Below are 127,393 nucleotides of genomic sequence, written 5' to 3'. Positions count from 1 at the left end.
GTGTTTGAGAGACAAAGGTATATATCCTTTTCTTTCTATAAGCGTATATGAGCTCTGAAGGGATACATTAAAAGGTTACTGACACTGGAAAGGAGAATTAGGAACAAAGGTGGGAGGAAAACTCACTCTTCACTCTATGGCATATTTCACTGTTTGAGTTTGTAACGTTACAAATGTGGTTTGAATATACTTTTTACTTATTTAAAAAACTTCTAAATGTGAAAAGAAGTATATAATTTTCAGTCTTCCTTTCCCTCATTTCCTCCTTGATTTCTGGGACACACTCCTTCTGGGTTTTACCCCTACCCCTTCAGACCTTTCCTTTACCTTTTCAGACTTTCTTTCACCTGTCCCTTAATTCTTAGACTAAATATTTATTGCACACTTATTATGTGTCAGGCATTATTCTAGGCACTAAAGAGGCATGATAATGAACAAAACAAACAAGGATCTCCGCTCTAGTGGAACTTGCACTCTGGTAGTGTGGAAGATAGTCTCTAGAGATAGCAGCGATTAATTCCTCCCTCCATGTAGACAAATGCCACTGTTGATGTCAAGAGATGAAATCTATTTCCTCTTCACCTGAATATGGGCTAGTTTTGTGATATTTTTTTTTAACTAACAGAATATGGCAGAAATGAAGTTCTGAGACTCCTGAATCAAGGCCTTACACAACTGGCAGCTTCCACATCCCCCTCTGAGAAGCCAGCTGCCATGCTCTAAAAAAGCTTCAACTATATTACAGGTTGGTAAGAGACAATGTGGAGAGATAGGCCACGAGGAAGAGCATTATAGTGTCAAAATATGAGCGGAGCCTTCTGGGACCTTCCAGGCCAGCCCAGTTACTGGCTGAATGCAGATGAGTGACACCAGCCAGTGGCAAGTGGAGCAGAACAGCCTATTCAAGCCCTGCCCGAATTCCTGGCCCAAATTCACAAAAAAATAAGAAATTGTTTCTTTTAACCACTAAGTTTTGGGATGGTTGGTTATGCAGCAACACCTGAAATAAGTGGGAAGAGTGAGAACTAATAAACGAATATGGTGGTGACTGGGCTATAAAGAGGCAAAATAGTGCAATACTAAAAGCACATGCTTTTAGCCAGACAGCCTAGGTTCAAATCTCAGCTCCAGCACTTACTAGCTTTGGGACCTTAGCACAAGTTATTTGGTTCTGTGTACCTCTGTTTCTTCATCTACAAAACAGGGGTAGTTATCTACAGGGTGATGGGAGGTTTACATGTAAATTTTTTAGAATGGTATGTGGCACATAAGCACATATTAATGTGAACAATAAAGGTAAGAGAGTAGATAGAAAAGAGTGCAATTTTATATAAGGTTAGCAGGAAAAATCTCTCTTCTAAAAGGACTGTAACATATCTGAACAGATCTGTAAAGAAGCCAGGGCAAACCTTATGGATATCTGACAGTCTGTAACTAGCAAAGGCTAGGAGGGTGGTGTGGCTGGAGCTGAATGAGAAAAGTTTGAAAGAAGCTGAGTGAGACTAGAGCCGAATTTAAAAAGGTGGAAAGGTAAGAGATAAGAGAATATCAAGTAGATAATGATGTGGTCTGGGGACAGATCCTTTGGGCCAAGGAAAGGACTTTGGGCTTATCTGAATGATATGGGCAACGCTGCAGGGCCATCCTTGGGGTTGTTGTAATCTGGATGCTGTTTTAAAGAGATGACTCTTCTGCTCTGTGCAGAGTGATCAGAGTGTAAGAGTTTGAGTGGAAGCAGAGAGATCAGAAAGAGCCTATTGCAATAGTTGAGGCAGTCATATTGGCTTGGCCTGGAGTGGCAATGGAGGAAAAGGCAAAAAGGAGTTATATTCCTGATGTATTTTGAAAGTAGGGCCTAAATATTTGCTCATGGACTGGCATGAGCTTTGAGAGAAAGAGAAATTAAAGCCTAAGTTATTGGTGGAAATGTGTTGTCACTCACTGAGATGGGCAAGACTGGGTGGGGGGGGAACGTATGGGGAAATGGAGAGGAGGTACCATGTGTTCATATTTGAGCATGTTATAGTTTATATGGTTATTAGGCATCTGAATGGAGTTGTCAAGTAGGCAGTTGTATATAGGAGTCTTGTGTTAAAGGAGAAAGCAGGGCTTTGGAACTTGTTGATGGAAAAGTGAGATAGTCTGAGGCCTGAGCCCTGGGACACTCCTCTATTTAATTTTTTTTTTTAATGTTTATTTATTTTTGAGAGAGACAGAGACAGAGTGTGAGTGGGGGAAGGGCAGAGAGAAAGGGAGACAGAATCCAGAACAGGCTCCAGGCTCTGTGCTGTCAGCACAGAGCCCAACGCAGGGCTCGAACTCACAAACCATGAGATCATGACCTGAGCCGAAATCAGACGCTTAACCGACTGAGCCACCCAGGCGCCCAGACACTCCTCTATTTAGAAATTGAAAAGATTGGGAGACTCTAGTTCAGAATCCTGCTGGGTTCTGAGTGGGGGAAATACTTGTGTTTGAGAAACAGAAAGAAGGCAAAAATATCTAGCAGAGTGTATGAGAGAGAAGAGTGGTAGCAAATGAGGTTGTAGTGATTATGTAGGGGTTGGTAGGCCAGGATATGATTTTGTTTTTATTCCAAATGTAAGGGAAATCATCGGAAGAAAGTTTTAAGTGGGGAAATCATCTGATCTGATTTATACTTTTGAAAAAGTTCATTCTGTATAGTGCTTTATGTGTACTTCCTACTTCATTACACAGAATATTAAAAAGAAGCTTACGTAACGATTGAGATTTAGTAATATTAATATTTTTAAGTTCATTCTGAATGAATATATTATAGGAGAGTAAGAATAGAAACAGCGAGACTAAGTAGGAAGTATTGCATTAAGTCAGAGGAGAGATGATGATGCCTTGGACTAGGGCGATCACAGTATGAATTGAGAATTAGATAGATTTTTTAAAATTATGTATTTGCCTTTATTTGAACTAACACATTGCTACCAGATTACATCACTTTTCAGAGCTGAGAATTAGATAGATTTGAGATATCCTCTGGAAGCAGAATTGGCATAATTTAATGATGGATCAGACATGATATTCAATTCATATACTGCCTGAGTTTTCTTCTTGAACAACTGATTCATAGGAAATCCATTTTCTGAACTAGAGAAGACTAATAAGAAGCATCTCAGCTTGGTTCAAGGGGTCTGTTTTTGGCATATGACTTTGGGATACCTTTTCGGCATCCAAGGGGAAATGTCAAATTGGCAGTTGGTCTTCTAGAGAGAAATCGGGGCTGGAGATAGAGATTTGAGAGTCATTTGCACATAGGTGCCATTCAAAGCTGAAGGGATTAGATGAAATTATCTGGGAGGAAACTGGAGATAAGGACTGTGCATGGGGTTGCCCAAACTTGGAAGTTGATCAGAGGAGGAGGCAGGAAAGATAATTGCAGAGAAGTCCCCACAAAAGTAGGAAGAAAACTAGGAAAGTGCCCACTTCACAGAAATCAAAGAGGCTTTCAAGAAGAGTGACATAAATGGTGTTGAATGTTGCTAAACAGTAGAGATAAGGTCTAATAAGCATTTGGATTTGATAAGATGGACTGCCTGGTGACTTGGCAAGAGCAAGTTCAGTGGAGCAGTAGATGCAGAGGTTTTATTGAGGGCGACTTAAAGAGAGAATAGGAGGTAAGAAAGTAAAGACAGCACCTTCAAGAAGTTTTGCTGTGAACTGAGATATAAACTTGGGGCAGTAGCTGGAGGGGGTGTGGAGTCAAGATATAGAATAGGTACCCAAAGCCCAAGCATTAAAAACAACAATAAAGCACAAATAGTTGATATGAAGGCAAACCTAGATTTCCTATTGGAAAGAATGTGACCTTGCAAAGGAAAAAAAGTAGTTAATGTGAAGGTAAACCTAGATTTCCTATTGGAAAGAATGTGACCTTGCAAAGGAAAAAAAAAAAACAAAAAAACACAAATAGTTGATGTGAAGGCAAACCTAGATTTCCTATTGGAAAGAATATGACCTTGCAAAGAAGAAAAGATATTCAAACATGTCTTTCTATAGATTGTCATAGACTCAATACTGACAGCACACAATCTGAGTTGAATCTGTTTATAAATATAGGGTTTTTTTAGCATGACATATATTATACTAATTTGCAAACCTGTATGTCTCTCTTGTTAGATTCTAAGCTCCCAGATAGTGTTTTTCTCATTTTTAAATTCCCTAGAGAATAGCACAGCACCTTGCACTTTAGTAATTGTTCAATAAAATTGTTTATTGAGATCTAGCAATTTACCAATTTGTTGAAATGCAGTTCATTGTTATAGACATAAACCACCCTGACTGACATAGGTTCTAATTCATATCCTCTGATTGATTGGCTGCTGAGAGGAACTGAGGAGTGATTCTCCCACAATCCTATCCTTAGAAGTCACAGAAGACAAGGATCCTCCTGCACTCAAAGGGCAAAAGGAATTCGGGCTCTGAGCTGATGGCTCGGAGCCTGGAGCCTGTTTCCGATTCTGTGTCTCCCTCTCTCTCTGTCCCTCCCCCGTTCATGCTCTGTCTCTCTCTGTCCCAAAAATAAAAAAAAAAAATAAACGTTGAAAAAAAAAAAAAATTAAAAAAAAAGGGCAAAAGGATTGAAGGCAATGGTTTACCTGCCCTGGGGCAATCAGTGAGTTCTTGTATGAATGGGGGGGGGGGGGGGCGGGGAGGCAGGTGTGATGAAGCCTCTGGGAAGTAATGCTATTTGGGCTAATTTTAATAATATTGCAATACAGTATATTTTATGCTATTTGCAAAATGTTTCATGCGTATTTTATTCTCAACCTGATTGGTATAATCATTCCTAAAATACAGACGAAGTAATTGGGGCCCTCTGACTTTCCAAGTTAATCGAACTACTCTAAGTGGGAGAGAGTCTCCAACCGAGGTCTAGATCTTCAAACTCCAAATCCTATCTTCCCCCTACTTCAGCTCCTCCTGGATCAGTTGTAGAATAAAGAGTTCAGGACTAAGATAAAAAGTAGAGTTCAAAAAAAGAGATGATAGAGGTTGACAGAAAAGAAGTAATAGGATTAGTAAAGGCCAGGATCAGAAACTGAGAATGACATTCATGGGAGGGCTGTATACAAGGACATGCCTCAGAGTAGGGTCAAAATGAACAAGTAAACACTGGTTCTAGGCTCCCACCCTGTACATGTATGTGTATATGTGTGGGGGTGGGGCTGCATTCACACACATACATAAATGCTATTATTTAATTAACAGCCAATCTGAATGGAGTATAAGATATAGTTCATGCCCTCAAAGAAGATACTTAACTTGTTAGGAAAACAATCAAAACAATGATTAGAATGCACACCTGAGACGATCAGTGATCCAGGAGTTCAGCCTTGAGAGAGACTGGGGGTAGTGGTGGGAGAGGGATCACAGAAGCAAGGAAAGGTTCAGAGCAGAGCTGTAACCTCAGGTAGGACTTGAAGGAGGAACAGGTCCAGGGGAGGGAGGAACATATCAGATGAGAACACGGGAAAGTTCAGTCACAACAGCAGGGAAGGTTTGTTGGACATTGAGGTGTGAATGCAGTGAAGAGTAAGTGGATGACTGGGGAACAGAGGTAAACAGGGCAGGATAGTCAGGTTGTGAGAAGCCAGGCTGAAGAATGTAGCCTTCATTCCATAGGTATGTGGGGGAACTTTGAGAAGTGATCAAAGAGGAATTTTTAAAATATAACACAGAAAAACCTTTTGGGCCTTCAAAGTAGAGTTTTAGTCTGTGTATCTTGTTTTACTTAACCATTAAAATAGAAGCTGAGTGTTTTACACTTTTTATTCTTACTGAATTAGATTAGGTTTCTCTCCTGATAAGAAGGGTAGTTAAAAATAACTTAGACCTTTGTTTTAAAAACAGATGCTGAGATTCTAAATGGCTGAAGGACAAGATAGGGGTACCCAACTCTCACTGACATCAGGGAGCACATTACCCTGTGGCTGAACTTCATGAAAGAGGGTAATGTCTCAAATGAGGAGCAAAGATCTGCTGATGACATTGTAATTTAGGGGAATTATTTAAATAGAAATGCTTCTACTCATCTCATATTAGGAATAATTAGTGGATTGAATGACTAATCACCAGATGTAGGCAAGTAGATGGCTAACATGTTATTTTTAGAATGGAAGCATATGGCTATATGAGAGTTGCTGAGATATATATTCATAAAGTCTATATTATGAGATGTAAATAACCATTAAAGCATATTTAAATATCTGTATCTATATCTGAGTTGTGTAATATGTCCCTAATAATGTTACACTTCTCTTATTCTTTCCTTGTCTCTGTTTTGTTGACAAAACCTGTTCTACTGACTTATCTTATCATTCTGGATCTCAAGCTGGTCATGACACGTCACTTTTTTTTTTTTTTTTTTTTTTTTTTTTTTTTGCTAAAAATCAAAAGCAGTGGTTTGGGCTAAAGGCCCTCTTTTTGTGTGTGTGTGTTACAATGTATAACTTGTAAATTGTTATATAAACATTTAAAGAAAACATTTAGGTCCCAACCTACAAAAAAGCAAATATTTATTTGCAAGTGAGTCGTTTGAAACTTAGAACATGTTTTCCCATAGAAACAGCGAGGTAAATCATAGTTTTGTTCCTGGACTAATCCACAAATGTTTTTTGATTTATGATATTGTTCAAATAATGTGCATTTGCAATGAAAAAATACAGCTGAAAGCAATAATTTTGTAATACTTTATAATTTAAAAAACAAGAAGGAAAACCCCTTGGTATTGAGCGGGTAATTTTTCATGACTGCTGGTACTTAGAAGCGGGTTTTAGGGATGGAGAGTTGGATGGAAGCTGTGGAGCTCTGGATCGCACAGGGGAACTGGAGGGCGAGCAGGAAGCAGCGTCCGCCCAGCCATACTGGACCTGACGCGACAGCGGAAAACGTGCCTCCTTATATCTACACAGATCAATATATCCTGCCCTATTTTGAATCAATCGGGATAAAGTAATAAAATCCCTACAACTCGGCAAACATCTATATATAAAACCCGGCATTGCTAATCTGTTTGCACACTCCTGTCAACCTTCACCAACCGGCCCTGCTGGGGCAGTGGGACTGACAGCCACGCGACGGCGGGATTCTCGGGCTGATTGGGAAACTACTGTTCCCTTCGCACAGCGATGAGGGGTTGTAAAACACACAAGCAGCTTGTCTTTATTAAAAGGTCGATACTGTATTTTGTTGACCATGGGTTGGTTTTTTTTTTTTTTTTGCATTCATCTTTAATTTTTTTATTAAAAAAATATTGCAATAAGATTCTTTATTATTTTGATTTGTCTTGATTACCGGGTTTTGTGGGATTTTTTAATGCTCCTTGCTGCCTCATCCCAATCCAGGCACTGGTGGGAAGCAGTGAGGAAGGAAGACCTATAAACAGTGCCCCCATACATTATACTTTTCTGCCTTCCTTTCTCCTTCTCGTCCTTGTCCCTCCCTCCCTTCCGTTTCTTTTTTATTTTTTAAATCTGCTTTTCTTACTTTGGGCCTCCAGCTCCAGCAACTTTCCCTGGCTGTTACTGAAGGCTCTCCCATGGCCGGGAGCCAACTGGCTCTTGGGGACTGGGAGCTGGGGAGGGCATAGTATTTCTGAGGGGCAGAGGCCTAGTCTATTTTGACAGGTTTTAAAATGCTTGTTTTTTGTTTTTTAATGTGGTTAAACCCTCTAAATTTCAGAGCCTTGAGGCCAAGTCTGGTTTGCCCATGCCTACTAACTGCTAGTCTTATGTATATGGTAAATGCAGTTGAAGGGGAAAAAACTGATTAAGTAATTGGACAAGGAGAAGAAAAAAGATTTTTTAAATACGATTATGTAAATGTGAGGCAGAGATTGCCTGAGGTGGGATCACTTTGGCTGTGAGTGGCAGAGTCCAAAGAAAATTGGCAAGAGTCACGTGTGGTGGGAGAAGAGATTTGGGATTTGGGATGGTCATTCCTTTGAAAAAGAAGTTGAGAGGGAGGAAAAGTTGAGTTGGCCAGTTCTGCATCCTGGCCACTGAGTGGTGCTGTGGGTACAGGCTGGCTGCTTTCAGGAATGAGGGACAGAGGGGTTCAGGCATCCTGGGAAAGAGATAGGGGAGGGTCAGCCACAGAATTTGCCGGGATCAGAAAGGACCTATAAAGGTCAAGTTTTTGTAAGTTGTGCTTATTTGTATTTAAGTACCCACAATATATGCATTATTTTAAAGCAATAGTAACTTGCAGGAGACATTTCAAACAGGTCTAAAACTCTACTGCTTTTAGTACTGTGGAGTGTACTACATGTCAGCATGGACGGGTTCCCAGGCTAGACCACTTTACTCTGACAGAGCAAGAAACTTTAGGGCAATGTTAAGGAAGGTTATGGGAGCATCTTATAATGCATTCCACACAAATTAACAATGTCAAGTTGTACAAGGTACCATTATTCTTTAGTCACTACTTCTGTAGTGGACTAATTATTCTGACTCTGCATTGACTGTGAGGAGCTGCTAGAAAGAAATTGGGTGGAGTTGAAGACAGCAGATGGAGTGTGCTCATCTCACCTCTACTTTCAGACATGTATATTTCCTATCAGAGAAGAAGTTCTTTCATGTGGGTTGGGACATCATCCTGAATACCAAGAAGCAAAATTTCCTTTCACACACAAGGGAACAGTATGCTAAGTTGATGGATCCACTGTGTGGGAGGAAAAGAGTGTTCATAGCACTTTTGAGTGTTCATGGTGTGGAGACATGGTTAAGAGCATAGACCCTAGAGTTAATACTAGTGGGTTTAAATTTTTTTTTTTTTTACATTTATTTATTTTTGAGAGAGAGAGAGGGCACAAGTGGGGAGGGGCAGAGAGAAAAGGAGACAGAATCCGAAGCAGGCTCCAGGCTCTGAGCTGTCAACGCAGAGCCCGATGTGGGGTCCGAACTCACAAGCCATGAGATCATGACCCAAGCTGAAGTCAGACACTTAACCGACTGAACCACCCAGGCACCCCAATACTGGTGGGTTTAAATTCCAATTCTAACACCTATACTCTGCGAAACTTTGGACAATCCCCAGTTTTCTCAACTCAACTTTGGGAAATAATTATCTACATCACAGAATTCATGAGATAATGTATCCTAAATGTTTGGTGAGAAAGGATAAAAAAATGGTGCCTAAAGAAAGAAGGGAGGACCGGCACAGGCCTGGAGATTCTTTGGTATGATTGATTACCTCCCTATTTTCAAATTGTATCAAGGAGGAAAATGGTCAAATAGGTTAAAAGTATGGATTTTGGAGCTGCTCTGCCTTGGTTCAAATCCTGGTTCCACCACTTCTTGCTTGTGTGGCCATGGGCAAATTATTTAATAGTTCTGACCACAGAATTGTTATGAGTAAATACAAGTCAACTACCCATGTGTTTGCGTGATTATTATTGTCACTTTTTCCCTACCTATAGCTGGAGGACTTGGACTAAACATGTGATAAGATGCCTTGCTATAGACCTGATTATGCTATATTTACAAATCTATTTTTTATAAAAACATTAAATTGCTGTTTTTAAAAAATCATACTGCTATATTGAAGGTGGAAAGTTAAATATAGAATCAGTGTCCCCATTTCAGTGGGCACCATACATCAGTTTAAGTCATTTCTGGGATTTTTTTTAATGCATTCAAACTCAAGAAATTAAAACAAATAAACAATCATACAAATGCAAAGAACAGAGAGAAAACATCTGGTCTGTAGAAGCAGATTTCCCAAGGATTCCTACAATTTTAAATAATTGGTCCTTTTTAGGTATGGTGTTCAGTATAATTGCATTGTTTCACAAGCTAAGTCATTCTGTTACAACAACACCTCACAATTAGATTTCTTTACCTGTCAGTGAAATGTCTTTTTTAACTGTCATTGCTTTCCAGTAGTTTTAGAATGTGGTTCTACACATATGGAATCACTTAGCATTCTTGAGTGTTCCATCTGTAGTTAACAGTTTTGATTCACAACAGATAAACTGCTCTTTCAGAAGCCAATGCCACAATTTGGAGAGAGCCTCAATGAGAGGCAGGAATCTAATATCAGAGCCAGTAGCACAGAATTTAAGCTAGAAAACTGGTAATTGGGGCATTTGGCAATTCGAGCAGAAATTTCCAGGGCTCCAGAAATTGTCTTCTAAATCAGTAAGAACTTGTGCGATTTGGAAATGTGGTCATTGTGCTCCACATACTTTCTCAATTACTCATCAGTTTTGAACGTTATTCTTTCTTGAAGTCAGTGAAAAAAGATGACACTGGAATTTATGCCATCAACTTCATTGTAGAAATTAAGTACAAGTAAACAAATAGCACACCGAATATGCAATAGTAATATGCTGTAAATAAAGACCATAGCTACATTTAAAGGAACAAAGGAGACTCAGATCCCATATGCTTGCAGTTCTGCTTATTGTCAGAAGACAGCACTCTCAGCATGTAAAAGTTTCAAGTTGAACTACTCCAGGAAGAAGGAAGACATGTGATTTAAGAATCCTACATTATAGCTTTTATTTGGACCAAAGATGATGTCATGTTCCTCCTGATTCATGAACTAGAGTCACTTACCTATTACTGGTTCATCCTGAGTATAATAACTAATTTAAATTTAGGCCAAAAAATTAACGAGAAATGCAACCAAACTGAGATTTTTGTGCTCTTTGTACAAATACTGTTATCAGAGGGAAGTGGGTGGGAGATAGGATAGATGGGTGATAGGTATTAGGAGGCACTTGTGATGAGCACTGGGCGTTGTATGTAAAGTGATGAGTCACTGAATGCTACTTCTTTTGTTTGTTTTTTGTTTTTTGTTTTTTGGTTTTTTTAATGCTACTTCTGAGACCAATATTGCACTGTATGTTAATTAACTAAAATATAAATAAGAACAAAACAAAACAAAAATACTATTATCAGTGTGCCATCATGAAATAAAATTTGGGAAATTTGGTAGTTTGGGGAGCTTAAAATTTTTTTACTACTGCTAGTTGAGTAACCTTGAGAAAGCTCCTTAAACTCTTTAAGACTGTTCTTTCATGATCAAGTGGGGATAATAGTGGTATCTACTCATTGTCATGAAGTTGGAAGGATCAGCTTGGAGTCTGGCACAGAACAAGCACTGATGTGGTTGCTGTTGCTACTATTATTATTATTATTTCTGTATTTTTATCTAAAGCCTCTTCTGCTTTGTTGGCAGTAGGAAGGAATATAAGCAAATAAGTAACCAAAATGTATAGATTTCATGTGAATATGCTTTTTAAAATAGTCTTCTTTTTCTACTTTCTTTTTAGAAAATTCTTAAGCACACACACAAAAATGAAGTTCCATATAGCCATCACTTAGCTTAAACAACTATTAATATTTTACCAAATTTTTTTATCTCCATCATTATTTTTCTGGAATATTTCAGAGCAAGGAAATTATGTCATTCTACCCATAAAGTAGAATCCCTTAATGAGTAGGCATCCCTTAATGTAGGATTGTTTTAAAACAAATTCACCATGCAAATTAAAAATAAGTTCTTAAGTTATCTGATACCATATTTAAATTTCCATATTTATTTCAGAAATGCTGTTCTACAGTGGTTACCAGGGGCTGGGGGTGGAGGCAATGGGGAAATGTCTGTCAAAGGCTGCAAAGTTTTAGGGGTGCCTGGGTGGCTCAGGCAGTTAAGTGTCCGACTCTCTGTTTCAGCTCAGGTCATGATCTCATGGTTCATGGGATGGAGCCCCATGTAGGGCTCTGGGCTGGCAGCATGGAGCCTGATTGGGATTCTCTCTCTCCCTCTCTTTGTGCCCTCTCCCCCCACTTGTGCTCTCTCTCTCAAAAATAAATAAATACCTCTCTCTCTGCCCCTCCCCCGTTCATGCTCTGTCTCTCTCTCTCTGTCCCAAAAATAAATAAAAAACGTTGAAAAAAAAAAAATAAATAAATAAATAAATAAACATTAAAAAAACACAAAGGCTGCAAAGTTTCAGATATGCAGGATGAATAAGTTCGGGAGATCTAATGTATAGCAGGGTGATTACAGTTAACAATGCTGTACTGTGTACTTGAAATTTGCTAGGAGAATAGTTTTGTTTGTTTGTTTGTTTGTTTTTTCCAGAGAGATTTTAATTGTTCTTACCAAAAAAAGAAAAAAAAGTTATCTATGTGAGGTGAGAGAGATGTTAATTAATTAGCTCATTGTGGTAAATATTTCACAATGTATACATATATCAAAATGTCATCTTGTACACCTTAAATATATTCAATTTTTACCTGTCAAGTATACCTCAATAAAGCTGGGGAAAAAAGAAATGTCATTTTACAATTTATTTGTTCAAATCAGGATCCAAACAAGGTCTACATATTATGTTTGTTGTGTCTTTCAAAACTTTATAATTCACTTTTTTTTATGCCATTAATTGCTAGAGAATCAAGTTATTTGTCCTTTCTGATTTGGCTGTTTGCTTCATTGTGGTGTTAACTTCTCTGTCCTCTATATTTCTTGCAACTTGTTTTTAGATCTTAGACAATTGATTAGATTCCAAATCTTTTCCTTTTTTTTTTTTTCAAGTTTATTTATTTTGAGAGACAGAGCTCAAGAAGGGGAGGAGCAGAGAGACAGGGAGAGAGAGAATCACAAGCAAGCTTTACATTGTCAGCACACAGCCTGATTCAGGGCTCAAACTCATGAACTGTAAGATCATGACCTGAACCGAAGTCGGATGCTTAACTGACTGAGCTACCCAGGTGCCTCTAAATTTTTTTTCTTTAGCCAAAAATATATCACAGGTGATGCTGTATACTTCCTGGCTCATAGTGGCTGGGTATCCCAAATTTCCCTAAGATGGGTCAGTAGACTCAGATGTTGTAAGCCTGACCCTTCATTGCAAAGTTCCTTATCAATCTTTTACCTAATGATTTTAGCCTTCATTGATGATTGCTGCTTAGCTCTATGATTGTATAATAGGGAATTTTCTACTTCTAACATTTCTTCTTCATTAGCTGGAATTCATATATAAGGAAGAATTTCCCCCTCATTAATTACCTGATAACACTGGGAAAACAATTTCTGTATAAAAGACAAAATAAACTTGATCCCCCCCCCCTTATTTATCAATATTCAGTCATGAATTGGTGCACTAGAAACCTCTAAGTGACAATTTTGTTTAGATAAATGTATGGATTTTATGTATTTCATGTGTTTCAATCCATTGCAGTCATTGTTCTTTTTGATACTCACATTGTCCCATCTTAAGCCAAATGGGAGTCCCTTCAAGTTGGCTACTACATCCTTTTAAGATGACTTCCATTGACATAAGATGAGCCTGGGACATCTTTCTTTTTTAAAAAGTTTTTATTTAAATTCCAGTTAGTTAACATGCAGTGTAATGTTAGTTTCGGGTGTACAATATAGTGGTTCAACACTTCCATACATCACCCAGTGCTCATCACAAGTGCACTTCTTAATCCCCATCACCCATTTAACTCAAGCCCCCATCCACCTCCCTTCTGCTAACAATCAGTTCTGGGACATCTTTCTTGATAACTTCTTAGCTTTCATGTTCTTGGTAGTCAGCCACCATTTCTCCATGGATGTTTGATTCTTTTTAATGGGAAATGGTATTTAGAGACCACAAACGGAGTACTAGGGTTGTTCATTACCATTGAGTCAACATTGTTTCTAGGTCTTTTGGCTGACAGAATTTTGTTTTTAAAGAAAAAAAATTTATAAGTTCATATGGATATTTCCAAATAAAATGTAAGATAACATGATTTGGGGTCACCTGGCTGGCTCATTCAGTAGAGCATGTAACTCGTGATCTCAGGGTTATGAGTTTGAGCCCCATATTGCGTGTAGAGATTGCTTAAAAAGATAAAGATAACATGATTTTTATTTGGTTTGTTTGATTTGATATTTATGTCTATTTTTTCTTATGCTGAAAAGTTTAGTTCTGATGACATTGTCATAATTATGTATTTGTTTAATCCTAAAATACACCAATAACAGTTTCAAATCATAGCAATATTGCTAATGTTAGTAAAATTACTGACTACAGTGTATTTCTCCTCATGTCTTTGCCACACAAAAACACAAAAGCATTTTGTTTTTTCCACCTAACAATGTATTTTGATGATCATAGCCTATCATTACATAGAGGTCTCTCCTTTTTATAGCTGCATATTGCTCCATTGTATGAATGTTTATTTTTAATGTTTCTGACAAACTTCACATTATTCCTCCTCTTACTGTCTGTTGAATACTTGTGATAATCTACATATTCTAGAAAGGTTATAATTAAACCATAATTCCTAATAATTGGGCTAAATTTAGACAATGCAAATATTGGAAAAAGTGTAAATTTTCAGCTAAACATAGTAGAGTAGTTTGAATACCCAATGACTGAGAAAGGAAAAAGGACTCCAAAAACATATGGAGGGAGAATCTAGCCTGAAATTGTCTATAACCTGTGATTTTACTGCTTGTTAAAAAATGGCTACTATTTGTCTTAATACAGATTCCCCGAAAACACAGCCTGAAGCAAAAGCTTACATGCTAACACTTAATAATTTTGAGGAGGAGAAGTCATGTGCAATCCCCGGGAAATAGAAGGGAGGAGAAAGAAAATCAAAGCAGAGAAGGAGGGAAAGCAAGCAGGTTCAGGGAGTATGTTTCTGAGCTGGCCTCACCTCCTTAACAGACATTGTGGGTATCATAATGGCAGTGCACTCCGCGGGACTTCCTCATGTCTCGATTGTGTCACCTGACCCTGACAGGCTATGGCCAGGCATGGGAGTCTCTCTTGTCAGTCAGCTTCATGTGTGGGGGCTCTTTGGTCTGTGACAGGGGGAGGTAGAAGTAACAATGGCCATGCTTTGAGACAACATAGTGGGCTTCTCAAGCCATGAAACTGACCAGGTTGCTGAGGTAGGTCCGGCCAACCTGGAGTGGTGTGAGCACTGGGTCCAATTCACAGTTCAAAATGAAGTCATCTAAATCTTCTGTCCTTACTCAGAAATATTTGATAATAAAAATTGTTTTGGACATAGATCTAGCAAACATCTTTTTTTTTTTAATTTTTTAATGTTTATTTATTTTTGACAGAGAGAGAGAGAGAGAGAGAGAGACAGCATGAGTGGGGGAGGGGCAGAGAAGGAGGGAGACACAGAATGTGAAGCAGGCTCCAGGCTCTGAGCTGTCAGCACAGAGCCCGACGCAGGGCTCGAACCCACAGACCGTGAGATCATGACCTGAGCCGAATTCGGACGCTCAACCGAGTGAGCCACCCAGGTGCCCCAAACATCTTTTTTTTTTTTTTTAATGTTTATTTATTTTTGAGGCAGGGGGAGGGGCACGGAGAAAGAGAGGGTCTAAAGCAGGCTCTGCTGATCTAAAGACAGCAGCAAGCCTGATGTGGGGCTCGAACCCACAAACCTTGAGATAAAGACCTGGGCCAAAGTCAGATGCTTAACCAACTGAGCCACTCAGATGCCCCTAGAGCTAGAATTAAGAAGTCATTTAATATTTTTCCTTGACTTTATTTATTTATTTATTTTCAATATGGAACGTTTCGGGAATTTGTGTGTCATCCTTGCACAGGGGCCGTGCTGATCTTCTCAGTATTGTTCTGATTTTAGAATATGTGCTTCCGAACTGAGCACTTCCTTGACTTTAAAGAAGACCGTAAATAATTTTTGAAAATTCTGAAGGGTATTTCACAGTTTCCCTGAGTAGCCCATCTAGTATTTAAACATAGCATTTTAAACCTTAAAAATATCAGGCTATTCTATTTAAGCAATTTGTGACTTAGGTGAATAACCCCCTAGCTAATAAAAATGCTAGCCATTCAAAAAAATCTAAAACTTATGATAATTAGAGGGTGATAAGGAAAAACTGTCTCATGCATGGTCTGGGTTTTGTATGATAAAATTCACAATCTCCTTTTAGGCAGAAATCAGCATTTCTCATAAAAGGTATTATAATCAAATTATGATAAATTCTAACAGAATTAAGTATTCTGAGAAATTAACTTCTTTCACTTTCTGTTGATTGTTGGTCAAAGGTTTATTTGGTCTTTAACCAAATAAAAATTTTTGAGGTATTAGTTTAACTGGTCATTTTTTTTTTTTTTTTTTACTAAATGTCTCTAATTTGAGTGAATCTTTAAACTGGCCTATTTTACATCTCTTCTCTTATGGAAATTTTGAAATAAAACTTCAAATTTCATAATTCATAATGAAATGTTCATATTTAATTAAATATGTTCATAATGTTCATAATTAAGTTCTCTGAAACTTTCCTTTAACTATTGAGGCTCAGGTATCAAATATATATAAATATTGCTGTGGTAATAGACATGACTCATTTTTCACCCCTTAATGATACTGATTATATGTGTGTGTGTGTGCGTGTGTATCCTACATTCTGTCTCATTCTGATTAGTACATTATAGTGGCAATAACATTAGGAGTCTATGAGAGAAAAAGTTCTATTCAAACACCACAAAGTTAACTCAAGCTATTTCCTTGACATGTCATGCTATTAATATGGTAAACATTAACTGCATTTATGTGGCAGGAAGGGGTGGGGGAAGGAGTGGGAAGAAGAGAGAAAGAGAAGGAAATATTTTATGCAAACTCCTCTCTCCCCACCATTGGATAATATCACTATCTGTATAGTAAAAACAACACAGGTGCTTACTAGATCATTTTTGAATCAGTGAATGGATGACTACCGCTCTGGAGCTATTAAATATTATATACTATTGCTTGGAGGCAAAGAGACAGAGAACTATTTTCTTGTTCTATGATTCTGTGGTTTCTTTCACTACTAAAAGCTGGCTAGGTTGCAAATTTATTTTAAAGTCTGAGAAGCAAAACGCTTTCAGATGAAAGGCAGGGAGAAAATACTCCTCAACATGCCCACTTTAGCACCAGGGAAGCCTAATCAATATCATTATCATTTACATGGATAAGCAATGTAAATTCATAAAAGCTAGGTATACTAACAGCACTAACTTATGCCTGGAATAAGAACTTTGTGCCAAGATTGATTCTATGCAATATTAGCTGTCCTGTTTTCGGTCGTGCACGTAAGAATGCAGGCAGCCACCTTTTCGATGTAGTTTCTTGCGCTGATAAGGAAAACTGCTGAAGTCATGAGGCTGCTCCGCTCACAGCCCTCATGTGAGTCATATGAAAGCTCCAGCATTGCTGACCTCTGGCAAAAAGGGAGCGAACGAGGACAGGAGAAGCAGAGGGGAAGAGGTTCAAGTGCGGGTTTTCTCCTTGAACCTAGAAGATTATGGGTCAAGAGCTGTGTACAAAGACTCTCCAGCCTGGATGCAGCTGCCATCGCTGTTGGGAGGGAGGCGATGCACACAGCTGTCAGAGGACTGCGCCTGTGCCGGCGGAGGCTGCGATCGAGGTATTTGTAACCCGGGAGGAGCATCTACCTCTGTTGATAAACTAGGGAGCTCAGAGACTCCCTTTCTGGAGCAGGGTCTGATTTCTCTGCGATGGGTCAAAAACAATAAAAAGAAAATTCTATTAAAGTCACTGAGAATTTATGGCTGTTGCTATCAAGTTTGGGGATGTTCTTGTAAAGCAAAAGGGAAAAATAATCCTATGCTTTGGGCTACACGAAATTCAGTTGACTTGAAGTTGAGAAAGTAGTTATTTTCTTGGAATATCTGAAGTCCTAAGTTACACAGCTGAGCCCCAGAAAGCAAGCTGCAGTATTGGTATGCTATGGATTCAAAATCACAATGATTAGCTTATGACTATTAGCAATGACATACTAGAAAATTATTCCCCAAAAGAGATAAATTAAAAGAACATGAAAAGACTGAACCAAACAGAGAAAAATTGGAAACCATCCATCAGAGAGATTTAGGTTAATCTAAGTGTTAAAGAAATATTTTTAAGTGAAGAAACAATGTAGAGTTTTAGCAGGTGATATCATTATGGTCTTTTTTAAGGATCTGACTTTCAGGAAAGGATTTGCTTTTTGGGGTGTAGGAGGCTTAGAAAACATCTGAAGAGTAACAATCAGATAAGTGAAGAAAAAATGCTTTATGCCAGCCACTGAGTCTTGACTTTGCATACATTTTATTCCTGTACTGTCTTTTTTCTCTAGCTAACAGACCTAAAAGAAGCATCATGTTCCATGACTTCATTTCACCCCAGGGGACTTCAGGCGGTCCGTGCCCGGAAGTACAAGAGTAAAAGGCCACGGAGTAACAGTGATTCTTTTCAGGAAGAGGATCTGAGGCAGGGTTTTCAGTGGGTGAGTGAACAGCTGATGTTGAAGTAGAATGATTTAATACATGCTTGTCTAGGAGGCTGGCCTTTACTTCTAGGGCAGGTACTGAGAGGGCCCCAAGTATACTTGGGCAATGCTAATTTCTCTGGGAAAAATGTCAACCCTAAAAAACGTGTTCTTTCTTTCCTTCCCACCTCTCTCCCCTCCCCATTCCCCTTAAGCAGAGGAAGAACCTCCCTTTTGGGACAGCCTCATCTTACTTGAACTTGGAGAAACTGGGTGAAGGTTCTTATGCCACAGTTTACAAGGGGATTAGCAGGTGAGTAACTCATAGCTGGGAGAGACTCTAGAGATGAGGATCCCACCCCTCTGATTTGAAATTATAGAGCCAGGTAACACATGACAGAAGTTCAGGACCAGGGTAAGACACCATAGTCAACAGGGAGAGACATGATGATTTAAATAGTCTGGCAAGGAAAACAAACTTCTCTTGCCCTAATTAAAATCAGTTCACTAAGACGTTTATCAACTTCTCTCTCTTTTATTCAATTTAAAGTAGAATTTTTCTACTGCTGACCCAAAGAACAATTACTGCTCTTCACAAATGCAGCTGGTAAGGTGTCTCTAAAGGGTTTTTCACGTCTCTCCCTAAAATACAAAGACAGAGTTTGCAACGTTGAATTTGTTCCTTCATTCTTCCTCTTACCTTCATAGAAGAAGCTGCACTTGGTTTCTACAAAGCATGATACATGCAAAAAATTATTAGTATTTGGGTTTGTATACTTGTAAAATATATAAAATGGTTGGAGAAAAAAAAAAAAAGCCAAGTGCCCATTTTGGCTAATGAAGTTTATTGAACATATGTGAAAGATCCATGAACTTCATTGGTTTTTAGTCAAGATGAGAAAGTCAGAAGGTCTGCTTTCTTTAATTTATGTTCCAATGGAGAAAATAGTAGCTCAATAGTAGTTAAATGTTAATTTTAAAAATGTAATATAAATATTGTAAGACTAGTTATTATTTATCCTAGTAATCACATTATTAGTTTTTAATGTTAAAACAGGATTTTAGGCAAAAATCATTTTATATACATTATTTAATACAATTCCATAGACTATCTTAGGAACTAAGAATATAAAATGTTTCCTTCAAGGGAGTCAACTGAGTAATAGTTTCAAAAATACATCAGAGGGGCACCTAAGTGGCTCAGTTGGTTAAACGTCCAACTCTTGATTTCAGCTCAGGTCATGATCTTGCAGTTTGTGAGATCGAGCCCTGCATTGGGCTCTGAGCTGACAGCATGGAGCCTGCTTGGGATTCTCTGTCTCCCTCTCTCTCTACCTCTCCCTGGCTCACTCTCTCTCTGTCTCAAAATAAATAAACTTAAAAAAATACATTAGAAATACTTGTTTAAGTGCATAGAGATATACATACAAGTACATTCATTGCAGCAAGATTTATAATAGAAAAAGTAAAAAAATCAGAGTAAAAACCTGGTCACAAATGCCCATTCATGGAGTACTAGCTAAATAATCACCATGCAGTGAAGTGGTGTGCAGTCATCTAAAGTATGAAGGAGATGTACCAATACAAGGAGATGTCCGATACTTTAAGAAACAAAAGCAAGTTACAGAACAATATGTATCCTATATTCTCATTTAGAAAAAAAGTACTCAGGTTTACTATGCATGTATAAATTTATGTGTGCGTTGAGGAGTCTGGAAAAATGCATAAGAGATTGTGAAATGTAGTTACTTCTAGTGGCTAAAACTGTGGTGGGCAAAGAAAGATTACTCAGACTTTTCACTTTATTCCTTACCACAAAGACATTACATTTATAATTTTAAAATAAGTAAAAAAAATCACAGAGATGAATGCCAAATAAATTCAACACCAATTACTACTTTTTAAAACTCTGAACAAGATAGGAATAGCATGATAATTCCTCATTATGATGTAGAGTATTTCAAATCAACAATCCACATACCTTCTTTCTTAAATACTAGAGACACCTCCATTGATTTAGAGATAGGACAAGAATTCTCATTATCCTTCACTGTTAAAGATTATAGCAAATATTCTAGCCAATGCAATGACCAAAGAAAACCCCTGACTATCATTTTTGTGGATTACAGAATTGTCTGCCTAAAAAACCCAAGGCAATAATCCAAGGAGCCAGTAGCAGCAGTATGACAGAATAAGGTGATCAGCTACAAAATCAAAATACACTTATCAAAAGTTGTCTTGTGTATTAACAATAACCAGTTACTAGAAAGTTCAGTAAGGGAAGTTACTCTCACAACATCAACAACAAAAATCATTACTGTCAAAAAATGGGTGAGGGTAACTGAGGGACATAAAGACTTGAGAAAGAGTCAGACAGGCACTCATTCATTCTACTAATATTTATTAAGTACCTACTGTGTGCCAGACACCCTTTTAGACAATAAAGATTCATTGGAGAACAAAGGTGACAAAATTCTCTGCTCGTACGGAGTGTACATACTAGTCACGGTAAGATAGGCAATAAACAAATTAATGAAAGACTGAGTTTATCGAAGGGTGAAAAGTGTTTTGGGAAAGAATAAAACAGTGGAGAGGGATGGGGAGCGCCAGAGTAGGGTGGTGGATGACTATTCTAAATAGAGAGATGAGAAGGGAACACTTGAACACAGACTCTGACAAAGGTGAGGCAGGAGCCATGTGCATGTATAGTGGAAGACAGCCTCATGCAGAGGGAACAGCAAGCAACAAATCCCTGAGGCAGGAGGAGGCCAGGCATTGGAGGGGAGAGTGGAAAGACACGTGGACAGGGAAGAGCTGCAGTTGCAGTAGATGGGGTGTATAAGGTATTATGGATTATTCCAGAGATTATTGAAGTACAGAATATTTGAATTAGAAAATCTAATAGTGCAAAGATGTCAGTGATTCTTTAATTTCAAGTTTTAATATATGTTATTTTTTAAAGTTTATTTATTTATTTTGAGGAACAGAGAGAGAGAGTGCGCACAAGCACAAGAAGCAGGGGAGGGACAGAGGAAGGGAGGGAGAGAAAATTCCAAGCAGGCTCCATACTGTCAGCATAGAGCCCAAGGCAGGGGCTCCCCCACGAACCTGAGCCAGCTAGAACCTGGCTCTATCTCATGACCTGAGCTAAAATCAAGAGCCAGATGCTCAACCGACTGATCCACCCAGGCACCCATCAAGTTTTAATATATTCTAAATATGTTCAAAACCCACAATAATTAAAATAGTATAGTATAAGAAAAGGCAGATCAAAGAAATGTGATTTTTTTAAGTCCAGAATAGTCACAAACCTAAGTATTAGTAAGGTCTAATATATAATCATGGTATATACATCAAATCACTATCAAATCAGTGGGGAAAAGAAGACAGTCCAATAAACGAAGCTGGGATGATAGTTAGCAACTTGGAGTAAAGTAAATATATAATATGAATTCCTAGTAGATCAAAGAGCTAAATGAAAAAGAAGAGATAAGAGCTGGAAGAATAGGTAGAGGAATTCTGTGTAACCTTTGGGCTAGAAAGGTCTGTCTCTTCAAAACACTGAAGTCAGAACCCTTAAGTGTCCATGGTGCCCCATCTACCCATGTATGCTCTAGGGAGCCCTAGTTCTGAGAGACCTTAGGATATTTCATTGAAAGTTACTATTGCCAAATTGTTGCAGGGAACCCTAAAACAAAGTAAAAAATGTGATTCCTTATTATAGATGCTCTCAGCATCTTTAAAATGTTAATGTATACCATTACTATCTAAGAAAGATTAAGAAAACTGAAAAAAAAAACTTTTGTAATGTTTATTCATCTTTGAAAGAGAGAGTAGTGGAGGGGCAGAAAGAGACAGAAACACAGAATCTGAAACAGGCTCCAGGCTCTGAGCTGTCAGCACAGAGCCCAATGCAGGGCTCTAACTCACAAAACGTGAGATCATGACCTGATGCTTAACTGACAGAGCCACCCAAGTGCCCCAAGAAAAATTTTAAAGTGTAAAGCATTTTCTAAACATATTTGACCAAAATACTGTTTTGGGGGGTGGAGAGAATTTCACAGAGGTATGCTCTGAGTAAAAAAAACATTTTGGAAAATATTGAACTTCATAAAAATTTTAAAGTTCCAAATTTCAAAAACATGTTCAAATAGACAAAAGAAATTGGTGAAAAGTATATGCAAAATATTTCAATTAAAAAGATATGCAAAATATTTCAATATCCAATGCAAATTAGCAAATCACAAAAGAACAGAAAAGACCAATAAACTTAAGAAAATTCAGGTCCACAAGTAAAGAAATAGAAATCAAAATATGATAATCCTTTTTAGGCAAATTAAATAGGCAAAAAATAAATGAAGATAAAAGTATGACACCAAAAAACAAACCCCACATTTATGAGGGTATGTCAAAGGGACACAGGAACCAACTGAAAGAGCTCCCAAAGGACAAATCTGGAATATTTGAGCAACAAAATAAACTAATATTGGATTATAACCCGAAGTGTAAAATAAATATCTATGAGTCTACACTGATATAAATAAATGGCTCAATAAATTAATAAATGGGAGAGAAGAGACAATTTTCCTGTGCAGAAGAATTCCAAATAATTTATGTAAATAACCCACCCTCAAGGAGTTGAAGCACAAATCCCCACTCCTTAAGTGTGACCTACTCATAGTGACATTCTTCCAAAAGTACACTGTGGACAGGGAGTTGGGGGGGAAAGAACTACAGTGAAGAAACCTGACAGATACTATCTCAGCCTGGTGATTAAGGCCAATATAAAGTCATAAATTCTGACAATAGTATGTATCCTTAATATGATGGGATGAAAATGGCACTTTACCTTCTCAAAATCCATATCCCCCGTCTAATCATCAAAAAAAAAAAAAAAAAAAAATCAGAAATACTGCAATTAGAGAGGTATGCTACAAAATTTTTCACCAGTACTCCTCAAAACTGTCATGGTCATCAACAAGTCTAGGAATCTATCACAGCCAAGAGGAGCCTAAGGAGACATGACAACTATATATAATGTGGTATGCTAACAGAGAAAGGACATTAGGTAAAAACTAAGGAAATCCTGGGGGCGCCTGTGTAGCTCAGTTGACTGAGTGTCCAACTCTTTCAGCTCAGGTGATTGTCACACGGTTTGGGAGGTCGAGCCCCGTGTAGGCTGTGCACTGACAGCCCAGAGCCTGCTTGGGATTCTCTCTCCCCCTCTCTCTGCCCTTCCCCCCACCCAAAATAAATAAATAAACTAAAAAAAAAAAAAAACAACTAAAGAAATCCTGATAATCACACTGCAATATGTAAACGTATCAGACATTGTACAGATTTAACCTACAAATTCTGTACGTTGATTATGTCCCAAGGTCAAAAAGACTAAGATAGATAAATTTATTGATTTCATAAATTTTTACATATCTACCATATCTACCATATCTACTTTAAAAAAGATAAAAAGAATGCATTTTGAAATCAAGTTGGAAAACCATAATAAACTTGTAAATGTTATTTTTTAAAAAGGCAATATGTAACAGCAAGTAAATTTTTAAAACTTAAAAATCATCAGGGTGCCTGGGTGGCTCAATCGGTTAAGCGTCTCACTCTTGATTCCAGCTCAGGTCATGATCCAAGGGTCCTGGGATTAAGCCCTCATGGGGTTCTGCATTGAGCATGGAGCCTGCTTAAGGTTCTCTTTCTCTCCCTCTGTGCCTCTCCCCTGCTCATGCTGTATCTCCTCTCTCACTCTCTCTCTGAAAAATTAAAATAAAATAAACTTAAAAATCATCTATGAGGCACCTGAGTGGCTCAGTCAGTTAAGCAGCAGACTCTTGATTTCGGCTCAGGTCATGATCTCACAGTGTCAGGCTCCATGCTGTCAGCTTGGGATTCTACTTCTCTCTCTGCCCCTTTCCTGCTTGCTCTGTCTCTCTCAAAGTAAACAAATAACTTTGAAAAATGATCTATAATCCATCACTCTAGCATAACAATTGCACATGCATAATTTGTCTTGTACTTGCACATGGTTTATTTAAAGTTACAAACATGGTGTGCTTGCTATTTTGTATTCTATTTATTTTATCATGAATATTTTCCACTTTCTACATGACTCTGGACTTGAGTTTTTGTCACAAATTCAAAATATTCCGTTGTGTTGATGTACCACACATTTTTAAATTGTTCTTCTAATGTTGGACATTTCAACTATTTCTATTTTGTTCTATTATGAGGCACCTGGGTGGCTCAGTCAATAAAGCAGCTGACTCTTGATTTCGGCTCAGGTCATGATCTCAAAGTAACCATAAGCGTTAGTTAATAAACTATAAGCGTTAGTTAATAATAGTGTATCAATATTGGTTCATTAATTACAACAAATGTATCATACTAATATATTCACAGTGGAAGAAACTGGATGTGGGGTATGTGAGAACTCTCTGTACTATCTTCTCAATTTTTCTGTAAATCTAAATCTGTTCTAAAAAATGAAAAAACAAAACAAAATAAAAACTCTGCCCAGTGTTGGCAAGAAAGTGCTGGGATGGCCATTCTCATGACCAGTGAGTGGTGTATCACTCTGTGGCATAATTTGGGAACATGCATTCAAAACAATAAAAACTTGTGCACAGCATACTCTGACTTAGCAATTCCAACTCAACCCTAAGAAAAGAATAGGGGCTGTGTGAAAAGACTGATACAGACATGATCGTGACTGTATTTTTATAATAGTCAAAAGAAACATTTCAAAAGCATTTGGAACCAGCCAAGCATAAACACACTGTAGTGTATTTATATGATAAAATATTATATCATTATTAAATATTTAATTAAATATCATCCTATACTGTAAAGAATGAATAAAAGAAAAATGGCAGAAAAGCAAGTTACTGATAACATGACATGAATCCCGCTGTATTGAAAACCGCGTATTTATACATGTATTAAAATCTCAGTTCTCCGGCACCTCACTTACATCCGTGAACAAAACATTGAATAAGGGGAGAGCAAGAGGAGGTTAGAGAAAGAGGTAATGGTGGGCCTGGGCAGGTCAGGTGGCACCTAGAAGGTAGTTGTAAGAATTTGGCTTTTATTCAGATTGAAATGTGACCAGGGCACCTGGGTGGCTCAGTCAGTTAAGCATCCAACTTTTGATCTTGGCTCAGGTCATGATCTCACAGTTTGTGGGTTCCAGCACCCCCCCTCCCCCTCCCCCCATCAGGCTCTGTGCTGATGGTGCAGAGCCTGCTTGGGATTCTGTCTCTCCTTCCCTCTGCCCCTCCCCTGCTTGCGCGCGCGCGCGCACACACACACACACACACACACACACACACACTCCTCTCTCTCTCTCTCTCTCTCTCTCTCTCTCTATCAAAATAAATAAATACATAAGAAAAAAATTTTAACAGAGTGAAATGTGACAATAATGGTAGGTTTTGAGCAGAGAAGTGATTTATTCTGAAATTCCCTTAAAAAGGATCCCCCAGGCTGCTCTATTGAGACAGTAGGAGTACAAATGTACAAGTAGGGAAACTGTTAAGTGGCCACTACAATAATTCAGATGAAAAATAAGGATGGTCCAAATAAGTGCAGAAAAGGAAATGAAAGGAACAATATACATCAAAGTATTATGAGGATGGGTTTAGTGCCTTTCTGTGTTCTCCAAAGTTTCTATAATGAGTAAAGAGGAAAAAAATATTTTGGTATACATACATATGACTTTTAAAACTGCCTATTTTTAGAAAATTGTGGATTCATATGCTGGAATATATTTGGAAGGAAAAGCTACTTTCATTAAACTATCCTTAGTATAAACTGCTGCTATGAAGCATCTCAATAAATGTGTGTCCTCCCCATCCCTGTCCCCACCCCCGACTCTTCCAGGATAAATGGACAACTAGTGGCTCTAAAAGTCATTAGCATGAATGAAGAGGAAGGAGTCCCATTTACAGCTATTCGGGAAGGTAAGATCCAAGAGATCTATCTTACAGGTCCTTGATTTGGTAAGAAAAAAAAAATCCATTGAATCTATCCATTCAGCATCTAGCTTTTGATATTTCTAGAAGTAATATTATAATCACAACTGGAGAATAGTATGGAAGTTCCTCAAAAAATTAAAAATAGAACTATCCTATGACCCAGCAATTATACTACTAGGTACTTATCCAAAGGATACAAAAATGTTGATTTGAAGGGGCACATGCACCCCAAAGTTTATAGCAGTGCCATCCACAATAACCAAATTATGGAAAAGAGTCCAAATGTCCATCAACGGATGAGTGGATAAGAGGATGTGGTAGGTATGTGTGTAGATATATACATGCACAATGGAATGTGTGTAGATATAGATATAGATATATATCTACACACAATGGAATATTACTCAACATTCAAAAAGAATGCAATCTTGCCATTTGCAACAACATGGTTGGAGCTAGAGTGTATTATGCTAGGTGAAGTAAGTCAGTCAGAGAAAGATAAATATCATGATTTCACTCAAATGTGAAATTTAAGAAACACAACAGATGAACATAGGGGAAGGGAAGGAAAAATAAGTTAAAAAGAGAGGGAGGCAAACCATGAGAGACTCTTAAATACAGAAAAAAAACTGAGGATTGTTGGAGGGGCACTAGGGGGGGGATGGGCTAAGTGGGTGATGGGCATTAAGGAGGGCACTTGTTGGGATGAGCACTTATATAAGTGATGAATCACTGGATTCTACTCCTGAAACCAGTACTACGCTGTATGTTAACTAGCTTGAATTTAAATTAAAAAATAATAATAATTGCAACCATATTCTTCATTATAGTTTTTGGAGCATATTTATACTATCATTTTATGATTTATTCTTTTTTTAATGTTTCTATTTATTTTTGAGACAGAGAGAGACAGAGCATGAGCAGGGGAGGGGCAGGGAGACACAGACTCCGAAGCAGGCTTCAGGCTCTGAGCTGTCAGCACTGATCCTGACGTGGGGCTCAAAGCCATAAAGCACGAGATCATGACATGAGCTCAGGTTGGACTCTTAACTGATGGAGCTACCCAGGCGCCCCTACATGAGCCATTTAAAATCTAATGATGATAGGATAGCTATCAATTTCAGAAAAAAAAAAAAAAGACGACGATGAAGCAGAAGAAGAAGAAGAAGAAGAAGAAGAAGAAGAAGAAGAAGAAGAAGGGGCGCCTGGGTGGCTCAGTTGGTTAGGCCACCGACTTCGGCTCAGGTCATGATCTCGCGGTCCGTGAGTTCGAGCCCCGTGTCGGGCTCTGTTCTGACAGTCCAGAGCCTGGAGCCTGTTTCAGATTCTGTGTCTCCCTCTCTCTGACCCTCTCCCGTTCATGCTCTGTCTCTGTCTCAAAAATAAATAAACGTTAAAAAAAAAATTAAAAAAAAAAAAAAAAAAAAAAAAGAAGAAGAAGAAGAAAAGAAATGTCTCTTCTCTTTTACTTTCTCCCCTGTTAACTATTTTCCCTTCTTTATGGAACACATACTTATATGCCCAGCATATTGCTGGGCATTATGAAGGATGAGAAGAAAAAGCCCTGATTTTTGCTCTCTGTCATTTTCAGTCTTAACAGAGCAGATGATTCAGGTTACAAGTGTTATAATGGAGGTTAAAAAGAGACATAAACTAATATGAGAACCAGTTAGTCTCAGTGTGGCTAATGGAGTCAGTAGATTTTGAACTGAGCTTGGAAGGATGGGTTATGCAAACAGGCATGGAAAAAGCAATTTACAAAATGAGTTTATAACTGAATTTGATGCCATTTTCAAAAGTCTTTTAGAGCCCCTGGGAAATATGTCGTTTTGAATTTGAGTATAGGGGCCAAATGGCCATCAGGTTAGCCGGGAATTCATCCTGGTAGGATCAGGTGCATTCTGGAGGAAAGTGTGGTTTTAAGTGTTTAATATAATGGAAGCTGCATTTACTAATGTACTTATTAGTGGTCCCCATGAAAGTATGATCAGATTTAGAAGGAGTTGTGTGGATAGGTTGAATAGTATTTCTGAACATAATAGAAATCCCCAGGTCACCAATATAATGGGAGAGCCTCTGGCCCAGCTTCACCGCATTTTCATGGTGTTGTCTTTGTGCGTTTGAGCTTGCCTATTACTTCAGGACTGCCTTGCTCAGATTTTGCCCACAGCCAAGTTTTTCAGGTTGACATTTGACTTAACAATGAAAAATTTTGCCAGTTTTGCTAACAGATGGTTCTCAGCATGGTTCAGAAAAGCTGGATCTGTATTGTTCTGTATGGTAGATGTTTCTTTTATTGCATATTTACTAAGAAATTGCCTCTCCTTCACAGGTGTTTGCAATTACATTTAGTATTCAGCTGTGGACTTTCTTGGTTTGTTTTATGGACTTACCTTACTGAACGCTTTGCTTGTATAATATTAAAAACCACAAGAGGATTTTTGACACATTGGAGGTTGTTAGGCATCCATTTTCCAACAATGAATGTTTCTTTTTCCATCATTGAGAAAGCTAGAATCCCTTGTTAAAGAAGCCCTCTCCCCTCAAGAAGGGATGAGGCCTCATTTGAAAACTTTGGCACTGTCCCATTTTTCCTGTAAGAACTTTAAGGATGTGAGACCAGGGAGACAGGAGGTTAAATGAGAAGGGATGGGGATGGAAGGCAAAATAAGAACAGCTGGAGTTCATTAGTTAAAACCCTGGGTCACTAGCTAAAAAGGCAACCGAAAGCCACATGCAGAAAAACTGAGCAAGTAATGCAGATTTTTTTTTTTAAAGCCTTGAAGCAGGAATTACTTTTCCTGAACAGTTTGGCTGCTCTGATGGGATATCAGCCAAAGATTTACTGAATAGAATTTTACTACATGCATGGTCTCTTTATATATAAGTAGAATACATGTGGTGGTTCATTAGTCTGGCCATTTGGAATACTATTTGATCTTAACATGTAATATTATGAAATCAGCAAAAGTATGAACAACACGAAGGAAAACATATCTTAATACACATGCCAGATATTTTTCATATGTTACCTCTTCCAATCTTGTTAACAATCTCTAGAGATAGATATTACTATTATTCTAACATATAGCCATGCTTCAAACCAAATCTCTCTGATTCAAAAATCTGTACACTCTCTATGAATATTCTACAAATATTTATTGACCACCTACTATGGCCAGGCACTCTGTTGGCTTCTAGACACATAGTAGTGCACAAAATAGACATGTTCCCTACCCTCATTCCTTTGCTAATTAAAAAGATTAGCTGCCTTTATAACAACTTGAAAAAATCTTCCATAATTGGCTCTGGAATTATATTTTAAATGTTTATTTTTACAACTAGGAGAAGATACTTTTATTTGAATACGTGAATATTTTAAGCTTTTATATAAGAACACATTCCCTAATTTTATGAAACTGTGTATCAATGTCTTAATAATGTGCATTATTTTAAGTGGAAAATAAAAAATGGAAACTTTCGGTTCAAACCCAGGACTTTCACTCTCTTAGCAGCATTTGTTTAGGAAGCAGTCATATAACTAATCTTTTTTTGAAGACTAGATATATGACATAATCTTTTCTCCTCCTTTCCCCCATTACCTTTTTTTTAAAAAACACTTACATCAACTCTAGTAGGTAAAGCATGTTATTTTTGTTGTTCAGATGAAGGAGTCTGAAGTAACTTGTCCGAGCCTCAGAACTAGTAATCAGAATTGTTAGATATTAGAATCTATTCTATTCTAATGCTACTTTATTATGATAAATTTAGAAATCTGTAACTCAAGCACTTCTCCTTTAGCAAAAGTAAAAATAAAAATAGAAATCTGTTTTTATGATACATTTTGTATAAACCTTAAGCACAATGCAGAAGAAATATTTTAAAGAAAATAATATTATAAATTTGTCAATTCTGATTCTATCATGTACTCTACAGCATCAGCAATTGCAATGTTTAAGTTAGAAACAGTTTTAGCTGAGAATCTGTCAATATCATTCTCTAACAGAAAACATTACAGGGGCACCTGGGTGGCTCAGTTAGTTGAGCATCCAACTTCGGCTCAGGTCATGATCTCACAGTTCATGGGTTCGAACTCACACATCGGGCTCTGTGCTGACAGCTCAGAGCTTGGAGCCTGCTTGGGATTCTGTGTCTCCCTCTCTCTGCCCCTCCCCCACCCATGCTCTGTGTCTCTCTTTCTTAAAAATAAACAAACATTTAAAAAAAATTTCTTGAAGAAAACATAAAGTAATTATTCCCAGTCCATATGTAAGAAAACTGAACCAAAAATAGACTAAGGAACCTCCCCAAAGTCATGCAATGTGGTAGAGGATACCAGTAAGAACTCCTCAGTTGCCTGTTACTACAAATAGATTGTGGGAGGCCTGGTTGACAAGAAGTCCTCCATTGAATGCAATCAAATCATAGCACAGACATAGCACATTTACATGTGTATAGTTATATTTTTACAAAACATTGTCAGGATGATGATATGTGATTGGATTACAATTCCAAAGAAATTAGATAAGTATCTAACATTTGTCTTAACATTTATTTAAATTTATCTAGATTTCTTTTCTTGAAATGAATAACTCAACTCATTGACTGGATTTGTGACACCCAGGCCAGAAAAAATGTAACATCAGGAACCACAAACTCTTTTTAATTCAATACTCAGTGGAGGTTGAGGATGGAAATTGGCTCCATTATTGACTGCTACATAAACTCAATTACAACAGTTTGGTCTTCATTAATTTGCAAGCACATATTGAGCACCACATGCCAGGCCTATGCTAGGTGCAGGAGATAGACAAACAGGGACAGGGACAATCCATGCCTTCAAAAGCTCACAGCCAGCTATTCACTACATATATATGTGCCCTAGCACTTTGAGGGCCAGCCTTGTTTTTCCTTGTCATCGTCGTCTTTTACACAAACTAAAACAGAACACAGCAGAGTAAAATCAAAACATCATGACCCATTGCACTTGGAAAGCATCAATTTTCCTACACCTTCACTAAGCCACAACCCCCAATAAAATCAACAAAACCAAGAAAATAAATATTTTCATATCATTGCAAGATGAAAACATTTTTTAAAATTATTAAATATCTTACATATATGAGAATCAAACTAAATGCCATTTAATGTTCAACCAGTTGGTCATCTACTTTTGGACATTTAAAATAAAGAAAGAAATACTTTGCATTTTGTAAATGAGCTGAATAATGTTCAGTTATGGCTCATTTGTTCCTGATCTTTGGGATTCTGTTGTTTTCTTCAGGTTTTCTCTTTGGCTTTCTGAGTGTTCTCATACCAAGTTAATATATGCAGAATGCTTACAACAATGCCTGGCATGTAGTAAATGCTCAATGAAGTATCATCATCATCATCACCATGGAAGTATTTTGAAAGGACTCAAAGAAATTCCATTGTGATTCCACTTTTCTGGAGCTTTAAAGCCTCCCCAATTTATCTGTGTGTCTTTTCTTTGAAGAAACACAGAGATAGGTATACTTAGAATGTGTGAATTATAAAAACAATAATTTTAACAGGAACCAGGATGCTCTGATTTAAGGATCTTTCCCCTTCTCAGGTGGCTTTTGTATCCCTCAGCTTGTGAGTCTGCACAACACACCATATCCTGCTCTGAAGTTTATGAGGCAGGCTTGGAGTTAGAAGAAAGACCTTTTCTTCTTGGGTTTGAGACCCACACATCTGAAGCTGTAAGCATTTTAGATCCCTTTGGTAGATGGGCCAAACAATACCATGAGATAAATTCTTTAAACATCATCTACTGTGTCATGTAAATTGCCTATTATTACTCACCAAAAGCCACAGTTTCCAAAGAAGTATTTCAGTAGTTCGGGGGTGTTAAAAAAGCTGTAGTAGACATGGCAATAACACTCAAACATTTATAATCTAATGAGGAAGACAATGAAGAGAAACAAGGAATGAGAGCATTTCACAGAAACACCCTATGCCAACCAATTATAGATATAGAAATGACATTAGGTAATTAGTGACACTAATTCAATAGTAAATATTGATTTGATGTTTGTAATAGACCAAAGATTGTTCTAGACACTAGAGATATAGCAATAAGCATAAAAGACAGAAGTCCCTACTTTCAATGGGGACATTCTTACAGGGTGAATAGAAAATAAAAATACATTCTTAAGGGTGAATAGAAAATAAAAATAGAGGGGCACCTGGGTGACTCAGTCAACTGAGCATCCCACTCTTGATTTTAGCTAAGGTCATGATACCAGGATCATGGGATGGAGCCCCGAGTTGGGCTTCTTGCTAAGCATGGAGCCTGCTTGGGCTTCTCTCTCTCTGTCTCTCTCTGTCTCTCTCTGTCTCTCTCTCTCTCTCTCCCCCTCTCCCCCACAGAAAGAAAGAAAAGAAAGAAAGAAAGAAAGAAAGAAAGAAAGAAAGAAAGAAAGAAAGAAAGAAAATAGTAGTATGTTTGGTTTAATAAGCAGTAGGTGCTGTGGAGAAGAAAAAAAGCAGGGCAAAGGGACAGAGGATCACTAGGGTAGGTCTGGGGTGGGGAGGCTGCTATTTCATGGAGAAGGGTCATGGAAGCCTAGACTTTGTGTGTATGGTTTGAGTGGAGACCTGAAGGAAGCAAGGGAAGAAATGCACAGGCAATGGGATAAGACGATTATAGGCAGAGACAAGGAAAATTGTAAGACCCAGGGAGGAAATGTGTTTGGAAGTGTCCAAGGAACAGTTAGGAGGCAAATGTGTTAGAGCCAAGTGAGCAAGAATAGGAATATGAGGGCAAGGAGGTAATGGCTGGACAGGCCATTGTAAGTCTTTTGTATCTTATTCTGAGTGAGATGAGAGACCACTGGAGCAGAGACATGCCTTGACTTCAATCTAAGAAGGATCACAGTAGCTGGCTGTTCTGTGCATGACAGACTACAGGAAGGGAGAGAGGATGCAGCAAGAGACTAGCTAGAAGGTGTTTGCACTAATTCAGCCAAGATATGATGATAGCTTGGCCTGGGATGATAGCAGAGGCGATGGCAAGAAGGGAGGGATTCTGGACATGTTATGAAGGTATAGCCAACAGATTTGCTGAATTGGATCAGGGTATGAGAAAAAGAGTTGAGAGGAGTTTAAAAGTATTTCTGCAAAGAAATTGTGAATTGAAGATAAGACTAATAATATAAATATAAGTGAACAACAGAGAAGTGGTCAAACTGACACTTTTCCTACTCTTATAAAGCAGAAATTATCAAGAAAACTATATAAAATAAAGATTTTATAACCACACCATTGTTAGCAGTGAGCCTCATCCTAAGTAGATACTGTTCCTTGATAGTATTAAGCCATCATGATTAAGAAAACACACCACCATGATTTTATTTTTTTATTTAAAAAAATTTTTTAATGTTTATTTACTTTTTGAGAGAGAGAGAGAGAGACAGAGTGTGAGTGGGGGAGGGGCAGAGAGAGAGAGGGAGACACAGAATCCGAAGCAGGTTCCAGGCTCTGAGCTGTCAGCACAGAGCCTCACTTGAGACTCGAACCCACAAGCTGTGAGATCATGACCTGAGCCGAAGTCAGATGCTTAACTGACTGAGCCACCCAGGCACCCCATCACCACCATGATTTTAAAAATAAGCATCACAAGTTTTAGCAAGATCAAATTTAAGTAAGAATAAAATTGTATTAAAAATAAAATTAAAATATCTTAACAATTTCAGCTTTACCCATTTCCCTTAAAATCTAGTTTTGGTTCATGCTTTGTAATGCATGTGTGTGTATACATGTGTGTGCAGGAAGAGAAAATTAACATAATTCATAAATAAAAATTACACAAAATACAGCATTCTCAATTGATGGTAAGAAGTCACTGTTATAAATATGGAAGGTGCTGAAAACTCTAGCAGAAATAGAACATAAACAAAAGTTAAAGATACTAATCTTGGAGTGGGAGTTTAGTGGAATTCAAGGTAAAAGGGAGGGCAGAAGAAACTGATGGCTGGGATATTAATTCTAATTTGCAACCATGTGATGGTTTATATTTTCCAAGGGTTCCAAACATAACATCTGATTCCATCCTCATGTCAACCCTGTGAAGTCAAGTCAGAAAAGGCATTATCTTTTTTTCATAAAGAGTGTGATACTCTCCTGAGCTCACTCAGATAAAAGTGATGAGGCCAGGATTCACATTAAGGCCTCTGGCTCCACAGTCAGTTCCCTGTTAAGACATTCAATAAATATATCTGACAAATTAAGTGCTTACTCTTGGCTGAGTGTTGTACTAGGTGGTGCAGCTGCATCCAAAAGAGAGGAAAAGTCACTCCCTCCATTCCCATGTAGCCTTCAGGCTGGGTGGGGGTAGGGACATCAAACAAATGCCTGTGAAACTGTTTACTACATTTACAAAGCAATGTGTTTGTAAAAATGAAATAATAAATTTAGCTCATAAAGACTCGGGGGGCAAAAAGTAGAGTATTAGTCATTAGAGCAAAGTAAGATTAGCAGATATAATAGGGCTCCTTTGGTGATTAAAGGTTCCCAGCTCAAACTGATGTTAAGAAGGAAAGTCACCAGCTAATAGTTCTGATAACTATGCGCTAGCAGGGTGTAGATGACATCACCAGGAATCCATGCCTCTCCATCCCCAACACTGTTTTTCTCTGCCTTAGTTTTATTCCCAGACATGCTCTCACCAGGTGTTGGTAATCTGGCCAGAGAAGCTCCTGGTGAAATCCTACAAGCTCAGCCTTCTTCTCACAGTGGAAAAGAAAGCACTTCTTTCTGGATGGCACCAGCAAAGTAGGGTTTTGTGCCTGTCTCTGAAGCAATCACTGTGGCTAGAGGGTACTGTCCTCTGGTCAGGCCTGGGGGACACGCCCAGTCGTGGGTAGCCATGGGGTCAGCATGGAAAAGCCACCGGAAAAGTCACCACCGGAAAAGCATGGACTGAGTGGGCAAAGGGATTTTTCCCCAGAGGAAAGTGGAGGTATTCCCACTAGAAAAGAAAATGGCTATCAGAAGGGCAAAATAGCAGATGATCATTACAACAGGAAAGATTCCTGAGAGGAGTAATTTGTTCCAAAATTTGAAGGTAGTGTTTGGGTTTGGTTTTAATCTTATGGAATTCTGGGGAAGAGTTGGTGAAGGAGATTCATGACATACAAGCATACCCTGCAGAACATTGATTTGAATTTTTATACTTCACTTTTCCTTTCCTGTAAGTCTTAAGGACACTATTTATTCATGCAGGGATGTCCTGAACTGAGACTCATCTCCCTATCATGCCTTTTCTGGTCTCCACCCTTGTGAAGCTCGGGGGGGTTCATATCCCTGAAGCTCCCAAAGAGAGCTTTTCAGACTCCTTCCCAGCCACTCACTGGCCTTTTGTGCTGACTTCTCCCTTTTAAGATTGCCTTTAGTGGGGCGCCTGGGTGGCTCAGTCGGTTAAGCAGCCGACGTCGGCTCAGGTCATGATCTCGCGGTCCGTGCCCCGCGTCGGGCTCTGTGCTGACAGCTCCGAGCCTGGAGCCTGTTTCAGATTCTGTGTCTCCCTCTCTCTGACCCTCCCCCGTTCATGCTTCATCTCTCTCTGTCTCAAAAATAAATAAAAATTAAAAAAAAAAAATGATTGCCTTTAGTGACCTAATAATAATTTGTTATTAAAGATGCAAGAGACAGTCCTCAAACTTCACCACTCCCACTCCCCTGGGCTCCCCAAGATTGGCTCTGTCCTCTTTTCAAGTTTGCATTTTCTCCTTTCCACAGAGGTTGGCAATTCTGCCTTTAAGAAATCCTCTCCACTCTATTATGTTCATCCCATACCCTTATCCCTGCCTTCCACTAATCACATCCACGGGCTCTGCTGACCCTCTGTGACACTTTGAATTTTGGAGAATGGTCACATGTTGCAAAGTCCTACTCTAGAAGGCAGAATACTCCATTTCCTGCTCCTCCAATGGCCTTTATCTCTCCAGGCCTCCTCTCCTGTAACTCTGAAGCAGAGATAAGATTCCCAGAGGGAAGCATTTGCAAAGTGCTCTGAGTGCTTTGATGAAATTGATTAGATAAATGGAAACATAGTTTTTTGCAACTGCTCTAGCCTGTAAGAAAAATAAGTTATGTAAATGCAGTGGCTTGCCATTTGACAAATGATGAAGGTCCTTTGTAATTTTTAATATTATTTCATGAGAATTTTTTCCCAGCAATAAAAAAATCAGAATGATTGATTTGAAATGTTTAAAAAATAAATACTGCTTGACATCTTTAAAGCAGTACTTTCATTATCAATGATTGAATTAATATTTTGTTTAATTTTTTCTAGCTTCTCTCCTGAAAGGTTTGAAACATGCCAATATTGTGCTCCTGCACGACATAATCCATACCAAAGAGACACTGACATTTGTTTTTGAATACATGGTGAGTTGCCCCAGCATTCTATAAAGCATGAGGGAAAAGCCTGGTGCTTGTACAATGAATCTGTTAATATTTTATGGCATGATAAAACTTTCATTACAATGTGGAAAGTGTCATGGAAATTTTCATTATTATGATTGCCAGAGCTTATTGTTCTTACACTCCTCCTTTAGTCCTGCTTCTTTACCCACTGTATTTGTTGTCTTTCCCCCCCTTACCAACAATAAAAAATAAGCACTTTGAGCTTGCCTCCTCAATAAAACTTTTGTACTTATTTTTTATCTATTTTTAATTACCATCTGAGCAGAATCCAACATTATTTCATTGACAATAAAGACATGAATCACAAGGTCTTTAAAAATTGTATACAAGTTTACTAAAAATAACTCATTTTCATATTTTTGAAAGGAAAAACATTCAGATATTAGCTGAAATAAATCATAGGGCATGTATACTTGACTTGCCTCCAAGGAGAGTGAGAAATGCCCGCTCCACTGCCTTCAGTGGCAGTCATTTAAAATGAGCATCTTTTTGTGATGAGAAACAAGCTTCCTTGTAAGAAGCCATTTAGAAAGACACCCTGTGTTTGACCTTAATAGTGAGGTCTCAGGAAACCTGGTTATGTATCTTTTGTACTTTAGTCTCAAAAATTCTGAACTTTATAATACCTCTGACCACCAATCTATGGTCTACTTTAGGACACTGTTCAAGCTCCACTAATGTTACTCTCTCCACCATTTTGTGTAGCACACAGACCTGGCCCAGTACATGTCTCAGCACCCAGGAGGGCTTCATCCTCACAATGTCAGGGTGAGTACTTTGAGGGTCAGGATTCAGGAGAAGAATTTTGAAACAGACTGTCATCACAAAGCAAAGTCTCGTGATACTAAGTAAGAAGATGCCTATCATTGATATTCTAGAGAAAAGTTTTTTTCAAGAGTTGCCCCTCAAGATATAGAGCAATGTCTAGCCATTTTCCAGGCAGCTTAACCTTGTTAGTCATTGCCATCATGCAAATGTGTCTTTAAAAATATACACCAATGAAAAAGAATTGCATTAAAAGGAAAGAAGTGAAGCTAAGACATTATAAAATAAATACCTTATTCGTGGCAGACTACTGTGGTCTGTGATAGTGTTGTACTTATATTTTCCCAATAGAATCAGCAAACAAATTACCTTTGTTAGGTCTAATTTAGTTATCTGTTTGCCTCTTATATCAGATCCTATTATAAATGGGACCAAATTCCATTTTCTAGTCATTGGAATAGAAATAATAATAAACTCTCAACTAGCTGTAATTCTATGTCTGTTATGAATTTTAGAAACCATTTTTATTTCATACTTTTCATGCCCTAAGGTTTTTATTGGCATTAATTAATTAATTAATTGGTCCTTGATATAACATATATGAAATTTGTATATGATGTATTCATATTCATTCATTTAACTAATATTTATATTCCTTCTTTCCTTCATTCATTCAAGAATGATTGAGTACTTCATATTATATTAAGTTTTGAGGTTCCAATAATGAATAAGTTGTGTTTCTTACTTTCAATAAGCTTAAAGCCCAGTAAGATATATGGACTTAAATAGGCAATAAGAAGCAAAGTGATAAGGGCGATGGCCATGTTAACTAGAAACGCTATGAGAATTCATAGTAAGGGGACCCATCCAGTCCTACAAGCAAAGGGGAACAGAAGATTTGAGGACAAGGGGTTGAGGAGAGTGAAAACATTTTAAGATAGCCGGTGAGAATGAAAACCATTAAATTATCTTCATGATCATGGGATTTCCTTTTTAATGGCAGCGCTTAGCAATTCAAATAGAGGAATATAAAAAGTAGACTGTTAGAGTGATTCAGAGTTGGGGTTTTGCCAGACATATGAAAGAAAAAGACAGTTGGGCAAGAGAGTTGAGGAGACTGTCAAGAGAGAGGTTACAGTGATGGTCAGAGACTTCTAAAAGGAGCCTAATCTGAGGGAAGGAAGTGAAGATAGGCAGGTTGCTGATAGCTAGGGACAGAACAGAAGAGCCAAGGAACTAGAGATGTTGATTAGATAGAGGAAGGCTTAGAGAAAGAATAACTGTGAGAAAGATAGAATATTTTCAGGCTTGAGTGACTCTCATACCAGGCACTGTGCTAAATGATTAGAAGGATAAGAAGCCATGAAGAAGACATGAGTCCTGCCCTCAGGGGCCTTACAACCAAAAACAAGAGATAAGAAATATGCACCAATACTGTTACAGGACATTTGTGAATAATACCGAGTGAGAAATAAGGCCTCATGTAGATGTACAAAAAAAATAAAAGATATCTTCTCATTTTAAGAGCTTTTATTAAGGCAGACATTAAAAGATACATTGCATTTCAAGAGTCTGTAATAGGGGAAGATGTCACAGACGGAAGGAATGTTTTCAGCAAAGATACAGAACAGAGAAGTAGAGGATGTATTCAGGAAAGAGGATCCCAGAGCCATGGACTGTTAGGGTTACATGAACTACATTACTTTTCAGTCTTTGTGTTTTGACCCATTAGCGGGTTATGAAATCAATTTGGCAATCAGCAACCAGCATTTTAAAAAATGAAATAGATGAGAAAAGAATAGAAAATATTAGGGTATGTTACACCTAGTAAGAATACGTATTATTTTGTGCAACTTTTGTGCCCCTTGAAACCGCGCTTATATCTATATATGAATGCAAGTACTGGATACACATGTATTTCTTATGGTAAGTTGCAGCAGGAAAAAAAAGCCTTAAAAACTCTGGGCTGCTCTAACTTTCTTAATTTGCAGAATTGGAATCCAAGGTTTGATAAGACAAATATTTTGCCTGAAGTTATAGAACCAGTTTTTGCCATTGCTAAAAATGATTCTTGGTTAAGATTCTTTTCCAGAGTACTGCATCTCTGGTCCTATTGGCCCGAAATAGAGAATATATTAGTAAAATGAGGATATGTAAGTCTGGAAAAATAGATTCGGTAGGTGGTTGAGAACCTTATTTTCTAAGATGTGGACTATATTTCTTAGACAGTAGAGTCATTCAAGGGGTTTGCATTGAGAGAGAATAACATGATCAGAAGGAAATTTATGTAACTGTGGTCTGTGGGATGGATTAAAGAGTAGGGGATTTCATTAGGAGTTCATTGATGTGGGCTGGCCCAGTGCTTCTCAAACTTCAATGAGCAGATGAATGACCTGGGCATCTGATTCAGGAAGTCTAGGGTAAAGGCCTTAGCCTCTGGGTTTCTAACATAATCTCCTTGATTGACCAGAAGAATTATAGCTCTATTAACAGAAATAGAAGTTGATTGAAGAGGAGGAGGAGGAGAATTCCTGTTTTAGACATAGTGAGCTTCTAGTTGAGGTAGAAATCCAAAGGAAAATGAGCAGCAAACAATTGGAGGGGAGATTGGTGCCCAAGAGGAAGATAGACGCTGGAGATGTAGACTTGAGGGCAATTGGAACATGTAGTTTGTAAAGACAAGAGAGTAGATAACCCAAAGAGCAAATACACAAAGATAAAAGAACTGATTATAGAACTTTTGCCTTTAGGGGTTGAAAGAGGAACAGGACAGCAAGAGACAAAAGAAAAGAAGCTTTTAGGAATGTAGAGGATCCAGAAAAATACACTCTCATGGAAATCAAAGGAAAAGACAATTTCAGGGAAGGCATGGTTGAGAGTGTCACTAATACCAGGAATACATTTGAAAACCATACTTGACTATTTTGTGGATTTGTGAGGGATACACTAATAAATAGAGGGGTTTATTAGGGGTATGTGGAAGCACAAAGGAAAAAGTTTTCCCATCAAAACAAGTGGGAGTAGGGATGAGTTCTCCATAGCCAGGGCAGCAGTGAAAATGCTCACTCTGGCCCAGGTGGCACAAGCCCAATGAAATTATCTTGTCCCCAAGAGCCTCACTGTGTTGGAAACAGGACGAACCCCTGGGGTATGGGAAGTCTCTCTGGAAAGAATCACCCGAGATCTGGCTTGGTGTTGACTGAGAAAACACCAAGGGATTGAGTTCTGTTAATGGTGCTTTGGTGGTGTGAAGGAAGAATCCAGGTTGCAAAGGATTCAAGAGTGAGTGAGTTGGTGAGGTTAGTCAGGGCAGACTGCAGTTTTGAGAAGTGTGGCTCTAAAATACCATATGTGTGGGGCGCCTGAGTGGCTCAGTCAGTTGGGCTCCTGACTTCGGCTCAGGTCATGATCTCACAGTTCATAAGTTGGAACCCCATGTCAGGCTCTGTGCTGGCAGCTTGGAGCCTGGAGCCTGCTTCGGATTCTGTGTCTCCCTCTCTCTCTGCCCCTTCTCGGCTCACACACACTCTCTCTCTCTCTCTCTCTCAAAAATAAATAAAATGTTAAAAAAATAAAAATAAATAAAATAAAATACCATACATAAATACTGCAGCGCTTTACCATTTACAAATGCTTGTGGACATTCATGTGGAGCCCGGGAGGAAAGGGATTGAAGAGCAAGAAGGTGAGGGCGGGTGTGACTAATTAGTGAGAGCAGTCTGTACTCCAACATGAAAGGCGTTTCAGGCTGGCCCACTAAGAAATTCTGTCTCTGACTCAGCCAGCTCCCTCTTCCTTTCCCTGTCAAGTTTTAATTTTCTTTTCGCCAGTTTCTCAGAATGGTGTAGTGGAGTTAGGCTGGTCTGAGTTTGAGTTTTGGCCCTGACAGTTTCTAGACATGTTTTTAAAGTATCTTTGAGCCCTATTTTTCTTATCTGTAAATCAAGGACAAGCGTTATCTCCCTCATGGATTACTTTGAGGATTATGAAAGGTGCTAGGCGTACAATAAATGTTGTTTTCCCCTTCCTCCCTTCTGTCTCTCTCCCCCAATTGTCTGTTGCTCCCACTTTCCTCAGTATTTTCACATTGAAAAGCACTAGGAAAACTCATAGAACCAGTGAACATAGGAGTGTCAGGAAATTTTTAACATTCTTAAATGGCTCATGAGCCTGATGTAGGACCTGCATAAAACTACACAGACACAGCGGTGCCATGGTGGGCAAACCCCCCAGGCCTCTTTGGTCAGATCGAGCTACCCCTCTGCTTGCCTCCAATGTCTCCTAGTCATTGCTAGGCCAGTAAACGTGCCAGCATCTCTGAAGTTCCCAGTTTCCAGGATGTGATGCAAAAAGTGTGATGGATTTACCTGCACAGCTCTGCATCTGCTATTGTGCCTCTGTCTCCAGGAATGCTGGGGCTGGGCTTTTCTTTTCTAAACTGCCAGAACATGGCCTCGGTTGGCATAGGTCTTTGTAAACACTAATGTTGGTGTTTCGATTCTCAATTGCCAGTGGCACTGGAAAAGAGCAAAAGACATTGGAATCCTAAGCATTCTGTTTTTCCTTAAGCGTCTACATTGGTGGGAACCTAATAATGTCTTTGGTTTCTATGCCTTATAACCACATGCAACATTTAAAAATTTGGGCCCAGAATGTATTTTTCCCTCTTATTTCTTTAACTATTTATTCCTTAATCTCTTTCTTTTCTTTTCTTTTTTGGTCTATTGTTTTTTTGTTTTTGTTTTTTCCCTGTTTTTGCTCTTTCTTCCTTTTAGTCAAATGGCTGCAATATAGCTTGTTTTCAGCTTTGAACTTCAGACTTAAAAATAGGTTTAAAAGGTAATGGTTCCTTTATTTCCTAATTCCATCTAAAGATATATTTCCTAGTCTGGTCTCCTTGTGTTATGTTTTTAAAAGGGCTTCATATCAGAGAGCCTGGAAAACTTAAGCAGTTGTAAACCTTAGAATATCATTTCCAGGTCAACTTTGATCTTATATGCCAAGTTCATCAGTGGGAAAAAAAATTAAATCTTTCACATCTAAATCAATAACTAGTTCCGAAGGAAACTTCAAAGTTTCCCTTTAGATTTTTAAGGAAGGGTAATTCCTCCAGTATCAAAGAAATGAGATGTCAGGAAAAGGCAGAATCCCTTTGTTTAGGACATGGTCTACTTATTTGACTTTCCTTGTCTTTTTTTTCCCCTTTCTGAATGTAAAATCTTTTTTTTTTTCCTCTCAAGAAACACTTTTACTATATTCTTTCAGATGACTGTTTTTGATTTAGAGGAGAAATCAACACATAGTGGCTCAAATCTCCTTAGATAAGGTGTTCATTCCTTCCAGCTTTTCATGTTTCAACTTTTGCGGGGCCTGGCATACATCCACCACCAACACGTTCTTCACAGGGACCTGAAACCTCAGAACTTACTCATCAGTCACCTGGGAGAGCTCAAACTGGCTGATTTTGGTAAGTCTCCCCTCAAGTGTCTTTCTGGGCTATGAACAATGATGCTTTTGTGTGCATGTGTTTAAAGCATTGACTAGGCCTGGCCTTTGAAAATCGGAGGCCCATGGAACGTGGTGCTTTGTGAGGATGTCAAACTACCATATAGGAAGTGTGAGGCAAGAAACAGGGCAAGCTTGGTAGCTTCTTAGGATTCCATCAAGTCCCAGTCTAATCAGATCCTAAAACTTGGGTACCTCTACTGCCCCATTGCCATTTTTTATAGGGAGACATTTGTAGAGAGAACTGTACCTAGTACGTTTTCCTACATCTGAATGGATATAAAAATTCAGAATAGATCAAGGTTATCCCATGATGACAGGATAAAGAGGTAAACCCCAGATTATAGGATGGACTCCTGTCGCAGTAGAGGCTTCAGGGCACTTGTTCTGGTCACCTATCTATAGAGCTGTGTTGCATGAGTACCTGAGGTTTTTATTCCTATCAAGGTGACAACAGATTTCCCTGGGGTATCATTTTAGTTCCATTTTAGTACCTGGGGTTCCATTTTAGTACTTATCACAGTTTATAACAATATATACACATATATTTGTGTAATGATTTTGTCTACTCTGCTAGACTGTAAGCATCATGAAGACATCCTGAGTCCATTTTGCTCATCATCATATCCCTAAGGCCTGACACCACAGTAGGTGCTTCATAAATATTTGTTAAAAAAACTAGAGCTGAGGAACCACTCTTCTCTGTTTGGCGGATATCAGATGGTTGCACTATAGCTATAGTACTTAATTCTGACATATTAGTTTTCATCTGAGCATATAAGCATTTGGCAGATACTCATTTATGAATTCCCACAACAGAGAACTCATCTACTGAGGTTTTTTTCCCAGCTGCACATCATGTGATTCTGTGAGATAAGTAGCTGACCAACAAAAGTACTCTTATATTCCAGAGAACTTGAGAGTGATGTGTTCAAGGCCTTACCAAATTAATTAGTTTGGATTAGCAGTCCCCACCTTGTATGTACTAAACTGGGGATTCCTGGACTACAAAATGGAGGGCAACCTTATTAGTTGTGAACTGAGTTCTGTTGCTGTTACAGAGACCCCAAATTACAGAGGTGTAAACATGCTAGAAGCTTAACTTTCTCTCACATAACAGTCTGACCTAAGTAGTCAGAGCTTGTATGGTGGCTCCATGGTGTCTTGACCCATGTTCCTTCTGTCATGTGGCCCCACCATCCTTAAGGTATTGCCCCAACTACATATTTAAAGATGGCTGCCACCTCATTCTCATTATAGCCTAGAGGAAGAAGAAAAGGGAAGAAGGTGTGTTTAATTCCTCCAAAAGGGCATGGTCTGGAAGTTCACACATCACTTCTGTTTATATCATATAGGCAAGAATTTAGTCACCTCCCTATACTTAGCTGCCAGGAAGGCCACATCTAGCTGCAAGTAGGCCAAAATTTCAGAAATTCACTTGATGAAGATGTACGCAAGGGTCAAGATAACTGAGTAACTATTAAAAGCACCCAGATTTTGTGTATTATTTTTTTTAATGTTGCTTACTCTGCCAGTTATTAACTCCTGGTAGCATGCATCTCTTGCTGGCTCTCCAGGAAGTCCTAGAACAGTGAGTTCTGTGCTTTTCCTCTTTGGCCAGGTCTTGCTCGGGCAAAGTCTATTCCCAGCCAGACATACTCTTCAGAAGTTGTGACCCTCTGGTACCGCCCTCCTGATGCCTTGCTGGGAGCCACTGAATATTCCTCTGAACTGGACATATGGTAAGAAATAGTGTCAATAAAATGAAGAAAATGTGAGTTGTTTTACCCATTAGAACTGCTTTATAATCTTAATTGCATTTTAAGTAATGTTAATAATGACAATCATGCTTATATACAGAAACACAAAGTGCTTTCAAATATGTATCTCATTTGACTTTTGCAATTATTCTGTGAATTTTTATAGTTAAAGAAATTGAGACTCAGAGAGATCTTGCCCAAGGCATATTCTGAATTGGATAACTCTCCTCCTAGCTCTTCTCTTCAGTCTTTTGTCTTTCCCCCTTGTCCTCAGAGAAACACACACTCATGCTCCCCAACCACAGATACACAAACACATACACACATCTGCACACTAATGCTCACACATGCCCAAGTACAGTTCAGAGCTTAGAGAAAAAGGCACACAGACCATGATTGAGCAGACCCAATTTTCATGCCAGTTCTATTAATTATTCTGGATTATGTTATCTTGAAAACTCATGTATCTTCTCTGTGTCTGTGTTTCTCCATCAAAAAACAATTTTTAATGTTTATTTATTTTTGAGAGAGAGAGTGAGCAGGGAGGGGCAGAGAGAGAGGGAGAGAGAGAGAATCTGAAGCAGGCTCAGTGCTATCAGTGTAAAGCCCAACATGGGGCTCGAACCCACTAACCGTGAGATCATGACCTGAGCTGAAATTAAGAGTCAGATGCTTAACTGACTGAGCCACCCAGGTGCCCCTGTGTTTCTCCATTTTTAAAATGAAGGTAATAAACTCTTTCCATGAGGGGTTAAATGGGGCTATAGTATAAGAATCAGATAAGCATTTCCAAGTGGAACCACATCACTGGGGAGGCTCTTAGATTAATGGAGTGCAATAGTGACTGTGGGATCACTCATCATCCTACAACAGCAGTGTTATGTTATCAGATCGTATTTCTGCTAATATCTCGGTCATCTGGGGGCCACAGTTAAATGTGTGGTGACTTTGCAATCATAGCCATCCCCTCAGAGTTAACAAAATGTATGGACATCCTTCAGTTCCTTAGGAGGTCTTCCATAAACAAAAAGCCTTGTTTTAAAAAAAAATCAATAATAGATTTTTTAAAAATTAAACAGTATTGGGGCATCTGGGTGGCTCAGTCAGTTAGGCGTCCAACTTCGGCTCAGGTCATGATCTCACGGTTTTTGGGTTCAAGCCCCATGTCGGGCTCTGTGCCGAGAGCTCAGAGCCTGGAGCCTGCTTCAGATTCTGTCTCATTCTCTCTCTGCCCCTCCCTCACTTGTGCTCTGTCTCTGTCTCTCAAAAATAAATAAATGTAAAAAAAATTTTTTTTAATTAAACAGTATTCTAAAAAGGCTAAACTAAGCTTTTGGATTTCCAAAAGAATTGAGAAAGGTTGCAGAAATATTCCTCCAGTGTCTCTGGAGTCATTGATTTCCCAATACCTGGTACCATTTCTAGAAATATCACCAGCTAGTCAAAATCCTCCTGAAACTGTCAGCTCTCACTGCTCTGCACTGTCACTTCAAAGGCCTGTGCAGGCTCTGGCTTTCTTAGTGCTTAATGATTGCTTCCTAGTTGTGCTTCACAGACAAACTGAAACTTCTACTCATCACTTCTAAACTTTGTTTTATTATGGAACATTTAAAACATTCAAAAAATGTATCATATATATACATCAGTGATTCTTGACCAGGGCCAATTTTGCTCCCCAGGGACATTTGACAATGTCTGGAGACAGTTTTTATTGTCACAGCTGGGAGGCGGGTGCTATAGGCATCTAGTGGGAAGGGCCTGGGACGCTACTAAATATCACAACAAAGGTTTATCCAGCCCCAAATATCAACAGTGTCAAGACTGAGGAACCCAGGGGCGCCTGGGTGGCACAGTCAGTTAAGCGTCCGACTTCAGCCAGGTCACGATCTCGCGGTCCGTGAGTTCGAGCCCCGCGTCGGGCTCTGGGCTGATGGCTCGGAGCCTGGAGCCTGTTTCCGATTCTGTGTCTCCCTCTCTCTCTGCCCCTCCCCCGTTCATGCTCTGTCTCTCTCTGTCCCAAAAATAAATAAAAAACGTTGAAAAAAAAAGAAATTAAAAAAAAAAAAAGACTGAGGAACCCAATGTAGATTAAGAAGCATAATAAAGTGAGTTTTGTGCATCCACTCCCAATGTAACAACTAGAACATACTGCCACATTTACCTGTGCCCCTCTCCCATCAACCTGTCCCTCCACCAGATGGGCTCCTAACTTGAATTTTTTTCTTGTCACCATTCCCTTACCCCTTTCAAAAATAATATTTGCATTTTTGATAATGTCCTAAAGATATTGTTTTACTTTACCTGCGTTTGAGTTTTTGTAAAAATTGTATTATATTGGGTTTTTTAAAATGTTTATTTATTTTTGAGAGAGAGCGTGCATGTGCAAGTGAGAGAGCGGCGGGGGGTGGGGGGTGGGGGTGGAGACAGAGAATCCCAAGCAGGCTTCACACTGTCAGTGCAAAGCCCCCCAGTATTATATTGTTTTTAGACTTCTGTGCTTGCTTTTTTCCACTCAAGATGTTTCTAAGATTCATACATGTTGATCTATGTAGCTATGCCTTATTCCCTATTGATGAACATTTCAATTATTTAGTTTGTTTTTCTGTGTTTTGTTTGCTTTTGCTGTTATGAATATACTTGGTACTTATATTTAAGGATTTCTCTAGAGTACTTACTTAGTAGATTTCCTATGTCATAGGGTATATGAATGTTCAACTCCTGGAAATAGTGCTGAATTATTTTCCAAAGTAGTTCTAACAATTTACATTCGAGCAGTGTATTATAGCCCCTTATCCACATCTGCACCAACTTTATAATCAAGCAGGTAGTATGGTATGTTGTGATCTAAATTTGCATTTTCCTAATTACTAATGAGGTTGGACACCTTTTCATGGATTATTTGCCATTTGTATTTCTCGTTTATGAAATACTTACTTGTGGGGGCGCCTGGGTGGCGCAGTCGGTTAAGCGTCCGACTTCAGCCAGGTCACGATCTCGCGGTCCGTGAGTTCGAGCCCCGCGTCAGGCTCTGGGCTAATGGCTCGGAGCCTGGAGCCTGTTTCCGATTCTGTGTCTCCCTCTCTCTCTGCCCCTCCCCCGTTCATGCTCTGTCTCTCTCTGTCCCAAAAATAAATAAAAAACGTTGGAAAAAAATTTAAAAAAAAAAAAAAAAAAAAAAAAAGAAATACTTACTTGTGACTTTTGCTTATTTTCTTTTGGTCTCTCTGTCTCTGTCCCACTCTGTTCTTCCCTCCCTTTCTTCCTTCCTTTCTCCTTTTCTTTTCTTTCCTTCTTTCTTCCTCTGTCTCTTTCTTTCTTTCTTTCTTTCTTGATTTATAGGTGTTCTATTCTGAATATTAATCTTTTATCAGGGATGTTGCAAGAAGTCTCCCCAGTTTGTGGCTTATGTTTTCATACCCTTAGGTTGTCTTTTTGAATAAAAGTTCTTAATTTTAATATTGTTGACCTTATCAGTCTTCTATTTTTGGTTAGCCCTTTTGTTTCTTGTTTTAAAAAAAAATCCTTCTCTCCTTGAGGTCAGAATGATATTTTCTAATACATTCTTTAAAAAGTTGCTGGGGCACCTGGGTGGCTCAATCGGTTAAGCATGCAACTCTTGGTTTCAGCTCAGGTCATTATCTTATAGTTCGTGAGTTTGAGCCCCATGTCAGGCTCCGTGCTGACACTGCAGAGCCTGCTTGCAATTCTCTCTCTCTGTCTCTCTGCACCGTGTGCACTCTCTCTTTCTCTCTCTCAAAATAAACTTAAAAAAATAAATTTATAAGTTGTAAAGTTTGTCCTTTCATTTTAAATCTTTAATATATTGGAAATTGACTTTTGTCTGTGCCAACCAGTTGTCTCACCCATTTTCTTCTGTGATCTGCCATAGCCAATCTCTCATATATCAAGTTTCCATGAACACAGAGGTCTATGTCTGGGCTCTCTTTTCTGTTCCACTGGGGTCAGGGGTTGGTGTCTCTGTCTTAGGACCAATGTGCCACTGTATTAATTTCTATAGCTTTATAATATTTGATATCTGGTAAGACAAGTGTCCCCACCTATTTCGTCTTCCTCAGGGGAGTCTTAGCTATTTTCCCCTTTGATTTTTCATATATATTTTAGATTAGTGTTTCAAGTTTCATGAAAAACCCTAGTGGGATTTTCACTGGAATTGCATTGAAATTATAGAACTCTCTGAGAAAAATTAACACCCTTGTAATATTGTTTTCCAATTTTTAAACATGGTGTATTTCTTCACCTGTTTGGTTTGTCTTTAATGCCTTTTAGTAGCTTTATTATTTTCTCTCTAAGCTTTTACATATCCAGAGCAAAGATCCTTAAGTCTATTTCTATTGTTTTTTCTTTTGGTTCTTGCATATGGTATCTTTTTCCCCTGCATATTTAGTTGTTTTTGACAGCGATATGCTAATTTACCTTGGAATTTCATTTGTGGGATTTTTTTTGAGGCCTTGAATGAGGTAGGTTTCCTCAGAGAAGATTTGCATTTGATTCTTCTAGGTGCATTATTTAAGAAATTAATTTTTGTATTTTATATAAGTGTTGGTCTGCCACTCAGATCTTGATTTCCAGATACCATTCCCTACTAAAAAGAACTAAGACTTTTTGGAGAACTGGTCAATTCTAAGGCTGGGGCAAGGAAAGTATAAGATGATCCAGAAACATGTTATTGGGCCAGAACATTTTTTTACAAAGTGGTCAAAAAATGGGGGGAATATGTCAAAATGACAGGGGAAGCAACTTGAAGAAATGCCTACTGACCAAAGATGTACAATTTGAGTAGAATTTGATTTATAATCAAAGTAAATGATGTAGGTAATGGATTATAAGCCACTGAATAAAATAAGAATGTATAAGTCCATACTAAAGATAGCTAGCTAACTGGATAAGAAAGGAAGCATCTCCTTATAGTAGAATGCCAACTAATAACTGGAGAAGAAATGACTTAGAAAATCACTATTTCGCAATATGGTAGTGATTGGTTCAAACAAGAATTAACAATGCTAAACTAGAACAGAAAGTTTGATTAGGAATAAAAACTTTTCATAGTCTCAGAGTACATCTCCACAAATTACTTATCAGTTACAAAGGAAAAAAATAGTAACTTTATAGAAAAGAAAAAAACTTGGCAGATACCACTTTCACCAAGTGATTAGAGTTAATATCATCAATAATGGCACTGACTGACACTGTGGGCCTCTTGATATGAGGCACTGAGAAGGATACAATATCACTTATGAGGTTTTCCTGCAAAAAATCACAACCTGAATCAAATGATGAGGAAACAACTGATAAACTCTATTTGAGGGACATTCAGCAACATAACTGGCCTGTACTTTTTTAAAGGGTTGTAGGGGAGGGAAAATTTCCCTCTGTCCTTTTAGAGTCTGTGGATGAACCCGCAAATTGACAACAGATTAATGGGAGAAAAGCATATAAATTTTATTTGATGTTAAAAGTTTTATGTGGCATAGAGAAGGGGGCTTTATAGAAAGAAGAGAAAATGCCCAAAGAAGCAGCTAGGCTCAGAGGCTTTTATATCATTCTGACAAAGAATGATAAATTTGTAGGGAAGTGATAAGACAAAAGAAAGGGGTTTCTGGACTCTTTAAGGGCTGTAAATTGTGGGATAAAATCCTCACAAGGGGAATTTATGCCCTATTTTCAGGCAGATAGGGGGAGGTGGAAAGCTCATCCTATGTTTGCTTTTACTCAATTGCCTTCAGCTCAACATAATCTTTATACCAGAGTGACATATTTTGGGGTGGCATATTTTGATCCCCCTACTAGGTCAAGGATTTAAAAGGCAAAGAAAGACTGAGGAATTGTTTCAGATTAAAGAAACTAAGGGGATATGCCAACAATACAATGCATGGTTCTACATTGGATCCTGGAGGAAATGGAGCTAAAGAACAGGACTCAGACAAAAAGTGAAATTTAAATATGGACTGTGGATTAGATAGTAGTATTGGGCCACTGTTAAATTTTCTGATTTTGATAATTGCACTGCTGTTATGTAAGAGAATGCTTTTGTTCTTAGAAAATGTGAAGTATTTAGGGGTGAAGAATTTGATCTGTAACTTACTCTCTACTGCTTCAGAAAAAATAGAGAAAAAAAATGAAAGGCAAAACGTTGGCAATTGGTGAATCTGTTTGAAGAGAGTTCATTCTACTACGCTTGCCACTTTTTTTTGTTTAAAATTATTTCAAAATTAAAAATCACCCCCGTTTCACCAGAGATAGTGTAAGTAGCACTAACCTAGTATGTGATCGGTGTTTGCAAATATTTCACACGTTTGAGAAGAATGCAGATTTCTGAATTGTTGGGTACAGGTTTTTACATATGTTCAAAAATCCAGGGTTAATTGCATTATCCAAATCTTCTTTATATCATTCTTGTCTGTTTCACTTATCAATCAAAGGTGTGTTGAAATTGTTCACTGTATTGTTGATTTGTCATAATTCTGTTCATTTCTGCTTTATGTACTTTAAAGCTATTTTCATTAAGTGCAAATAAATTTAAAACTGTTCATTATTCCTTTATGCATTTTAGATCTTACTTTTGGGAGATTCCTAGCTGGCTCAGTTGGAAAAGCATGCAACCTTTGATTTCAGGGTTGTGGGTTCAAGCCCCACACTGGGTATAGAGATCACTTAAAAATAAAATATTTTTTAAAAAATCTTACTTTAGGAATAATTTCCTTTCTTTTTTAAATTTCATTTTTAAATTCACTTTATTTTTTAATTTTTATTATTTTTTAAAAATTTACATCTAAGTTAGTTAACATATAGTGTAATTATGATTTCAGGAATAGAATTTAGTGATTTATCACTTACAAATAACACCCAGTGCTCATCCCAGCAAGTGTCCTCCTTAACTCCCCTTGCCCATTTAGCCCATCCCCCCACCCAAAACCCCTCCAGCAACCCTCAGCTTGTTCTGTATTTAAGAGTCTGTTATGGTTTGTCTCCTTCCCTGTTTTTACATTATTTTTGCTTCCCTTCATTTATGTTCATCTGTTTTGTATCTTAAATTCCACATATGAGTGAAGTCATATGATATTTGTCTTTCTCTGACTGATTTATTTTGCTTAGCAATTACATTCTAGTTCCATCCACATTGTTGCAAATGGCAAGATATCATTCTTTTTGATTGCTAATATTTCATTGTGTGTGTGTGTGTGTGTGTGTGTGTGTGTGTGTGTATCACATCTTCTTTATCCATTCATCAGTCATTGGACATTTAGGCTTTCTCCTTACTTTGGCTATTGTTGATAGCACTGCTGTAAACATTGGGGTGCATGTTCCCCTTTGAAACAGCACTCTTGTAACCTTTGGATAAATACCTAGTAGTGCAATTGCTGGGTCGTAGGGTAGTTCTATTATTTAAAAAAAAAATTTTTTTTAGCATTTATTTCTGAGAGACAGAGCAAGACAGAGCACAAGTAGGGGAGGGGCAGAGAGAGGGAGAATCCGAAGCAGGCTCCAGGCTCTGAGCCGTCAGCGCAGAGCCCAAAGGGGGACTCAAACTCACAGACTATGAGATCAAGACCTGAGCTGAAGTTGACCACCTAACCAACTGAGCCACCCAAGCGCCCCAGGGTAGTTCTATTTTTAATTTTTTGAGGAACCCCCATGCAGTTTTCCAGAGTGGCTGCAGCAGTTTGCATTCCCATTATTTTCCTTTCTTTTAAAGTAAATATTCTAGAATTTTCTTTAGCATAGGCTAATCAGTGGCAAATCTGTTTCTGTGTCTTAAGATAAACTCTAATTGTTGAAAAGTAGACTTGCTAGGGATGTAATTCTAGACTGATGCTTATTTTTTCTCAGAACTTTGAGGATATCATCCCCCTGCTTTGTCTTCCATTGTTGCTGTTGTGAAGTTTGCTTTTAGCCTAATTGTGAAGTTTGCTTTCAGACCTCTTGTCATTCTTTTGTAAGTGATCTCTCATTTTATCTAGACATTTTAAATATATATTTTTTTGCCTTTATTATTATAGAGTTTTCACTTTAAGGTGTGTGGTGTGGGTTTCTTTTTACTTACACTGCTTGGTATATATTGTGCTTCCTCTGGTTATGAATCGTGTCTTTAGTTGGTCATTTCCTCTTTGAATGTTCCCTCTATTCCCTTCTCTCTTTCTAGAACTCCAATGAAAGATTACCAGAACATGTCTTTCTATTATCCATAGCTCTTATCCTCTCTTTCATATTTCCTGTCTCTGTAAATTTCTGTGCTGCATCCTGGATAGTTGCCTCAGCTCACCTACCGGTTCTTTAAGTCTGTCTTTTTTTTTAAACGTTTATTTATTTATTTTGAAAGAGACAGAGAAAGCAGGGGAGTGGAAGAGAGAGAGAGGTAGAGAGAGAATCCCAAGCAGGCTCTGTATCATCAGCTCAGAGCCTGACACAGGCCTCAAACTCACAAACCTGAAGATCATGACCTGAGCTGAAATTAAGAGTCAGACACTTAACTGACTGAGCCACCCAGGTGCCCCTAAGTCTGTCTTCAGCTACATATCCCTTACCTTTTTACTGCATGTACAAAAATGCATGTTTTTAACATTTCATTGATAAATGTTTCATGAATTTAACCACGAATAATAATAACACAAAGTTGAAATTCAATTATAGTTAAAATTATTGTCATTACTCTTATTCATTACATTATTATTATTGTTTGCCCAGTAAAACTCAAAAAGTAATATAAAAATAGAACAACAGGGGTGCCTGGGTGGCTCAGTCGGTTGAGCGGCCGACTTCGGCTCAGGTCATGATTTCGCGGTCCGTGAGTTCGAGCCCCGCGTCGGGCTCTGTGCTGACAGCTCAGAGCCTGGAGCCTGTTTCAGATTCTGTGTCTCCCTCTCTCTGACCCTCCCCCGTTCATGCTCTGTCTCTCTCTGTCTCAAAAATAAATAAACGTTAAAAAAAAAATTAAAAAAAAAAATAGAACAACAGACATCTTCCATTGAGTTTACTATTATTTGTTCACTCTCTGCATAATTGTTAGATATTGAGTGTTTACACTGAGATTCCTTTTCACCCATTTTTTGGTTCTTTTCAGAGTGGTAAAAGGGGAAGTTAGTAGGGAGGAGATTTCCAATTGACAAAGGAAGAAAAGGAGGAAAAATCCTATTGTGCTAGGTCATGAAACCCCATAGGGTACAAACTGAGTGCATTTTTGGAGGCAGTGGGCAAGTATTAGAGCCTTTGTCTTAAAGAAACTAATTATAACACAGAGTGCCAGAGCCTCATTCACAGTGAGCCCTGGTGGCAGCAGAGTCAGCAGGGGGGGCCCAGGGAAAAAAGTTAGATTATGGAAAATAGGACATATTGGTTATTCTCAACCCTTAGAACCAATGCTCTCCAGTCTCCCAACATTGTCTCTTTTTTCTTTCTGCCACTTTTTCAGACCTTAAAAATTCTATTAGCAACTTTGATGAGAAAACTTAATGTTTTAGGATAATTACACTATTTTGTTTTTGTTTACTTTTTTGTCTTATGTTAAAATACATACAACGTAAAATTTACCACTTTAACCATTTTAAAATGTGCAATTCATTTGCATTGAGTACACTCACATTGCTGTGTAACCATCACCATTATCCACCGTGAAAATTTTTTTCATCATCCCAAACTAAAACTCTGTGCCCATTAAACAAAGACTACCTATTACTCCCTTCCCCCAGCCCCTGGGAACCACTATTCTACTTTCTGTCTCCATGAATCTGACTCTTCTAGGTACCTCATATAAGTGCAATCATATAATATTTTCCTTCTGGGTCTGGTTTATTTCACTTAGCATAATTTTTCAAGGTTCATCCATGTTATGGTAAACTGATTTTAAAGAAAGATTGATTTTGGCACACAAAGTGTTCTATTCAAAACTGACTTCAGGCAGCTGCTGGTTTTAGGACTATGAAAAGTTGTTCCTGTCTGAGGGATTGCAGATTTCCTGCTGCAAACTTCCAAATATAAAGAGTGGCCCAGGGAAAAGCAAATGGAAATGTCATGTCACTGTCATACATTCTGTTATTCTGAACTAATTTCAACAGCGAAAAATGAAATACTGATTCATTTCTCCCAACAACATTTTTGTATGCTCCTTACACCTCTGAAAAACCTAAAACTCCTGAGATGGTTGATTTCCCCAGAGATTGCCTAAGGAATTTGAAGAATCTTTTCCTCTCTTATGGAAGAATTTGTTCATGCTCAGAATAGAGAAAAAGTTAGGAAGACAGCCAGAAAAAGCAGAAAACCTGGAAGCTGTTTCCTCTAATTTGACTGAAGAACCACAGTTGGAGCAATAAAATGACTCAGTGCATCTCTCCTTTCTGGAAGGATTCACTGGTTGATGTCATCAGGTTTTTCTAAGCATAGGAAGTTCCCCTTCATCTACATGGGCTGCCCCGAGTGTATCTCCACAGAGCAGAAATCCTCTGAGAAGCCTGAAGATAGGAAGGGTAAGAAGAAGAGGTAAGAAGAGGCACAGGAATGAAGATTTAAGAACAAAACAGAGGAGAAAAAGAAAATAGGAGCTGGTTTCTTATCTGGACCTAAATGTTCAGAATATTTTAAATGTTTGCCTAAGGCTAGACTAGGGGTGGACAAAATAGATGATAGTCACACAACTTGTTTACACAGCAAATTAAAAAATACAATAGCTCTGAAAAACAACTGAAAATAAATAGGATGATTAATTGTATAGTTTTTAAAGAACAATGCTTACACCTAGAAAGCATCTTCCGTTTTTCAAACTTAAGGTGCATAGATTCATTTTCTTACCAATGCATTGATATTTATGGTACTTGTGGATATTCCAGGTACTGAAATCTAATTGATTTAGGAATTTTGTTTGTCTTACAAGTGTCCTAAGTAGGCACATGGGCACCTGCACGTGAGCACTGTCTCTATATATATGTATAAATATTAAAAATATGAATAAGTAGCCTTAGACTGTATATATTTGTTAGGTTAGAAAGGTTTTAATCTACTGCTAGGTGAAGCTTAAAAAGAAGGACTCAAGAAAATGCCAGTAAGGCACCAACCATACAAATGCAAATGGAGAATTTCAACCAAATATTAGCATATTATTCTATAACACAAACACCTTGTGTTACTTTGTACTACTTGCATAATGGCCTTAATGTCCAGCTTTGTCCAATATTTTACACAATTTTGTACACTGCCCTAGTGGAGTAGAAGACAGAGGACACTAAAGACAAAGGACACAAAGGACAGAAGTAACAAAAGAACTTCCTTCTTGGTTCCCTACAGCCACCAGTATGAAAAAACAAGTTTTTTTCCAAGCAATGAAAACCTTTGGAAAGGAGGGAAAAAGTGGACTACAGGTTTAAACCTGGTAATGACTATGGTTTTGAACCTTGTTTAAAATGCCATCAGGTCTTCTAGTGGCTTGTGAGCCCCTGGTGTTTCTAGAAGGTATTAGAAGGGGCACCTGGGTGGCTCAGGTTAAGCATCCGAATTCAGCTCAGGTCATGATCTCACCATTCCGGAGTTCGAACCCCACATTGGACCCTGTGCTGACAGCTCGGAGCCTGGAGTCTGCTTTGGATTCTGTGTTTCTGTGTCTCCCTCCGTCTCTGCTCCTCCCCGGCTCACACTCTGTCTCTCTGACTGTCTGTCTCTCTCTCAAAACTAAATAAGGGCGCCTGGGTAGCTCAGTTGGTTGAGCGTCCAACTTTGGCTTAGGTCATGATCTCACGGGTTGTGGGTTTGTGGGTTTGTGGGTTTGTGGGTTTGAGTCCCGTGTCAGGTTCTGTTCTGACAGCTCAGAGCCTGGAGCCTGCTTTGGATTCTATGTCTCCCTCTTTCTCTGCCCCTCCCCTGCTTGTGTTCTATCTCTCAAAAATAAATAAATGTTAAAAAAAAAAAAAACTAAATAAATATTAAAAAAAAATTTTGTAGAAGGTATTAGGGTACTGGATGGACAGTTAGCACAAGTCTTCAAAAACCAGTGTATTTCCATTTCTATTTTATATCAATTAATATACAATTACATATGTTTTACACACACACACACACACACGCACACACACACACACACACACACATTTTTTCATTTCAAAATGAAATGGTTTGAGACCTTGCAAGCACATGTAGAGAAACGTCATGCGTGGTGGCTGGAGACCATTTGATGGCATTCACCAACTCAGTTTCCTAGTTGGCTTATCTTATAATTAACGATTGCTAGCAATCAGGATGGTTTTTGACCATTTGATAGTTTTCTACTACTTTTATTTTCCTCCACCTTTCCTAAAAGCAAAAAAAAAAAAAACAAGAACAAAAACAAAAACACCCATAGATTCTAAAATGCAACCTGACGAGGAGCTTTAAAATGGCAATAATTCTAAAAATTCACCTCAACATACTATTCCTAGATTCTTTTTTTCTAAGTTTATTTTATTTATTTATTTTCAGAGAGAGAGAGGGAGCATGCACACATGGGGGGAGGAGCAGAGAGAGAGGGGGAGAGAGAATCCCAAGCAGGCTCTATCCTGTCAACATGGAGCCCCATGTGGGGCTCAAACTCATGAACTGTATTCACCAAATTCTTAAATTACATTTGTCTGATCAAAATTCTTGTATCACATATCAAGATGTCTCTTGCACATGAAAAATCATTAAAAAGTAAATATAGTAGTTGGTATACCCAATTGGCTTTTTAAAATTGCCAATAAAGTGATATCTTTTATGTATATATGTACAAAATTCTAAAATTTACCCAGTTGATTATTTTAAATGCAAACCAAATATTAGGTCATGGAAACTGTTTTTGTCTTTTGTGACATGATAAAATACAATAACATTTCAATTTTCTTTTTAATATAAATTCTGTCCTCAAACCAGACACAAGATAAAAATTATTCTTAAACTTGTTTACCAAGAAATCTGCTTTCTCCAACACAATCAATTTAAACTGAATAAATTGCATGTGTCTGCAGTCAGATGGAAAAAATAAAAATTTATCATATGTAATAAATACATATGAATAATATTAAAGACCATATTTAAAATGAACTTGATAATAAATTTTTAATAATATGATGATCTATAATAAAATGTTTTACTTAACTGTCCTTCTTTATCATGCCACATAAGAAAATGTCAAGGTGATTAAGGGAGTGTGCAAGATTATGTGTTACAGTGAAAGGAAATTTGGAGTCGAAGGCTAGGACCATGAGGATAATCACTATAATCAGTCACCTGAACCAATTTTATCTCTCAAAAGACTTATATGAATAAAAATGTGTATTATTAGCAAAATAAATCTTACCCCTTACTGTCCCTCAGCAATTACCCTCCAATTTGACTACATAGGAAATAAATTTTATATTTCACCCTATTTCATCTATTTTGAGATGCACAATTTCTGCTAAATCAGGATGTACCTTATAATCAGTAGCGTCTTACCAAAGCCGCCAGCCAGGCTGCAGTTATGACCACAGCTACCATTGCACATGTGTGAACATCAAATGTCAGCATCAAAAGTTGCAGAATGAGTGTCAGTGACTTGGAAGAAAGTCTTGCAGACAGGAGAGCTTTTTCTTTCCCCCTTATTTTTAACTAGGAACCAAATGGTGGTGGAAAGGGAGTGAATCAGACATGTTTAGCAACATTTTTTCAGAAGGAGCCAAAAGTAGGTTAACTCTACGTAATCGCAAGGTCAGCTTAGGAGCCCAGCACCAATGACTCTTAGTTTTCTTATGGATTATTTTAAGAAATGCTGCATCATCAAACTCCTGATATAGAGGATGATCCCATGGATAAAAACAGACATCAAAGAGTCTGAGTCAAATGCTGAATGTAACAAAGTTTTAGGAGTACCCAAACCAATTTATTTTTCTTACTGTTCCATTTTTTGCATGTACGAATATAATACATGGTAAAATAATCTCTCTAATTAAGTTTATAATAGCCCTTGCAATAGCTATGAAAGAAACATTCTGATTGTGTCGTGGTTCAACTTGCAGCGTTTTTTGTTTTTGTTATTTTTTCTTAATCGTTACATATATTAATGGTGCCTCTTAGAAAGATAGCATTTTAGATTCTGTGAAAAAAAGCAGTCAATTTGGAGATTCTGTACTTTCCCCTCGTCTCATAAGATGGATAATGAACTTGAATGAGTTGAAATGTTTGTTATCCATACTGTGTTCCTAAATGCTGGTTGCATACCATTTTAATGAAAAGCTGCAGGCTGTTCTTTTTCTTTTTCTTTTCTCTTTACCAAGACTTTTAATAGCATATGTCCCCTGTTTAACTCTCCAAAATATTTACTGGGTGGAGAAATACTAGTAGTTCAGTTTCACATGTATGGTTTCCTTAAAAGTGTCAGACTGACTCTTGTTTCCTTTGCTAGGGGTGCAGGCTGCATCTTTATTGAAATGTTCCAGGGCCAACCTTTGTTTCCTGGGGTTTCCAACATCCTTGAACAACTGGAGAAGATCTGGGAGGTAAGAGAAGAATTCCTCTTAGGAAGAAGAAATATCTGCCATTCAAACTTTGAACCAAATTTGTTTTAGAGACAGTGAAGTAGTCCATCTGCTTTGAGATATTATGCCGCATATTAAGGCTGTGGAAACTGTAGAATTTGCCACAGGTGTAAGTACCTGGGGAACGAAGACATGGTCAGGAAACTCCCTGTTGTCTTGTAGCAGCCCCTGAATCCACCTGCTCGCTCTCATTATTTTCTCAACTTCCCGGGACAATTGCTGCTGTGGCTATTTAGGCACATCCCTGCCTTGCCACCGTCAGCTCTAATTCTACCATATATTTGGCCCTGCGTCCTTGTCAACAGAAGATGAGACACTAAATATCCACAGAACCCTGATAAAACAAAGACTTACCGTGTTAGGGTGAGAGAAGTATACTATTTATTGTGCTCTTCCAAAACCTAATTCCTAAGGCGTGAAGTGCTTGGCTGTGTGTGGTTCCATTTCTTTCCTTATTATTTATCCAACTTCATTTGCACCACAATGCACTTCACTCTTTTGTCTCTTGTAGTTTGTATGCCACATAGTATAGTCATCCATATATTTTTCTCTCTTTTTTTGGTGATTTTTTTTCATTGTGGGAAAATATACATACCATTTACCATCTAACCATTTTTAGGTATATGATTCATTAAGTACATTCATGCTGTGCATCCATCACCACCATCCAGTTCCAAATGTTTTTCATCAACTAAAATAGAAGTTCTGTACCCATTAAACATTAATTCCCCATCTTCCTGCCTTCTGGCCCCTGGTAAGCTCTCTTCAACTTGCTGTCTTTAGGAATTTGCCTATCCTGGGTATCTCCTATTAGTGGAATCATACAGTATTTGTCTGGCTTATTCCACTTTTATTTATTTATTTATTTGTTTACTTATTTTAAATTTGTTTTTGAGACAAAGAGAAAGCACGAGCTGGGGAGGGGCAGACAGAGAGGGAGACAGGACCTGAAGCAGTAGACAGGTTCTATAGTGATAGCAGAGAGCCCAATGCAGGGCTCGAACTCACAAGCTCATGAGATCATGACCTGAGATAAAGTTGGACACTTAGCCAACTGAGCCACCCAGGTGCCCCATATTTCACTTATATTCTAAAGGTTCATCCATGTTGTAGTGTGTGTCAAAGTGCTTTAAACTACACTGTTGTTATCCCGGACCCTGTTCCCTTTCAAGTTTGCTTGCTTCAAGCAGGCATCTGGAGCATTCTTGCTAACGGCCTCTGATAATGAGTTTCTTGAGAGATATTGCCAGAGTGGGGTTTTTGTGTGTAAGTGAGGAAATTTGTCTCCTCTTGAACTGCTTTAAAATTTTGAGGTAGAGACACAGTTTTGTTATCACAGTCACCGTTCCACACTCTGAGGACAAAATGAGAACAAGTCCCCACATTCAGCAGTGTGCTGTCTTATATACTACTACAGTTCAAGCAGGTTAGAAACTTAAACATTACACACAGCCCCTGAATTAGTGTTTCACTAAACGTGGTCTACATGGATGAAAATAGGAAAGCTCTTTCAGGTTCCGTGATATTGGATGTAAGAGTTGGCTCTTTGAAAGTAATAGGTCTGGGGTGCCTGGGTGGCTCAGTCATTTGAGCATCTGACTCTTGATTTTGGCTTAGGTTATGATCTCAAGGTCACGGGATTGAGCCCTGCACTGGGCTCTGTACTGAGTGTGGAGCCTGATTAAGTTCTCTCTCTCTCTCTCTCTCTCTCTCTCTCTCTCTGCTCCTCTCCCCTGTTCATGCTTTCTCCAAAATAAAATAAACAAACAAATAAAAAATGAAAGCAATGGATCCATTCTACTCTCCTAATCTTTAACCACAATATCTCTTACATTTTCCTGAGATCTCACTCTCATTCTTAGGAATGAAAACAAAATGAGAAATTCTGAATCTTTACTTTGCCGTCTTTCTAAAATGCCTGTGTGTGTGTGTGTGTGTGTGTGTGTGTGTGTGTGTATGTGTGTGTGTGTGTGTGTGTGTGTTCATCTGAATAGCTGTCACCTCTTTCTGATCAACTTTTTAGAAATCTAATTCTTGTAATAAGTGTTTTTAGCAAATGATCCCAGATACAGTTCTAAAATCAGAATAAAATAAACTATGCAGGCTTTAAGTCCACTAATCAAAATGTCTTCAGTTTCCATTCCAACAAAGGCAGAAAACCGCCCTGTGCAGCCCACTATGACTTCAAACATAGCACTCACTGGCTGCCTTTTAAGAGCCTTCAGGGAGGGAATAAATCAACAATTTTTGGGTTTCAGTTTCCCAGACAGCGAAGCAGAGATTTAGTAATTTTCTCAAGTGAAAACGAATTCAATAACTTTCAAAGCATCAAATTTCTGAATGAAGGAGATTGAATTTTTAAACTTCAAAAATCTCAAGCTTAAAGTTTTTAGTATAATATTAAAAATTGTTTGGTATCCACTTTGTTGGCTTTAATTAAACATAATACAAAGTAACCAATAATTCTAGTAACTGTCACCTTAGAGAAAATATGGATGTGGTCACTATTGATTGCCTTTGTCGCTTTTTCTTCATTGTCTTTGCGTTCTTTTCATTGTGCTTTGCCAGCCACCAGTATGGGTGCCTGCAAATCACTTGTTTACATGCACATCTGTGCAAATATATAAGATGGTAGGTTAAAAAAGAAGAATCAGCTTCCCATCCTCTGGCCATCTCCCACAAAAGAAGAATTAGTCCAGTTGATTTTTCAAAATGGATTCCAGGATTCTTAGTGTTCCCTCAGGCTCAGAGTGGTTGATAGGAAAAGCCTATAATCCTCTCAGTAGCTTTTCAGTTTGTTTAGGGAATGGATCAAAGAAAGATTTTCCTGGGTGGCATGATTTTTTTATTGTATGAGGGAAAATAGCACTTCAGTGTCTTTTGTTTGAGGACAGTCTTAGCCAGCATCACAAAATGTACCTCTCAGCCAGAGTCCTAGTCAGCAAGCTGGTAGACATTAAGATTCTGGATTCTTCATTGATCATTATTAGTCACTGTTGGGCAGTTGACTTCCTGCCATCAATTGGGCTGGTATCTATATCTAGCATTTTGCAAATGGATTTATTAGATTCTTTCTATGAGAGATGCTTCTAAAAAGAGTTATGCTGAGATATGCTTCTAAGAAGAGTTATATTGGGTAGTGGTGTAGTGAAAGCTACTGATACTTCACTAATATTTTGCAGAAACAATGTTATTTTAGCTCCCAGATATAACTGACATAGGGCTTTTAAGGTGAAGGTAAAAGAATGGTAAAATGATGCCCACAAAACAACTCACAGTAAAAGCACTACCCAAAATCTGAAGTGTTTGACTTTGTATGCCAAAACACTTTTATTTTCATATTAAGTAAAACTGGAGCTTCAATTTGGTAATCCAAGGCATAAGTGAGCTCTTTTTTCAAGTGATGTTGTTACTTTTACAACCCACTGGTTAAAAGTCAAATACCACATTCCAAGGTGCCAGGCCACCAAGAAAACAAGGTGAGATGAATTTGGTAGAAAGGACTAGAGTTAGGTTTAGGATCATTTTTAGCCAACATTCCACTGCCTAAAGGTCAGTAATCCGAATCCTTTTTAATTTGAGCACATGGGAAACAGCTGGATGCTCATGCTGAGGCATAATTCAGGCTAAATGTCTTTTGTTGTGGGGGGTGTATTTTTTTCATCTAATGGAAGGCAAAAGGACAGTCATTCCTGCCTCTTTATATTCCCAACTCCCAAAATAGCATCCTGCTACATAGTGACCATGCAATAGATAGTGATGAGAATATGACTTTAAGCAAGGCTGTATGATCTGCCTCAGAATAAGAACAAGTGAGTTAGTGAGGACACAGGCTCAGGACCTGTATTCATGTTCTCCCAAGAAACAGAACCAATGGGATGTACAGAGATACATAAGAATCCTTTATTATGGGAATCAGCTCATATGATTATGGCTGAGATATGCCATCTGCAAGTTGGAGAACCAGGAAAGCTGGCAGTATAATTCAGTCTGACGCCAAAGGACTGAGAACTGAGGGGATGCTGGTGTAAGTTCCAGAGTCTGAAGGTCAGAGAACCAGTAGCTCAGATGTCTGAGGGCAGGAGAAGATGGATGCCCCGGCTCAAGAAAAGAGAGAGAGAATTTGCCTTTCCTCTGCCATTTTATATGGGCCCTCAACCAATTGGGTGATGTCTGCTCACATTGGAGAGGGCATATTTCTTTACTCTGCTGATTCAAATATTAATTTCTTGGAGCACCGGGGTGGCTCAGTCGTTTAAGCATCTGACTTTGGCTCAGGTCATGATCTCACAGTTCGTGAGTTCAAGCCCTGCATTGGGCTCTGTGCTGACAGCTAGAGCCTGCTTCATATTCTGTGTCTCCCTCTCTCTCTGCCCCTCCCCTGCTCTCTCTCTCTCTTTCAAAAATAAATAAACATTAAAAAAAAAACAAATACTAATTTCTTCCACAAACACCTTCTTAGACACACCCCAAAATAATATTTTACTAGCTACTGGGCCTCCCTTTGCCCAGCCAAGTTGGCACATAAAATTGACCATCACAAGACCTTAAGAATACACTACAGTTTTGCCCACAAAGCTGCAAATGGTGGGCACTCAAGTTTCTTTCCTGTACATCAGCTGGCATAATGTGACATATGTAACAAATTCTTCCCTATTCCCCCTTGATCTTTCACATCTCCTGCCCCACCTTTCTTTGTCTTTCTTTGGCTTTATATAGGTGTTAGGAGTCCCTACAGAGGATACCTGGCCTGGAGTTTCCAAGCTACCTAACTACAATCCAGGTAATATTGATTTGAGTTTCTCGAATGCTCTGAGAATTAGCAATGTGAAAACATTTGCCACACAGATAGAGTAGCCTTCTTTTATTGTTAACTCAACAGTAAAGATGGGTCTAGATGAATTTTTAGATTCCTATATTCCCTGCTAATCCTTTTATGAGAAGGACACTGAAATAGTAGTTGAGGTTAGATCAGTTCTCCAACTCTATACAACACAAGTAGCAAGCTGCATAAGAATTTGGAATGACTGTTGCTGTGGATTCCACATCCATTTCCAAATATCCAATGACTCAAAAGAACTCAAAAGATGGTCTCATTTTTGAGCCCCATGACTATTATTGACTTTATTTGTTAGGTTCTTGTACCTCATAAAGTATTAAAAGAAAGCTAATATAACAGAGGGGAGGTAGAGTCTCATTAGGCCAAGGACTGGCCAGGTAAGATGTTTCTAGGTTACACAAGAGTTCCTCCATTGTCTCTGGGCCTAACAGTCATTCTCATCATTCATTTGGTCCTCCAAGACTGGCTCCTGGGAATGGATTTGGAAGTGTTGGAAGTGTTGCCTTTGGGGGAAGTCTTTGAGAAATGGTCCCAAGGCCATGCCAGAGAGATCAGATTACCCAGTAGTCATTCAAGGATGTTGACACTGAAGGAAGGAGACAAGCAATGAGCTATAGGATAAAGGATTATATCAGAGGCTGGGGAAGCAAGTAATGGCTACAACAAAGTTGAACTCTTGCTGGCAGGATTAAAGGGGAGGTAGATATGTACAGATAAAGACAAGATTGGCATGATTATGGCTCAAGTCAGATTCTCTAGTCTTTATGTTCTTATAGTGACCCATCACTAAATATGGACTTTCTCCAAATTGTTGTCATTACTAACTTTGGTATGGGATTATCCTAAAAGGGTCTCATGAAATCAATAAATTGTAGAAAGTTTAAAAAAGCAATTAAGGGGTGGGAGAAAGGGGAAAATGGGTGAAGGGCATTGAAGAGGACACTTGAGGAGGGGACTGGGATGAGCACTGGGTGTTGTATGTAAGCGATGAGCCACGGGAATCTACCCCAAAAACCAAGAGCACACTTTACACACTGTATGTTAGCCAATTTGATAATAAATTATAATTTAAAAAAAAAAGAAGAAGTAAAAAGAAAAAAAATTAAAAAGCAATTAAGGAGCATAACAGGGGCACCTGGGTAGCTCAGTTGGTTAAGAGTCCGACTTCAGCTCAGGTCATGATCTCACCACTTGTGGGTTCAAGGCCCATGTTGGGCTCTGTGCTGACAACTCAGAGCCTGGAGCCTGCTTCAGTGTCTCCCTTGCTCTCTGCCCCTCCCCCTTCAAAAATAAAAATAAACGTTTAAAAATTTTTGTAAAAAAAAATGGACGCTAACAAAAGACATAAAGAGGAAGGGGATTTTTTTTCTTCTTTTCTCCATCATATAATACTTACACTCAAACTATTCCTAGGGAACCAGGCATCTTGAACTGACCAGGGTTATAAAAACCCTACAGCAAGTGAAAGACTAACTGTAAAGTCATTTCAGCTGCCTTATGAATGATCATATGCATTGCTAAATGGCCTTAGGGTCATTTACAAATAGTTTACCATTTCTAACTATTTTGCTTGAGTTTAGCACCTGAGAAAAATGCCACTCTGGCCATAAGGTTTAGAATAATGCCTGGTCCTTTTGGTCTGAAATAGAAAAAAGAACAGGCTTCTTGTAGAGACCATGGTCCAGTCTGCAATGGTTCTATCTCCAGTTGCCATGGTTTCTAGGAGAACCTGGTTCTCTTTTCCCACCCTGCCTATACCTCTCCCTACCCACTCTCCTCTGCAGGTAAAAATGGAAACCCTCAGCTTCCTACCATGGATGCAATAAGAAGTTTAGGGTCACAAATGGGTTATAGAAAACCATTTAGATGATGTCAGTACTAAGCTGCCATGGTGAGCATATGCTATTCCTCCAAACTTCAAACGTTTGGGTTTCAGGTTGGTTCAGGCAAATAAGCAGTGATCCTTAACACAGAATGCCTTGGTGAGAACAATAATGATAGACACTTGTTCAAAATGCTTCCCTGCCAGATTCTGTACTAAATAAGATAACTGGGTCCTAATAAAACAGCAAGAAATATGTTGCATTTTTCATTTTGCTGTCATTTCAAAGTAATGTGCAATTTTTTATTTATGAAGAGAATTCTCCAGGCCCAACATCAATAGTGTTCATACTTTGCATTGTTTTTCTACTAGGGATTCAATTTAATTCAAATAAGCCAAAAAATTTTGAACACCCACTATCTGCCAGGTGCTATATTATGTGTTGGGTCCGCACAGACAAATATGGTACCTTCTTGGATCTCTGAGAACTTGGGTTTGTATTCATTCATCTACACTCTCTCACAAACTCTCCTTATTAGGAAGGGTGATCACTTGTGAGCCCGGCTTCCATGGGTTTGGGCAATGTGTAGCTTTGGGCCAGGCCGAGCTTATGAAAGGAAGAGAGTTGTAAACTTAGCTACGATGAGGATGTCTAACTCTGTATTTGTGAATCTTAAAAGTCCAGCATATCTTGAACATGGGGTCAGGACTATTGATAATCATAAAGACTGTGTTTTAAAAGGGTCATCATTTTTTTTCCAGGAGTATTCCCTTATATTGATTGAGAAGACCCTTTGAACCATCCCGCACCCACCCCCATCACTGAACTGCCAATGCTGCTTCCACACATTTGAACTCCAGTGATTAAGAGAACAGAACAGGGTATGGGAGCCAGAAAAATATCACAGAGAGAACAGTAATAGTATTCTGGATGAGATTTCCATTCCTTTCCTTTTCATTCTAAGTAGTAGTGAGAGCCCCAAACTTGGAATGCAGCCGGAACCGAGAGCTCAGAACTTGGGAGGACCATCCAGTGTCCATCTATGCCTACTCTACCCTTGCCCAGACCTTGTCCGGACTAGGTCTAGGAGGACAACACAGTTTCTGTTTGCATAGGTTTAAAAAAACATCTGGTGCTGATCCACCTGGACAAGTTTCTCTGGCCACTTGTTTTCTTGGGACACTAATGAGCACGACTGTAGGTTTTTAGCCATCATCAATTCAGACTCGTGTGCCTGATTAAATCTGGGCAAGGGAAGAGAGGTATATAATTTTAGACACTAGGCTTCCTCTTTCTTTCTTCCTTTCTTTCTTTCTTTCTTTCTTTCTTTCCTTCCTTCCTTCCCTCCTACCCCCCATTTTAAGCAAGCTGGCTGAGAACTCTGTGTCCTCTACTTCAAAGGGCCAGTTGTCTTATTTTGATGTGGGCAGATTGAGAAGTAGGCTTTGAAAAGTAGGCTTTTTTTTGTTTAATCTTTTCTCCTGGGATAGCTTTCAGAGCAATATATCCAAGTGTCAGTAAGGGGGTTCTGACGAGCACAGATTCCCAGACTCTCAGCAGGATCATTCTCTAACAGAAATATAAAAGTGAAATATTAAAAACCCTGGAACGTGAACTCCATCTGCAGAGTAGCCAGTGGCTTGCCTGCTTGCACCATGGGAAAAAAAGATCTTGAAAAAAGAGGGAGGAGAAAAAAGTGCTTTGAGTAAGAGGTTTACAGGTTTAGTAGAGCATAGTAACATCCCCTCAAAGAAGTGGGTGTTGCTCTGTGACCCCCCAAAATGCTCTGCCTTTGACTCAGCCGCCAGAACACTCACCCTCCCCCCCCACAAAACACCCCCTTTTCACATGCTAACTGAGGCGCCTGTGATTGGCTGAACAATAAACTGGTCACACTTGCTAAAGCCCTGCCATCTTTCACACAATTAGCCAAGACACATTAATCAAACTGGCGGTGAACTGGGGCTGTGCTGGCCTCCAGCGCGGGGGAGGGGAGAAGTTTTGGTGATCCCTTAATAAGAGTCCATAGGAAGCAATAATAAAGAACGACATGCTGGAGGGGATTCTACTATCAGAAAGTCTGAAAAGGTTAAAGCTCCAGTTGATGCCCCATCTGGGATGTACTGGGTTTATGGCAGAGAGAATCTCAGAAGCTTAGAGCAAACTGGATATTGGTCTTGGCTAAAATCTGCTCATATAAGACAGTAGTGTAAATTTTAAAGGTAGACCCCTATAGACAATTTTACAAAGTTCCCTGGTGCTCTTAGCATCACCTCCAACCCCCCCCCCCCCCCCCACCAAATGTACTCAGGAGTCCCTCCCCTTTTGAGCCTAAAGCACTTTGAATCCAACTAACCCAATAAGAATAAAGCGTATATAAGAAATAGAGAACCATTTAGAATCAATTAAGGCTGTCAGGGTGTTGTTCCTAAACTAAGTATTTGGAGGACATAAAAATAGTTAATTTTGAAAGAGAAAAAAAAATAACATTTATACTTTGAATGGTAATATCTTCCTTCTTTTCTTTTCCGAATTCCCTTTAAATAGATTTTCCAATGGCAATATAGAGCTAATAAGATCATACCTTAGAGACCAGTTTGCTACAGAATCATGCAAGGCTTTTAGGAGAACCAACTAAATATTTAGACGTTTCTCAGTGAAAGTAAACGGAGGCCTTACTCCTCTGGAGGTTGTCCAGTCACCATCTCATTAGATGCAAAGATCCTGTGATAAAGAAAAACTTTTTTTTTGTGCCCACATGATTGCAGCCCAGTTGTGGTTTTTAATGTGTCATTGATTGTTTCATCCAACTCCTTTTGCTCCACTGAAAGGGTCTGCCGTGGCTCTGTTTGCTTCCTTAAACATGGGTTTTGAAAGCGCTCATGCTGTGTGAGCTCAAATCCTAGCATTAATGTACTGCTGGGTTCATTTCACTACACTCAAAAGCGCTGAGTTTAAATCCCTCTCAATTCCATTTGAAGCACCAGAAGACTTTATCCTCCTCCACTAATGGTTCCAAGTTTACATCTAGATACTGGGGGTCAAGGACAGGAGAGGATTTAGAAATAACAGTGCATGACATTAGTCAATGCATTTGCCAAATTGGCAATTAGTTCCTGATGTGCGTGCAAAGCATTTTATTCCTGTCTCTTTGATGCTTGTTCCCATTGAGAAGGGAAAAGAGTCCGCAGAGGCCTTCAAACTTTTAAAGAAATATCTGCTGAAAATCATGCCTGATTTGTGACATGAGCTGAGCTGCAGGGAAGCATCCGGGATTATCCTGGTTCTTTCAGCCCCAGGAAAGAACACTGCACATGGAAAGATTTTCCACTGGAGGAACTCAGTGGAAATCAAAAGGCAGGAAAGCAGTACTAAAAGCCCTGCAGGGACCCAGAATCAGATGTACTATAAACCATAGGCAAAGGGATCCTGCTGACGCCCAGTTATTTTCAGGACGCCTGCTTTTTCAACTTTTGACCACCAGGTGGAAGCAGGAAACAACGGGCATGGAATACCGACAGCAGATAGCATTACATGAGAGCAATCTAACCTCACTCTTGGAATGTTTTAGTTTGAGCTGAAATCTGACTTCATCTGACACCACTATGGGACAGATGATGATTGCAATCTAAAATGACCCTTGTCCCTTATGGGATGACAAAGAGCTACCATGCTTTGCGCTCAGAGGATTCTGAGCATGTCTTTGTGTGTTTGCTGTGAACACAATGTAAGATCTGCATCAGCATCCGCTTTGTCACATGAGCTGTTAGCCAAGGGAGTTATGCAGTGGGCTGAACGAGGGAAAATTACTGATAGAAGAGGTTTTAATTATGGACACCAATTCCTCATGAAACAGCAAGTCCAAGCTCCACCTTTTACTACCTGGGGCACTTGAGGAAATTCCCTAACCTGCAAAATGGGAGCAATCCTGTCATTTTAAAAGTGTTCCTATGTACCAGGCACAGAACACACATAACTTCTCCTCCTTCCCACTGCCTGCCAGGGTCTATGCTGCTAAGAGTAGCACAGTTTTATGCATGAGGAGGCAGGTTTTCTCCCAGGTTCACCCAGAGGCATTTCCTAGATTGGAGATGAGTCAATCCATGACCAAACTTTGTTCTCTTTCCATTGGGCATGTTGCATCCCTCTGTCTCATTTTGCAGGGTGGTTCTGAGACATAAGTGAAATTATTGAACCTCATCTGCCACGATTCCTAACTTCTAGTAGGTGCACAAAACAAGTTAGTTCCCATTCTGTTTTACCCAGTATGGGGGTTCATTCAGCGGTTCAGTGACTTGACAGGGTTCAAGGTATGTGAGAACTGAAGCTATACCTGTTTTTATGTTTAGCTTCCTTAGATTTCTTAGCTTCCCTCTAGATGTTAGGCACACCTCCCAGTGCCAGAACTGACTTCTATGTTAGCTTGCTTAGGCCTAAACCTTGCCTGAATTTGTACTCTCTAAAAGCCAACCCTCAGTTTTCAAATTTTTACCTAAGTCAGTGTGAGTACCTGTTAAGGCCATCTTTTGTGAAGGCTCCATTCTGCACCCCTGACTTAAACTATTGTGAGATGCCTGCCTGCTATGACATGGGCTCTTCCCTGGCAGAATCCTTAATGTCTATGTGCTACATAATGGGTGTCTAGTAAAAGCTACTAAATCACAGAAGGCATCAGTATCATCTTTATTGATTTCACCGAAATCCTAGTATGGTAGAAAGAATACTTAAGTTTTCTACAGAGCAAACTTGACCACTTCTAGTGCTTCTAGTATTTAACACATGTCCCCTAACTAGTACATAGTAGTGAGTTAATACATATTTGTTAAATGAAATCAGTGATCAGGAGTCAGAAAACGTGCAATTCTAGTTCCAATCACATCCTCTATGACTCTAATAATCCTTGTTCTACACACTTGACCAAGGACATACATGTAAGTTATTATTCACCTTATTTCTGGGTAATAATAACTACTGTTTATTGAGCACTAACTATGAGTTAGGCACTTTACTCACACTGTTTTACTTTGATTCACAACAACCCTATCAGATAGGGGCAATGTTATCATTCCTACTTTATCTTAGGGTCACCTAGCCAGGAAGGGGGTGCTTCAGAATATCCAGACCTTTTGAATTTCAAGGTGGTGCTCACAGCTGTATTCCATCTTACCTTCCAGCTATTAAAGGGCAAATATGATGATATGGTAATTAATGTCCTAGACTGGGGATCAGCTAATAACACTTTCCAAGTTCATCTCCAAATGCTTATGTCCTTCTAACTAGACTTGGTCTTAGAATCTGTGAGCTTGATGACATGTTTTTGGAATGTAATGTGAATGGGATCCCAGGATGGGGACTGTAGCAGCCCCTGCTTGCTACAGCTAATCTGTGAACCCTGATTGGGCTCATTACCATTGCACTTCTGCAGGGCTGCCGAAAGCTCCTGGGGAGTTACTATTAACATCTTTATTAACCCGTCCCCCTAATCAGTCAGTGAAGTTCATTTAGATACACAGCCTACTTTGATCTTCATTAATAGTTTCTTCTAGTTTCTACATTTATTTTTAGTTTTCTCATCTTTAATTTATTTGGTGGCAATTATTAGTTTTTATTGAGGAGGACTAGATGATCTTAAAGTAGTTAAGATTAGGAAAAATTGCAAATGAGTGAAAGCAGGTAAAAAAAAATTTTTTTTTTAATGAAACCCTGCTATATTCCTTCTCATTTCAAAAAAACGGGCCTTAAGATCCCAAATATTGTGAAACTGGCTCAACCTAGAGTCTCCTCCCTACCTTCAAGGCCAGCGCCTTCTTCCACCCATCTCTGTAAGGCACAAAGCAAGACATGAACGTAGGCCCTCTTGAGGGCCTTTTACATTTTAAGGATAATGTTTAGTAAATTTATTTCATTTTTATTTTTTATCCAGGCATCAATTTTTCATTTATTTAACCAATATTTATGAATGCTAGGTACTAGGGACTAGGGGATTAAAAAATAAATAAGACATTGATACCTGCCTTCAAAGAATACAGTCTACAAGGGAAAGATATAAATAATACAACCTGGAAAGTATTATTCTAGCAGCATCCCCTGGGGACCTCTGGGAACACTGGGGAAAAGGCCCCCTTAGTTTGCCTGGGAAATTTAGGATTTTTTTTTTTTTTTTTTTTTTTTTTTTTTTTTTTTTGAGAGAAAGAGACAGAGCTGGGTCTCAAAGATGATGAAGTGGGCATTCTCCAGGTGAGCAATAGGGAAAGGACATTCCAGACAATGGAACTGGACACAAAGGAATAAGAAGGCAGGTTTATTTGATATTGTACCAAGCAGGTAAATTGCTCAAGGAAGCTAGAATGTTAGCTTTGTAGTGGTACGTGGCTGGAGATTAACTTGGAAGGGTAGACAGGAACTAGATTGAGAAGTTCTTTGTAATCATCCCAAGGATTTAGACTTTGACCAATAAGCAAAGAGAAGGTATTGGATAATTTTTAACAGGGAAGTGATATGGAAGGATTTAAATTTAAAAATTGCTTGCTAAGCAGGGCACTTCTGATGAGCACTGGGTGTTGTATGTAAGTGATGAATCACTGAATTCCACTCCTGAAACCAATATTGCACTGTATGTTAACTAAAGTTTAAATAAAAAAAATAAATAAACAAAAAGCTATCATGATCAACAACAGCAACTAAATTGCTTGGAATAAATACCATATGTAAAATTAAATTGGTGGTGTAGCTGAACCCAAGTCTGTCTGCACGACACACAACAAAGTCAATCACTAAGACATCAGATATGCAGCAAGGAGATCAGAAGCAATGTGGCAATGCCTTAGATTCCAGAAGACAGGAGTGCTTGGCTGGCTCAATTGGTAAAGCATGCATCTCTTGATCTCAGGGTTGTGAGTTTGGGCCCCATGTTGGGTAGAGAGATTACTTAAAAATAAAATCTTAAATAAAATAAAAATTAATAAAAAATTATAGATTCTAGAAGACAAATAACGAGTGTCAACTAGAGCAGTGGCAATGGATAAGGAATGGAAGGGACAAATCTAAAAAGCATCTGGGTAGTTAGAGTCCAGGGGAGGTTGTAACTGATGGGATTCTAGTGGGTAAATGAGAGCCCCATTCACTGGCACAGAAAAGAAAGGGGGAAGGAACAGATTTGTGGAGAAAGTAATGAGTATAAGATTGGAACATTTTGAGATTTAGATATCTGTGGGACCACCAAATGAAGATATCTAAAAAGCAATCAGAAATACAGGCTTGTGATTATAAGTGTCCAATGTAGAAATACAAAATTGGAAGGAATCTGATTAAAGTGGTATTTGAAGCCCCCATGTAAATTCAGTTACCCCAGGGAAAGTGTGAAGAGAAAGAAGACTATGATAGAAACGTGGGGCACCAGTCCCGAAGGGTCAGGCAGAAAGCGGTCTTTGGAAGCTGAGAAGGAACAGCCAGAGGGGCTGGAGAAGACCAGGAGATGATAATAATCATAATACCATGAAAATTGTATGGTCATAAGCTCATTGGGGGACAGGCAATATATGTCTGTTCATTGCCAGGGCTGAGCACATGTGGTGGCCCTTAAACATTTGTAGAGACTATGGGGCAGTGTAAATGTCAAATGATGCATCACCAAACACCATATGCACCAAAACCCATGACCAAGTTATAGCTCAAACATCATTTGTGGAGGTGGACAGATGTTAAACATGGTACTCCCCTCCGCCCCCTGCCCGGGGAGACGAGAGACTTGGATTATGCCCATTCCCTTCACCTTCTCCACCTACCAGGAGCAAGGCCTGGCCTCCGCTTCCTCTGCAGAGACCATTACCTTAGGAAGAGGCTTCAGAGGATGGAATATTTTCTTAGAATCCACAGAAAATTTTGATGCAGGGTTAGAAAAGTGATAAGCTATAAATGTGAGTTGGAGTGCCAGGTTCAAATGCCACGGAGCACCCCTCATGAGAGCATCATGGACTTTCAGCATCCTGCTGACAAAGCCCAAACAGAATCTAAAGCCTGGTAATGTAAAGCACCAGAAGAGCCAAGTTTAGTCTCCTTGAGCCAAAGACCAAGGAAGTAAGCAGCGGTGAGGGTATGAGTGTGGTTAAGGCAGAGGGAGGTCGGAGAAGAGCTACAGATTTTTGCAATGCAGTTTTAAGGTTACTGCTTGAGATAGTGAAATAAGGCTAACAACATTATCAACTATTTAAATATATGGTATCTTAAGAATGCATTGTATTTGGGAAATTCCAGAGGTGTAGTTCAGTAGGCTGCATTATAAGATAACCTTAGGGTGATTGTGGTAAGACTATAGAAACCAGAAAATGTTTTACCTTGAGCTAAGACTCAAGATGGTTCTTGTGATGTTTTATCAATCAACCAGCAAATCTCTATTGACTTGAATCTGTTGTGAAAAGAGCTTTCTCATTTCACTTATGAAATAAGATTCACGGAAAAAAATGTATTATTGTATTATGGTAGCAACACTTCTGCCCTCATTTTAATTTTATTCCATTTAGTTTGGAAATTAATATGTTCAGCTTTTTAAGTTTCCCTTTGCAACTTTCTTCACTTTTCCTACCTCAAATTCTAATTGAACTCAGATGAGAACTCTTATTAAAATAATTATGAAGAAAAAGAAAATTGTAGAAGGAGGAGATGGAGAAAAATTTAGTCTATTGATTTACCATCATTTTTGGAAAGAGAAGGAAAATAAGCTACCTATAGACCTATTATCTTAAAGGCTACTGAAGCCAGAGAAACAAGCTTGAAATGGTGCTGTGTAGGATGCCTATCTGTTTGTGGATCATTCTCTCATTGATCACTTGCAGCTTAACTACTGGGAAAAATCAATGGGAGAGAGGCAAGGTCATCCAGCATCAGGTTATCTCCAGGAGAGTGGAGGCAGGGGAGGGGGAGCAAGCATTGGGCTTTAGCTGTGCCTCAAAACAGTAATCTAACTGTACTCTACACACATAAATCCCTCCATTTCAGCTAATGTAGCTACAAAATAGATGGGGGAAGAGAATCAAGCACAGTCTTGGAAGACATGGAGCCTCAAATTCAATGTTACTACATTGCCTCCTGGGACAACTCTCAGGCAGAATTTATGAGGACTGATCTTTCCCTTGCCATGCTTCCTCTTTCACATCTTTGAAAAATATATTAAGTATGCACCAGACACTATGTTCTGCAATTTTTACATATACTGATTAACTGAATTTTCACAACTAGCTTGTTTGAGGAAATGAGCCTCAGAGAAGTGTGTGGAAGTCACTGATGAGTGGTCGACCCTACCCTCCTTGCTAGACCAGCACCTTCTGCCTCATTTAGAGGCACACTAGAAACATCTGGAGATCATTAAGGACAATAATAACAACACAATAAGAGACCAATGCTGGGCTGTCCCCAGGCTCATTGAATCAGACTCTGCAGGATGGAGCCAGGGTTTCCTTTTGGTTCAAAACTCTCCCATTTGATGCTAACATGCAGCTTAGTCTGAGAACCACTGTGTAGACCATGCTGCCTCTCCAAAACGAGAGATGAAAACAAGAAGAAAAAAAAGAAAAAGGAATAAGCCTAACATTTATTGAGCCCTTACCATATTCCAAGTGCTTCATCTTATCTAATCCTTCCAAGCAACTGGAAAAGTATTCCCATTTTACAGATTTGGAAACTTCTGAGTTACTTAACCATAGAGGTTAATTTCCCTCAAGTCCCAGAGCTCACAAGTGGCAGGAGGGAGATTTGAACCTGTGTTTGGGCCTTTGTTCATGTTACTACGGCACACAGCTAAGAAACACACCTCTGGTCCACATTGAAGATTCAAAAGAAATCAAGTGAGGTTTGTAAGAACTAGAGCTTATAGCACGTTAGAATTTCACTATGATGCAATGGCAAATTATTGAAGGAGAACAATAAGGCAGAAATAGCTGAGATGCAAGAGTAGAGAGGAAAACCATGGCACATCAGACCAGAGAAGAGGCAGAAAGAAAAGAGGCAAAAGAGTGAGGAAACACATTACACTTACTACCATCCTTATTCTCACAACAACCCGAAAGAGCAGAAATAATAATTATCCCCCTTCTGCAGATGGGCCTGTGGGGTCCTAAGCAATACCCTTAGGTTACACAGCTGGTAAGTGGCATAGTATGAACTCAAAACCCGGGTCCTGGGTCCAAACCACACAGGATTTACATTGCTCATCACTTCTCAAAGGAAGAAAAAGAGGAACAGGATTTATTTTGTTTAATGCTGCGAGGCAGGCACTTTACATTCATTACCTCAGAAATCTCAATGAATTCAATGAATCACTTTGTCCTTGTGAGATGAATACGACCTCCAACTTGAGTTTAGGAAACAGTCTGGCTATGGTTAAACTATCTTGCTTAAGGTCTCAGTGAAGCTGACACAGTAGTTTCAAACCCCAGGTTCAGTGTTCAAGCCCTAATTCAGCTAATTCCAAACCCATATTTCTAAAGAATAACACTTAAGTTAGAAATAGCTTTAAAATACTGAAGACCCAAAAACACAGTGCACAAGGACTGTATGTAGGACCAGAAAAACAAAACATGGGAGAGCACTGAAATGGATTTCCTTATGTTGATTGGAAATTTATTTTAAAAAATTGGTTTAACATTTTTTTTTTTTTTTTTTGAGAGAGAGAGAGAGAGCACACACACACAAGTAGGAGAAGGGCAGAGAGAGGGAGACAGAGGATCCAAAGCAGTCTCGGTGGCATTGTGAGCACAGAGCCCAATGCAGGGCTCGAACCCATGAACCATGAGTTCATGACCTGAGGCAAAATCAAGAGTCGGCTGCTTAACCAACTGAGCCACCCAGGCGCCCCTGGAAATTGATTTATGACTGAATGAGGAAATATTTTAATTTTGTTTGGCCAGGGAAGAACTGTAAATAGGCAGCCAAAAGTAGTTTGGAAATAAACATTCTAAACAAATACCAGATATTCTTATTTTTACTGGTTATTTGTATTTAGGCACGATCACCTGAATAGAGAGTGACGAAGCAGTATATATACAAGCACTTCCCTTTGTGCCCATCTGGGACTATAAACCTCCAGCAAAGTGGTTCTCATTTGATTACATCTGACCTTGAAAACTCCATGGAAATCACTTTCTTTGAACACTCCTTTCACTCTACAAAGTCTATACATTCTATTTTTTTTTATTTTATTTTTTTAACGTTTATTTATTTTTGAGACAGAGAGAGACAGAGCATGAATGGGGGGAGGGTCAGAGAGAGAGGGAGACACAGAATCGGAAGCAGGCTCCAGGCTCCAAGCTGTCAGCACAGAGCCCGACGCGGGACTCGAACTCGTGAACCACGAGATCATGACCTGAGCCGAAGTCAGACACTTAACCAACTGAGCCACCCAGGCGCCCTTATAAATTATCTATTTTTAACTGAACTTACTTTTGAAGTTATAAAATCATGTGTTTTTAAGAAAAATACATTGAAGAAAATAAGCATAGAAGTACAGGGGTAAACCCAGAACCATTATCCCTATCAGATGCATAGTCTTCCAGGTCTGTTTTTAATGCATATACAGACATGAATATGCCAGTATTATCAAAATCATTTTTTGCCCAACTATGAATAAATTCTTTGTTGGGTTAACAGTCTTGGCGTACTCCATTCCTCTAAGAGCGGGAAGAAGAGCTCTTTTAAAAACAAAACACTTACATTTCAGGCCCAAGAAAAGCACAAGGAAGAAACATCATTTTAAATGAGAGCTGAAATACTCTCTTCTCAATCTGGAGTGGGAAATAGAGGGATTTGATAAGGAGCTTCAGTTTATAGCCCCTGCAGCAACTCTTATCCCCTGAACATAGAGTAAGCATTCAGTTAGTACTTCTTGAATGGATGAGAAATTGTCCCCTTCTTTGGTGGTTTTATTTGGGATTAAATAGTGTCGATACCAAGAATCATAGAAACACGTGTGTTCACATGTGAACGTTGTAAAGAGTGCTCCAAAGAAAATGACAAACTTCATCATCATCCATGTGGGGTTATTCAAGCCAGAATTCACTTTCATTTTTACTGTAAGTGACATATAAAATTAGACCCATCACTTTTTACCACTTCTGAGCCTTTGAGACTTTGCCCCATTGTTCATCACGTGACTTTTCGTGTGTGTGTGTGTGTGTGTGTGCGTGCGCGCGTGCACACGTGACACATGCACACTTTGTTCTCTCAAATGAATTGTGGGCTCTGCGAGGTTGGGGAGGTTTCTTCTGATTTCTTTTGTATTCTCCCAGAACTTGGTACTGTTCTGCACACAGTAGTTGTTAAAAGTTTGTTTGACTTTAGTGAATACTGTGACCATATTAGTTTGCTAAGGCTGCAGTAACAAAGTACAACAAACTCAGTGGCTTAAATCACAGAAATCTGTGGTCTCACAGTGCTGGAGGCTAGATCTAGAATTGAAGTGCTGGGGGGCACCTGGGTGGCTCAGTCAGTCAAGTGTCTGACTTTGACTCAGGACATGATCTCATGGTTCGTGGGTTCAAGCTCCGGATTGAGCTCTGTGCTGACAGCTCAGAGCCTGGAGCCTGCTTCAGATTCTGTGTCTCTTCCTCTCTCTGCCCCTCCCCTGCGCGGGCTCTGTCTCTCTCAGTCTCTCAAAAATAAATAAAGATTTTTTTTTTTAATTAAAATTGAGGTGTTGGGAGGATTGTTTCCTTCTGAGGGCAACATCTGTTCCAGGCCTCTCTCCTTGGCTTGTGGCTGGCTGTCTTCTCCTTGGGTCTTTTCACAACATCTTCTCTTACACACATCTGTCCCTGTATCCAAATTTTCCCTTTTTTTATGAGGACACCAGTCATATTGGGTTAGGGCCCATCCCAATGACCTCATCTTAACTAATTATTACTGCAATGACCTATTTCCATATAAGGTCACATTCTGAGGCACTTGGGGTTAGGACCTTGACGTATCAATTTTAGGGGGACACAATTCAACCTGTAATAGTGACCTTCAACAGAATCATAAAAATCCACAGTGAGAAGATGCCTTAAACATTGTTCACTTTGCCTATCTGGTGCCTGAACTCTCTTTGCCTGAACCAAGAAGAATGTGTAGAATTTTTCTCTTAATTTTTTTTAATGTTTATTTATTTTTGAGAGATAGAGACAGAGTGTGAGCAGGGGAGGGGCAGAGAGAGAGGGAGACACAGAATCTGAAGCAGACTCCAGGCTCTGAACTGTCAGCACAGAGCCCAACACAGGGCTTGAACCCACAAACTGCAAGATCATGGCCCGAGCTGAAGTCGCAGCTTAACCAACTGAGCCACCCAGGCGCACCAAGAACAGTAGAATTTTAATAATATTTTGGCAATGGGATTTTAGGGTTATATTTGGTTTTTAATGTGTCTGTGTGTGCTTTCCAGAATGGTTCTCACTTCCTAAGCCTCAAAGTCTTCAGAACATCTGGAACAGGTAAGCACCACCTTGGAAAGCTGATCTTTCAAGCGGGGTTAGAGAAACATTTCCCTGGGCCTCAGTCCACTGAACACACAGCCCTCAGCACCTGGATCTCTGGGGCCACAAGCCCCAGGAAGATGCCTCTGGGAGAGCCAGCCACTTGTGAGTCTGTTAGTTTTTCTCTATGAACCATTTTACTTTCAGAGAGTTTGGTCATTAAAATTGTTTTGCGCCCCTCGACCATGCCAGAGGCCCTGAGAATGAGGGAGTGTTGGCCTGCAAGAAAACCTAGTGGGTTTATTATTCTCTAACACAGAGAAACCAAATAACATCATTGAGTGGCTATTGGAGGGGGGGGGCAACTTGATTCATGGAGGTCATGCTTTCCCAGGCCCTCTCCACGCAGTCTCAGCTCAGACCAGGGCAGACTTTTATTACCAGCTTTCAACAAATCCCTAGTTTCTTTTACAAAGTAAAACAGATAATAGAGACATTCCCGGAATAGTTAGCTAACTAAGCCGTGCCAGGCAACCTCAGGGCTAAGAAGAACTCAGTGTTTTCGGACAATGACCAATTACAATAACCAGTATTATTTGATCTGAGAGTAATTAGCTGAGGCTCTTTTCTTTTTGCTTCAGTGAGGAGGCAAAAAGGGCAGTGAGGAAAACATCAGAGACAGGGGGAATGAGCTCAAATGTCAAAGAAAACACACTCTCGCAGGTGGGGAGAAGGAGAAGAGATCCTAACTGAACATTTGAACATTGTTCTTCCCTGAAAGTGTGGTAGGGTTAACCCATCCAAATTTTGTTTGATTTTTTCATACTTAGACTGTTCTTGTGCTTTAAAAACCCTCCATGGAGAGTGAATATCAGAGCACAAAGAGGTCAGAACATAGAGCTGTGGGCTACCAAAGATGTCTTGTTGGAAGAGACAGGTCTCCTTGGGAGGGCTGCACTCTCTACTCTTATTTTCAAGCTCACTGTGTCACCTGAAACCACCACCCACCCCCACCCCCCCACCCCCCCCCACCCCCGACTGTTTTGGAGACAGGTTCCAGGGAACCACTGTTTACCATTTCGTTCAAGATGTGCAAACTTTCTCTTGCCAGTATGGTCAGGATCCCTAGCCCCAGCTAGAGATATGTGGGTTTTAGCATTGCCCTAAGGCTTTCTTCCATTCCACTATTGGCTTCCAAAATAAATGGTAACTCCAAACTTAAAAATCACCTTAATACCCTATGCTGCTGCTGTTGGCACTGTTGCATGGCAAAAGAAAGTGCCACAAGCCTCCTGCTATCACCCCACCAGGCATTCCTTCTAGACCTAGCAGGACCTGGATCCACTGTATGTCCCTCTGGTTTTTCTGATCACACAAAAGACCAACCACCTCTGCCCATTGGCTTGTCCCAACAATAACTTTGCCTTAGCTCAGACTTCTGGCTTCTCTTTGCTCAGGTCTTCAAATCAAATCTCTAATGTCTAGAGATGTGCTGCTGAATACAGTAGCCACTAGCCACATGTGGCTATTTAAATTTAACTTTAGTTGTTCAATTGCACTAGTCACATTTCAAGGGCCCAATAGCCACATGTGAGTAGTGGCTACCATACCGGATGGGGCAGAAATAGAATGTTTTCATCATGATGGAAAGTTCTATTGGACAACACTGGTCTAGATTATCATATGAGAAAATTCTTAGTTCTGAGAATGACTTTGTCGTTGAACTAACATTAGGCAGAATGATTGCAATGGGCCTAGCAAGGTGCTGAATATATTATTTCATTTATTCCTCACAAACCAAAGTCCCATTTCAAAGGTGGAAACTGAACTCAAAGAAATGAAGTAACTTAGCCAAAGTCACCAAACCAAGTAAAGTGGAGCCCAGATTCATCTGGCACACAGGTCTCTGTGACTTTGTCAATTGAGTCAGGTTGCAAGTGTGATAGATAGAGAGGGGCTGAAAACTGGCTTTTCTACAAGATTTCTGCAAGATATAGAACTGTGTGTGTGGGCCATAAATACACCTCAGGGCATTGCCTGGGATTTGATGGTGACCCGATCAACATGGGCCTAGTAAGTGCACACTCACTTGTTACATTGATTGGAAAATTATGGACAGCTTCTTTGAAGTTGTTTCTTCCTAGTGTTGGATATATTTCTTATTGTGGGTTTCTGCTTTACCACGTCCTAAACTGGCAACATTAAAAAGGTACCCACTCTCCTATAACAACGATAAAGAGGTCATTATTGAAAAAAACAATGATATTTGAATAAAGCCTGCAGCTTAGTAGCATTGTGCCAATAGTAATTGCTCAGCTTTGATAATTTGACTATGCTTATACATAATGCTAACATTAGGGAAAGCAGGTGAAACATATAACTCTGTGTGTACTATTCCTGCAATTCTCCTGTACCTAAAATTACTTCAAAATAAGAACAAATTGAAAAAAGAAATTGAAAAAAAAAATCCCTGCCTTTTTTTCTGTTTCTATGGATCTAGGGGAAAACAACAAAGAACCCAGGCAAACTAACAATGACCAGCCTTGCGCTGCAAACAGATAAAACTCTCCACTGCAAAGGTCAGTGGCAGTAATAGCAGTGGAGATTTTTATGCTCAGAGCCAGCCTGTGCTGAGAAGTCAAGGTTATTGCCTCAGGCCCCTGAGAACCACCAGATTTTACATGTGTGGAGTGATGGCCAGTGGATGGAGCTTCACACAACCACAAAGCCTGATTTTTCATTTTTTCTTACTGTTTGTGTTTCTGTTCTGGACTTCTAAAATTAAATGTGGATGTCCTCACACCCAGCACTTCCTTTAGGATTCATTTACAATTTTAATTCTTTTTACAACTTTTGTAAGCGACGAGGTCTATGGCAACTCAGGTCTGCTGAATGAACGTGTTTTCCGTGCACACAGAGACAGGAACTCTCCCAGACTGCTGGTGGAAATGGAAATTAGTACAACTAGCTTGTAGTCTTAATAAAAAACTTGAACATGTTGTACGTCCTTCAACCTGGGGATTTCAATTCTCAAAATTTATACTAAGGAAACCACTACACAGGTACACAAAGATTTCTCGTTGAGGGGTCACAGCATGATTTTAATGGTAGCCTCTCACACCCCAACAAAAAAGGAAACAACTTTGATAAGGGTCTGGCTATGAAAATTATGGTATGCCCACATAACAGAATGCTATGCAGCTATTAAAATTATGTCCTAGAAGATGATCAAGATAGTCAACTACAAAAAGTAGGTTATAACGGCATACAGAGTATGATCTCATTTTTTTTTGTAAAGCAAGAAATATATCCACTTAAAAATAAAGGACTAAAGAAGAAAAACTGAACATCAAAGCAATAATGATTGTCTTTGAGTGAAGGGGGTTATCTCAGAAGGATGGGGTAGTTTTAATTTTCTCTCTCTGCATTTTCTAAGTGTTTCTAATAAATATGTATTATGTTGGCAATGGAACACTTCTTGCTTCTGGAAATGTTACTAGAAGGAGGGGTTATCAGAGGATTTTTGTCTTCATCCCATTAATTGGGTGGGTAGGTTCACCTAACTCTGCAAGATGCTCCTGGCATGTTAGGGATTTAACATCACAAGCCTAACACATAATATTTATTGACATTTAGCCTATGTGGAAAGATGCTGGTAGGCAAATTAACATTTGTTAATGTCACTTTCCATCCCAACTTTCATTTCCAAAGCAGTGGTCGTAACCATTGAAGAATCGTTCTAGCAAGAGTTAGAGGAGGTGGCAAGTTGTAGAAATGTAATGATAAAGGCAGTGGATAATAAGCAAGATTATAGATGGCAGAAAGAAGTAGAATGATACAAATATGGAAGTAAATTAACATTTGTGCCCAAAGAAGCAACATTTTTATTCCTAGGGCTCTTTTCTCAGCTCCCAAATAAGAGTGCAACATGCTAATCACAAGGTAGAGATTATCAGGACACTTCTCCAGATTGGGTGGTCCCACTACAAGTGCTGCTAGGAAAGTCTCATATTCAGGAGGGCATGGACTTGGTTTATACAGGGAAGACCAACATGAACTTGGCTCATGGGAGGAAGGAGCAGAAGTGTGTTATAGCAGTCATAGACCAGAGGCCATGAGACTGGAATAAATGGAGGCTCCAGGAAAAGCCTTGATACAACTTTGTGGGACGGGTTGGGGGAGGGCTGGTTAGTTGAAAAGGAAAGTCCTAAAAAGAAGTTTTTGTACTGCTGATCAGTACCTACTCTCCTTTCTTTCACTGGCCTGGTGAAAATGGCCAGTTCTTCTTATATGAGACTCTACCGCCCCAGGAGAAGTTCTGTCAGCCTTTCCCTGCTTCCCCAGCTACCTAGTCTAAATGCAAAGAGTATGCATGCCATGCTAACACAAGTTCAAAATAGGTTCCCTAGCCTTCCTTATCCAATGAGAATGGAGTTTGTATGCCCTGTCTATAGAACAATTCTGTAATAATTCAATTATTGTGGGCCAATGGGTAGGAGTGTTGAAAGAACCAGCCATTGATTGGGGTGGGAGTGTGGAGGTGGAAGCTGATGGATGCATCGTGCCCCCCTCACCATCAATACCTACCCACCCACCCCCAGAGTTTCATAGAGTGGGTTCAGGCCCCAATTTTTGCACACATCCCATCCTACCACCTATAGTGAGAGTGGACTAGGTGAAAAGAAAAATTTCACGAGATTTTCCTTGAATGTCCCTCTAGACTGATATTAGGCCCTAGTGATCTATACCACCTTCCCCACTCCAAACCCCCATTTCATTGTCCCTGAAAACCTGTGCCTGGGCAGGGCACCCTCGATGGAAAAAATACCCTCCAGCCTTTTCTCAGGCCACAAGCTAAAGATCAGGCCTCCACCCCATGTTCCCTTCTCTTTTAACTGAGCTGGAAATTGGCAAGGACTGGGGATTTGCAAATTGTCTTCTATCTTAAGTCTACGAAGCAATTATTCCTAAGTTTGAGGGTAAAATTATCTACTTGTAGAAACAGTTTTATGTCATGGGAATCAGATACCTGAAAGTTTCTTATGTAAATCTTATGCAAAACGTGGCCAACTTACAGCTCTGGGCCAGAACTTCCAGCAATCATGGCACCGGGAAGGGGAAGGGTATCAGTTCTTTGTCACTTTAGGTTGGTATGTATATTTGACATTAAATAAGCCCATCTATTTTTGCTTAATTGGGGATTTGCGTGGCCAGGGAACTTCATTCTGAATGTCAGACATCAGACCTGCAGTTAATTGCTTCCTGGGATCTGCACAGTTTTATGTCTGGTGGCTTTCCACTTGTAAACCTGACTGTGGGCTCTAGAGATGGGTGTACTTAAATGATTGGCACTAGATTAGCACAGACTTTCAAACGTTCTAAGTAAATAAGAAAATTAATGGGGCGCCTGGGTGGCTCGGTCGGTTGAGCGTCCGACTTCAGCTCAGGTCACGATCTCACGGTTCGTGAGTTCGAGCCCCGCGTCAGGCTCTGGGCTGATGGCTCAGAGCCTGGAGCCTGCTTCCGATTCTGTGTCTCCCTCTCTCTCTGCCCCTCCCCCATTCATGCTCTGACTCTCTCTGTCTCAAAAATAAATAAACATTAAAAAAAAAAAAAAAAAAAAAAAAAAAAAAGACTCACAAGCCCTGCAGAATCAGCCCCTGCCACCCTCCCAGCTTCATATCTGTCCCCTCTCTCCCTCTGTCCCAGGCCAGCCAACTGGCCTTTCTTTCCTTCCTTAAAATCAGTCTTCTCCCTCTCATCCCGGGGTCTGTATGAGCACCACAGATCTCACTCAGCCTGCACTGCCCTCGCCTCCCCTGCCCTAATTCCTCAGCTCTCAGCTCAAATGCTTCCTTCTCAGGGAAGCCTTCCCTGACCAGCTCTGACTCTAAGTCAGATATCTGGGCCTTTTTTTCACAGGTAATTATGCATCTCTATGATAATTTGGTTAGTGTCTGACTCCTCCACTAGTCCAAGCTGCCAGAAGGCAGAGCCTTCCCTGTATCTTCCAGAGCCAACCACCTACTAGCATATAGTACTTGCTCAACTAATAGATTTGCTCATCTCCAAATGTACAATTCAACACAGATCAACTTGAGGATTTGTCCTTACTGTAATTTGGGCACTTAGTTATCTCTCTTTATATGATCCATCTCAGTGGGCAACCAAAAGAGCTTCTTAGGTAATCCCCGGGAGGCTGAGCTTCAGAAACACTGTAAATAAGGGTATTTTCCATCCAAGCTTCACCCTCCAAAATTGCCTCTTTTCCTCCCTCCCCTCCAGGAGTCTATGCTTGCAGCCCTTGGAACATACATCCAATTGGGCTTTTCTGCTTGGTGGGCACTGTCCCTCATAGAAGCATCCTTAATTACATATTTCTGCTTCTATAATGATATTTCTGGGTCCTTTATGTATATACATGTGGTACCTGGAGCCAGTGGAGAGGTGGAGGCTGAATGAGAGCACACTGAGGATAGATAAGAGTACCCATGTGGACGTTATTTTTCCCCTTGCCATCAACTTTACTAATCCCAGGACATTCTACTTGAAACACTCTTCTAGCCTTCTCCTTTTCTCTCCTTTTCTTCTTTCCCCCTTTATTTTTCAGAAGGAAGACCTCTGGAGAAATTATTTTTCTTTCCCACTTTTCCAGGTTGGGCAGGGTTCCTGAAGCTGAAGATCTGGCTTCCCAAATGCTGAAAGGCTTTCCTAGAGACCGAGTTTCCGCCCAGGAAGCACTGGTTCATGACTATTTCAGTGCCCTGCCTTCTCAGCTACACCAGCTTCCTGATGGTGAGTGAGAGAGCATGTGTGTGTGTGTGTGTGTGTGTGTGTGTGTGTGTGTGTACATGCACACATGTAAATCTCAGTGTTTAAGTGTTTTCTCCAAGCACTGGAAAACCATAGAATTTGCAACCAGAAATGAGCTTAGAGATCAATTTGCCTAGGAGAAGCAAGAGGGGACCCATTCTTGCCTGAGTTTTCTATGAGATTCTCTAAAACTCAAAAGCACTGGTGGGTTGAGGTGACACAGACCTCCTTGTAATGATCCAAACATTTCACGTATACACTCTTAGAAATTGGATGAGATGAAAGTTGCCTCTGAGTTGTTTGTTTTCCCCAGCATCTGCCAGGAGAAGCAAAACCAAAGTTTGTAACAACCCCCTTCTCTCTCCATGGAGAGTAAGATGATAGGTGACATGGAGATGTCACAAGAGGAGAGCTGGCCTGTCTCGATTGGTAATTTGATGCTGCTGAAGGAAGTACTGGGGTAGGGCGCTGTGGGGAGGGGAGCGTCCTCCCAGGCCGGATGCCCACGGGGAAACACAAGTTACCCTGAAATCAGCCTTGCTGCCTGGGCCTGAAGTCATCCTCCAAATCTGAAATCTGCTGAGGGATCATGTGTCTGGAGCTCTCCTCATGTTTCTCAGAATGTGGCCAGGAAGGGCTAGGCAGAGGATGTGGGCAGTGTGGTCATGGCCTGGCTATTTGGGGGGGACCATGCTTAGGTAGGGTTTCTTTAGAAACATCCACCATTCAACTGAAAAGAAGTTTCAGAATCCCTAAGCAGGAGAAAAGAAAGCTAATAAGGAAGGTCTAGGGGCTCAGACTGGGAAGAGGGCACTGGGAAGGCATTCAGGAGTGACACTGAGGAGAGAGGAGAGAGCTGCTGCCCAAGGGGCTTAGACATATAGGCTAGCCAAAGGCTCCAGGGTCTGCAAATGCAGCTCTGCCATATCTAGGACATTGTCCTGCTACAGCCCGGAGCTCTTACTTTGGGACTTCTTGGGGCATTTCATTATTAAAATGAGTTATTTAGGATCTCCAAAAATAACCATAATCATACAAATGGGGTTAATGTCTTACTTAACCCTGTAGGAAGAGTTAGTCATCAGTATTTATTAAGTCACCATTAAGTGCCAAGAACATATTAAGTGCTATAAAAATTGAAGGAAGAAAGAGCCTTGTCCGTGACCTCAAGGATCCTACAGCGTGGGAGAAAAAGAGGGTGAGGAAGAGGAAACAGGGCACCCTTGTACACATATTAGCACAAATCATATCTAAACAGCTAAAGTCTGTACGTAATCAGCCACAGATGTTCTGAGGATGTGTGTGTGCTAACGGCAATTCTTTGGAGGAACTAGAATAACTCGCATGAGATGGATTGGACTGGAGGTGAATCTGGATTGGAATTTGGAAGGAGGGGAGGGACACTGGCATATGGGTGGAACAAAAGACATTCCAGGCAACCTACAATTCTTCCTCCCTTTCCAGTACCCTCACTCCCGCTGTACCCCTATCCGATCCTCTACTTCCATCCTGATACACTGTCCCCCGTCTGAGCCCCTAGATCCCTCTTTAGTTTTCTTCTCTTGGTCCCGGGCTTTCTAACTACCACTTCAGGCAAATATCAACCTTCAGAGGTGTGCATGCACACATATACTCACACTCTCACACACTCACACTCCCTTTTCTCCACTTAAAGAAACTCCCTCATTGGCCCTCCTCCAGGACCTATTATTCTACATACTGAGAACCACTGGGGACTTTCAAAATTGCCTGGGCACAAGCTTTTACCTGATGAAGAGTAATTAGGAAGAAACAGTCATTGTCCAAACTGATGTGTTGTTAGAAACTCGGGTTTTGATTCTTCCTGGCCATCTGAAGCAAAGCCACCAACAGAGGGACTCTGCTGTGTGTGTGTGTGTGTGTGTGTGTGTGTGTGTGTGTGTGTTAGCATGCACACCCATATGCGGGTGTAAGAGAGAGACCCATCTGTATTCCTTCTCTGTTCACCCAGCCACAGAGCCCAAATCTACTTTGACACTTTTAGAAAAATGAAAAGATGGAATCTTGCAGGAGCCTGCCTGTGCTGGGGGGGAGCCGAGGAGTGCTCACAGCAGGAGGGAAGTTGACTTTTCTTTATACATATAGGGGTTTTTCCATGCAGAGTTTAAATTATGCCTGATAAAAGGAGTTTCGTGGATGTTTCAGTTCTTTCAAATTCTCCTGGCTTCCTCCCAATTAAATGAGGTTTGTCAAAGCCACAGGGCTCTGCTGCTGCTGCCTCGGCCGACAAGCACTTCCTGCAGCGACATCTCGAATCCCCGAGGGAGAAGATGAAAGGGCCAGCGCCAAGAGACAGAAAAGGGGGGCAGGAATGGGTGTGTGTGTGTGTGTGTGTGTGTGTGTGTGAGGGGGTGCAGAAATAGGTTTAGAGACAGACCGACAGATAGATAGGATGTAGGACAAGTAGACAGAGAAAACAAGGCTATCAAGAAAATAGAAAAGAAAAACAGAGGAGGAGAGAGAGCAGCTGGGGCCCATCTGTGCACCTTGACAGCAGTGGCCCTTACTCAGGACACATCTACCAAGGGATGCACTCCCTTGGCCTGACAGTGCCAGCCTACTTTTACATTGCCCATGGCAATTAGCCTTTATTAAGAGCCTCCTTTTCAGACAGAGAGCACCAGACAGTTATCACAGTTCCCAACCTTCAGGGACACAGAATCTCTCTCCATCTCTGTGGTGGGCTGCCCCAGGCATAAGAATTGTGCAAAAATAAGACATGCTCTTGTGAGTGGTTTGTAAAGAGAGTTTCCCTGCCATAATTATGCAAGAAATTTTGCTCTCTGGTGGCATTTCAGTATGGAATCATTTAGGAGCTTATATTTATATCATTTTATTATTCTGGTTTTATTCTGGTTGCAGGATAACAAAGTTGTCACTTTAAAATATATTCTGTTTCCCCTTTGATCTGGGAGATGCCAGTTCTTATTGTCTGCCCTCTGAAGAAGACAATTTGAGCATGAAACCTGTGGCTGAGAAATATGTGAAGCATGGAGGGACAGCCTAAATCCCAGTGGAAGAGTGGCAGAGAAACTCCCCACGATGTGCAAGAATTGTTCCCGTCTATCCATGTCTATTTCCCCAAAGCTGAGATGTCCCATACAACACTTTCTCTGGGTCGTGGCACTAAGCTTATAGCAAGAGGAAAGCAGGGGGTTGCTTGCCATGAAATCCAGGGTTTCCAAGATTAGTTCCCTTTTGGAACACATTCTTAGTGGAGAAGCATGAATATTAGAATGGCAAGCATGTGGGAACTTCTGGCAAGCACTGACATTTTCCCTTATTGACTCTTGAACACCTGAAGAAACATTTGTTGATGGGGAAATTATTGGTAGTCTCTCTCAAAACACACCCAACAGCAAGCTAATTGCTTTTGCAGATGGCTGGGGAGATGCTCGCCCTTCTCAGTCGCCGGCTCACGGCCACACTTGCGGTCCTCACTGCCGAGCCAGCAGCGCAGAATGTCAGCTGGGGCAGCAAGGACCTAAAATTAGGTCCTTGGTAACTCTCTAATCTTAGCTGCAGGTTCAGCTTCTTCGTTTAATTCCCTTTGCCCTCAGCATGAACTTGGGCTCTGGGAAAGGAACACTGTTTAATGATTTGGAGGTGGGGGGAGTAGAAAATCATTAAGCTGCCCTTTCTAGAAACTGGCTCCACTCTGTTCTTGCAGGGAGCCTTCCAAATGTTACCCTTGGAAAGTTAAGACTGATTTTGGAAGCTAGCCATTTTGAACCACAGACACTGATCCACAAAAGTTTTGTTTTTTTTTTTTTAATCTGGGGCAGTAAATGCCACGTGATTTAAGAGTCTGGTCCTTAAGCCTGGGTCCTTGATCGTCAGGACATCAAAGGCTGTCTCTCTCTGTGGGTTGGTCCCATTTTGCTTTCCAAATCCCAGACTTGAGTCTCTCTCATTCCTTCCTGGACTAAATCCCCCTTCTCCTTTAAAACAGGTTTCAGCATCTTAGAAAAAAAAAATCCTGAAACTTGAAAGCTTACAATTGTTTCACAAGTAATTTTTGCAAAAACAGCTTACGAGGGTCTTTTTCCTCATCAAATGCTTTCTTACTTTGCAGGCATACGGAAGGCAAGGCATTTACCTCTCCAATACGTCACCACACTCTGGTGTCTATACTCCAGAAGTTCTTCAGCAGGCTCTATCCATACTGCCCCATTAAAATCTGAATAATTTTTTGTTTTGCTCCAACAAAAAAAATTCAGGACTTCTTTTAATATTATATCTTTAATATATTTGAAGATCTCTTGATATCACTTTCCAAAGCTCACTTTTCTAGGTTGAGTGGCTTTGACTTCCCTTCTCCCCAATATAGATTCAGCCTCTCTCACTCTTTAATCATTCTGTTTCATTATTCTGTTCTGAACCTGTTCCAATTATTTTGCTGATCTCTGAGACTATGGACCCACTGTAGACTCAGATTTCTAACATAGTGGGAGAATTATGCTCCAGTTCATTCATTAAAGATTTACTGAGGGTCATTTGTATGATACTGAGTGATACAAAAATGAATTAGTCATGGAGTCTGTCCTCAAAGAGCTTATAGTCCTTAAGGAAATGAGACAAGTATATAAACAGCCACAGATCTAGTGTGAGGTGCTCTGGGTGTTCAAAGGAGGTGAGATTAACTCTAGCTGTGGTGATCCAGGATGGCTTTGTGGGTGGGCCCTCAAAGATGTTGGAGTCTGGATGGTTGGGAAGGAAGGACATCCAGGAAGAAGAATGTCATTCTCCTCTCAATACCATCCAACATCATAGTGAAGTTGTCCTCTTTTTAATAATAGTGGCACAATCCTGATTCATAATCCATCATGGTTTTTCTCCTTACTGTATGGCTTGTTGCAATAACTTAAACATTGTCTTTTTTTTTTTTTTAAGGTAAAAAAAAAAACACCCCAGTGTGGGGCTCAAACTCATGATCCAAAATCAAGAGTCACATGCTCCACCAACCAAGCCAGCCAGGTGCCCCAATTTAAACATTCTTTAACATGTACTAGTAAAATTTAGTTTCATTCTTTATATGCTAATGGTTTCAAATCTATTTTATTCTTGCTTTTATTGTGTAGACTATTCAAAATTTAACCAGAATACGTTGTCATTCTAGAGGCCAGTTCTCAGGGGATGGGAGGGAGCAGATTCTGAGCCAGGTCTCTCTTTTCTGGCTGCGGGAGTTTGTAACCTAACTCAGACCATCCTCTCAAACCTTTTAAATCCTCCGTTGTTTGCTATGTAGGCAGTACATTAAGAAGCAAGAAATTAAGACATATCCTCCATAACAGACTTCCTCACCTTCTGTGCTCGGAGCTGTCCTCAAGAGATTCCAGTATATTAGAAGAGATGCTGGAAAGAGAGGAAAGACTTAGAGACTCTTGGAGTGGGAGAGGATCTCAGACACTCGCTATTCCATATCTTCATTATACAGACTGAGTCCCTGACGCCCTGGGAAGAATAGCGGCTGCCGTTTATTGGGCATCTATGTGCTTTACACAAATTCTCACTCAATTTGTAGACTAATTGGTGAGGCTGGAGTTAGTATCCTCACATTACATATAGAAAATTGGGAATGAGCGAGGCTAAGGAAATTGCTCAAAGTCACGCATCTAGTAAGTGGGAGAGCCCAGGCCTGACTTCAGGTCAGACTCTTAAGCCGCTCTTCCCACTACTCATTGCTGCTTGCTAAAGATCAATGGGAATTTAGTAGCAAAATGAGGATTACAACCAAGGTCTTCACTCCCAGCCCTGTGACCTTTTCCACTGTCCTATGCTCTATGTTTATTTTAGAGCCTTCCCAGGAAGATTCCACTTGTCCCCAGATAACATATTTAATATCTCATAATTAAGAAGGTTCAATTTTGTGTTTAATAGAGACATCCTTCACCTCTTCCTTAATTCTCAATCTCCTTTTGTCTTAGTCTCTGTTCCTGTTTTCTTTTTTGTTTTTGTTTGTTTTGTAATACACAGTCATCCTTGGGTTTTAAGATTTTTTTTTTTTTTTTTTTTTTTTGAGAACAAGCACACACGTGCATGAGGAGGAGGGGCAGAAGAAGAGGGAGGGAGAGAATGTTAAGCAGGCTCCACACCCAGTGCAGAGCGAGACTTGGGGCTCCATTTCACAACCGTGAGAGCATGACCTCAGCTGAAATCAAGAGTCTGACACTTAACCGACTGAGCCACCCAGACACCCTGGGTTTTAAAAGTTCTTAATCAATGGTGGTTCTTTTTGTTTGTTTGTTTTGCTATAACTCATTCAATTTTATAAAGTAATTTCAGGAATCCAACAAAAAATGGGCAAAAGCATAAAATAGCAATTCACATAAGGAAAACAAAAAAAGCATACCAACATATGGAATAAAAAGACAGCCTTACTAATGGTTAAATAAATACAAATAACTGTTAAAGTAGTTATTTTTTTTCCCTTAACCTAATGACTCCCAGTGTCAGTGAGATTGTGGTAAAATGATGTTCTGCTGGTGGTGTTGTAAGTTGGAGCAACCTTTGCAAAACATTGTGGCACACACATCAGGAGCCATAGAAAATGGTCACAACCTTTAACTCTACACTTTGGTTTCTGGAAATTATGCAAAGAAACAATTAAACAGAAAAGAAAGAAAAAAAAAGAACCCTAGATGCATAAAAATGTTCATCCTAGTGTTGTCTATAATTTTATCTTAAAAAGTATAAAATAAAAAGAAACGGTCTAAGTATTCAACACTAGAGAACAGATTGGATAATGTTGTTATATTGACTCAGCATATAGTACTAAGTAACCATTTAAAATAATTCACAGGAGGGGCACCTGGCCGGCTCAGTCAGTAGAGCATGTGACTCTTGATCTCAGGGTCCTGAGTCTAAGCCCTCCCCCCTCCCCCCCGAACCACCACCCCCCCATTGGGCATGGAGCCAACTTAAAAAAAAGAAAAGAAATTTGCAGGAGTGTTAGCAAACATGGAAATGTTTATGCTATTATGACGTGAGCTGAAAGAAAGTAGGATACAAAATTGCATATTTTAATGTACCTGTGAACATGTATTATGCATATAAACAAAACTGAAAGGTAGAGTACAAAAATAAAAATGCTCTTCCTAGTTTAGGAGGATTGTGGGTAACTTTTTTTCTTTTTCAAAGTTTTGTTTAATGTTGATGTTGTATTGCCTTTATTGTTTAAAAGAATGAGGTAAGGCAAATGGTATTGGGAGCCCAGGCTCCAGACTGAGAGTTAAAGGACCTAAGTTATCTTCTTTTTTTCCAACGTAGCATCTGTTATTGGCCTTCATAAACCTCAATTTCTCAGTCTGCACAATGGGTTAACATTAGTTTCCTTTGTCCCAGATTGACAGAATGTTTATTTTATAAAGCTTTTAACTCACTGAATGCAAGGGTTCACATAAATGCGGTCCTAGGAGAATGATAGGTGGGAGGGAGAGGAAAAGATAAATAGGCACTAATTAATTTTAAAAGGAAAGATCATCTGCTTTAATCGGAAATGCATATGTGCTGTGCCCCCAGTCAGAGTTTTAAGTGCACTCCATGTTAGTTAGCAACTTCAGCTTAAAGTAGTGCTGTGTGATCCTTTGGGCTTTGAAGATACGAAGCCTATATACATACACATGAGCTAAAATTACCACGTAGTCACGAGGCTGTGTGCACTCTGAATAATTAAATGCACTAAGCAACTCCAGCTGATGGATTGACAATGTGTAAGAGCAGTGCGAAAAACCATGTGACAGGGAAATTACAAGACATTTTGAAATGATGGTTTAATTTCCAAGCTTTCTTTTCAGCTCGTGCTTTCTCTTTTAGCCATTACAGGCAAGTAAAAGAGATTTGATTATCTTGTTTCCTGTGAAAGGTTATTTAGCTCCTCAATCCCATTAAGTCACTTTCTGCACTCCAGTGCACCCAGCCTTCACCAGGTTATCAGCCCAGGAAGAGTAAATGGAGACACCAGGATCAGATTTCTAAAGGAAGGAAAGTTAAAGCAAAGTTTGAAAGGGGTGACAGCCAACAGCCAGGAGCTTAGGAACTCAATTAGACTGAAAGACAACTATCTCATTATCTCGTTCCGAAATGATCTAAATACATAAGAATCTAAAAGTTTTAAATAAACTTGTCCTACTGACTGTCTAGATGACTGAATTTCCCTTCTCAAAAAATTTTAAACACCCACTTTCGTATTTATTTATTCTAAGTGCGAAGCAGCTGTGATAATTATGCTGTCAGATTCAGTAAGCTAATGAGGAGTCAGTAGAATGGAAGGTTTTGCATCTGTGAGATTGCTGCAGAACTGCTCTGCTGCCTTTTTTCCTTCTCTCTTTTTCTTTCTTCCTTTTTTTTTCTCTCTTGCTTTTGTTTTCTTTTTCTGAGTCAGGAAGGAGAGTCAGGAAGGAGAGTCAGGCAGTCCATGGCCAAATTGGAATCCCTTTGATTAACTGAGTGTTTTCCCAACACTGTTCTACCAGAGAATTTCTCTCTTCCTCCCTCTCTCCCTCTTATCCTTTCCCTCTCTCCCTTCTTTCTCCCAATTCCCTTCTTTCTCTCTGCTCTGCTTTCTTCCCCCTTTTTTTTTCATATAAATATCTGTTTCTTTTTTTTTAATGTTTTATTTTTTTGAGAGGGGGGAGGGGCAGAGAGAGAGGGAGAAAGGATCCTAAGCAGGCTCTGTGCTGACAGCAGAGAACCCTATGCAGGGCTTGAACTCATGAACCCATTTGATCATGACCTGAGCCGAATTCAGATGCTCAACTGACTTAGCCACCCAGGTGCCCCTCTTTCTTCCCCTTCTGTCTTCCTTTTTTTCTCTGCCTCTGATTCCTCCTCCTTCTTCCTCTTCTTCTCCCTTTCTATGGCTTCCCCCGTCCCTTTCTCCCTTTTTCCCCTCTCTTCTCCTCCTCCTTTTTTCCCCCTTTTCCTCTCTCCCTCTCTCCCTCCTGCCTCCTTCCTGGCTTTTGAGGTGCTGCTGCTTTTGAAGGACAAGGAAGCCTGAGAGAAATCTTCATGCCACTGTCCCCAAGGCAAGAGGACACCTCTCTGAGGGAAATTTCCAAAGTGGTTTGGGTTTGCATTGATTTGAGAATAACCTGTGAAGTGTACACACTGTTTATTTTAGTTGTTTGTTTATGCTATGACATGAGCTAGAAAAAAAGTAGAATACAAAGTTATGTATTATAAAGTACCTGTGAAAATCTATTCTGTGTACCACCAAACTTGATGCCTCCCCCTTATAGCCTAGCAAATGTGTAATTCCAGACCCAAGGACTCAAGGCCACAGACTACTCATGACATCGAAGGCAGATGTCTAGGCCAAGCAAAGTAGATATGGCCCTGCAAATTCATTTCTTGTTAAATTGTGCAATATTTACTTTTTCTTAAAGTTTATGTATTTATTTTGAGAGAGAGAGAGAGAGAGAGGATGAGTAGAGGAGGGACAGAGAGAGAGAGGGACAGAGGACCCAAAGTGGGGTCTGTGCTGACAGCAGAGAGCCCAATGTGGGGCTCGAACTCACAAATGGTAAGATCATGACCTGAGCAGAAGTCAGACGCTTAACTGGCTGAGCCACCCAGGTACCCCAAAGTGTGCAATATTTAGAGCAACCCAGGTTTGTACAGATTGTGAGCCTTGGAAAAGCAATGCCCAATGAAAGATGCCCTGAGTAGGTTTATAGATGTGCTTTGGTGACAATGCGGCTATTGCCTCTTGCTGTTTTTCCCAGATGGCATCTATGCTAATGGCTTGTAACAAAGGCTACTAGTTATTAAAAATATATTGTGCATCAAGAACAACCCAAGATGTTTTTCATATATCATCTCCTTTAAACTTATAGCAACTGCCAAGAAGTTTTATCATCCCCATTTTGCAGATGAGTCGCTTAAAATGTTTACTTTGGGAGGACTTGACCTATAACTTTAGTGTAATAAGCACTCAGGAACAACACACACCTAACAAACACAGGCATTTAAAAAAATGCAAACTTCCAGCATACTAAACTAACCCAATACATAAATCAGAGGGCAAAGGTAGTATGTGTGTGTGTGTGTGTGTGTGTATAAATTATTATATATTATAACATACTATATATATGTGTGTGTATAGAAATTATTATATAATATAATATATAAACATAATATTTATTATAATATATAATAATATATTGTAATATAATATTTATATATTATATAATAATATTATATTATTTATTATTATATAATATATGGTATAAGACTTGTACCATAGAGTCTATTAAATAGATTGCCTGATGTAACAAATGCACTAGGATTTAAACTTTCCAAAACACATCTAGCCCCGGCATGATGCTCATTGCCTACCATCACTGGGACTCTTAACCAGACTCCTTGGCTTGATATTACTCCCTTCACCATCTGGTTTCAACTCATTTTTCCAACTTTATCTACTAGTCTGTCTTGCTATAACCATGCAAGATTACTTTGCAGTTCTGTCAAAGACTTTCCTTCCTCCCTGCCTTTGCTCATGCTGATTCCCCAGCCAGCAATATCCTCCCTAGAATTCTTTAACTGTTGAAAGTACAGACCTCCTTCACAGGCCCCAAGGGCACTTGTCTATGCTTTCCCTGTGCTCCCTGGGAGATGTAGGAGAGCAGCTGTCATAATTCTTTGTTTGCACCTCATTTTCAGCCCTTGTTTGTCAGTGTGTGTGTGTCCCCAGTTCTATTCCTGTTTTTGGATCTTCAACACCTAGCATAACACCTTACCCAAGTGCTCATTTGGTAAATATATGTTGAATTGAATCAAATAAGAGGCATTTGACAACTATTAGTAGATTCAGTAAAGCAAGCTATCCGTGAGTCGGTATAAATTATTGGTGGGTAAGCCTGCCTCATGTTTTGATGTCTCTTCAAGTGACAAATATTACAACAGACATAAAAATAGACCATGAAAGATTCCAGGAAATAATATGTTGGTGCTTTTCTCTTTTCCTCCCTACAGAGGAGTCTTTGTTTACAGTTTCAGGAGTGAGGCTAAAGCCAGAAATGTGTGACCTTTTGGTCTCCTACCGGAAAGGTCACCTCCCAACCCAGTTTAGCAAATGCTGGTGAAAGAGAGGGCGACATCACCAATATCCTTTCAGGTAAGTGGTCCCAATAGTGAGCCTCCTTATGGGTGGGAGTGAACATTCATCACTACCAGGTGGAGAGGACACTGTTCACAGATTCAGAGCCTGTTCTGTGTCTGGCTCTTTATTCCCACTCTAGGCACAGGTGGCCTAGCCCCCTCTGGGTACAGTCAGTCACAGGGAGGATGATAATGTTCATCTCCTTTCTCTCTCCCAGAGGAATAGTAAGACTCCCAAGACAAAACTGACAAGTCATTGGAAGGCCTTTAACTGACACATGTGGAATAAATTATTGCACTGTAATGTCACATTCTCTCAACCATGAAGTTTTCTTCATCAGCTGATAGAACAAAATCAGAGGTTGAAAACCATCCCCATTGGCTCAAGACTGAGGAGTGTCCTGGGATGTGGGACATTCAGTGCTAAAATTGGCATAAACCTGGGTAAACCAGGATAGTTGGTCACCCCCAAATGCCAAAGAAGACCTGGTTCAGGGCCGGGTCCTCCCCAGGAGATGGTTTTAGATGCCTATGAGAGTCTAGTCATCACTGCCCCAGGCCTTTTAGGCCACCCCTTCTGCACAGTTGGTCGCAGGGAGTTCTCCATTCAGGGTGAGTTCTAGGAACAAGGTCCTGATTGGGAGCCATCCACAATGTCTCAGACACAGCTACTCTCCTTAGTCAACCCAGGTAGCCCAGCCTTCCAAGCAATCTTGAGGAAGAAGGGTACTATGGAGAATTTTTCTGAAATTACCACACCTTAAAAGGAGTTCTGCTGGTAGGCACAGGAAGCCAGGTGGGACAACTGCAAAAGCCATCATAGTAGAGACACCCCTAGATGTGACAAGAGCACATCCCATATGGGGCCTTCCACAGTCGGGGGCGGGGTGGGGGGGACAATAATCCAGATAGAGGGATCAAGGTGGGGCCCATGCACAAAGCCAGCCAGTCACCTGGCCCTTTAGGTGACCCTGGCTATATCCCAAGCCACAAGCATTAGACTATGGTTTGACCACCTATTTGGAAACCACAGCTTGGTCATGCTTCCTGATAGAACCTTCAGGGCCTAGATAGTAATCACTGGTGTGCTCCCCACACCTGCCGGCTCATAAGGTAATTCACAGGGCAGGATTCAGCTCTTTGCCACTTTCTCTTGGATTTCTCTTTGGCTGTTGGTATTTAAAGGCATGTAAAGATGCTTGCCTCCTGGATTTTCTAAGATCACTGTATTTAGAAATTTGGAAAGATCAGGGTGCCTGGGTGGCTCAGTCAGTTTAGCGTTCGACTTCAGCTCAGGTCATGATCTCATGGTTCATGAGTTCAACCCCTCATCTGGTTCTGTGCTGACAGCTCAGAGGCTACAGCCTGCTTCAGATTCTGTGTCTCGCTCTCTCTGCCCATCTCTCTCTCTCAAAAATAAACATTTAAAAAAATGTTTAAGAAATTTGGAAAGATCAAGGAAGTTTAGAATTATAGCTGTTCCTCATAACATTTTATAAAATACCCAAGTTTGTATTTTGACAGTATACAATTGGAATTACAATAGGCAACACGATAATATGGTATTTCCCAAGCACAATACTTTCTAAAGCAGAGATTTTACTGTATAATTATGTCATTTTAAACCCACTAGTTATGAAAATAGGATGTACTTTAGCTACATTCTCTAAAGATTTGCCTTTCATAAAATTATCAAAGACATTGATAGAAATGGTCTCAGATGGTGGTGTTCCATAAGCATTACTATTACTTCTGTTATTGTTGTTATTTTATTTTACAAGCAGCCAGAGGGTAGGGAGATAACCCTGCCTCTCTGGTCTTTAATGACTTTCCACAAAGGATTATTACCTGTAGGTATAAAATGGTCACAATAGAAAGTCAATTAAATGCAGCATGTCGAACTTAGTGCCTTTGCCAGCAATTGAGAGAGGGAGGAAGCAGATTTAGCCTCAATTGGAGTAATCTCGTGATATCCCTAGGCCCTTGGTATTAATGTAAGGAGATAAAACCGTAGGAGACGAACCACAATAGGGAAAATCTAGAGCAATTAAACTGTTTAATAAATGGCTTGGGATCAGCAAAATCTGGGTGTGCTGGAGTTAAACCAACTAAAGGTAATCACATGAACACGTGGGGCCTGTAAATCTTTTCCACTAAATTGAATTTATGTTAAAATATTCACTTTTCAGAAGATCCAAAATGTAAATTGGGATATTAGGACTTGTAACTGGCAGCAATGCCTCAAAATTAAAACTCTTATCCTCAAAATGTCAGTTTCAGGAATGGAAAAAAAAAATGCATACTGATGTCTACAATAGAGAAATAGAGGGAAACTAAAATTTACTGGGTATATTATTGTGTCAGGCACTTTACACATTTTATTTCCAACCTTGGCATGTTTTGAACAGTGGGATATGGTATATCCAGAGATCAATTATTATTATTTTTAAAGCTTTTTTAGTTCTTATTACCAGGGGCAAGATGCTGTCTCTGTTATAATTTATTATTATCTTTTCTATCAGTGTATGGAATTCTATCAATAACTTTGCATTAATGTTTAACACATTTTCCTTACTCAATCTGACTCATGTCTTTTGATTTTGTTTATTCTTCATTCACTTCCAGGGCCACATTACTACTGTTTCCGTTTTAATTTGCTTTGCCTTACTAAGAAGCTTCAAACCTAACTCCACCATGGACCAGGGTTTTCATACCATCACCTGGGATCTGGAATATTGTAAATATGATGTCCAAGGCAACAGACATGATACTTGAAGAAAAAGCAATGAATGGTTATTGCTCTTGTCATACACCCAGAATTTAACAGTGATTAGCTCAAAAATTAGACACAGACTTAAAGAGTCTAAGAAGAGGATTTATGAATAATTTCATCTGTTTTGTTATTTGATAAAGAGATCCCTAGGCCAGAAGGACTACAGGACAGATGAAAGGCTAACAATTAAAAGAATCTGGAGACTGAGCGGGTGCTTACAGAGGCCTGTCCCTCCTGCGTTCACTTACAATTTCCCCCAAACAAAAAGACTTCTGTGGCAAGGAGAGGATTAGTCTAAAGTTTAGAAAAGTCTCAGAGAAGATGGTTTCTTGGATAAAGTTGTCAACAAAAGGACTGGCTTAAGAATCTTTGTTAAGATTTCTTAGGGGGTGCTTCTTTCTTCATTATCTGGATTATCAAAACACACTACTACCCACTCCAGCTAGATTTTAGAAGTTTGGATTGAGCTCCCAGTTAGATTAAAATTTTTGGCTATCTCCTTCTACTCAATCTCAGTTATCAGTGATGATAGCAAAAGCAATGAGGAGCCTAAGCTCTGATTTGATGATGGAGATACTGAATAGTAGGAACAAAGAGTTCCAAAGATGTAATTCAAGCCCTGTTACACCATCGGACACACACACATGTGCTCACACACACAACCCCCAAATAAAATGAGAGATCTGTCTCAGCTAACACATGTATCATTTTCTGTAATGACTCCTTCTAAAAGAAGCCAGGGAAACTCAAATTACTTCATCTAGGGATCATCTACTCAGGAAACATAGTAGCCTAGAAATCAGAGACTTCGATGTATCCTTTAGAAGAACAAGGAAGAACTAATGAAGAAAGAATTAAAAAACAGTACCTATAGACCCAAAGTCTTCCCAAAGATGGGAAAAGGAAAAATGCATACAAATAACCCAAAGAAATCTACCTTACTAAGTATTGGATTTTCGTGAGGTGTTTGACAAAACCTCTCCAAACATACCTGAGACGAAACTGTGTGGGCTGGATTATGGGACAGATATATGTGCTCAATGAGTGGTGGTTTTTCAACCTAGAGAAAAGCTAATAGTGGTATGGTACAAGGTACAGTCTTAAGTCCCATCCTGGCCAAATATTTGTATTAATCACCTGAATAAAATCAGAGAAGGTCCACAATTTATTCATATAATCATTGAAGTAAGTAGTTATAATTAATGTATTACTTCCATTTTACCAAAGAGGAAATTAAAACTCAAAGAAGTTAAATAACCCATCCATGGAGTATACCAGAGTTAAGCTACAAACTTCAGGTCTGGGTGTCTCCAGTGTGTATGATCTTTCCAGTAATCACATACCTATCAGATCTGGAGAATACACAGTTCTTGAAGAAGCACCTGGTATTTACCACTGGATCATAATTCAAAAGACTAAGCCCTTGCTAAAAGCTAATGTGTATGTACCACTATATACCTATTAGAATGGCCAAGTTCCAGAACACTGACAACACCAAATGCTAGCAGGGATGTGGAACAACAGAGGAACTCTTGCTCGTTGCTGGTAAAAATGCAAAATAGTACTTTGGAAGACAGTTGGGCAGTTTTTTACAAGCCTACTCTCTTACCATACTCTCTTACCTATGATCCAGCCACCGTGCCCCTAGGCATTTACACAATGGAGCTGAAAACTTATGTCCACACAAAAATCTACACATAGGTGTTCATTCATAATCATCAAAACTTGGGCACAACCAAGATGTCCTCCAGTGAGTGAGTGGATAAATAAACTGTGGTATATCCAGACAACAGACAATTATTCAGAACTTAAAAAAAATGAACTAGCAAGCCATGAAAAGACATGAAGGAGCCTTAAGTGAATATTACTAAGACAAAGAAACCAATTGAAAAGACTGCATACTGTATGATTACAACTATATGACATTTTGGAAAAGGCAAAACTATAAAGACAGTAAAAACATCACTGGTTGCCAGGAGTTAGGAGGGAGGGATGAATAGACAGGGTACAGAGGACTTTTAAGGCTGTAAAAATAAGTATGATGCTATAATGGTGGAGACGTGCCATTATAAATCTGTCCAAACCTATAGAATGTACAAGACCAAGAATGAATCCTAATGTAAACTTATGGGCTTTGGATGATAATGATGTGTTGGTATAGGTTCATCAATTATAACAAATGTACCATTCTGATAGGGGGAGGCTATGCATGTGGGTGGGGAGGGGGCAAGAGTTATTTGGAAAGTCTCTGTAACTTCTGCTGAACATTGGTATGAATGCTAATATTGCTCTAAAAAGTTACGTCTATTAAAATCAAGCAGATTGCCTGAGTGGTTCAGTCAGTTAAGCATCTGACTCTTGGTATCAACTCAACTTCTGATCTCATGGTCATGGGATCAAGCCCCACATCAGGCTCTGCGCTGACAGCATGAAGCCTCCTTGGGATTCTCTCTCTCTCTCCCTCCCACCCCCCTCTATGCCCCTCCCCCACTCTGTCTCTATGCCTCTCCCCCCACTCATGCACACAGGCATGCACTCTGTCTCAAAATAAATAAATAAACATTTAAAAACAAACTAACAAAAACCCCTAAAGAGCTATTGGGCAACAAAGCAATATAACATTTATTCCTATAAAATTTTATCTGATTTCATTTCTTGCACTTTAGACTTAAAATGTCAGCAAGTTAAGTAAAACCGTGACTTAGTGGAAGTTGGCATTTTTAAGTACAATGAGTCTGGCTGTCCAGGAAAGATAATGCCAATACTTTTAGGTGATATAAATGAAAGAATAATAAGATGGTGTACCAGAGAAGGGAAATAGTTTTCTCTCCACTGATCAGGTCACATCTAAATTATCGTTTATCTGTATCCATCACACTTTAAAAGAAACATCATATTGAAGTAAATATTTATTGTGTATCTATTAGCTTACAAATCTAATTCTGTTCAGTCCTCTTCATAAGACTAAGAGGTAAGTGTAGTTATTTTACAGAGAAGAACACAGAACCAAATTTAAGTAGATTTGATGCTCGGACTCTCTGTCCCCAAAGTCTGTACTTTCCCTACCCCAAAATGCAACTCTGTACAGCAACCTCCAAGGATGGCTACTAGGGGACTAGAGGGTGTGGAGGCCAAGGCACAAAGAGGAATAGTCCAAAAAGAGAAAACCCAGGGGGCAGAGAAACTCCCTCCAGAGGATTGAGAGTTCTCATAAAGAGGCCAGCCTTCTACTGGGTGGCTGTGGAGCCAAGACAAATACATTGAAAACTCAGAGATCCTAATTTTGATACAGCAGGAAGAGTCCTTGAACAATTTCACTTGCCTACTACCAATGGAATGAGTTCCCACAACAGTAAGGGGCTTCCTCTGCACCCCAGAAGACATAGAAAGCTATAGGACAGATCCCCGTATTGTGGTGTAGAATAACTGACCTCTAAGGTCCCATCCAATCCCAAGATTATTAAGGACTTTTGAACAGCTGTGGACATACTATACGTCGAATTATAGTGAGATCTTATTGTTGCAAGAACAGGTAGACTTTTGATTTTTTTAAAGATTTTTTTAAAGAAGTAATTGATAAAATTATGCCCTTTAATTACAATGGAAAATAAATCATGCTTGTGCTTTATTCTTTTTCTCCTTTAATTAGTGGATCTGAGGCACCTGGGTGGCTCAGTTGGTTGAGCACCCAACTCTTGATTTCAGCTCAGGTCATGATTTTACAGTTTGTGGGATCAAGCCCCACATCAGGCTTACATTTCACTGACAGTGCAGACCCTGCTTGGAATCTCTCCCTCTCTCTCTGCCCCTCTCTTGCTCTCTCTCTCTCTCAAAATAAATAAACTTAAAAAATTGGTGGATCTGCCTATTCAAAAGCTTAATAAAAATTATATATAAAACACAAAAACATCATTATAGTCTTCCTCCCTTATTTTGTAAAAGGAGCATTCCTGGTGCTTATACATATTTTTTCCCATGTTTTTGTTGATTCTTTTGTATAGACATACACTTGACCTTTGAAACATAATTTATAATGCAATTTGATATATCATTTTAATGATGCTTACTTTCTCAGTCACTAATACTACTCACCTAATATTTCTGTCTCCCAGGCTCCATAATTGGATGGCATTCCCTGGTCCTCTGGTAAGTAGATAAGTCTGTATGATTAGTGCTGGCCAGTGAATTGTGAGTGGAAGTAATATATGTCACTTCTGAGCCAAGCATTTACTGAGCCAAGAGATTGCCAGTGCAATACTCTCTAGATCTCTTTTTATTTTTTCCTTCTGTTACAGTGACTAGCAGCATTCAGGGTGGTCCTAAAATGAGGAGATGTAGAACAGAGTCCCCAGATGACATGTGATGAATATATAATGAGAAAGACAAATAAAGCTTTGTTTCAAGCCACTAATATTTGGGCATTATTTGTTATTGTGGTATTACCTAACCTATCCTGGCTAGTACTGAGTCACTGTCCAACATGGTAGTTACTAGCTATATGTGACTATTTATGTATAAATTTAAATTTAATTAAGTCAATTCAGTCCCTCAGTGACACTAATCACATTTCAAGAGGTCAAGAGCCACATGTGGCTAGTGACTACCACAATGCACACTGAAGGTATAGAACATATCCATCCCTACAGAAAGCTGGTGACATAACAGTGGTAGGAGTTTTAATAACATCTTACTTTCCTTGATACTTTAAGTGTGCATCTAATACCACCTTGGAGTTATTCTCAAAAAGTGTCACTTTTCTAAAACAAAATCTCTGGCAGTGTACAATGGAGATTACCTTCTGGAGGAAAATAAATCACTTTGGACAGTTACATTTCTTAGAACTAGAGGGCTCAGAGGTCTTTTCCTGTAGGATATATAGCAGAAGATTGACACATTTTAGTTACTCTTGACAACTTTCACAAATGAAAGTCTCACATATCCCCACTCCTATTTTAGTCCATCTTCTCTGCCTATTCACATTTTCTACTTCTAACTCCTCTGCATCCTTAAGTAGGTTAATAGGCACCTGTTATAAGATCTGAGGTGCTCAGTAATGATTCATCCAGGCTTATTTAGCATCCTTGGAAACAATTGTTCCTACTCTAAAAACTACCATTGGATATTATAAGAAAGTCTTGTAGGAGACCCAAACTGAACCAAGATATAAAATAATTCCTCCCATTTATTTATTAATTCATTCAACAACCATCTAAACACTAGAAATACAAAAAGTAAATTTCTCCCAAGGATTTTATAGTCTAATGGAGAATTAGATAGAAATAAATACAAGATCCAATGACAACATAACCATCTGTCCTATCAAAGAGGAGATGACAGTTAATCTTTGTCTTAAAATGAGAGTTTGCCAGGCAGGCAGTCAAGGGGGTGAAAACAAGATAGCCACTTCTATAACACTCCATGTTAGTTATACTTTAAGTAAGTAAGTAAGTAAGTAAGTAAGTAAGCCTGAATGAGGGAAATACAGAAGGGATAAGGTATTTTTAGCTGTAAGGAATTGATAATCCCAAATAAATAGTTTAATTCATGAGGATATTATTTCACATAAGTCTGGACATAGGTGGTTCCAAGATTGATTAATTTGATGGGTCAATGACATCAACAACCCAGGTTCTTTCCATTTTTCTTCACTATATTTTCAATGTCCTTCATTGCCTTATTCTCAAGCTGTTCTAATCATTGTCACTAGAGGCTACCACAGTTTCAGGCATCACATGAGGGTACAACAATGTCCAGTTGAAGAATAGGGCATCTTTTACTGTGTGCTTCTTTTTCAAAGAAAGCACCATTCTCTTCATATCTTAGTGATCAGACTGTCACATCTCCACTCCTAAATTGCTAGCAAGAGTAATAAGATAACTGCTTTAGAATGATCATTAACTACTCCTTATATGAAGCTAGGATCACCTTTCCTGGGGAGGGGGGGGCAAACTTCTGAATAGTCACAGCTTTCTTATAACTGAGGAATAAATGGGAACCACTGTTGAATAGACAAGCAACAGTTGATCGTGGAGTCTAAGGGTGCAAGGAGCAGTGTGGCTGGTGGTGAAGAATGGCTATAAGCTTTCCAGTCTGGGGTCTGGATAACTTGTTACATAATTTATAATCAGGTAATTAGTTTGGGAGAGAAGGTCATGAGCTCATTTCTGGACATACTGAGTTTGAGGCATGCATCAGTTATAAGTGCTGACCTGGGACCAGGAAGTGAGGACTGGCTATGTGTGGGCATCACCTACATAATAATGTCCTTGAAGTCTCAAAGACATGATTGCCAAAAAGAACATATATAAATAGAAGAAGCACAAGGCTGAAAGACGAATCAGCAAAAGAGACAAAGCACCAGTGGCTAGATTTTGATGGGTTGGAGGGGGCGGAGCAAAAAACAAGAATCATTCTGGGTGACAAAAGATAAGAAGAATGTTCTAAGAATGAATGACCTACAGAGAAAAATGTCAGGGGGCTGCACACTAAGGCTGGCCATGGATTTTGGTGGGTACTGGTCATCAGTGACCTATAAGGGAGTAGTTTCTATAGAATGGTGGTCATAGAAAAATATAGTGGGTTAAAGAGGGAGTAGTAAGAAAGTAGAAGCAAGGACTATCTTTCAGAAACTTCCGTGAAATGATGCAAAAGATGGAGTACTAGCTAAAGTGTGGAAGGGCTGAAGGAAGAAAAATGAAAGAAGTTGGAAGCATCCATGCATTATCTAAACACACAAGGCATGCTCCCTCCTGAGACTCAGACTTCTCCCCAATATCCACACAGCCAGCTCCCTTGCCTACTTCAAGCCTCTGTGCCAACGCTGCCCATCTCTTTCAAACATGGGGATAATGATAGTTTCTATCTCAGAGCTGCCTGTGAGGATTGAGTTAATACATTTAAAGTATTTTAAATAGCGCCCGGCAGATAGCCAGCTAGTAGCAGCACTGGTGGTGGTGGTGATGGTCCTGGTGGTGGCGGTGGTGATGGTGGTAGTTGTAGTCACATGGTGGTAGGAGTCACGGTAAGATGGAAGAGAAAGGGACCAAGGAAATTAAAGGTGCCAAAGCCATGGTATTGCAGCTAACAAGGTAAGGCAGGAGTCCAGGAGGACAATAAGAAATCGAGCTGAAGAATAAAAGACTTACATTAGGGTTTAAAAATGAAGTTGAGGAAGGAAAGGGGACCACACCTCGTTCTGGCTGTCTGTGACTGTGGCTCCCTATGGTGAGCCCGGCTAAGTTAAAGTTGCGCGCACTTTTACAATGAAGTACACTTGGGTTTTATTAGTGTCTTGCTCTAATAAACACTCAAAAATGAAGATGGGTGTGTTAGGGGCACCTCGCTGGCTCTGTCAGTAGAGCACACAACTCTTGACCTCTAGGTTGTGGGTCAAGCCCCATGTTGGGTGTAAAGATTACTTAAAAATAAAATCTTTAAAAAGGGCGGGGGTGGGGGGGGAGATAGCTGTTTTAAAATATAAATATTTTTCTTTCCAGGGGCGCCTGGGTGGCTCAGTCAGTTAAGCGCCCGACTTCGGCTCAGGTCACGATCTCACAGCTTGTGGGTTTGAGCCCCGCGTCAGGCCCTGTGCTGACAGCTCGGAGCCGGGAGACTGCTTTGGATTCTGTGTCTCCCTCTCTCTCTGCCCCTCCCCCCACTCTCATACTCTCTCTTTCTCTCTCTCAAAAATGAATAAATGTTAAAAAATTTTTTTTTGAATATTTTTCTTTCCAGACAAATTTCAATTCCTGCAGATTTGTATGAAATATAATAGTAGCACTGATTTGTGTTTGGTGCTCTAAGATTTTTTTTTTTTTTGCCTTTTTTTAGTTTTGTAGGTATTCTGTAATTTATTATGTGTAAACAATATTTGAGGAAAGATCTAGGAGATTCAAGGTAGGAAATGCAAAAGGTCAGGCTAATAGTACTAACAGAGCCCACTAATATGGCCACAAAGGGCCACACATCTCTAGAAAAGACAATTCCCCAAAAGGGTAGCTGGGGAAGGCAGATAAAAGACCAAAGTTGGGTCATGTGACAGGTGTCACTTGAGTAACGGTACTGGGGCCAGAGATAAAAGCCCACTCCTTCTGGTCACATGACACAGCTTCATTACGCTCCCAGCGGGGGGTTAGAGAGTCTGGATGCCATTTTTACTTATTTATTTATTTGTGTGTTTTTTCCCTTATTCTGTGATAATGAGAAAATGTTTAAACTCCCATCTCTGTGTTTAAACATTTCTCCCTGCTGACAGCAGCGGGATACCCCTTGATCAACTGTCAGATTGGAAAGTGCAATTTTTCTGGAAAGTAAACAGCATGTTAGCTGGTTGGAAATAATTTTCTGTTTATTGGTAGCTGTTAGTCCGGGAGTGATGGAGCCCTGTGACAGCACTTGTCAAATGAAGAATACAAAACAAGTTTGGAAATACCTTTAAGACATAGTTTTGACAATAGGGCCTTACTATTTTTTGATAGAAATGTATTCTAAAAAAGTTAAGTTAAAATGGGCAAAAAAAACTTTCCCAGTGTCACCAGCTCCTGGAGATCCTTCCGGCAAAACTGACACAGAATCTAAGGAAAACTCATGGAATGCTGGAGTTGGAAAGGTCCTTAACAGGACTAAATCCAACCCCCTTTGTTACCACTGGGGAAACTGAGACCCAGCCAAATGCCTTGGACTCATCTCACAAATAAGAAGAAAACATAATAACTACCAATATAATAAAGAATAAGGGTTATATTTGCTTTTCAAATTCATGTGTGAAAATAAATGGAAAAGACTGGTGGAAGCTTTTTAAACATTTGGACCTACATTTACTTAACATCCAAGTTTAAGAGCTTATGTATAATGTGGATTGTTTTTGTGGAGTGGCTAAAAGGACATCCTCATAGTCCTTCACAGATTAAACACATTGTCATTAGGGAAAAAAATGGCTCCAAGAGAAGTAATATATATTCTCAAGCTATATATTGTAATCAGTCAATATCTATCTTGAATTAGGCTAAATTTGAGGTCCCAATTTGTCCCAGAATTTGCCTCCCTTCTTCCTGATAGAAAAGTATTGCCAGTTGTCAATTAGGAGTCTTCACCTAGATGTTTCCAACAAATATGTCAAGCCCCATATCACAAACAGAGCGTTCTGTTTCTCCCATCCCATTTCAGTTAACAGCAACACCGTCCACCCAATTGTCTGCCCCTTCTACCTACTTCCAAAATACCTTCCAATCTGTTTTCTCCTCTCCATCTCCACTGCCAGGACACAGACCTGTGGTTCTCAAAGTAAGGTCCCTTCATCAGCAGGAGCAGCATCACCTGGAAAATCGTTAGAAATGCACATTTTCAGGCCCCACCCTGGATCTTCATAATTGGAAGGTGGGGGCTAGGGCCCCTAAGTCTGCATGTTAACAAGCCTCACAGGTGATTCTGATACACTGAAGTTTGAGAACCACAGCCCTGGTGGTATTCTCCAGGTCCTGCCCAGTAGTCCTCTAACTGGCCTCCCATCCACCAGTTCTTTTGTCTCCATACCAATGATTCTCAACTTTAGCTGAATTGGATTCACATTGGAGAGGTTTGTTTTTTTAAAGACCAATTTCTGGGTCCCACTGCCGGGAATTCTTAATCTGGTGTGCAGCCTTAGGCATCAGGATTGTTTATAGCTCCCCATGTGATTCTGATGTGCAGCCAGGGCACAGCTCCACATTGAAGCCAGGGCTCTCTTGTTATGATGTCACTATCTCCCTGGAAAAACTTCCATCAGTCATAGGATAATTCTGAACGGGATGTTTCAACATGGCCCCAATGGACTGCTCTAGCTGGTTCCATCATCCTCTAGTGTCTATACTCAGCCACACGGAATTTTTCATCATTCCCAAAGGCAATATTCTGTTTATAGCCCTAGACTTTTGCAAGTTCTGTTCCCTCTGCTTGGAACTTTCTTCTACCTTCTGCCTAGTGGATTGCTATTCATCTTCAAGACTTAACTCAAAAGTCACCTTCCCTGATTTCTCCACCCCACAGTTAGTTGCTCTCCCCTCTGGGATCCCAGAGCACTTCTTTGCTATTACAAATCCTATGTCCCCATAGGATTGTAATTATTAGTTGATACTTCTTCCTCCTTTACTAAAACTGACTGCATAAGGAACAGGTCAAAAGAATGCTTAGTTTTTTAATTTTATCCCCAGTGTCTAGCATAGACATTGAGAAGATGTTCAGTAAATGTTGGTTAAGTGCATGAATTGAAAACATAATCAACAATACTTGCTATATCTTTCATTGAGATCAAATCATAGTGCCATTCTGCTTTTCATTCCAGAAACAGTAAAGCTCATATGGCTTCATTTATATATACAACAGGGAGTCAACTAGACGTACACTCTGTCATTTGCTGGCCTTCATTTTCTAATCTTTAAAATAGCATCAGGGCATCTGGTTAGCTCAGTTAGTTAAGCATCCAACTCTTGATTTCAGCTCAGGTCACGATCTCACAGTTCATGAGTTCAAGCCCCGCCTTGGGCTCCGCAATGAACTGAGCAGGGGGCCTGCTTCAGATTCTCGCTCTCTGCCCCTCCCCCACTTTCACACATGCACACAAGCACTCTCTCTCAAAATAAATAAACATTTAAAATAGCGTCAATAATACCTGCTTGGTAGAATGAGTATGAGGATTCATTATGTAACACTCAGCAGCATGCTTGACACAGAATAGGCACTAAATAAGTTACAATTTTTATTATCGTAGTAAGTAAAACTAACTGAAAACAAAGTTCAACTAAGAAGCACGTCTGTTTATTCATCTGTCTCCACCTTCAGCGTGTGAGCTCCTGACAGGCGGGAACTGTCTTATTTATCTATGCATCCTCTGGGGCTGGGAACACAGTAGGCATTCATTAATTAACTCAGTCACTCACTCAAGAGCATTTATTAAGCTAATGAATGAAATAAATAGTATCTGGGTTAGAAGGAAAGGGTTGCTGTATGGAGGGCATAAGCTCACACATTTGCCCATCTTACAAAACAGAATCCACAATCTTAGTAGTTGGAAGATAGTTAGAGATTGTCTTTAAAACTCCTTATTTACAGGTGAGGAAATGGAGATACCCACCCAGGAAAGCTATTTTAATTTCAATACTAAATACAGAATTTCTGGGTTATGAATCAATGCTGATCAAGTAGGAATTCAAGTCCATGTTTGTAAAAGTTGGCCCTAACGGTGGCTTGCTGAGTGAACAATAACTAGGACAGCACCTGAATTTTCACATGATGAGAAACTGGAAGGTTGAGAAGGAAAAATATCGCTGATGGCAACTTTGAGTATTGTCAATTCCAGACTATATATAAAACAAAGCAAAGCAAAACGAAATGAAATAAAAGCACGTCTTACCCAATAGGTATGGGTTACCCCGTCCTTTCAAAAGGCAGGCAGAAAACACAATTTGGGTCACTTAACAAGTGTTTATTTAAGCAACAGCAAAACAGATAAAAGTTTTGAGCAGATATAATTGCAGAAATAAGCCTCTTTTAAAAAAATCACCTCAATAGATGGATCTCCAAAATCTGAGTCATTCCCAGGAGGTCTGAAAGCTACTTTTAGCTTTCAGGGCAGTGTAGTGTGGAGTTTCCCAGGTGAGCCAGAGTGACTGAACTTGGAAGTCAAGAAGGCTGCTCTGGTGGTTAAGATTGTGACAGCCAGGAGTGTTGATCACAGATGTGCGGCAGAAAAATACAGGGGGCTCTTTGTGACAAACATCCCACGCCACCCGGCCTCGGTGCCCTGATCTACAGGAAGCACCTCCATGTAACACCCTTCCTAGGAGGCATCCACACCCTCCCCTCACCCTTGCGTGCAAGCCCAAAAATAAAATTTAGGCCTTGCATTAGTTTGCTATTGCCACCACAAAATACCACAGACTGGGTGGTTTTATTTATTTTCTCACAGTTCTAGAGGCAGGTAGTCCAAGATCAAGCTGTGTGCAGGGTTAATGTCTTCTGAGATCTCTCCTCGGCTTGCAGACACCTTTTTCCTGTGTCCTCACATGATACCCCTTGGTACATGTTATCTGTGCCCTAATGTCCTCTTCTTAAAAGGACACTAGCACCCACCCTCATTTAGCTTAATCACCTATTTAAAAGCCTTATCTCCAAATACAGTCACATTCTGAAGTATTGGGGATTAGGACTTCAATATATGAATTTTGTAGGCGACACAATTCAGCCCATAACAGTCCTCTTAGCTGCAAGACCGGTTGCTGACTTCTCTCACACAGAAAAATGAATGAATGAATGCACGAACAAATGAATGAATGCACGAACGAATGAATGAATGATGATGAATGAATGCTCTAGACCAGCCAGACACGAAGCTGCAAACAATGCTATGTTTTTCTCTGGCTACTCTGGGTTTTTTTTGTTGCTATGTAAAAAGGCACTATGGGGGGGGGGGGGCGGGAGGCAGGAGTGGGGGTTAGCAGGCAGACCCCAGCCCCAGATAACAGGCTGCTCTCCAGGAACACGTGTTAGAAAAAGTGCTTGATCAGAGTGTCAACTTGTGGGCCACGTAGGAACACTAAGTGGTTCTGTCTGTCACCTCCTCCACCCCCACTGGAATTTGGCTGTAATCTGATGGAAACACTTTGCCTACTTTCAGGAGAATTTTCCACTATCAGTAAGGCTGTTTTTCATACTTAGGCTATCACCAAAGGCTTTCAGAACAGCGGTACTGCTCTCCCCCTGGGAGGCGTGTGTATCTGAAAGGTAGCAGGATGTGGAACCAAAAGCCACTCTGTGCAGAATGTTCTATTAATTGAGCTTCTCATTCACATTTAATTACAGCCTGTTTCCCTACCAGTGACTCTGGGCTAGACACTACTCCTGCAGCATCTCTTCATTAGTCCTGTGTTACAGCGGACAAAACTTGTGGGGGGCAACATGACAGATAAGCAAGAAGCAGGCAAGCTGTTTTCAAACTCAAACCCAGCCCATGTGGTTCCAAAGTCCGTTCCTGAACCTCTATGCATGCTGTCCTCATGTCCCTGTGAAGCAGCCCAAGTGACCTTCAGCAGCAGCTACGTGAGACATGGTTACAGGTGCCAGTATAAGAGTCAGAGTGCCTGACCTCGCAGCTTCATTGCTAAATATTTTTGGGCAAGTTATTTAACCTCATTAGGCTTCAATTTCCTCATCTGTAAAAATAGGTCCAATAATAGTACTTGCCTATAAGGGGGTTATAGTGAGACTTGAAAGGGTCTGACCCACTAAGGGTAGTCAATAAATGAGAGTTACTAGTATTATTACCTCACCACAAATACAATCAATATTACAAGTTTGTTCCCACTTAGAGGTGAATAAGCATGTGTGTTATTTCATGTTTCCATGAAAAAAAATAAGAGCCACTGTTTAGTGAGCACTACTATGTGTCATGCAGTAGACTAGGTGCTTTATATACATGATCTGATGCTTCATATATATGACCTTATTTATTCCCTGTGGCCATCCTCCTATTCAGATGAAGAAAATGAAGCTCAGAGAGGTTGAGTGACTTGCTTGAGGTCACACAGCTAAAAAATGATGGAGCTAAACTTTGGTTCCAGGACTGACTCCAGAGCCCACGATTCTAGCCACTAAGATACACACTGTCTCTCTGAAGTAATAAACTTAAAAAAAAAAAAAAATCCCAAGAGTTGTTACCCTCAACTGCGTATAATCTTTTAAAGAAATTGCTTTGAAAGGTGCCAATTTATCCCATCAATGCTGCCATTGTTCCTACTCTTTGGCCCTCAGAACCATCCACAACCCTCACGAGAAAACTAGTCTTATTCAATTATATCAGCCTCATCTTTTAATCTAACATGGTATTACTTAACTCGATTATTCACCTTATTCCCCAGACTTTGATCTAAGTGAATTTTGGCTGTTGTTAAAAATCAAATCCACCTTTAAAGCATAAAGATTTGCCCCCATCAAGATACTCCAAAGAATGTACTTAAGTGCCTAAAAAAGAAAGGAACCAGAGTGTTTTTAACAGTATCTTTGGAATAAGTGATTCGTCTTCCAAGAAGACTGCTTTGAAGGGGAGACTCATGTGGGATGCATAAGCTCTGGTATGTTTATTTAAAACATACCTTAAATTTCCTCAGATACATTCACAAGTAACTTGCCTGGAAGCCCCAGACACTCAACTGTTAAGGCAGGGGAAATTGATCAGGTCTCTGAGTCCTTTTCAACTGTATCTTTCTTGGACTTCTAAACTTTTATTCAGCAGATTATAAACATGAGCAAAAGAGTTCATTGAGGAAAGGAATCCCCACCTAAACAGACATCCTCACACATACACCTTGGACCAGTTCTCTGTTCTGCAACACTGATCCGTAAGCCAGAAATGGCAGTTTGTAGCTAGAGAGAGTTTTGGGCTCTGAAGGGACAAGTGAAGGGACAGTATTGGTGCAGCCTTTGTTGTTGTTGTTGTTGTTGTCATCATTGATAGGAAGTCAGCGATTCTCTCATTCATGGAGCTACCCTGAACTTAAATGCCTGCCAGTTGCTAGAAACCACGAGTTGCACCTGATTTGGGTGCTGGATAACTTTTGACAAAATTTCTCCATTTGATTTTTACATGGCCTCCCATTTGATAGTTAATTCAATGTCAGATGCATGGGACTGTCCTTTGACACCCTTTCTCAGGAACCAACATTTGGTGAGTCAGGGTGGCTACCCCAGCCCAGACATTCTAACTGGGTTTAGGCTCTACATCAGACCCTACTTAAATCCCTTCTTCAAATCAACTCCAAGCACAGACCTTCTACTTTCTGCAGTAGTCTAACGTTGGTTTCTTTAAGCTCTTGTCATCTTACTTTTGCCTACACTGCTGCCCCATTTCTCACAAAGCTTCCCTGGTAACCATACTGTGCTTCCCAGATGTTCGCAACCCTGAAATATCCCAGATGACAAAATGTCTACACATTGTACTTGTCCAAGTGAGTCCATCTTCACTCACTTTGGTCTAATTCCCCTTTGTCTTGTCAGTTAAATAGTAAAACTTTGATTAGCATAATAGGGAAAATAATGCCTCCCCCAAGATGTCCAGATTCTAACCCAAGAATCTGTGAATATGTTACATTATATGGCAAAGGGGAATTAAAGTCATAGATGGAACTAAGCCTGCTATTTGGCTGACCTTAAAACAGGGAGATTATCCTGGATTATCCAGGTAGGCCTAATGTTATCACAATGTCTTCAAAAGTATGTGATGGAGGAGGAGCTTAGAGCAATGTGATGCAGAACTGGAGGCAGAAGAGGAGGTCAGAGCAATGTGATAATAGAATTGGACACACTATTGCCAGCTTTGAAGATGGAGGAGGAGGACCATGAGCCAAGGAGAATGAGCAGCCTCTATGAAGCCGGAAAAATCAAGGAAACAGATTCTTCCCTAAAGCCTCACAAATGGAATGCAGTCCTGCTGAAACCTTGCTTTTAGCCCAGTGAGATGCATTTTAGACTTATGAACTACAGAATTTAAGATAATAAATTTGTGTTGTCTTAAGCCACTAAATTTATGATTCTGTGATTTGCTACAGCAGCAATAGAAGATATAGTTACCTAGGACCTAAATAACGAGAAAATACAATTCACTGACATTTTTTCTGCTTATCACTTTCAAGAGAAGTATCCAAATCTCAAGAAAAGTTGAAATTAACAACTTACTAAAGGGCGCCAAGCTGGCTCATTCAGTTAAGTGTCCGACTTCAGCTCAGGTCATGATCTCCTGGTCTGTGAATTAGAGCCCCTGGTTGGGCTCTGTGCTGACAGCTCAGAGCCTGGATCCTGTTTCAGATTCTGAGTCTCCCTCCTCTCTCTGCCCCTCCCCCTCTTATGCTCTCTCTTGTTCTCAAAAATAAATTTAAAAATATATATTAAAAAAAATTTTAATTAACAACTTACTTTTAAGCAAGATCTTAAATTGGGTTCTTTGGAAACAGACTCTGAGATGGAAAGTTGGGGGCCACTGGTTTCTTAGGGAGAGCTCTCAGGGGGTGCACCTTTAAAGAGTGAGGACCCAACAGAGGGAGACGCTGGCCTGCAAAGCAACTGGATCTGAGGCCTTAGCAGACCCCACGGGCAACTCTGCAGCTGCTACAGCTCTTTAGAATTGTCCGAAATTGAGGCCATGGGGCTGAATTTATGTATCCACATTATCCAATCTAGGAGGGATAATGATCTTGGGCCAGGGCGTTCCTGGTTGCTGAAGGCAATCTCCAGCTAGAACACAACTGTGAGTCATCAGCTGCTGATATTCCCAACTGCTGGGGGACTGGTAGATCAGTCTTGAGGAAGGGATCTGTGTAGGCACTATAGTATTCCCTGCAAGCAAGCTGTATTTCCAGGATATGCGAGCTCTGAGATCCGTCTATATTCCATCCTGTGATACAATGGTTAAGAAGAAGAGTTATTACTCGTTTGGTCCTTCTTATGCAGTGCTTAAGGACTTTGCTCTCATCCTCTCCAATCCTAGCAAAGTAACTACTACTAGCTGCATTTTACAGATGAGAACACTAAGGCTCAAGAGCTCAGATGAGTGAAGTACTTGGTCCCAGGCCACCCAGCTCATTAAGGGGCAAAGCCGGGTTTTGACATCAAAGCCAACCCACTTCATCTCCAGCCCACCAGAAAGCACATGCAGCAAGTTCTTAGGAAGCAAATTAACGTTTACAAACATTAATCTGACACCGCAGGATTCCTGGCCCTCAAGGGAAGATAAGATTATGTTTGTTAAACTCTGCTTCCTAAATAGGAAAGGGGGCCTGATACCAAACGATAAGATATTAAACAAGGGTCGAAATGAAAAAGAACTTCTGGTGGCCCAGAGGGTTGAGCAGATCAAGGTTTGTACTACACACTGTAAATCAAAGTTAATTACATTTTTGCTCCACATTGTACACGGTGAATTGGGTCGTAATTTTTACATATGCCTTAGTGTTCTTTTTCCGAATGGAAGCTCCTAGGGGAAAAGCATCAAGTTGGTCTACCTTACCTTGTATGGCCCCTGGCACCGCATCAACACAGGACAGCACATAATAAATACCATTTGATGATTTTCTTCCCTTGCAGTCATGACCCAGACCCTGTCTAACGGCCTATAACGCAATATCATTCACTGTAGCACTCTCCCTGCGGGTTGGATCTAGAAAATATGGTGCTCTGAAAAACGCTGTAAAAGCTCTCTTCTTTAATAAGAATCCTGGTGTCCTGTGATAGATGCTATAAAATCGCGGACTGGCTGGGGTGTTCATAGCCGCGTGGGCCCGTTAACAATGTCTGGTTCTGTGGTAACATACTTCATATCCTGGAAAGGAGGAGGTAGTCACCAGAGTGCAAAGGCGAAAGCATTTATTGTAAATAACACTAGGTGACCCTGGAGTAAACACAGCTGTGCCCTCGTGGTGTCTTGTCAGTGGTACTCCCTCAGTAGATTAAAGAAATCCATGTTTTATGGGGCCATTACTTATTCTGTATATACACCACAGAAGGCTGCTTTTCCATCAGACCTTACTTACTGCATATAAGGTTTCAGGCCCTGGAATTGCACGAAGTGGAGATGCTTCACTAGAACACTTAGACTAGAATGTTCTGATATTTTCAAAGGGGAATGAGGATCAGTTCTTATTTATTACGAAATGATTTACACAGCATTTCTGGCTCTGCACAACTTGCAGCAGCCCTACTGATTTCTTAGATCCGTCTCACCCACCGCTGCAGCTGGGATGGGTGGAATGAGCATGAGACTTTATTTAGAAAGGTTAGGGGCCTGGCTCTGTCATCTACTAGCTTTTGGGACTCAGGGCTATTCCTTTAACTGACTAAGACTTATTTTTCTCATCCTTAAGTGGAGACAATGAGCTCTGCTTCTCGGAATTGTGCTAAGTTATATCGGTGGTCCCCAAATTAGGGGGCTGAGTGGGAATGGAGTAGTAATACACGGTGAGACTCTTTAAGTTGCTGGGGAAAAATTAGAATATATATGGATATCATCCCACTTACATAACATTATAATTTTACTATATACATATTAGTAAATATAAATATTAAATACATAAAGTTAAAATCATACAACAGTTAGTAGATATCACATACGTATATGTGTAGTATGTATGTGTGTATATATAAGACACTTGTGGGATTTTTTTCTACTTTTTGGCTGTTATAAACAATGCTACTGTGAACATTCGTGTACGAGTTTATGCGGACATATGTTTTTATTTCCCTTGGGTATATACTTAGGAGTAGAATTCCTGGGTCATATGGTATCTCTATGTTTAACATTTTGAGGAACCGCCAGACTGTTTTCCAAAGCAGTGGCACCACTTCACATTCCCACCAGCAGTGTATGAGCGGAACCTATTCATTTTCATGCCAAATCCTCATTAACTCCTATAGGAATTCCCCTTTGGGTAGAAGGACTGGCTCCTGGCCCTTAATCCTGAGGGAAGAAGTAAGAAGTGTTTGCTGTGGCTGCCTCTGCTCTCAGCTCTGCTTGGAACTTGTCTTAGAGTAGCCGGGCTACCCCCTTTGTTTCAGGCAGCTTCAGGCTCTGGGATGGTTGGAAGAGAATGTTTATTTTCCTGTTTCTTAGGAGTGTTTTGAGGAGGGAAATTCTTTGGGATCCTTGGAATGAAATAGCACAATTTTATGGAGTCCGTTGGTGGTGGTTGCCACAACAAAATGAATAGCTGTGATACTTAAAATCATTGAATGTTAGCTTTGGAAGGGTCAGTAAAGAGACGGTCTAGTCCAGGCCTGGTAAGTAAGCTGCGGCCCACATGGCAGTCTGATCAATAATAGGTGCGTAGGATCGGGGAGCTCTGTCCAGGCTCAGGAAAAGGGCTGGGATTGACTAGCAATGTCTGCCCAGGTGACAGGAGGGTATCAGTGGTGGCACTTATGCTACCTATTTGCTTTCCCTGATTAAAGCCAGCCACAGTACCCCTGAGGCTGCAGCCAGGGTCACACAGCTTGTTAATGATAGAGTTGGAACAAGAATCAGTTCAATGTTTTTTCCTCTGTACCATACTGTCTCCAGTACTAAAAAGTGTCTCATAAAGGGTTGGTTTAGGGACACATTACCAAATCAGCAGGTCAGTTTCCATCCTGCTATGTTCAGACAATTCCCATCCATGCCTGTGGGAATTACTTCATCGGGGTTAACTAGTTAATGATTATAAAGTCTTGGTAAATGCTTACTAATAAAGAGGGGGCCATTCCCACATCCTGAACCCCCATATCTCCAGCTATCATGTGGAACTCTCTTTGAAGTCCACAAACTTTATGCATTTGTACACAGGGAGTGTAGAGGGGGATGGGTTTGGGCCAAAGAAAAGAAGTTAAGCCCCTTCTGATTTGAAAGGGAACGGCTGCGTGTGTGCCTCCACTTGAACAAAGAGAAAAGGAGCTCCATAGTCAGCTCTTAGATCAGTCAAACCCCAAAGTCATTGTGGGGGAGAAATAGAATTTATCCATGAGGGAGAAATGAATATTGACTGTAAAAGATAGCCATTTTTTAAATTCTCAAATCTAATGAAATTCTTAATTCTAATGAAATCTTGAATTTCATTAAAATGTAAAATATGCCCAAGTTTCTCCTTTTCTATTTTACTAATGAATTAAATTCTATACCAGCAAAAAATCACATTGAAGAACTGAGACCTTGGGGCACCTGGGTGGCTCAGTCAGTTAAGCATCTGACTTCAGCTCAGGTCATGATCTCAAGGTTACTGAGTTTGAACCCCGCGTCGGGCTCTGTGCTGACAGCTCAGAGCCTGGAGCCTGCTTCAGATTCTGGGTCTCCCTCTCTCTCTGCCCCTCCCCCACTAGTGCTCTGTCTCTCTTTCTTTTTTCAAGAATGAATAAACATTAAAGAAAAAAATTTTTTAAACAAACTGAGACCTTTGGTAACTAATCCCTTTTCTTTCTCTTCTAAATGTTATTGTATAAAAAAAGAAATAGTATGAAAGTTATTTCCTCTTCCTTCTGTCCCCTATTTTCTTTTTCTTTTTTCTTCCCATCATCACTTGAACACCTCCTCAACATCCTGCATTATTTCAGGATTCAAGTGACTGAGCCACAGTCCCTGTGCCAGGATTCAAGTGACTGAGCCACAGTCCCTGTGCCAGTGGCTCTGTCCACTAGGCTCAAAGTCACAAGCTCCCTACAGACCAAGGTGGAGGCAGAGATCAACTGTCTCCAGGGAAAGGGAAGGTCAAGAAGATTCTGAAAGGCAAGTAGGTAGTCAGTGGGCAGAAAAACAGGAGAGAGGCACTCTATGGTCAGGAGGCACAAAGGCACAGAAGGCTTCCAGAACTGCAAAGCTGAAGGTGCTGAGGCATAAGGTAGCAGTGGAGGAGGGTCCTCAGAGGAGCAGCAGGAAGTGACACTGGAAGAAAGGACCTCTCTTCCCAGGTTCCTGGGGTGAGCCCGGCTCCAGACCCGTTCTGTGGAAACGACTCTTGGGTTTTTCATCAAACTGCTGAAACTAAACCAGAAATGCAGGCAGAGGGGTGTGTGTGTGTGTGTGTGTGCACGTGCACACACACGTGTCATATGCACTTGTGCTTGAGTGTATATGAGAGAGAGAGAGACCACATTTTACTTATCCATGTATTCTTTGACAGACATTTGGGTTGTTTTCACTTTTGGCTATTATAAATAATGCTATGAACATTTATATACAAGTTTTCATGTGGCCCTACGTTCTCATTTCTTTAGGATACGGACATAGAGGCAGAATTGCTGGGTCATGTGGTCACTCTGTTTAACATTTTGAGGAACTGCCAAACTGTTTTTCCAGATACCTTTTAAAATCTGAATTTAAAGGTAACTTTAAACCTTTAAAATATATGACATTCCTCTAACAGTTGTACACCACAATCTGTGCTCCCCAAGGATTATGTGTTTATCATTGCCAAATGACAAAACTAAAACAATTTAGTAATGAGTTTGATGTCTTTTATTCAAAGGAAAAGAATCCATGGGTTGGGGGAGTATAGTAACTAGCAAGCAGCAGGAGCACTCTTCCCAAGGGATTTTGAGTGAGAGAGAGATAGAGAGAGAGAGAGAGAGAGAGAAAGAGAGGTTTACCATATGTTAGAGGCAAAGGAGGCATCTGGAAATGGGGCATGACTGGGGAGGAGGTTGGGCATCTCCTTATAAGGGCAGCAGGTCCTGTTGACTAGGGTAAGGTGAGCTAGCTAAAGCTGAGTTGGAGGATTGTGATTGGTGTTAGTTTTCCTTGACAGTGAGGCATTTTCTGTAAGAGCAGGCTGACTTAGGTTTAGATCTGTGAGATGGGCTGAGCTCTGGCAGGCTTCCTTTTTGTGGGTTCTAATATAAAAATTAGCTTTATCATCATATTAGCAGGACATCTTTTATTCCTGCAGTTCGGGGTTGGAGCATCATGGAACTCAGTGGAGCTAAGCTTAAAGGCAGGGGTGGGGAGGGTGTGTTCTCTATCCTCCCAGGGGAAATCCCAGGTTACTGCCTCAGACTTATGGAGAAGTAGTTTCCTTCCCGCCTGGCCTAAAATCCTTTCTTGGTTTTATATAGAGGTATTGGCTTTGATCAACACTCACATCCCTTAGAACCTCCCTCCCTCTAACATTAGACCGGTGTCTATGGGATCAGTTAAGTTGAAGGCAAAGGCCTACATAGTTTTGGGGCTTCTGAATTCCCAAAGCAATACAGGAAAGGAAACACCAAGTGAGGCCCTCATCATGACCAGAAGATCTGGGCAATAATTCCCTTGATGGTTGTGTCCCAGAAGCCCAGATTGGGGAGGATAATGGGATAAAGAAAGGTGTCATTGAACTAGGTAGCAAGCCTGGGGTGGGGAAGGGTCTAGCCTCTAGAGCTGACTGCCTTCCTACTATGTGCCAGCTGCTTTAGGTCCAGCTCTTTATTTATCCCCATTTTTACAGAGGAGGAAAGCTTGGTGATGGGAAACGAAGAGTCCGATGACCAACAGCAGAAGACAGAACTGAACTGGAGACAGAGTAGGTCTGAGTCCCCCAGACTGGCCTCAGAACTGGGCCAACGTCCCTGCCATCTGGAGCACAGGGGCTGGAGCAGGCATCCAGTCCACACCATTCAGTGGCCCTCCGGCACCAGCACCTGGCCCTGCTCAGCAGAGCGGCTGTCACTGCTATTTTGGAGGCAATCATATATTTTTAATGACCTGCAAAATCTCCCTGTGAGAGGAGGGAGAGTTGAAATTACGGCCAAGCAATTTGCATTGCGAATCAAGTTATCCTCCCTCCTGCTCTCCAAGAATATGCAGAAATAAATGCCTCCTAATGAACCCTTGGGGGCTGAGGCTTTGATATGAATTCTGCTGGAGGGGTAAAGAGTTCTAGGCAGGCTGAGACCCAGCATGAAGTTGAAGCAGGAGGGCCAGGGCCCTTCCCCTTCAGAGCAATGGGGAAAGGAAATTGGATTATCTAGCTAGCAGTTGGTGTTTTTCTATCTCTTAGAACCACAGATGAGAGCTCCCCGCCTTCAGATGCGGGGAATTAGATTTAGTCCTATTTAACCAGCCGGCTCCCGCAACCCACTCCAGCCTCCTCACCCTGGCCTCACTCACCCTTAAGCTCCTTCCATACTCACTGATCTTGCTGAGACCAGGAGCTCCAAAGCTTTCGTGTATTCCAAAACTAAAGAAGATCTATGAAAGATGACAGAGCTACCCCTGGCTGGCTCAGTTGGAGAGCATGCGACTCTTGATCTCGGGGTTATGAGTTCAAGCCCCACACTGGGTTTAGAGATTACCAAAAAAAATAATAATAAACTTAAAAAAAAATAAAGATGATAGGTAGGTAGGTAGACAGACAGATAAACTTTCTCTCTCAAGTCAGGTAGCCTTCAGTTCTGGCTGCCTCTCAAAAAACAACAGCCCTCCTCCCCTCTCCCACCACCTCCAGGGTCTGTGTTTACTCAGCACAATGAGGTATGTGTTGGCAGGTACATGCCTGTAGGAATGAGCCATGTGGGGGTTGGCCTGGGAGCTGAGTGGTGTGGGTCTGAGGGCATGTGGATGTGGTATTTGTGTGGGCTTGAGAGTGTGTGGTAATGAGGGTTTGTGTGGACTTGTGAAGGAGAGGAGGTGGGGAGACCTGTTAACAGCCTCCCTCTGGGAGTTCGTGGAGATGAGCACAAACCCAGCTTGGACAAAGGAAATCCACAGAAGATCCCAAGCTCGGTGTCAGCTCTACCTCTGCCGTGTCCTTACCCCAACACCTCTCCCCAGAACTGCACACACATCTCTTGACCAAGATAACTCCTCTTTCACAGCTGGCCCTGCCTCAGAGGAGCCTGAAAACCCAGGAAAGCCCCTGGTGGGAAATGGAACCTCACACCATGCCGCGGGGGTTCTCCATGGTTAAGCAGGTGGATGTATCCTTCAGACAACCTGATCAAAGCCCAATTCACTGATCAGAAAGAATAGAACAGATTCTTCTATCCCTCTATTTCCTTATTTAGAAAACAGGGATAGTAAAGGACCAATCGTAGTGGGCTGTAGTAAACACTTATGTGCTAATAAATATGAGTTATTATTGGGGTGAATAGGTTGGTAATCACTCAGCAGTTTTGGGATCCCATTATTCCAAACAATAATGGAATAAGATGAACCTTTTTAAGATATTCTGAGGCACAGTGAGCAGAGGCCTGTGGGTTAGGGCCATATGCAAGGGAATAAATAACTTAACCCATGGTATAAGGAAGGTCTCTGCTTTCAGGATTTCCTTGTTGGGGATGGAACAGTATACATAGGTTTGGGAAATTTGTTACATCAAGATGCCCTGGAAAAAAAAAGAGGAGAAGAACTGTTACAGCTTAAAAAGAAACACAAGAGTTGCATTAATCAAATGCACCTGGGAACATTGATTAGCTCCTGACTTAAATGATCAAACATTTTTTAAATTATGGGATAATCAAGAAAAATTGAAGGCCGCATGGATATTAGATAATATTAAGGAATTATTGTGAATATTTTTAGACATGATTATGATATTGTGGTTATGTTAAAAGACCAGACAGTCTTTACCTCTTAAAAAATATACTGAAATGGGTGAAATGATAAAGTGTTTTGGATTTAACTTAAAATAATCTAGCTGGTGGGGGCAGTTTGGGAAACAGGGCGGAGATAAACAAGATTGGGAAGGCGAGTGTTCAAGGGGTTCTATTATATTGTTTTCTCTAATTCTATGTTTGAAATTTCTAAAATCAAAATACTAAGAAATAAAAAAGGAGGCACCAGGGTGACTCAGTCAGGGTCACAGTCTCACAGTTCGTGGGTTCTAGCTCCACATGGGGGTCTGTGATGGCAACTCAGAGCTTGGAGCCTGCTTCAGATTTTGTGTCTCCCTCTCTATGCCCCTCCCCTGCTTGTGATCTCTCTGTCTCTCTTTTTCTCTCTCAAAAATAATTAAATAAACACTTTTTAAAAAAGAAATAAAAAAGAAGCTCCCTCTGGAACTGTCACTTGAAGAGTGGCTTCTGCCTTCCCAGTGTCACCAGGACAAGATGATTCAGTCAAGCCCTTGGACCAACAGGGAGGGGTATAGCTGAGCAGTGCTTTCTAAGCCCTATAAATCAACAAGCACAGCTGAAGCCATTTAGTAGGAAGCTTGTTAATAAGAAAAATCTGGTTTAAATGGGTCATTTTATTGGGGAGAGGGAGCGGGGCATGATGGAGAACAGGGCTGCCCTGGCAATGAGGGGGTTTATAACTGGTGCCAAGCTCTCCCCCACAGGCAAGGATTGGACTGTGTTAACTCTATCACCACCTCAAACCTTTCTCAGGAGGATGGTGAATCTGAGGTGCTGGCAACAGGATTAGGGGATGGGCCAGAGCATGTGCAGGGTAGAATGCTATTGGCTTATCTATTTCACCAGATAGGCAGGCCTTCAAGGGGGTGCTGGGAGTTTTTGTATTGCAGAGAAGCCACGTAGGGGATGGAGATGCAGCACAGACTCTCATGCATGAGGACAGAAAAGTAAAGAGGGAACCAGTCAACTTGATAAGATGATTTCAAGTAGAGTAACCTGAGCCAAAGAGAGAAGGCCTTCTAGAGAAGTGAGACTTTGAAGGGGAATCTTAATGGAAAAGGACCCAAGAGAAACCCTGAGAAATAAATAATAGAGCCGAACCAAGGTTAACGCTTGTGGTTAAATTGCATTAGAAAATGGTTTTTGAGGATAGGTGCCACAGAGGGTCATATGACTTGGCTTGCTCAGCCAAGGGCTAAGAGGGCCCAGGCACCTGCGTTCAGGACATGAGTAGTGACAGGCCAAGACAAGAAGCTATGGAAGAATTATGATCTCACCCTTCTCTCCTTTCTTGATTTGCCAGCGACCCAGGTCTGCTGCAAGGGTCAGTGGAAAAGCACTGGATTTCGAGTCAAGAAACCAAATTCCAGTTCCAGCTTTGACATTTCCTAGTGGTAAAACTTTGGGCAATCAATCCTTTGGACACTCTCAACTTCAGTTTCCTTATTGGCTAACGGAATGAACAATACCTGTTTCACAGAGTTGCTATAGAGGGGTATTTGCGCAATAAAAAGTGCACAGAAGTTGGAGAGTAGGTGCCACGGAGGCTCAAGCTCAGGCCTCACCAAACTATGAGCCATGTGCCTTCAAGCCAGTCAGTTGGTGCCTCTGAGTCTCTATTTTCTCATCTGAAAAATGGGAGCAGAATACTAGCTTAATGTGAAAACATAAAGAGAAAATGTAAGTAATCGGTTTAGAATAGTACCTAGCACAGGCGAACACTTAGTAATGTTAGCAATTAGCATTAATGCATTAATGTTATAAAATATAAGAACATGGGGCGCCTGGGTGGCTCAGTCGGTTAAGCAGCGGACTTCGGCTCAGGTCACGATCTCGCGGTCCGTGAGTTCGAGCCTGGCGTCGGGCTCTGTGCTGACAGCTCAGAGCCTGGAGCCTGTTTCAGATTCTGCGTCTCCCTCTCTCTCTGACCCTCCCCTGTTCATGCTCTGTCTCTCCCTGTCTCAAAAATAAATAAAACGTTAAAAATTTAAAAAAAGAAAAAAAAATATATATATATATATGAACGTAAATGAAGCTAAGTGTGGGATGTTACTAAGAATGTCACAGAGAAAACACTTGGGGGTCAGGGAAGGGAGCTCGGATCTTTCCAGACTTTGGGTCGTTACAGCATTTACTTTGTGTACTTTTTTTTTTTTTTTTTTTGGTCTTGTTACCTGGAGCACAGGGGTCACCTGGTTTTAATGCAGGCACCATTCTGCTTTGACGTGCAATAGACCTGGTAGTGTCTATTAGAGCAATAAACACTGTTGATTGATTGAGATCTTTCTCTACTTGGAGAAAATGGGCAGAAACTATAACATGGGCATGATCTGAGGTTTAGGAGAAGAAAAGGGAGCTTATAAGTTGGGAGAATAAAGGCAGAATATTGTTGTTTTCAATCTTGAGTTCGAGTGGGTAGCTTCAGAAAAATCTTTAACATGAACGATGATTTTTATGCCAAAAATCTTAACACCAACGCAAAAAAAAAAAAAAAAAAAAGTCCCGTTTGCATTACTAATACTTTAATACTCATGGGTACACACAGATCTTTAAATAAGGGCCAGTAGACGGTCATCTTTCCCAGAGTTTGTACCTTGTGGTTACTGAAGAGACGGTTGTGGCACTTCCCTTGCTAAATTAAACCTCGTCCACTTCACCCACATTTGTTCCTGGCTCCTGCCACACAGTAACAGCCCTCCCTGTCCTGGCTGGTCCCCAACCCTCCCACAGAGCAGGAGGCGACCCCAGCCGATCAGGGGATGTTTTCCTTCCCGTCTGCCCCCATTGGTCCCCTGATGGTAGACGCCTGGGGTGTGAAACTGCACACCTACAAAGTTGGCCTTCTGGTTCGGGGGGCCTCAAGAGGAAACCAACAGTCCCTCTGTTTCCTGTGAATGAAGGATTATGTGATTGAAACAAATCGTACCCTCTTTCCTCTTTCCAGATCACACCAGCCAGCCCAGCAGCTGAGAGTTAAGGAAGCAGCGACAGCAAATCAAGGCTGGGCTGAGACCCCAGGATTTGAAAATAGATGTGTGGGCTTCCAGATGCTTGTTTATCTCCATCTCCACACTCCCTCCCTGCTTACACCTTCTCAGTAGGGAAGGCCCCTCCACTGGTGTGCAGAAAGGGTTAATTTCCTCTGGGGCGGGGGTGGGGAGGGGATTCTACCACCCCCACTGGCTTGCTGTTTTGT

At 40.0% G+C, this 127,393-nt stretch overlaps 1 protein-coding gene and 1 non-coding gene across 2 annotated transcripts; one reads left to right on the top strand and one right to left on the bottom strand.

Moving 5' to 3' along the window:
• Positions 1 to 15,564: 15,564 nt before the first annotated feature.
• Positions 15,565 to 15,671, bottom strand: LOC132673983 (U6 spliceosomal RNA). The gene has a single exon (XR_009608312.1). It is a non-coding gene; the product is annotated as a U6 spliceosomal RNA (small nuclear RNA).
• A 1,566-nt stretch (positions 15,672 to 17,237) lies between these two features.
• Positions 17,238 to 102,306, top strand: CDK15 (cyclin dependent kinase 15). The gene is made up of 14 exons (XM_060622971.3): positions 17,238 to 17,436; positions 18,148 to 18,297; positions 18,498 to 18,592; positions 26,167 to 26,246; positions 36,583 to 36,677; positions 37,422 to 37,484; positions 42,825 to 42,948; positions 44,608 to 44,728; positions 59,142 to 59,235; positions 63,994 to 64,057; positions 79,346 to 79,394; positions 86,032 to 86,171; positions 97,206 to 97,347; positions 99,957 to 102,306. The coding sequence occupies exons 1-13, from the start codon at positions 17,314 to 17,316 to the stop codon at positions 97,313 to 97,315; spliced, it is 1,308 nt and encodes a 435-aa protein (XP_060478954.1). The 5' UTR covers positions 17,238 to 17,313; the 3' UTR covers positions 97,316 to 97,347; positions 99,957 to 102,306.
• The last annotated feature ends 25,087 nt before the right edge of the window (positions 102,307 to 127,393 follow it).

Source organism: Panthera onca, chromosome C1 (genome assembly GCF_046562875.1).
Source record: "Panthera onca isolate mPanOnc1 chromosome C1, mPanOnc1 haplotype 2, whole genome shotgun sequence".
In the NCBI taxonomy this organism is placed as follows: Eukaryota; Metazoa; Chordata; class Mammalia; order Carnivora; family Felidae; genus Panthera; species Panthera onca.
This window is presented reverse-complemented; position numbering and strand designations above follow the sequence as displayed.

Excerpts from the sequence above, each read along its gene's own strand:
- CDK15 (XM_060622971.3), top strand. The coding sequence starts at position 17,314 with ATGGGTCAAGAGCTGTGTACAAAGACTCTCCAGCCTGGATGCAGCTGC. Across the intron at positions 18,593-26,166 it reads GTTTACAAGGGGATTAGCAG|GATAAATGGACAACTAGTGG; the intron begins GTGAGTAACTCA and ends CGACTCTTCCAG. Across the intron at positions 64,058-79,345 it reads GCTACCTAACTACAATCCAG|AATGGTTCTCACTTCCTAAG; the intron begins GTAATATTGATT and ends TGTGCTTTCCAG.